The 144,179-nt window shown below is 38.2% G+C and overlaps 7 protein-coding genes across 11 annotated transcripts; 4 read left to right on the top strand and 3 right to left on the bottom strand.

Annotated features, from left to right (window-relative positions):
* Positions 1 to 10,471: 10,471 nt before the first annotated feature.
* Positions 10,472 to 26,653, top strand: LOC306852136 (thrombospondin-2-like). Its single transcript, XM_079388796.1, has 20 exons — positions 10,472 to 10,791; positions 11,566 to 11,636; positions 11,952 to 12,508; positions 12,790 to 12,874; positions 14,664 to 14,881; positions 15,340 to 15,574; positions 15,760 to 15,930; positions 16,010 to 16,186; positions 17,181 to 17,354; positions 17,514 to 17,641; positions 19,545 to 19,697; positions 19,854 to 20,072; positions 21,371 to 21,478; positions 21,595 to 21,754; positions 21,852 to 21,970; positions 22,059 to 22,293; positions 23,880 to 24,107; positions 24,197 to 24,468; positions 24,619 to 24,716; positions 24,982 to 26,653. The coding sequence occupies exons 2-20, from the start codon at positions 11,570 to 11,572 to the stop codon at positions 25,133 to 25,135; spliced, it is 3,558 nt and encodes a 1,185-aa protein (XP_079244922.1). The 5' UTR covers positions 10,472 to 10,791; positions 11,566 to 11,569; the 3' UTR covers positions 25,136 to 26,653.
* Positions 26,654 to 36,433: 9,780 nt separating this feature from the next.
* Positions 36,434 to 40,932, top strand: kcnk1a (potassium channel, subfamily K, member 1a). Its single transcript, XM_079388961.1, has 3 exons — positions 36,434 to 36,969; positions 38,470 to 38,865; positions 39,607 to 40,932. Exons 1-3 carry the CDS (start codon positions 36,615 to 36,617, stop codon positions 39,870 to 39,872), a joined length of 1,017 nt encoding a protein of 338 aa, XP_079245087.1. The 5' UTR covers positions 36,434 to 36,614; the 3' UTR covers positions 39,873 to 40,932.
* An 8,967-nt stretch (positions 40,933 to 49,899) lies between these two features.
* LOC306852728 (solute carrier family 35 member F3-like) lies at positions 49,900 to 57,244 on the top strand (the record flags this gene model as incomplete). Its single annotated transcript, XM_079389792.1, has 8 exons — positions 49,900 to 49,925; positions 50,287 to 50,501; positions 53,959 to 54,304; positions 54,881 to 55,100; positions 55,233 to 55,358; positions 55,509 to 55,701; positions 55,940 to 56,029; positions 56,994 to 57,244. The coding sequence occupies 8 exons, from the start codon at positions 49,900 to 49,902 to the stop codon at positions 57,242 to 57,244; spliced, it is 1,467 nt and encodes a 488-aa protein (XP_079245918.1).
* A 2,090-nt stretch (positions 57,245 to 59,334) lies between these two features.
* On the bottom strand, positions 59,335 to 88,225 carry LOC306852090 (ectonucleoside triphosphate diphosphohydrolase 1-like). 2 transcript variants are annotated; one of them, XM_079388715.1, is made up of 10 exons: positions 87,954 to 88,225; positions 72,773 to 72,900; positions 72,565 to 72,682; positions 71,852 to 72,002; positions 62,144 to 62,303; positions 61,736 to 61,954; positions 60,990 to 61,241; positions 60,788 to 60,895; positions 60,554 to 60,691; positions 59,335 to 60,352 (listed from the first exon to the last, which is right to left on the bottom strand). In XM_079388715.1, exons 1-10 carry the CDS (start codon positions 87,967 to 87,969, stop codon positions 60,143 to 60,145), a joined length of 1,500 nt encoding a protein of 499 aa, XP_079244841.1. In that variant the 5' UTR covers positions 87,970 to 88,225; the 3' UTR covers positions 59,335 to 60,142. The 2 variants fall into 2 exon arrangements, with proteins under 2 accessions (XP_079244841.1, XP_079244842.1); XM_079388716.1 differs by lacking the exon at positions 87,954 to 88,225 and adding an exon at positions 74,077 to 74,324.
* Positions 88,226 to 94,977: 6,752 nt separating this feature from the next.
* On the top strand, positions 94,978 to 107,376 carry LOC306852098 (delta-1-pyrroline-5-carboxylate synthase-like). 4 transcript variants are annotated; one of them, XM_079388728.1, is made up of 18 exons: positions 94,978 to 95,108; positions 95,670 to 95,779; positions 99,035 to 99,255; positions 99,393 to 99,542; positions 101,406 to 101,510; positions 101,587 to 101,745; positions 102,233 to 102,323; positions 102,608 to 102,732; positions 102,835 to 102,979; positions 103,080 to 103,153; positions 103,319 to 103,418; positions 103,555 to 103,775; positions 104,213 to 104,350; positions 104,466 to 104,661; positions 104,790 to 104,911; positions 105,694 to 105,880; positions 106,149 to 106,244; positions 106,344 to 107,376. In XM_079388728.1, exons 2-18 carry the CDS (start codon positions 95,689 to 95,691, stop codon positions 106,538 to 106,540), a joined length of 2,418 nt encoding a protein of 805 aa, XP_079244854.1. In that variant the 5' UTR covers positions 94,978 to 95,108; positions 95,670 to 95,688; the 3' UTR covers positions 106,541 to 107,376. The 4 variants fall into 4 exon arrangements, with proteins under 4 accessions (XP_079244854.1, XP_079244856.1, XP_079244855.1 ...); XM_079388730.1 differs by having other exon boundaries at positions 99,104 to 99,255; XM_079388729.1 differs by having other exon boundaries at positions 94,982 to 95,108; positions 101,587 to 101,739.
* A 2,196-nt stretch (positions 107,377 to 109,572) lies between these two features.
* Positions 109,573 to 111,139, bottom strand: LOC306852166 (gamma-crystallin S-1-like; the record flags this gene model as incomplete). The annotated part of the gene is made up of 3 exons (XM_079388836.1): positions 109,573 to 109,848; positions 110,250 to 110,492; positions 111,101 to 111,139. The coding sequence occupies 3 exons, from the start codon at positions 111,137 to 111,139 to the stop codon at positions 109,573 to 109,575; spliced, it is 558 nt and encodes a 185-aa protein (XP_079244962.1).
* Positions 111,140 to 111,781: 642 nt separating this feature from the next.
* On the bottom strand, positions 111,782 to 112,624 carry LOC306852556 (gamma-crystallin M2-like; the record flags this gene model as incomplete). The annotated part of the gene is made up of 2 exons (XM_079389479.1): positions 111,782 to 112,060; positions 112,526 to 112,624. The coding sequence occupies 2 exons, from the start codon at positions 112,622 to 112,624 to the stop codon at positions 111,782 to 111,784; spliced, it is 378 nt and encodes a 125-aa protein (XP_079245605.1).
* Between the last annotated feature and the right edge of the window lie 31,555 nt (positions 112,625 to 144,179).

The following is a 144,179-nucleotide window of genomic DNA, read 5'->3' on the forward strand; positions in this document are numbered from 1 at the left end:
AGTGCATGTAATTTTGTGTGATCTGGATGTTTTCTGTCACTACTTCACTGTATAATTAAAGGCCAAGAACTTAAAATAAATGAAGAAACTTGAAATATCTGCTAATTCGGAGTTAAGCTTAAAAAACAGGTTTGTGTAGACCCCCATATTCACAAACTAAAGTGAAATGTTCATAATTTAACAGGATGTTCATAATTTAAGAGTTATGTAACTGAGTGACAGGTTTATTTCCTTTCAAACAAGGGCAGGAGAAAAGAATAATCACAAAAACGAATCAAGCCAGGATACAAACAAGATCACTGGATTCTAAAATAAACAGTAAAAGATGGATAATGCTTCATACTGGGATAACGTTTTGAACTGGCTGAGTTGATAAAGTAGACCGTTAGAAAAACTAAATTACAGGTAGCAAGGCAGAAGAATTTATTTTTAGTTTCTCTTGAGTCACCAATGCCTGACAGAGTTTTGCTGTCTTGTTTCCTCTCCTGTACTGGACAAAGTGCTTTTCAAGAGGGGGTTAGGACTCTCAGCATGTTAAAGTAATCATATTCTGCTGGTGGACCTCACCACAGCTTTGGGAGTTCTCTCCAGGGCTTTTCCTGAGTCACTGGATCTGGGGCAAAGTTGCAGGCACTCAACATACATCTCCATCGTGCCTCTTAAACCTGTCTGCCTGTCAGACAGCTGGAAAAAAATCCATCCTTGTGTCCTGCATTAGAGTGTTCTGTACTTAAGACAGTATAATTAGAGACTTGAATCTTCCTCCTCTAACCACACAAAGCTTACATCATTTTTGAATGAAATCGGCTATGTTTGATTGAGGGCACATTCTTGAAAACTAGGAGGTCTGTTCAGTGCGTCAAGGCATTGAGGAGGAAGTTTACAAAAACTGAAACCCTCTTGTGGTTTTGTGAATAAAACAGGTTTTTCTGCTGAAATACCGTGAAAAAGCCTGATGATGTTGCCTCTGAGAGCATGAGAAGTTCTGATCATGAAGGGACTGCCTGGAGTGTGCAAACGTGCCGACATGGCTGTTGCCCCCCTTGGTGTGGAAGCTCAATTTAAAAGCAAGCCAAGTCAAATAAATGTTTATCCAGCGTAAACTCTTACTAGAATCCAAACAGATGTCAGTGGCAGCTCTAACAGCACTGTCTGCTATGGACTATGGATTGCTTTGCACTGAATCCCTGTTTTTTTCCCCAAAATGTAATGCATAATGTGATTACATGCTCATTTCCATTTTTTTAATAATTAGATTACTTTGCCATCATCACTTAAAGTTCATCTTTAAAAATAATTTTAATCAATAGGCCTTAAAGTTGATTTTAATGTTTTATTTATTTAAATGAAATTGTTCATCATGCTAAAAAAAAACAAAAAAACAAAAAAACCCAAACTATTATAACTCGATAATGGAAAGCGTTTGGAAGAAATATGTTTAGCTCACAGCTCTTGATTAAGTGTTTGATTGCTAAAGAAAATCAACTGATTGACCAATCAAGATAATGTTGAAAAGATGTAAAACTAAAGCCAAGGTAACCAAAGAGATAATTAAAAAGTCAAAGCAGATCAAAATGATTGGTATATGGAAATGTTTTGCTTGCCAAGTTTTTCTTATGAACAGACATTTGGATGATTATATCAAAAGACAGAACAAACAGTACAGACTATACAGTTTCTTGTCCAGACAATCACAAGCAACACTTTCTCCTCTGTAATTTTTTGACAGGTGCACACCATTCTGCTAAACACCCAATGCTTCTTCCAGGATTCTCCCCTTGGACATGTACAGCATCAGAGATAAAAGGAAAAACATTTTCAGACATTTTCAGTAATTTATGCCTCAGTCCTATGTTGTCTAAGAATGTCTAAGCTTTTACTGGAATTGTAAAGTGAGATCTGGCTTCCCGTTCTTTTGTACAAGTGCTCTGTCTACCACTCATAAAAGAAGATTCTCACCATCCCTGATTTACGATGTGATCCGAGCTAGTTTTAACCTGTAGTACATGTGCAGCTTGACCCAAAGACTGAACTCTTCAGACAGCCAGTAGACTACATCAAGTATTGGCAATGTCCGTTTTTAGATATTTGGACCTTTCAAAGCTGTCTAATAAGCATAAGCATGTGTTCTGCAGGGCTGATTATTTGTGAATATTTGAGCTTATAATATTTCTAGGCTTGTAAATCCGTTTGTGCAGGCTAACAATACCCAAAAGAACTCTAGATTGCTGAACAATTTGATAAGTTTGGCAGTATGTGTTTATATAAATCACTTCATAAATTTAGATGATTTGTACTTATGAATTACAAAAACAGCCAGGTTTGAGAGAGAAATAAAGACCAAATTCTTCAAACTTTCAAAACTGTTTCAGCTGGCTTCGATGGTCTAGTACTCTAAATTTGCAAGAGTGTTGATGGCTTTATGCTCTTAAACAGTCCACAAGACAGAACAGCAGGTCCTAGTCGTGTTCCAATTAGAAATGCAAAGGGGACAGTCTAGACACTGTGTCGAGGAGAAGAGAGAACGCCTTCGGTCGTTTTTCATTTTTTTCACAGGCATGTCCCCTGGGCTGCATCATCTCACTAAGGCACAACTGGGCTCACGTGCTCTGCAAATTTCTGAAACTGCTCACAAAGTTCTATACTGGCCCTTGAGTGTTCGTTTATTCGATATTTTGGCTAAGACTCAGTATCCCGAAGCACTACGTTAGTAGCATTTAAGTAGTACTTAATTTCTATGACACGTTTCCCAAAAGCGTTGTTGAAGTTGAATGATCATAAATTTACAAGTACCTCAAAACTACTTCAGGATCTGTCCATTTACTCTACTTTCACAGGTTATCAGAGACAAATCACATACGTTTTGATCAATACAAAGCCATTTGAGAATGAAAAATGTAGAGACTGTGACTGACAAGATAGGCCTCGATTTACATCCAGATAATAGGGTATAGAGTTATGCACTGTATAGGTCTGATTTGATAAGAATAGTTAACTGCTTGCAATAGAGGGATGAGGTTAAAAGATAATTTCAGAAGAAATATGAGACTCTGCACAGGTTTTGGCACTTATAAAAAAGCAGGCTGACATAAATGTTAAAATATTAGATTTGCGCACATGATAACGGTCCACATCAAATGTAATCACTACTGATTTAGTTGATTTTTTTTTAATCTTATTTTACTAAAGTCATATATCTAAACTGACCAAAATGATAAATGCAACACTTTTGTTTTTGCCCCCATTTCTTTCAACTCAAAGATCTAAGACTTTTTCTATGTATACAAAAGGCCTATTTCTCTCAAATATTGTTCACAAATCTGTCTAAATCGGTGTTAGTGAGCACTTCTCCTTTGCCGAGATCCATCCACCTCACAGGTGTGGCATGTCAAGATGCTGATAGACAGCATGATTATTGCACAGGTGTGCCTTAGGCTGGCTACAATAAAAGGCCACTCTAAAATGTGCAGTTTTATCACACAGCACAATGCCACAGATGTCGCAAGTTTTCAGGGAGCGTGCTATTGGCATGCTGACTGCAGGAATGTCCACCAGAGCTGTTGCCCGTGAATTGAATGTTAATTTCTCTACCATAAGCTGTCTCTCCAAAGTCATTTCAGAGAATTTGGCAGTACATCCAACCGGCCTCACAACCGCAGACCACATGTAACCACACCAGCCCAGGACCTCCACATCCAGCATCTTCACCTCCAAGATCGTTTGTGACCAGCCACCCGGACAGCTGCTGCAACAATCGGTTTGAAAGAATTTCTGCACAAACTGTCAGAAACCGTCTCAGGGAAGCTCATCTGCATGCTCGTCGTCCTCATCGGGGTCTCGACCTGACTGCAGTTCATCGTCGTAACCGACTTGAGTGGGCAAATACTCACATTCGATAGTGTCTGGCACTTTGGAGAGGTGTTCTCTTCACGGATGAATCACGGTTTTCACTGTACAGGGTAGATGGCAGACAGCGTGTATGGCATCGTGTGGGTGAGCGGTTTGCTGATGTCAACGTTGTGGATCGAGTGACCCATGGTGGCGGTGGGATTATGGTATGGGCAGGTGTATGTTATGGACAACGAACACAGGTGCATTTTATTGATGGCATTTTGAATGCACAGAGATACCGTGATGAGATCCTGAGGCTCATTGTTGTGCCATTCATCCACGACCATCACCTCATGTTGCAGCATGATAATGCACGGCCCCATGTTGCAAGGATCTGTACACAATTCCTGGAAGCTGGAAACATCCAAGTTCTTGCATGGCCAGCATACTCACCGGACCCATTGAGCGTGTTCCAGTTCCTGCCAATATCCAGCAACTTCGCACAGCCATTGAAGAGGAGTGGACCAACATTTCACAGGCCACAATCGACAACCTGATCAAATGCGAAGGAGATGTGTTGCACTGCGTGAGGCAATTGGTGGTCACACCAGATACTGATTGGTTTTCGGACCCCCCAATACAGTAAAACTGCACATTTTAGAGTGGCCTTTTAATGTGGCCAGCCTAAGGCACACCTGTGCAATAATCATGCTGTCTAATCAGCATCTTGATATGCCACACCTGTGAGGTGGATGGATTATCTCGGCAAAGGAGAAGTGTTCACTAACACAGATTTAGATGGATTTGTGAACAATATTTGAGAGAAATAGGGCTTTTGTGTACATAAGTCTTAGATCTTTGAGTTCAGCTCATGAAAAATGGGGGCAAAAAAAAAGTGTTGCGTTTATAATTTTGGTCAATGTGTATATATATATATATATATATATATATATATATATGTATGTGTATACACATATATTATAATTTTCTTTGTTCACTAATGTTGAATAATTTTTACATCTTGACAAATTGACATGCTTTTTTGTGCATTTTTTCATATTGGGGAGGCCAAAATATTAGAGATATTGGGGAAAGTTTTGGCTCAGCACCATTGGTTCGTTTTACGATTTGTGGTTTGCGATATGGTTTTACTCTATCACAAAATAATGTACAATGTAACTTAAGATGAATGTTATTGGTAAACTAAGCCTAATTTGATTTTGCTCTCAGCTACCAAGAGCATGTAGCACTTTCAATCTCATTTAACACATTATCATGTTTAAACCACAGAATTCAGCAGAGCCTAGCAGCTTTGTCTAAATGAAAGAGAATGTGTTTCAGAAAACACAACAATGTGATATATTTAGACATGCTCTCACCACTGCATTCATGCAAACCCTCACAGCTATCTGGGTAAGTGTGTTAAAGAGCTTCACTGGGGCACATTTGTGGAACAAACCATGGATCAAGGCCTCTGATTTCCTTAATTTGTGGTGGAGCCCTGGAGAGAGAGCTGTCAATCAAAATATGCTGGTCTGAAGAGACTTGGGTATCACCACAGGAAGCTGATGCTGATTATGGGAAATGGAGACTGATCTCATGTTTGGCCTGAGCAGACATGTACTTAAAGAAGAGGTCTCTAAAGAATTCATGGAATATTAAAGCTTGTGTCTAACTATATGTTTAGGCTTGATGCTATCAATCACCTGACGCAAGTTTAAATGTATGATATGCTGCACCAATAACCTCTGACAGGAGGATCAAGAACATATTGAAAATAATTTCTTTCTCTTAGTCTACACAGCCGTTTTCCACTGAACTCTGAACGTGCCTATCGTGGATAGTCGTTTGGGTGCGTCAGGCTGTGAAAGCCATGACTCACCATCTCCAGTGCCTCTCCACAGGAATGTTCCTCTACCTCTCCGTGAGGCTGAATTCACATCTGGATGTGGAGATGGAGCTTGATTCCCTGAATCTCAGTGCTGGAACCCTTTTCTGTGTGACACATCAGCTGTTAAAGTCTGGTAAACCAACTTCTCACCTGCTTTCCTCTTATGTTGGTTTCAAAGACCTCAAGAAAAGGAGTGTTAATGTGCTATTTGTGTTTTTTATCATCATAGTCACACATGGAAGCCTTCTAAGTGCTTGATTTGATTTCTTTTTTGCCAACAGGGACCAGAAGAACAAACTGGTGAGCAAACAGAAAATTATTTCTTTATAAACCACATTTAGTTTTTCTGTGGAACATAGAAGAAGTGTGGGGGGGGGGGGGGGGGGGGGGGGGGGGTTGTCCATGCAATGAAATTCAGTGGGTTATAGTGTTGTTTTGGACCCCATTATCTTTCATTGTATGGACAAAAGAATGAAAACATTCTTTAAAATGTCTTCTTTTTGTTCCACAGAAGAAATAATGTCATACAGGTTTGGAATGACATGAATGAAGAGAGCATTCATTTACGGGTGAACGATTCAGTCAGAACGCATGCGAAAGGGGTGAGTTGTACACGTTAGCAGCTCAGTTTTATATTCTCCTGGCTTTTCAAATCTCTCAACAGAGAAAACAGCATTGGATCTCAAAGACAAGTCATCTGCTGGTTTCATGAGTGAGTTCTTTTACCAGGAAAAAGTAGCGTCTGGGTTTGGTTAGTTCCAATTAGCCCAATTCAAACAGTCCCTGCAGAGAGGAGGGAATAATTCATGGGGAATTTCTCTCATGAACTTGTGTTATTGTTTTGGGTAGGCTCCCCATCAAACACTCTGAGTGAGGTTAGGGATGTATTCCATGTCCAAGAAGAGGAATAAATCCTTAGCACAATTAGAAAAGGCTACAGAGTTTTGCTTCATTGGTTCATTCTTAGGTCTGGGTGGATGGAAGGAAAGTTGAATATTGTGTCATTCATGAGGAAAGCTTTTGTTATATTTCATCTGAATTAAATCAGTCATCTCAAGTAAGATCAAATGTGTCTGGAAGGATCAAAGGTTTGGCTCAAGGTCGTCAGGTTCAAATTCCTCCATGAGGTCTTTGACAAATGAAAGCCCAGGATAACAGAATGACTTCAACTGACCCCATTTACCATCAGAAATCTGATCTTATCATGAAAAAATGTTTGGCTACATTTCTGACAAACAAAAATATCTGACTTCATCAAAGGTTGTTTGACATGTTCTTTGCTTATGTGAAATGAGTGCATGAGTTTGCCTATGATTGAGCAAGGCAATATCTTGAAATGAATAAATACATTAAAAAATAATAAATTAATGAAGCCTCAAAATTGAGACACAAGCCACCAGCAGCCAGGGGCAACCTTGAACCAGTAAACTACTTTTGAGAAACTATTTTAGAAACCCAAGGGCAAGGCCAGGAATGCATGCACAGTAAGGAGGTAAAATAAGCAAAACAAGGAATAATACAATGCAGCAGTTTGCCTGTCAGTCTCACTTCTGTTCTGAGTACCTTTGAAAAATGGAGCGACTGTCTCTCCCACTGTTCATCCATTTCCTCTGCTGTCTCAGTGGTCATGCAATGGGGTCAAAAAGTCTGAGACCACATAAAAAATAAAAACTCAATCCTTTAAACTTTGAAATAAACAGTAAATTATTGGCTTGGATATTAAGATGTTTCTTAGCTTTAGTCATTGGCTGTGAGAGATAAAAAAAATACTGAGAGATTATTTAAAAATAGATGAAAACAAACAATCCTATCTAAGGAAATTTAATAGAGGGAATAGGAATTGATTTCAGTGACCTAAATACCTTGAAATGATGTGGGGAAATCACACACAAGTTTGTCTAAAAACTCTGAATGTGCTTCATGAAGGAATGGCCACATTGACTACTTGATTTTAGTCAAAAATGACAGTTCTTTTTTTTTTCCTTCTTTTGTTTTTGTAAGTAACCAGATACATATGTCTCTTTGGAGGTAATGATTGCATAATTATATTTTTTACACTACACTTTTGCACTGTCTACAGAAAATCAATAAAGTGATTAAATTATATTTCCTTTTAAATTTATAGTTAATTTAGAGAATGGTCTCTTAACCACAGTGGCAGCGTTTTAAAGTATATTTTACTAGTCAAATCTGGAGAATTCAGAAAAGTATAAATATAAATGAACACCACAGGCCACACTTTTCCATTTCAGCAAGGAAACCAGATTTATCTTACTGACTGATCCAGTGACATCATCTCTCTTTTCCTGACAAAGAAATATTACCCATAAGTCTGATTTATAGATGTTGCCTGTCAGAGTTTGAACAAGGGATTCCTACTATGAAACTAGATATTCAGGAATAATTCAGTGCTTTCTATTATAAACAGGGAACAGCAGGTAGAAACAATCTGTTTACTGGACATCTCAGTATTTTATATTGATACATAACCTGTACTATTTTCTGAAATGTAATCATTCTCCCACTTTAAGAGTTTCCAGTATGAAAATATGGCAAACTGTTATTTCTAGCATATTAGTGTGCAGTGCACTTTGAGGGAATATTTTTTTTTTCTTCAGAAGTGACAAAAGCAGTTTAATCATTCAGAGCGAAACGTGAGCAAATTTGTTATCGTATTGACTTGCATAGCCCATTACATATAGTGCCTTTCACTTTGCATTATTCCAAAACATTTAATCACACATGCATTCCCGTTTCCGACTTTTACAAGATTGGAAACTGTGTAAATTGCCCAAGCGGAAAGGAACATAAAAAATAAATTGGTAACAAAGTGAGAGAAACAAAAAAAATATATTATAAAAATAAAAAAGGCCTGGGGCCTAAGACATAAAATGGCTGAGATAAAATGGGAATTCTAAAGACTTTGCCTAGCATTCTCTCATTGTTAGCTCATAGAGTGCAACGTCAGTCTGGAAGTCATTAGCTAAATGTTCCATTTTAATGACAGATATATGAATACTTTGGGAGGTGAAGAGAGGGGAAGGCTATCTGCTTCTTATGTAATGTGGGCATTAGATTCTGTGACGTAAGGAGGATTATAGGCTTTGCTATACATTTTGTCTAGGTTATGCTGGGATTGCTGTGGAGACTAGAGTTACTAAAATGTGCATCATCATTTTGGATAGATGAAGGGCAATATGGTTTAAAGCATGTTTATTTAGGACTATTAAGCAAAAATGGTACATGCAAAAACACTCTATACAGAAAACATGAAATGTTTTTTTTTTTTTTGTATTTCCAGAAATCCTGTCCATTCTTATAAGATATCTGTTATTTGCATTAGTTTCCCATATGGTTGCTTTTTTCCACTTGTACGTACGAAAGATCAATTTTCCAGAAGTTAATTCTGTTACTAAGTATCCTATTATTTATTATCTGTACAAGAGGCGGTTAAAAGACAACAAGAAATAAAAAGAAGATTGATTGATGATCCTCCTCAGGATTTGCTTTGAACTTGGAACACATGATTGCTAGGTTTGCAGTCTACAAAAAGCAATACTTTCACACAGCATATATTTATTGAATAGTTCAGAAAACATTTGCAATGACATGCCCTTTCCTCTGCATCAAAGTGATAATTCTATAATGCATTTAAAGAAGCAATTATACAACTTTATAAAAGTTTTTAATGCTGCAATTGGCCTATAAGAGCAAAACTGACTTATTAATTTATAGCTACACATAAAAATGTAAGCTCATGATCATATGATGCACGTGCTTTGGCAGGCATCCCTGTTCTGTGTGCATTATGTAATTAACGAGGAACCTTTCTCAAGAGCTGATTATAAAATACACATCTTGGCAAAACAACATCAAATTTGTTTGAAAAACCTTTAACTGTAATTTAGACTCCACTGACACATCAGTTCAAAGGAAGGAAGAATTATTATTTTGCTCACTTTAATCAGGCACTTAAAAGAGGGCAGCACTCATGGGGATACTTTCTCTTTCTACAATGATGTCATGCTTTTAATCCTCTGCTGGGCCCCAGATATTGCGAGAGCTCTCTGATTTGCTTCACCTAGGGCATGCTGTAAACATGTACATCATCTGTCTCATCTGCTGTAGTATATCTCCACTTTATGTGCTTTTGTAAGATGTTCCCACTCAACAAAAAAATTGATGGAATGTCTTCCTTTGAGTTTTTAGAAAGGGTTGGAGCATATTTTCAAAGGAATTTAAAGCTCTTGAGAGAACAGGTCAGATTAAAGTCATACATCTTAAATAGTAAATGCCACGTTGTGCTGTGAGGTGTTCATTGTGTCTATCTATCTGTCTATCTGTCTGTCTGTCTGTCTGTCTGTCTGAATATTTATGGGACATAATGTATTTGGTATTTGATATTAGGCTATTGAATTACAGGATGGAAATTATTATGTATATATCACCAACAGATTTTTTTGGTGTGAAGTGTGTTTGGTGTGATCTGGCATTTGTCACTGCTTTTCTATTGCTTTTTAGTATAAACCTGACTTCAATCTTGACCTTCTCACATACCTATGCTCACATTTAGGTTCACCCTTACCTCAACAGCCCCAGGCGCGATTCAGAACTGCATTAGCTAATGAAAACTGTCATGACGTGCTGTCAAAGCACCTCTCCAGTCCAGCGCAACCCTCCTCCAGCACCCTAAACCCTCCCCCTTTGAAACCAAATCTGCGCCCCTCGTGATAAAATTCAAGAGAGATCAGTTATGAGGAGGGAGCCCGTGAATCCGGCATCATCTGGATTTATCACGAATCAGCTTTGGAACATAAAGACATTGTTCAGTAACACTTCTTGATTGACTGCCTTCCTCTGCGAACTGTGTAACTCGCTTCGTGCGCGAATTTTAAACTTTGCGCTTGGGGACCCGTGGCGTCTCCAGGTTTTACGCAAGGATTTTTTGATCATTATCCTGGGTTTACCGTTGTGGACCTGACTGAGGAGTAGAGTTATTTTAATCTTGTACATATATTTTTTTGTTAGTTATTTTTTACTATATTTCACGGAGTTGAACTTTGGTTCGGGTAAGTGAGGTGCTTGTCACTTTTCTATTGTTGCTGGTTTATGAGAAGCCAAAACAAATATGGCATGGGTTCTTAAAAGTTTGTATTCTCTTTAAATAGACTATATATGCGTTTGCGTAACAGTGTTGTTACAGTTTGTTTTCATAACCACAAAAAATTACATTTTAGTCAGAGTGCGCCTTGTAGATGCTCGCGATGCAGGCGAGTAAAGAGGTAACCATAGCAACTATAAGCAGATCAATCGCCTATCGTTCAGTATACGTCAGTAAAATACTTTATTGTATGTACATATGACAGACAATCACAGAAACGTTTTTATGTACGCCAAAAGATAATATTGGTTGCGCGACTGAAATCTAAAAGGATTGCGCCCTGACGGAAATTCATTTGAAAAGTAATTGTAGACTATGATTCGCACTTTCACAAAAGTTTCAATACCTAATGTATTTGTTTGTATACTTGTGCTAAAGCATATTGTACAGTTTTTTTTGTTTTTTTTACATAGGCTACAGCATATATTTTATATAAACTCGTTCATAGGCTTTGGAGCAGTTTCTCAATTGCGCATGCCAGTGGACAGCCAGTGGACAATTTGAGCATGTCTAAAAATGTATTTTTAATGCTAGATTAGGTCTTCCTGGTTTTCAGCAGAGCAGAGCCACAGTGGGGCAGGTAACTTAATTAACGTGAAAAATTAACATTTGGAAAATGTTAATAATGTAATAATTTTGGAAAATGTTAATAAAAATTAACATTTAACATTGTTATCCATAGAAGAATGATTCTCCGAAGATGTCTCCGAATGTTGGCCCTTTTGCTTCTCTTCACCTTCGTTAAATCTCAAGGTAATGCTGTGTATTTTTCTTGATATTCTGTATCTATAATCTTATATATATATATATATATATATATATATATATATATATATATATATATATATATATATATATATATATATAAAATATTCTGTATATGCTGCGCATACACACACACACATACACACACACACACACACACACAAGGGAAAGCGTTTCTTATGTCCTATGACTATTTCAGTGATACACCATCTTTAATCACCTTTTTGCCTTTTTGTATGTAGTGACAAACTGAATATAGAATAACCAAATGTAAAATATATTAAAACATGTACCCATTTTTAGATGAACAACTGGAAGATGAGACAGTTTTTGACCTGTTTGAAACCAGTGGGATCACACGCAAGACTATTGGTGTGAAGCTTTTCAAGGGTCTGGACAGCGATGCTCCAGCATACCGCTTCATCCGTTTTGACCAGCTCCCCTCGGTCAGCTCCACAGCGCTACAAAAACTTCTTTTGCAGATACAAAACAACGAAGGCTTCATTCTGACAGCCACTCTGCGCCAGGACCGCACATCCCGCGGCACCATTCTTGCACTGGAAGGCCCTGGAGAGCGCAGGCAGTTTGAAGTTGTTTCGGATGGAAGAACCAACACTTTAGATTTGGTGTACTGGTGGGCTGATGGCTCACGCAATGTGATCTCTTTTGAGGATGTAGACCTCTCGGATTCACAGTGGAAGAATGTAACGCTTTATGTGCATGGAGAGACAGCAACTTTGTACATTGGTTGTGGACTCATTGATAGCTTTATTCTTGATGAACCTTTCTACGAACACCTTAGCGCCACAGGTGGCCGTATGTATGTGGCCAAAGGGGCCACACGAGAAAGCCACTTTAGGGTATGTTTGACCTTACATTTTTGAGAAAAGTAAAGTGCATGCCAGTTGAATGCGTTGGGAAATAAGCTAGAGGATATCAATAATAGCAACTAATACATTTTTGCTCTTTGTAAGGCAATTTAGTCGGCATTAGTAGTTGCAGTGCATGCCAAGCAAATTGCTGGAAACAGCTGATCCTCTAGTGTTCTGTAAATCCAACCCAACTTCCCAGTCATGGGAGATATATGTGAACGGTTGAAAACTGGCAAAATAAGCCTGACACCAGCTGTTGTTTCTTTCAGGGCTTGCTGCAGAATGTACATTTTATCTTTGACACCTCACTTGAGGACATTCTGGAGAGCAGGGGATGTGATCTTGGAAACCCAGGTAGGAGGGGCTTGTGAGTCTTAACATTCTTTTAACACTTTTAGCCAGCCAAAAAAGATTTGTGGGATCAAGATGAAGTTCCTGTTTAATTGGAACTGCTGTACGGAATATGTAACTCACAGAGAGGAAGGGATTCGTTTTGTAATGATGTCCATTTTGTTGGAATATTTTGTGTTTTGGTTTTATTCATTGTCAGCCAAATGGTGGCTGTGGAAAGAATGGGTTCTTAAACTGCAGGCTTTTGACATCCTTCACTCAGGGGAAGGTTTTTGGCACTAGACACTTGACACTTAGCTTTCTAAATAAACATGTTTAGAGGGGCTCATGCTTGTGGAGACCTGTGCACACTCACTCAGATTAGCAGCAACCACCGTGACTGAAGAAATTATTATCTTGGAATTGCCATAATGTGCGTGTATTACAAGCCTGTATTTGTCTAAGTAGGCCATCCATCAATCTGGTCTGATTTTTATAAGTGTTTTTCAATGCACATCAGCTCTCATGATTTAGTTTTAAGATTGGTAAATTGTTGTAATTGTACAAATATTGCATTTAGCTCATTTTTAGTTTATATTTAAATGATTTTACCTTGTTAGAAGCAAAGAGACCATGTGTGGGGTCCCATAGATTGGTCAGTAGGTCATAAGGCCAAGAAGGGAGGAAGGGTAGTTAAGTTAAACATGAATGCAACCACACATACTCGCACTACCACACACACACACACACACACACACACACACACAGAAACACACTTATAGTCACTTGAGGATTAAATGAGTTCTACAGATATAGAAAAACAGTCCTGGCTTCACATAAAAGTTCAAACCGAAATACTATTATGGTTTAAAAATGTTTTGAGTGTCTAGAGTATAACAAACAACTCTTTACACATGATGGTAATGATGGTATGTCATATATCCAAAAATAAAGGAATCAAATGAAGATATTTACACCTGTCTAATCTAAAATCTAAGTGCTTTTTTATGTTAGACTTTTAACAATAGTTTATTGGGGTAACTCACAGTACTGCTCCGCCCAGACTTTAATATTATACTACTCCTTCTGAACTGCTTAAAAATAACTTTAAAAAAAAAAATAGATTCTAAAGACTGTGACCAAGAAGTGCTGAGATAGGTCTGTGTGCCTAGGAATAGTTTGCTCGCGGTTACATGTGTGTTATATCACACGAGCCAATGAAACTTTTAATTTGGCTTCCTATTGCAATTTTCAAGCGCCTGAGTGTCGTATATAAAGAGGCTTTATTGCAAACAGGTTTAGTTGTCATGCTGTGAGATACCAAATGTCTGCATTCTCCGACTTTGTACTTGCCTTAAAGGTGAAGTGTATAATTTTTCCAACATTAAAAGACTTTTCCCTATCCCACTTTGCTCAAATAACTATAAGCAACACATTTGTAGTTTGTGATTCCTCTGATAAGTGTAAACACTGGCTCTATCAAAATATTTCAACCAACCTGATACAATGTTCGCTCAACCAATTCTGTGACCAGTGACAGTGACCGTTTTTTTTTGCTTTCTTTTTACTTAAAGATCTCAAATGTTCTGTTATGGGTGGGATATTATAGTATGCACTACTTCAAAAGTTTGGGATGGTAAGATTTGTGAAAGTAGTCTCTTATGGTCACCCATGAGGTACCATGAACATATTCGATTGTAAAGAGTCTCACAAATCGAATTGTTGTGCCATGGCTTTTGAACCAACCTATCAGAATTCATGTGTTAATTATAGAAGTCTACATCTAATTAGAATTTCTTCTCTCTTTCCTCAGAGGAGGCGAATGTAGTTAGCGAGAGCGCAGAGGTGCTGGAGGTTCCATCTTCAATTGCCACCAATGTGATTGGCCAGAATACAGATACAGATGTTCCAGCAACCAGCTCCTCCGAATTGATGTGTGAACGTTCCTGTGAAGAACTGGCCAACCTCTTCCAGGAGCTCAAGGGTCTCAGAGTTGTTGTTAGCAACCTCATAGATGGTCTGCAGAAAGTGGTGAGTCCTGTTGTGTTGCTTTGACAGATCCACATGTAACCCACGTTATCCTACACTTTATCAAATCTAAACAAGACTAGGCTCCCACTGTATAACTTCTGTAATTTAGAAAAGAGCTTCTTAGATCTCACACGCAGATAGAGCATGCCATATTGTTGATGTTAACTGATTTTGTCAGATGTTTAAAAATGTGAGGGCAGTTATGTTTGTGGGCACATGAACAGGATAGTTGGACCATAATTTGGTATCTACCCACATAATTGTGGCAGGAATGTGAGCTCAGTAAATCACCGTGTTAGACGTTTCTGTTGGAAAACATCTACATTTTTCAATGCATGAAAATTTATAGTTATTTTGACTGCTGGTTGTTTGAATGTGTGGAAAGACTGAATGAGGTCTCACTGCAGCATGAAGATGAACAACTGTGTGATTCATTTAATTTCAAACTGACTTTTTAGACAGAAGAAAACACGGCGATGAAGGAGGCACTAAATAAGATGCAGAGTCTTTCGGAGCAGACTATGTGTTGGCAAGATGGTCGTATGTTTGAGGACAAAGAGGACTGGATTGTGGATAGCTGTACTAAATGTACCTGCCAAGAAGGAAAAGTGGTTTGTCGTCAGATCACTTGTCCTCCAGTGGCATGTGCCAATCCATCCTTCATCGATGGAGAATGCTGTCCAGTTTGCCTTCGTGAGTGGAAGCACAAACATACAGAGATAAATTACAACTAAATTTGTATTTTGTTTATAGTTTAAGAGAGAAAAAATCTTATGGACTCCAACTTTTTTGTGTGTTTAAATAAATGGACAGACCCAAAAACAGGCTACATGTATATTTGTACATTTCCTTATGAAATGGTATATGTCTTTGTCTAGCAATGGACAGTGAGGATGGTTGGTCTCCATGGTCAGAATGGACTCAGTGCACAGTCACATGTGGAAGTGGCACTCAACAGAGGGGGCGCTCTTGTGATGACACAAGCAATACATGTTCTGGACCCTCAATTCAGACACGCAAGTGCAGTTTGGGAAAATGTGACCGCAGAGGTATGAATACAACCACTGTATGTGTGATAGCTGGAAGTGAGTCATTGTAGCACACTTATAGTAACATTGTGTTTTGCAGTTCGTCAAGACGGTGGCTGGAGCTTATGGTCTCCATGGTCATCCTGCTCAGTGACGTGTGGAGAGGGACTGATCACACGCATCCGTCACTGTAATGCTCCTGTTCCACAAAGAGGTGGAAAAGACTGTGAAGGTGATGGACGAGAGACACAAAGCTGCCACGCGGACCCCTGTCCGAGTGAGTATTGCCTATTTAATATAAAATATAAATATAATATAAATATAAAATATAAAATACGTGTTAGCTGCATTTAAAAAAAAAAATTATGCTGTTAAACATTAACTTTGACAGCCCTACAAAATTTAAAGCTCAACCCCAAATTGAGCCCAACCACACACATGCTCATATAGAAACCATCTCATCCACCCTGCTGTTCAGATCTTAACTGGAAAACATAGAGAGGATGATGTCATTCTTTCCAAAGCTTATATTATCGTTAGAGCAGGGAGGGTACACAAATTTGGGCAATTTGTTCAATCAGAGGATTATGACAAAGATGCTTATGATATGCCTGATGAATGAGATTCACATCGGAGACACGGCAGATGACCTGGAACACCCTGAAATTTTTTCGATCAGGGGCTATTGAATGATTAGGATCTGGGCTAACTTTTAGTTTCTGAAGAGCAGTGCCAGAAGAGGGCAAGCTATGTTCATTGTGGCTGCTTATTTTGGGCGTTTGTGTTATTTCCACATTGGCCAGGAATGTGCAAGCACACAGACTGCGATATATTAGATGCATTACATAACATAACATTTGGTCCAAAATGAAATCCAAGTTAATTCATATCTAAAAATGGTTTTTAGCTTTATTAGTTAGTTTCATTACATCAGTATCAGTTCTTTGAAGTCTGCACTAGAATATCTGTGTTTGGTTCTCTTAAAATTGCACGAGCTGAACAATGGCACAATAAAACTAAATAACAACCAGTTTAACACAAAACAAAAATGGAATAACAAGCAGATGGACTTTGTCACATTACAAAACACAGAATAGTGCTTTATATTATATAATTATATAAACATTAATTTCATTAGGTTACAAAACAGATGCTGTACATCATGTCCTCTCTCTGCGGGCATTGAGTCACTCCATGACCAGATTTGTGAATAAGACTTTTAGGGTGTTATATATAATAAATGGAAATGTAACCCATGTTATGCCATTTAGTTGATGGTGGCTGGGGTCCATGGTCTCCCTGGGCAATGTGTTCGGCTACATGTGGAGGGGGTCTGAAGAGTCGTGTTAAGGAATGTAACAGCCCTGAACCACAGCATGGAGGAAGGAAGTGTCTCGGAGACTCCATTGAAAATGAAGTATGCAACCGACAGGATTGTCCTATTGGTAAGAAAAACAATCGTATGAACAAATTATGTTGCATGTATGTCGTTTTACAGTGCTTTTCTCTTTCAACCTCCTAATTTTTTTAGCATTAGAGACAGAAATGAAGTGAGAAAGAATAGTATGTGATATACTAAAAACAGTGCTGTGTTGATTTGACAGATGGCTGTCTTTCGAACCCTTGCTTCTCTGGAGTTGAGTGTATCACAGGTTCTGATGGATCCTGGGAATGTGGACCATGCCCGAATGGTTATCGTGGCAATGGAACTTCCTGTGAAGATGTCAATGAGGTGAGCAAAATGATGTCATACTAATTAGATCAAAATATTTCTGAACAAACCTGTAACCCTAAGTATTAAGATGTTAAGGTGCAGTGAAATATGACACACAGCTCACACAGAAATCACTTTTAAAACAATGAAAGCATGGATTGCTATTAAAATGACTGGATTTCGCTCGTGAAAATTCATCGAACAATGGTATATGTGATGGCACTTGTTCTGCATGTTTGTGGTACAGATATGAATGAGGACTTCCGACTTAAAGGGATAGTTCACCCAAAAACGAAAATTCTGTCATTAATTACTCGCCATCATGTGGTTCCAAACGCGTGAGAGATTGGTCTCAAACTCAATTCCTGGAGGGCCACAGCTCTGCCAGTCCAATCTCATGGCAATTCATACATATTTAATGAGGTGGCTAATTCTTACGAATTCATAAGATTTTTGCTAAATCGCACGTATTTTACGAGTTGCATAATTCATATTAATTTGTACAAATGATCAACACCTAACCCCGCCCCTAATCCTACCCGTCACTGAGGTCTAGACAAATCGTACAAAATCGTATGAGTGAGGTCGTACGAATTTGCACGAATTAGCCACCTCGTAAAATATGTACGAATTGGTCGTGAGATAGCATTGGCTCTGCACATTTAAGCTCCAACCCTAATCAAACACACCTGATCCAGCTAATCAAGGTCTTCAGGATTATTAGAAACTTCCAAGCAGGTGTGATTTGGAGCAGGCTGGAGCTAAACTCTGCAGAGCTGTGGCGCTCCAGGAATTAAGTTTGAGACCACTGCCGTAAGACCTTTATTCATCTTCGGAACACAAATTAAGATTTTTTGATGAAATCCGAGAGCGTTCTGACCCTGTATAGACAGCAATGTAACTGACACGTTCAAGGCCCAGAAAGGTAGTAAGGACATCATTAAAATAATCCATGCGACATCAGTGGTTCAAGTGTAAATTTATCAAGCTATGAGAATATTTTTTTTGTGCAAAGAAAACAAAAACATCAACTTCATTCAACAATTTCTTCTCTTCCACGTCAGACTTCAATGCACGTTCACGACAGTACCATGACGTATGTGTGGGCATTCCTCTGCTTGTAAACAAGGTGCAGCACATCCGGGTTCTACAGCAGAACTCCAGTTCCTGCATCAGCAGCATCACACGCATACATCGTGGTACTCTCGTGGATCAGTGGCAGAGACTGACATGGAAGAAAACAATTGAATAAAGTCGTTATTTAAATTTTTTTTGCACACCAATTTTTTTTTTTTAGCTTCATAAAATTAGGGTTGAATCACTAATGTCACATAGGCTATTTTAACCATGTCCTTACTACATTTCTAGGCCTTGAATGTACAGCAGTAGTACGCTTGCTCTCTATGGAGTGTCAGAAAGCTCTCGGATTTCATCAAATATATCTTAATTTGTGTTATGAAGATGAATGAATGTCTTACGGGTTTGGAACAACATGAGGGTGAAAAATTAATGACAGAATTTAAATTTTTGGGTGAACTATTCCTTTAAATGTTGGATGTGCATTGTGCATTGACTTTTCTAGATGTGCATTTCTAGATTTAGCTTTTCTAAACCACAGTAAAACTGGTAAAAAATTATATAACTGGAATAAATCCCATATATTACATTGAAGACCTAACCAAAGCCATATCTAGAGACCAGAATATCATGGAGACTAGGGGCCAGTTATTTTAACATGGCAACCACATAACAATACTCTAACTACACAGAACACCCGGAACCACATAACAATGCCTTGGCACCATGTCGATGAATTTTACACAGTCAAGAACCTGCAGTATGTATATACAGTACATATATGACAATTCTGATCCTTGTACTGCTTTTCTCTTTCTCTCTTTTTGAATTCTGTGGTCTGCAGTGCGATATGGTATCAGATCTGTGTCATAAGGTGGGTGGCCTACAGCAATGTGTGAATACAGACCCCGGATTCCACTGTCTCCCCTGCCCCCTGCGCTACAAAGGGACTCAGCCCTACGGCATGGGAGTGGAGTCAGCAAAAACCAACAAACAGGTCAGTCATGTATACATCACCCCACATACCACTTACCTAATTTACATCCAGCCTCCTGGCAGATACCCTCAACAAGTTCTCAAAGTTCAGGGTCAGGGTCATATGTGTTTAAATAGACATAGTTTTAGTATCTGTTGTTTTTTTTCTTATGAATAGGTGTGTGAACCCTACAACCCCTGCAAAGACAACAGCCACAGTTGCCACAAGTATGCTGAATGCATCTTCCTTAGTCACTTCATTGACCCAATGTACAAGTGCGAGTGCCGTATCGGTTATGCTGGAGATGGCATCATCTGTGGAGAGGACTTTGATCTGGATGGATGGCCCAACCAGGATCTTGTGTGTGGAGCAAATGCCACTTACCATTGCAAAAAGGTACTACATAACTACATTAACCAGTGTCATGCCCCTCATTTGGATCCATAAGTCAATTAATAGAAAAAATGTATACTGTATAATGTGGATATATTGAAGACAAAATGCTAAGACTGAAGACGTCTCTGCATTGGTTCAATTTAATGCAATCCAGACCTTAAGATTTAGCTGAGGACTGCTTTAAGTGGGTTTCTAAGGAATATAAAATGGAAAGAAAAATTGTTTCACCTTAATAAACCCCACAGGACAATGGCATCAAGTCAGGCAGGGGGCCCAGTGACCATGAACTGGAGGAATGTTTTGATTTGGCCCAGTGTTTATCGTATATTTTGGAATCGTATATTTTATATCCCTTAAACATCTTTGTGGTGAGGTGTTTAGCCAAAGGGAGGGAGAGCAAAAGTAATAATTACATCATTCTTCTCCTGTGATGGATAATTGCTTGATTGTATCATGATACACCGTGGAGAAAAACCAGGACCAGAATCTGCAAGACATCATGGATCTGAAGCCTGGGAAGCGATGAGAGCCAAGCAAGAAAGCAATAAAGGATAAAATATGTGCACATAATAAATAAAGGAAAATATTGGTAATGCACAGAATGAAGAATTGAGATATCATAGCAGAAGAAGCTTGAAATTCTTAATACTGTATGTGGGTGATTTGATGCGGTTCATTTGATATGAATAACTATTAGTGTCAGATTTCTGTAATACAGCCTTGTTTTACACTGCACACATAAGCGAAGCAGTAGTGTGACAGCCTGGGCCCAAAATTAACTAAAATAATTGCTTCCAGAATTATTTCATGAAAAAAACTGAATTTTCAGAAGCCATTACTCCAGTCACATGATGTTTCAGAAATCATTCCAATATGTTGATTTGGTGCTCAAGAGACAAAGAGACTAAGCAGTTGTGCTGCTGAATGTTTTTGTGGAAACCGTGATCCATATTTTCAGGGTTGTGTGATGAGAATGTTCGTAGATATTATAAAACAAAAAAAACACAATTGTTATTTTATTATTCATTGGGTGTGTTGTGGTGGCTTATTGTATTATTTTCCACAGATGTGTTACTACATGCAATTTCTAATGATAAATTTTCCACTGAGAAGTATGTGCAGGTTGCAACAGATGTTTTCTTTAATAGACAATATTAAGTCGCATTTAAGTAGTCTTCAGTTTTTGCCATTGATTTGCTCACAAGAGTCAGATTATGATTTTTATAGATCAATATGCACTGCTTATGCTTTCACTGTGAAACCGGCCTGTGTTGAACTTTTTTTTGCAATGTCTGCAGGACAACTGCCCAACTCTGCCCAACTCTGGTCAGGAGGACTTTGACAATGATGGGCAAGGAGATGCCTGTGATAAAGATGATGATAACGATGAAATTGTGGATGAAAGGGTAAGGCAGATTTAGTACATGTGAGGTTAATGGATTTTCCTTCATGCTACTGATGTACATACTGTAAGAGTGTGTGCTATTCATATAGACACATGTATGTGATATATTTATTCCAGGACAACTGCCCCCTGATGTATAACCCCAGGCAGTATGACTATGACAAGGATGATGTCGGAGACCGTTGTGATAACTGCCCGTATGAACATAACCCTGCTCAGACCGACACAGACAACAATGGGGAAGGAGACGCCTGTTCTATTGATATGGATGGAGATGGTACAAAAAGCTTTGATCATCTTTTATAATCCATGTGACTCATTAAGGATTGCAAAAGATGTGACTCATATGTCCTTTTCTTATTCCTGCTCTTAAGAGATTCTAAACGAGCGAGACAACTGCCCTCTCATTTACAACACAGACCAGAAAGACACCGATTTAGATGGTGTCGGTGACCAGTGTGATAACTGCCCCTTAGTCCACAACCCACAACAGGTCTGGAGAAAAATGGAAATTGAGTGCTTTTTCAGATTAAACATCTTTATTAATTTTTTTAAAAGAATGTGCCATTTTGTTTTTGCAGACAGATGCAGATAATGATCTAATTGGAGACCAGTGTGATGACAACCAGGACATAGATGAAGATGGCCATCAAAATAACATGGATAACTGCCCATACATACCTAATGCTAACCAAGCCGACCATGACGGAGACGGGAAAGGAGACGCTTGTGATCACGATGATGATAATGATGGCATTCCTGATGACCGGGATAACTGCAGACTAGTTTCCAACAAAGACCAAACGGACTCTGATGGTAAAAACAGTGTTATATTAAAAAAACACCCTCTTATTTTGGTCTCTGATTATAGTACTGAAAAAAATCTGTTATTTATCATTCATTTATATCTTTTTTTTTCTCCCACTATATTAAATCGTTAGTTTTGGTCAATGTATTGGTATTTTGGTTGCAATGTTAGTTAATGCATTAACTCACAATAACTAACAATGAGCAATACATTTGTTACAGTATTTATTAATCTTTAGTAATATTAAAATAAAACTCTTCATTGTTAGCTCAGGTTCATTTAAGAATATTAACACATAAACATTAAAATTTCAGTAATTTATTAATACATTTTGAAATGAACAATAACTGAGATTAATAAATGCTTTAGAAGTTTTTTATTTTCATTGTCCATGTTCAAGGTACCAAGGTATTTTCATCTTTGATAATTACATTGCATGATTATTGTAGGTCCTGGTTTATTATAAAAATAATTTGCATAAAAAATGATAGGAACTCAAATCTGTGAACATTTTAGAAAAACTTGAATATATTTGCATAAAAAATATTACTTGTTGTTTTGAACCGCTACACTAACACTTCTTACAGAACACTTCATATCTCACTTCATATATCATATCTCATTTCTGGTCTTTACTATTTCACTCCAGAATAAGGAATGTGTTGAAATAATGATGTGACTAATTATTGATATATGTATGATGTGGACAGTTGTTCTGCAGATTACCAGAGAACTGAGAAAACTGATAAACAACGTTAAGAATTTTCCTCTGGGGTCCTCACACCTGTTTGTCTTAATACACAATCCTGCATTAAATTTTTGTGTCATGCAAGCGTCTGTTGTTTTGGACGTTGTTCATATTTCCTATGAGGGTCGTCCAAGAATCTGTCCCATAAAACAGAAAATCAAAGACAAGGCATAAAAAGCAAGCAGATAAGAAATGCATAAATGTCTCGCTGGCATCAGAAATGCAGAAGAGTTGCATCCCAGGGTAGTGCTCCACGTCTCTTTGTGTTTTATGAGGTATTTTAGACACAGATATACGCAGCTTGACATTAAGCCTAAATGTTATAATGGTTGAATAAGTTCTCTGTTGTCAGGCCATGCTTACTGCTTGCATTCTCTTTTATAAAGTGGATTTGAAATTTAAGTTGGGTGAAATTTGCCTTGGCATTCCAAAGGGTGTTCATTTCGGCGGCCCTCTGAACTCCAAGTGCTAGCTGAAGCTGTCACGGTCTATGGGGAGATTGGAGGTCTTTGAGGCTTTGTTGGCTTAGAGAGACAATCCTAAAGCTTTGGGAAAAGCCATTGTTTTCCAGTTTTCCAAAAGGAAAAGTACCTCTTGGCTAAGACTGCACTGTAATGCCAGTGGTTTGCAGATCAAAGGATTGAATGTTTTGAAGCTTAGATTTGAATTTTCTAGGTCAGTGGCTTTGGAGTTTTTTTATGAAGTGGTTCTACTGATAGTCTTAACACGAACAGTGTATATGGCTTTAACTAACCTCATAAGCTCATAATGGTTTGTTTATAATTGTTTGTCTAATTTAATCTACTCACTCAGCAGTTGGTTTAACGTTCTTATATTCTCTCTCAGGTGATGGCCGTGGTGATGCCTGTGAGAATGATTTCGACAACGACAAAGTCCCGGATATCTTCGACGCATGCCCAGAAAACAGTGCCATCAGCGTCACAGATTTCCGGAAGTTTCAGATGGTTCACCTCGACCCCAAGGGAACCACACAGATTGATCCAAACTGGGTGGTCCGTAACCAGGGCAAAGAGCTTGTGCAAACTGCCAACTCCGACCCTGGAATTGCAGTGGGTAAGTGAGCTGTCATGCAAACATTTCCATACATGAAAAGCTAAAACGTGCCAGCATTGATTTTGGACTGACTTTCTGCACAATAACAGGCTTTGATGAGTTCAGCGCTGTGGATTTCAGCGGGACCTTCTATGTGAATACAGACAGGGATGATGATTATGCAGGTTTTGTGTTTGGATACCAGTCTAGCCGGCGTTTTTACGTAGTCATGTGGAAACAGATCACGCAGACGTACTGGGAAGACAAGCCTTCGAAGGCGTTTGGCATCTCTGGCGTCTCTCTTAAGGTGGTCAACTCCACCACAGGCACTGGGGAAAGTCTACGCAATGCATTATGGCACACAGGCAACACCAAGCAGCAGGTGAACACTCCCTTCACTTTTATTAGTCCTGACAGATTTCTCTTTTCATGCCATTACTAACAATAAACTGTCTAATAAATTCCCATGATTCAAAGCAGTGCTGTCTGTCTTAGTGCTTAAAATGATGGATGGCTTTCCAATATATTTTAGGTGCGCACTCTGTGGCATGACCCGAAGAATATCGGCTGGAAAGACTATACCGCCTACCGCTGGCATCTCATCCACAGACCGAAGACTGGATTCATTAGGTAAAATCTCAGACTCCATCATGCTTTACACATTAACTACCTTTTCTATTCAAGACACACGTTTTTTGGTGTGTGTATAATATAATATAATATAATTTTATCAGTAATATCAAGAAAATAATAAATGTTTATTATATTATATTTTATATTGTATAAAAACTGTATAAAAAACAATGTGGCTTCTTTGACTCAGACTATTTTTTGTTTAAAAAAAACATGATGTGAAAATATAATATTTATGAAAATCTGTACTTTTTCCCCCCAGAGTTGTTGTGTATGAAGGCAAGCAGATCATGGCAGACTCGGGCCCCGTTTATGACAAAACATTTGCAGGTGGAAGACTCGGGTTATTCGTTTTCTCCCAGGAGGCCGTCTTCTTCTCTGACCTCAAATATGAATGCAGAGGTGAACAAATATGACTTTATGAAAACGTTTAAATGTCCTGTGATCTTCCTTTTTTCTATTATTAAGATATTTTCTTTTCTTTTTTTCTTTTCTTTTTCTTTCTTTTTTTTTTTTTGGCAGATAAATAAGTGTGTTTGGAGTGCTATATCTCCTGTTATGGACTATTTTGATAAAAGCAAAAGCGGATCAGTGTAGTGCCTTAGTAAAAGACGAAAATTAGACTTTCTGCAATAAGGGCCTGCATAAAGGCCAGATCCACAGACCAGAGGAGAATATACCTCCTGCTACACAAGTATGAAAGGAAATAAATATTTGGTCAGCATTGCTTTAGATTCTCAGTTAAATGCTGTACAAATAATCTTTGTAATGCTATATTGAGTCCTGCCATCTTGAATACGAACCCAAGACTGAGTGTTGAGGTTTCATCGTTTTTCATTTCATATACTTTATTCTTTTATATGTCTTTCTCATCATTCTTGTGGAGAACATTTTTTGTGGCTTTTTGTGTTTGTTGCAATGTTTAGGGGAGATGTATTATATTCTGACCTTTTCTACTATCTACTGTAACTTATTTGTCTTTTTTCTGGTTATTAGTTATCATTCCTTTTGTTATGTATCCCTTGCTGACTAATTGTAAATACTTATTTATTTGTTTACATTGACAATTTTTTACAGATGAGGTTTAAAAGAATGTTTTGCATATGTTATCAAATTGCATTCATGTCAGTAAGGCTTAGTCATTGGCCTTTACTGTACAGTATCTACATAGAAAATGAATGTGACGAGGAAGTGTAATGTAATATTCCTTAACATTTCAGAAGTGTCAAGGTGTTACACATTTTTTTAAACTACAGAGCGTGCATGTAAGTAACCATCGCTTAACACCGGTCCTCAGTGACCCACAGCTGCAGAGATGTTTCTTGCTCTCATAGGTACAATGGTGATAAACCAAGATTGTGATCTCAGCAACTCTCCAGTTTCTAGGTCACCCTAACTTGGCCTTGAACCAGCAATTTTTGAGGTATCCATTCTACCAGCACCCTCTTTTGTATATTCAATAAGAAGAAGCACCATTCAGGAAATGCCAATGACAGTGAGAGATTTAATATAAATTTCGTATTTTTATGAGCTGATAAAGGAATCTATTACGCCTCACATGTACATGCTTTAAATCTCAACTTGTTTCATTCACCACGCAACACTGAGCACTTCATTAGATGTTAAATTTATGATTCATCTACAGTTTATGGCTTGCTGCTAATCACATTTCTAGGTATCATACTTGTTTTTTATTAACTAACAAACAGTTGTTTTGATATTTTTTGACACGTATCACTCATATGTGTTTTCATGGCAAATATGTGATGAAATAACTTTTGTCAATAAAATTATATACAAAAATGACTCTACATAACTCTAAAAATTCAAGTTATAAAGACTTGCATCTATTCAAATTGCTTATGATCAGCATAAATCTGTTCATTGTGAAAAATGTTTACTCCGTTAAAAAGCATAAACATGGTTAAAATATGACTAGCTGTGGAACAAACATTAACTAAAATGTATGAGATTGAAACAAAGTGGATTGATTGATCGATGATAAATATATAAACCTTCAGTTTTGTGTAATTCAGATGGATGGGAATTAATTAAATGCAGCATCTATTCAAATACATAAATCTTAAATTTAAACCTAAATATTTCTTTTGAGTTTGGGTCAGCTCATGCGTGCAATATGTTGAGATCACATGACTAATCACATTTTGCCATTTAGCAGACTTCTGCAGTGGCATTAGGAAGCAAAAACTACTTTTTCTAATTGATCAATGCTGCAATGAGTAAGTTACCAGTGCAACATGAAAAAAAACACTACTAAGTGCATCTTTAATGAAACTATTCTTAATTCAACGTAAACCTAATTTAAATTTGTGGTTCAATTCATTAATGCAAACGGAGGCATGGACTCCTAGAAACCATTCCAAATGAGCTATCCATGTCCAATTTTGGTAGTGTTTTTCTGTCTTCCATCTGGTGATCCTCTGGGCTCTCTTTGGAGCATTTAGGGGAAAACAGTGCTTGGTAGAATTAAGGCAGCATGCTGTCCTCCAGTAATTCTCGTCTCTGAAAGAGTGCCCACATTTCACTGCTTTCAGATGCTGCAGAGCATTTTGCAGGCTGTTGTGGTAAAGATATGCGAGCGTGAGTGTGTTTTCGTGTGTATGCAGCTGACACAACTGTGCAATTAGGGAATAATTAAGGGGAAATGCTGTGTTATATCTAATGATCGGGCCACATAGCAACAGGGGAAAAACAGAGTTTTTTGCTAACAGACACGGAGACGCGTATATGAAGTATCTGAAGCTGATTCTGTTATCTTTCATGTGGCGGCTTTTGAAAGCAGAGAATTTTTAGACACTGGAGAACATCATGAAATATGTCATCTTTGTACTTGATGCACATGAATGACGCTCTCTAAAGCTTGGATGTTGTGTTACCATTATTTAGTAGGCCTATAAACAGATCCAGCTGTGCTCACGGTACACTGCAAACCCAATCACACAGACAGCATTATGAACTTAATGCTTCTGCAGAAATTTTCACGTGGAGGAAGCCGAGCAGCGTGTCTCCTGAGGACACATCAGATGCAGTTCTTGTTCCAAGGACAGGCACAAAACAGTAAGAAAGGAAGAGAGAAATCTCAGAGGAAGCTCCTAAGAATGCTGTTCAGTCTCTGTTTCTGGAAAGCATCATTAAAACTAAAGCTTTTGCAATATTTTGTATGACTGAAGCATCTAGATAATAAAATAAAACACTTGAGATACTGCAGGACCACAATGTTCTTTACTGTTTTAAACAACAACACTGTAAGATCCATTTACCTCATATTAACGGTTTCCCTCTTCTTCTTTCTTTTTTTTCAGTAATAAGACATAAAACACAGAAGGAGATACTAAAAACACAGAAAAATGATCCAATTCAGTCAAAGCCAATTCAGTATTATAGTATGAGATGTTCTCATGACTTTTGTATTGGAGATTTTCTGAAGTGAAGCTAACAAAAGCCATAAATCTGCCAACATTTTAGGATTAGGGTTTGAATTTAAGGCATCTTGCCTTTAGTGTTCATATAAATAAATTTTAGGCATTAGTGCATCTCACTCTTTATTGCCTTTTTAATGTTTTTGAAATAAATATCTTATACTTACCGAAACTGTATTTATTTGAAAGACTAAAAACAGTAATATTGTGGAATATAATTACAATTTAAAAGAACTCTTTTCTATTTAAATATGTTTTAACATGTAATTTATTAAATTAATAAAAATTGGGGTATTTACTGCCACTACTTTTTGGGGGAGTAAGATGTATTTTTTTATGTTTTTGAAAGAAATCTCTTATGCTCACAAAGCTGTATTTATTTGATAGACTAAAAACATAAATATTGTGAAATATTATTACAATTTTAGAAAACACTTTTCTATTTAAATATGTTTTAAAATGTAATTTATTCCAGTGATGGCCTAGCTGAATTTTCAGCATTACTCCAGTCTTTAGTGTCACATGATACTTCAGAAATCATTCTAATATGCTGATTTGCTGCTCAAGAAACATTTTTTTTTATCATTATCAATGTTGAAACAGTTCTGCTGCGCAACATATCAAAAACACATGCTAATGGTCCATTTTGTGGAGGCCAACTGAAAAAGCAAGCCAGTACCCCTGGGGTTTCTGAATTTGATGTTGTTTGTGAAGAGATGGTTCAGATGTTCAGTAGCAGAAATGGAAAGTTTGACACTTTTACCTTTATCTCCTGTGCACTGTGTGACTGTGCAAGTGAGTGCAAAGCCATACTACTGAAGCAAAACCATTTCCAATAATCCACATAGTCCTATACAAAGAACTATTGTTGCGGGTCAAATGTGTGCAGAAAGAGCGATGAGAGATCTTTTATGACATTAAATGATTTTGTCTGCTGTTGTCATTCTAGTTCCAGTATGGAAGACTAATGGGTCATGGTGAGTAGAATGGTCCAGTGCTGTTTCTGAACATCAATGTGCAGCCATCTGAGCAGTGCATTTCCTCTCAAGACCCAAAATGACTACCTGCAAAGTTCATTAATTATAATCATCTATTAAAATATAACTTTCATCCTGTTTTGGAAGAATATTGCAGAGACCAAGAAGGCGGATAGGAAAACATTTTCCATGTTTTTATAATTCCTCTTTCGAAACACAAGCCTGCCATATGTGGCAGGATGGACCCGTGATGCAGTAAAAAATATTTTATGGAAATTGGGGGCTAAAGTTTAAAGTTTATGAACTACTATATCATCTGCAGTGACCACATCAAAGATGCCGTGATTACATAAAAGACAATAAAGTGATGTAATGTGGGCTGCCCAGTTTTTTAGAGACCTCAATATTTGGATGATGAGAAAAGTAATTAACGCACAATGCAAGAATGTTAACAAGCTTTCCTCGAAAGAACACAACAGAGACTCAGACAATTCCTTAAGGGAATAGTTCACCCAAAAATTACAATTTGTTGTAAATTTACTTACCCTCACACCATCCAAGATGTAGATGAGTTTGTTTCTTCATCAGAACATATTTGGAGAAATGTAGCACTACATTACTTTCTCATTAATGGATCCTCTGTAGTGAATGGGTGCCGTCAGAATGAGAGTTGATCATAATAATCCACAAGTAATCCACATGACTTCAAATACCATCTTCTGAAGTGAAAAGTTACATGTCTTTAAGTAACAAATCCATCATGACGATGTTTTCAATAACTTTTATTTATTGTCCAAAGTCATTGGGGTCCATTAGAGTTTTAGACCCCATTGACTTTCAGTGCATGGACAAAAAAAAACGTTTTTTTTAAATATGTTCTTTTTAATTTTTTTTTTTTTTTTTTTGTGAACTATCCCATAAACTCACCTAATTTTAACATTTATTCAAAAACAAATCAGTTGTCTTCAAATTGGCAGATATTAGTGACCAGTTAGCAGACTAAATGTCTTTCACACATGTTCTGCTATTGGTTCATCTAACAGATACTAATGTTGTGGCCAAAAACAACAGCTTGTTTTGCAGATACCCGTAGAGCGAGAGGAACTGAATTGTCACAACAATGGTTGAGCTCTCACTAATCACACTCTGTGGCCATTACATGCTTAATTACATTGGCTTACTCATCTGCATATTTGTCCTATATAGGTCTAAGGTTATTTCAAGAAAAAGTTTGAATATCACAACAGTTTTGCCAGTTAAACTACTCTCTTGACCCAGAAATGTCTAAACTAATTCATGTTATCTAAACATCTTCACAAAAAGCAGAGAAACAAAGACCGGCCATCATTAATTACCTTCATTAATCATACTTTACTGACATGCAGACTATTTTTTATGTAAGATAAAAAACAGAAAGTGGGAATGAGTTCAAAATTTTTGTTTTGCTTTAATCCAAAAGTCGGTAAAATTGCTTTCTCATGTTTACATATAAACGCCTTCATCAAGATTCAGTGTCAAAATACATGCCGTTCCCTTTTTTTAGGACCAAGGGAGTTTGATTATGATTTAAAACAGTTTGCTCTAAAAATCTCCTTTGCTCATTAAGGAACCACATGGAAAAACCCAGTCTGTTTCATTCATTTACATAAAGGTGTAAGTCATCTGCAAAGGTAACATGCTTATTTTAAATGTGTTTGATGTGAGTGCAAACAACTTAATCAAAGACACCAGTCTGACTTCACTATTGGCAGGCAAATAAAGATGAATTATTGCTGTAAGGGTGCCAGTTTCAATATTTTGAAAATAGAGGGAGCACAAGACCGACTATTCATTTCAGAGAAAATTACAGATGCATCTTTTCAGTTGTCGTACAGAGGCATGGCAAATTGATGATGTATGATTCAGGGTAGATCAAGAGGATATTAACATAGCCACATGCTGGCCATGAGATGAGCTCATGGAGGAAGTTCAGCACATTTCAAACACCAGCCACTTTCACATTTCTGTGTACCCAGCCAATCATCTGTCTGAGAGGCAAAGCCAATTAGCTCTGCACTCAAAACACCAAAAAATGGTGTTGAGGTCATGAAGGAAGGTGGCAGATTAAATTAGGAAAGCTTTAAGCAGGCTCTCAAAGCATTAAGAGTTATTAACTTCATGGCCAAATCTCTGTGGGGTGCTGCTGTTTAAAAGAGATTATATATATAAATATATAATCCTTTGATATATTTAAAAGCCAATGGTCAGACATTATAGACAAAATATCAGTTTTCAGATTAATCGCAATTTATGTCCCTAAAGTGACATGGAAATGGTAAAAAATAAAATAAAATAGATGGGATGAAAAATTGTATTCCAGTGCTTTTACATTTGCTTGCAAAACTTTTGTGATGACAATAATAGGCAGTGGCAGAAAAACTCTATGTGAGTAAACGCAAATGTTTTGCAAGAGAGTTTCTTGGGTGAACTTTTGCAAGAGAACACAAAAGCACTGAAGTATAATTTTGCTTCTCATGTAATTTTTTTCATCACCATGTCCCTTTGGGGCTCCATAAAATATTTATTTGAACACATTTTAATCTCAATATTGATAACATTTCCAGCTCAATCTTGTGCACTGATTGTGCTTCAGCACCGACCCACATGTGCTACTAAATCTAAAACTCTATTCAATCTACATATACAACACAAGTTATTGTTACTGAGTTTTGCCATCCGAATTGAGCGTGAGACTAAAAAGTACATGCATTGAAAAATTTTGGCAATAAAATCACGTTTTTATTGAGTAATCATCACAGGCTGCACGCAGTAACAATTACAACCTGTGAAGTCTGATTCACAAGCAAATTACTCTTATGAACTGATTCTTTTCAATGAATCAACAGCAGACAGATTGACCAATTCACATACAAATGACTCTTTTGAGCCATTCAAACATTCAAAACGACTCAAGTTCATTCAAAACAACAGACAGACGACAGACAGACAGACAGACACACACACAGACAGACAGACACAGACAGATAGATAGACATAGATAGGCAGGCAGGCAGGCAGATAGATAGATAGATAGATAGATAGATAGATAGATAGATAGATAGATAGATAGATAGATAGATAGATAGATGATAGATAGATAGATAGATAGATAGATAGATAGATAGATAGATAGATAGATAGATAGATAGATAGATAGATAGATAGATAGATAGATAGATAGATAGATAGATAGATAGATTACCTTTTGGTTGTTCTTTAGTCTTTCTAACATTAACTGCACAGCAAAGTGCATACAAGAATGCCATTGAGTTTTCTGCCAGTGGCCTTAAAAAAGGGCGATATAAATCAGGGGAGGTAATGCAGACTTTATTCTCAGAGGAGTCTACAGAATGCAGTGTGCTTACCACAGCTCTTCATGGACTAGATCCAGCATAAGAGCCCCTGTGGGGTGGATCTGCCGGCAGGGATGGCTTTTCCAGATGCCGGTAAGGCTGTTTTTTCTGAGTCCGGACTGCAGCCTACATGTCCAAAGTGAACCGCAGAACTTGTTGGGCCAGGAAGCTTCTCCTGCACTCAACCTGAAACATATGCATGTATACGCCGCATGTGGCCCCAATCAATGATGTGCCCCCAAAAAGTACAGCTGAGAACGTAAATGCTGAGTGGCAGCTCCTGGCAAAGCACGCAACCCGGCTAACGAGCGGCTGCCTGGCGGGCACATGGCGTCAGGGCGCTTGTGCGTCACAAAAGGATGACAAACCGAGGCCAGCTGTCAGATTTGTCCTGATCTCAATTTCAACACCATTGCAACATAATCCTGGGAACAGCCCGGGGATGGTCAAAAACAACCCAAACACAAATGCCAACCATTGAGATATAATGTTGACTTTGGCTGGATAGCTCTGCACGTGTTCGCTTCCTGTCTGAGAAGCTATGCCATGGTTACAGCGAATAATATAAGCAGACTGTGCCACGCAAGAGACAAATGATTGACTAAAGACAAAGTTAGGTGGAGACTAACAACATGATCTGCTTTGATTTATGAAGTAACCTCATGTTGGATTTTGGGAAGTTCTTGTTTTCAACAAACAGGACATTTAATCCCTATGTGCGTGCTGACATTTCATCTGTCTTTCCTTTAAGCCAGTAACTGGAAGAAAAAGGCCTTCTGTGAAGCACTAAAACAAAGTTGGAATGCTTTGAAGCATTTATGCTTCTCTGCCGTTCCTTTATGCGCACAGGTGTAGATCAACAGTGTCAACAAAACCACCAATTAATCTTCATTTTGCGTCCTCCCTTTGACGTAGGAAATATCACAAGTCTTTACGAGATCTGAAAAATACTATTAAGGCACAAGTGAGTAGTGGAAATAACATTCCATATTTGAATAATGGAATAAGTATGTGAAAATTGCTTTAAGTGGTAGGTGATAACCTAATGGTAGCCTTGTAAAACGGGCAAAATATAACAAACAACTTCCTCTGTTTATAAAGTGGCTAAACATGGAAATCACAATCTTTTAAAATACAACTCTTACCACAATAGGCGGAGAAGTACAGTAGACAGAGAAACATCAAACGTCTGCAATAAATTATACCCAGGTGTAAGATTGACAGTGTTCTAGACACACTTTAGAGGACTATAACTCTACAGATGTGGCAGGTTAAACTTCTATTTTTTTGCTCCACTCACAGTAGAGGAATGCAAATATAAATGTTCAGGTGACCAAATGAGTTTGCTATGCTTTCAAAAACATGGTCTGGATAATAACCAGACACTTTTCCAGAGTTTGCAACTGACCTTTGAAACACCACACCTCTGCAAACATCTAAAGGTGATTTTCCGCGTTTTTGGAGTCACAGTACCCTCTAGTGATCCTAAAAGAGGCTTGCACAAAAGGATGCTACCACATTTAAAGTTCAGTCTCTGAAAACCCCATATTGGTGAACCAGTAATCTGAATGTTAGCAGGGATGTGTCATTTTCAATATCGTGTTTATGGCTCAGCTTATTCTGCAGTAGGGTATTAAAGGGACAGTTCACACATAAAACGCGTTTTTGTATTTCACCGCGCTGTTTTCCATTGTTTTTCTATGTGAACACGCGCTAGCCGGACGTGTTTCACCTTTGCACTCGCTTCTAAAAACGCAAGGGTCAAGTTAAAAGTTGTTCTACTTATATTAATGCTTTTTCCATTCCATTACCCTGCGTCTCGCGTTTTCAAACGCAAAAATGCTTTCTGTGTGAATGCGTTTTTGCAGTCCACCGCGCTGCTTTTTTATGCAAAAAAAAATGCACTTTGCGTCTTTTGCGTTTCGCGCATGGTTATAAAAGAAAAAAGTAGTTCAACTTTTGTAAAACAAACAAACAAATAAATTAATGTTTGTATTTAATATTTTTATTCCAGGTTTACTTTTCATTGTGCAGATTCATTCGATTATCTGCCGATTTTGCACTACAATTATATAACTTCCTAGTAAATTTATTGTCAGTGACGTTTATGTAAATGATTGTCATAGCAGATTAGGTTTAACATGCCAGTAGCAGTGTAACAATAACATCGGCTGTGTGTCAAGGCCTTGTGCCTCTGTGTGACAGCAACAACCTTGACTACATTGGCGCTCAGGTCTGGCCAGAGGTCTCACATTTCACTCGATCATCCAGAAATAACCCAAAGGAGCTGAACAGAATATAAAAAGAAAGCTCTCCGTTTGACTTCTGTTCAGTACCAAGAATGAAGCATACAGTCATCCAATGATGCAGCAAAACTGCAGAATGGCAAGAGGCACAGGAAGTAGGCAACAGCTGTCACATCATGCTGTCCATCCACTCACGAAATCTGGCATTGATTCATGAGGACAAGAGCATTGTTGAGAGAGTTTGTGATTGTGAAACATTTAAATACAGTAAAAGTTTAAACAGAAATGAGAAAGTATGACACACAAGTATGACACTATCCACGTAAGCAGTCTGATGATCTCAGATGTATTAACCACTGCTATTGTGCATCAGCAGCTTTAGCTATAGAATGTGCCCAGACCTGTTTACTGAGATAATGGTCTCCTGCAGGGTGGAGTGATGCTTTTAAAATGAATAAATTGTGATGATTTAAAGGGGTAGTTCACCAAAAAAAAAAAAAAAAAAGGAATTTCTGTCCTCATGTTGTTCCAAACTTGCATGAATTTTATTCCTTTGTGGAACATGCAAGGTGAGTTTTTGAAGTGAATGAGGACAGGGGCTGTTGAACTCCAACATGAAAAAAAAAGCATCATAAAATTATGATGAAAGCGATTGATGCAACTGATGTGCTAAATTCTGTGTGCCCTGAAGTCATACAATTGCTTTTTGTGAGGAAAGGAATAAATTACATCATAATTCTTTGAAAATCTTGACATCCATCCAAGACTCGAGGACAAGATCAGTTTGATTCACAAATGAATAATTCGGACTTGTATCAAATATGTCTGTCTCTCAAAAGAACAATGTAATCACAAAACATGAACTGGCACTTGAATAGTTCTCTTTAGTTGAATATTTTCAGTTAATCAGTTGAATAGCAAAACCAGTATAAATGATTCATTTGTGAATCAAACTGATCTTGTTTTGACATTTTGTTTGTCACACAGCTAATTGCTTCAAGAAATTTGAAATATAGTTGTATGGACCACCTTTATGATACTTTTATATGGTGCTTTCGTAGTATTCTCCGGCTTCATTTACATTTATTGTTCAGAGGTTAGACTGAAACAGAGCACAGACCACTTCACAAGAAACCAGACAAGAGTTTTGGCTATTCATAACCATTGCTACACGTGAAAGCTCTTTGATACACATGAGGAAACATGGGAAGCTCCAACAACACTTTTGTTTGAGGTCACTTTCCAAGTTTTTCTCATTCTATTACCACCTGGTCAAACCTGTTCTACCAGGTAACAGAGTATGTAACCCCTATGGGTTACTTTCACTTAGCCATATAGTATCCTCTCATTGAGTGTATCTGTCTTCTAAACGCAAATTCCTCAGGTTTACCTTACTAGGTGCGCCCTACCGTGATAAATGTAATGAATAGAGCTGACCTGCGTAAGGTGAGGCGTGGAGGAACAAGACGTCAAAAATATGAATCCTACTACAGCGAAGGCAATCTCATGAATATTAATCAGATAACTCTGACGCCCGTTGTAGCCATCCAATGGCGATGGCTTGTTTCATGAATATTAATTATGCAGTGCTGACGTTGCGTTGTTACATTCCACAGGCGATAGGTGGGTTTACGAATATTAATAAAAAATCCCTTCGTCATAGTACGATTAGTAAACGCTTCTCCTGATCATCCGTCACATCAGCTCTGCGATACCGGCAGGGGACAAACAGGAAATTATAATCAAAAGACAGCTGTAAGAGAGTTTGCTCCCTTTTATTCGTAAGAAACAAGTGTATTCCTGTATTACAGCTGCCTGTATTAATTCTCCCGCGGAGACAATGCTTCAGTGTCTGTCTGGAGGTTCTTGTGTGCGTGTCATAGAAGGGTACAGGTCTACGTGGTATTTCTTGGTCCTGGTGTTGGCGTATGTGTTATATCTGATATTTGGTGCTTTAGTGTTTTCCGCGGTGGAGCTGCCGCATGAAGAGCAGCTTCGGCAAGAGCTTCGGACCGTGAAGCAGCAGTTTCTAAATGATAATGAATGTCTGTCCGAAGAAAGACTGGAGGAGTTTCTCGCCAGAGCTTTAGAGGCGAGTAATTACGGTGTGTCGGTTCTCAATAATGCTACTACTAACTGGAACTGGGATTTCACATCAGCCCTCTTCTTCGCCAGCACTGTGCTGTCCACGACAGGTGAGAACAGACTTTCTCTTGACAATATTAAATAGCTATAATAGGATTGGTTATTGTATTCTAAACTAGTAGTTGATTTACATGATCTAATTTACTGTCTGTAATCCTGTAAATCACAATAATGTACAATTTACTCAAAAGCGGCCGCAATGGTAGAAAACACCGTGGTGTCATTGGTAAGGTCGACCTGTCCTCTCTTGAGATCTCTGATAAAAGCATTAGCTGACGCCTGTGAAGGTTGAAAAGCTTGTACAGTATGATGTGGCCTTTTTAAACAGCCCCACATTTACAATAAGATTTTTATACAGACTAAATATGTTTTAAAACAAAGATGCAACTCAAGAAAAAAAACCTGCCTACTGTGTTTAATGTGTTAGAGCAGTCTGTCTCTCTCCCTCCCTTCATAATGAGTCAAAAGCCAACAAAGCTTTATGGGCCTTGCAATATATCAAGATCTTGTACAAACATATAATACAGACTATGAATAAAGGCAAATAATATTTTTTCTTAACATACTACAAAGGGGAACAGTTCAATAAAATAATTTAGATTTACACAAACACAATGTATTTTAAGGAAAATTAGTAGTCATTTTTTGCTCATTAAACAAGCTTTACACAAATAAATAACCAGCACTTCTGCAAAATAATATGCAATCACATGAAATAAAAATATATAAGTCTTCTAGAGTACAAGTATTATTCTGTATAGACCAAATTGCTTATAATGGGCTTCATTCAAATGACCAGCAGTGTTATGCAGTTGGCTGTTACTGTTAATAACTATAACTGTTAATAACTATTCTATTAATAACATTAACATTTCAGTCAGTGCTCAGGATGTATTAAACATAAGCAAAAAAGTAGCAAAAATATGATACCAAATACACTATATAATACTATAGTATAGACAAAACAATTGTAATTGAGCCACTTTTGAATCTTTTTGCATAAATGATGATGATCATCTTCATCTTCAAGTCGAGATTTTCTTCAAGATTTTACTGTATTTATTAAGACACTTACAAATAAAGCAAAATAAGTGCATGCTCACATATTTAGAGCCCCTTAGGAGCCCTAGTGGTTTAGTAATTCTTTGCAGTGGATGATTTGAAGGATGTCTGAAGGATAAGCATGGAGTGTGTGTAGTGTTTCCAAGGACTATGTAACTTAATCCAGCAGGATTTAAACACCCTTGACGTCCCTGGTAACTTTTCATTGTGTGCTTAGGATAGTGTTTAAAACAAAATTAACTGGTTCATTTGAGTAAAATGCTAGATGAATTGAGGATTGCCAGGTCTGTAATTGCCAGGTCTGCCAGGTCCCTCTCTTACTACCTCATCATCTAGAACAGTTTTATTTTTGGTAGAATATAAAATGAGTAAAATATTTTAGTACATTTCAGTCAAATACATTTTTATGACCTTTAACCCATGGGAAAAATCAACCTGTGAAAGGCAAAGACCTATTCAAAGAGCTTCATGTGGGGTTTTTTTTCCAGGATATGGCCACACCGTTCCTCTCTCAGATGGTGGTAAGGCCTTCTGCATAATTTACTCAGTGGTGGGAATTCCGTTCACCCTGCTGTTCCTGACTGCGGTGGTCCAGAGGATCATGGAGTTCAGTACCCGCAGGCCCGTGGAGTACCTGCACCGGCGCTGGGGCATGTCCAAACCTCTGCTGGCCGCCCTGCACGCCTCCCTGCTGGCAATTATAACTGTCTCCTGCTTCTTCCTCATACCTGCCATCATCTTTTCAGTACTGGAAGAGGAATGGAATTTCCTGGAATCCTTCTATTTCTGCTTCATCTCTCTTAGTACTATTGGCTTAGGAGACTATGTACCAGGAGAGGGCTACCATCAGAGGTTCAGAGAACTATATAAATTGGGCATTACATGTAAGTGCACAGTTCATTTAATCATTATTGATGTACATATATACATTTTAATTTTATTTTCTTATATTTATACATGCTCTACTGTTTAAAATTTTGTGAAATTTCTGAAATGGTTTTGAACAAAGTCTTTTATGCTCATTGGCAATGTTGTGCAATATTATTACAATTTAAAATAGCTGTTTTCAATTTGAATGTAATTTCAAATGTAATTTATTTTTGTGATGACCAAGCTAAATTTTCAGCAGCCATTACTTGATCCTTCAAAAATCATTCTAATATGCTGATTTGATGCTCAAGTAACATGGTTATGCTGCTCGATATTTTTGTTGATACCGTGATGCATGTTTTTTTCAAGAATCTTTAATAAGAACAAAAAAAAAGTAAATTTTTTTTTTTTTTTTTACAATTTAAAATTCTTAATTCTTAAATTGATTAATTTAATGCATTTGTGTTGAATACAAGTAATAATTCATTCATTCAAAAAATAAAAAATCTTACTAACACCACACTTTTGAATAGTATGTGAAAGAGACAATTAAACATGTAGCCGAATTTTTACTTTGTACTTGAACTTAAGCTTCTTTATTTAAACTTTATCTTAGGTTGCTTTGATAACTTATCATTTGCCTATTCAAATTTTTTCAAACAATTAATTGGCCACCGCCCACTGTAGTATCACCGCAGACCCCTTAACGTCGCTCTCTGTCCCTCTTTAACCTTACCTGCCTCTCTCCTCTACAGTCTACCTGATATTGGGCTTGGTCGCGATGCTGGTGGTTCTGGAAACCTTCTGTGAACTTCAGCAGTTGAAGAAGCTCAGAAAGATGTTCTACCTGAGGAAACAAAAAACAGAGGACCAGCTAAACATTGTGGATCATGATCACCTCTCATTCGCCTCTGTGTCCGACCAGGCAGCATCATTTAAGGAGGATAAAACTGATATGTTTCCTGATGACATTGTCTCCGCCTCACCTACTACTACCTCCAATGGACCAATGGACCGATGATGCATCCTAAAATTCTGTGTCTAGAAACCTGACACGTTAATGTTTCTGAAACATCTCCGCTAAGAGCATAAATGTAATGTAATTTGTTAGTGTACTCTGCTGTCAAGTTAACTGAAACCTTCCATAGATATGAATACTTGAAACACAGGCTGAAGGTAATTTATTGAGGAAAAGGATTGTATGAACTTGTAGAATACATAATATCATAGGACATCATGGTTCATGCTGCTGCTGAACGGAAAAACATTTTGTGACCAGGGTTTTGTGCATGTTTGTGTGTGTATGTAAAAGATAAATCCATCCATGACTTCTAAATATAAATAGTCAACTGGTAAGTGGTCATAGACTAGCATTACATACTTCAAATGCTGTTCTTGTTAGATGACATAAAGGGATCCATATCCTGTATTATAGTTTTACAGATGTATTAATGGAAATCATGTTTTCAGGTTACTAAGTTTGTAGATATTGCTTAAGGCTGGAAAACACTGCATGACTTTTATAAAAAAAAAAAATGCAAAAGTTTACCAATCTGTTCAGATAAAAAAAAAAAAAAAAAAAATTATGTAGTGTATTCCAGCCTTTAGTCTTTTTTTTTTTCCATTAGATTTTTAGAATAGGCAGGGGCAGGTCCCTGATGACATTCCTAGTGACACTTTCTGTAATTCACTTGTAAGGGAATTTAAAATATGTATATTTTTAGTAGAGGCATCAGACAATCAAAAATTTAATTTCTTTACGTTTACGGATTTATTCATGTTGGCTTTTCTGCAATTGCATTAGGCATTGTCCACCACCTAAAGGTGCTGTTGTGCATTGAGTGCCATCACTGTTGTATTGTAAGCCGAGAACATGAGTCACATCAGTGCATCGGTACATTCTTAGTGACTGGGTATATTGCTGAGGGAAATTAATGCTATTTTGTCATTCATTTGTAGTTTTCATTTTTATATTTTCATTTTATTGCACATGCCTAAAGATACTGAAAGTTGTGCATTTATTGTATGTATTGAGTCGCACTTTAACAAAACAGAATAAACTGGAGATTTTGGTTATTCTGTAGATGTTTTAATTGTATTGTGTGCACTTATGGTACAGCCAATAGCAAGACGTTGTGTTCACAGCCAATAGCAAGACGTACATATGAACTGAACTTGCAGCACATATCAAATGTAATCCAAACACATCTCCTTCACCTCTCAGAGTTGTTTACTTAGATCATTTTGCGTGGCTGTATCGGTGTGTTAAAACCCTGAGCAGCTGTACAGTCTGTTAACAGGATGCCAGCTCAGTGCTGTTAAAAGAGATATTTACTCTGCTGTTTGAAAATGAATTTGATGCCATCCTGTAATAGTGGTGCTGAAATTGAGCCGAGGTTATGTTAACAAGGCCCTGCAGCTGTGCTCACCTTGTTAAACTTGACCAGGACAAATTTCAATAAGTTCAGCACATGAAACTATAAGAGACCTTCTTGAGTTCCCCTAGACATGCATCTAAATGTCACATCTATTATCATCACAGCATTAGATGAGAAAGATGTTGAGAAACTGAGCTTGTAAATGGACAATGTATTTTTCTTGCAGGTGATATAGGAGGTTATATTTCAGGGCTTCTCCAAAGGTGAATAATTCCTTCATATCATGGGAAAATGTTCTTAGTATATTCGGAATGCTTTCATGTTAGTATCTGTTGGTTTATATATGATGAATGAATGAAACATTGAATGAATGAATGAATGATGCAAATTTTATTATTAACATGGCCATTTTATTTTCCTTTCATACCTTGATGGAGGTCTCAGTAATGTTTCATTTACTAAAGTATTGACATTATTTGAGATGTTTCTCATAAAAATAATAGGCACAATTGAGACATTTGTTGACAAACAGTTAAAGTACAGAGCTTAATAATGTGAATATATAATATTATAGCTAATATTTAAAGTAATTTAAATAAGAACACATACTTATTATTATTTGATGAGAAATATATTCTTAGATATTGGTGCAATATCAGGTCATTGTAACGGGGACGCTGAGGCAGAAGTTGAATCCATTAGCGGATGTTTATTAAGAAAAGCAGAGTACACAAAACAGGCAGGAGGTCGGTGTCAGAAGGCAGTCTAAGGCAGATGCAAAATAAACGTATTCCAGGCAGCGGTGAGATAAAGCAGGCAGAGGGTCAATACCGGGTGATCAGTCCAAATAAACAAACGTAGCAAGAAGGGGAAATCTAGAGAGCAAAAGACAAAGGCAGGCAAAAGGGGTCAAACCATAAAGCAGTCCTCACTGGCAAACAATCCAAAAGGGGCGATCCGTAAACTCGATAATCCAGAGGCAAAACAAGACGGCAACAGGTAATCAGACAGGGTATATGAAAAACGCTCGGTAAGGCAGGTGAAACTGGCAATACTTCGCAAGGTGGAAGCACATGGTGATCGCTTTTAAAGTACCAAACAGGAAGTGGAAGTAGAAGCAGCAGAGGGAGCATGCAGTCAGTATTCAGGTGAGGGCTCCCTCTGCTGGCGTGGCGTTACAGAATCCCCCCCCCTAGGAGCGACTCCCGGAGCTCGACGTGGCCGACCCCGTGGTCGTGGTGCAGGTCGGTCGGGTCTGGCTCGATGAAATTCCTCGATGAGTGATGGGTCTAGGATGTCGCGGGCGGCTACCCACGATCTCTCCTCAGGTCCATATCCCTCCCAGTCCACCAAGTACTGGAGCCAACCCCCTCGCCGACGCGAGTCCAGCAACTCGTGCACCTGGTAAGCGGGAGTCCCGTCAATGTCCAAGGGTGGCGGTGGTTCTGGGGCTTCATGGCCGGGGTCAGCATCCGGGTGGACCGGTTTCAGGAGGGAGACATGGAAAGAGGGAGAGATACGATAGTTAGCAGGAAGCTCTAACTGGTAGGTAACCTCATTAATTCTACGAAGAATTTTAAAAGGACCGACGTACCTTGGGGAGAGCTTCCTGCTGGGTAGCCGCAATTTGATGTCCCGAGTGGAGAGCCAGACCCGTTGCCCAGGTTGGTAGGGAGGGTGTGGACGGCGTTGTCTGTTAGCCTGTATTTCCTGCGTCCTAACAGCCCGCTGAAGACGAACATGAGCACTGTCCCACACCCTCTCACTACGCCTTATCCAGTCATCGACCGCTGGAACCGAGGAGGGTTCGCCAGACCACGGGAACATCGGTGGTTGAAACCCCAGGACACACTGAAAGGGGGTGAGACCTGTAGACGAGTGGGTGAGCGAGTTTTGGGCGTATTCTGCCCATGGGAGGAATTCCGACCATCTATGTTGTTCACGGTTACAGTAGGTTCTCAGATATCGTCCAATCTCCTGATTCAATCTTTCCACCTGGCCATTGGCTTGAGGATGATATCCTGAAGTCAGACTCACGTTAATATCCAACTGTTTGCAGAATGCCCTCCATACTTGAGAAGTGAATTGGGTGCCCCTATCACTCACTATGTCTTCCGGGAGGCCATAGATGCGAAACACATTGTGGAAGAGAGCAAGAGCAGTTTCCATGGCAGAGGGCAGGCCTTTTAGGGGGATGAGACGACAGGATTTGGAGAATCGATCGATGGTTACCAGTATTGCTGTGAAGTCGTTGGAGGGTGGTAGGTCGGTGATGAAGTCGATGGATAGGTGTGACCATGGACGTTGTGGTATGGGGAGTGGGCGTAGAAGACCAGAGGGCAATTCTTTGGGGGTCTTAGACTGAGCACAGAGGGAGCATGATTTCACAAATGATGTTACATCTCTGTTCATGGAGGGCCACCAGAATGTGTTCTTAGTTAAATGGAGAGTACGTGAGATACCTGGATGCCCGGAGCTTAGGGAAGAATGCACCCATTGCATCACTCGATTCCGTAGAGTACTTGGTACAAATTGCTGGTTGGGGGGACAGTTTGTGGGTGGTGGTTCGTTCTGTTGCTCACGCTGAATCTCCTCCATGATATCCCAAGAGATGGGAGCCAGGATAACCGTGGGAGGAAGTATTGGTTCTGGGGATTGTTGTTCGATAGGAGGATCGTGGCGTCGTGAGAGAGCGTCCACTTTACTATTCTGACTGCCCGGCCTGTAGGTTACCGTAAACTGAAAGCGAGTGAAGAAGAGTGCCCAGTGAGCCTGCCTTGGATTTAGACGTTTCGCTCCCTTGATGTATTCTAGGTTCTTATGGTCTGTGATTACTTGGAAGGGGTGAGTGGCACCTTCAAGCCAATGTCGCCACTCCTCAATTGCTGCTTTCATTGATAAAAGTTCCTTGTTCCCCACGTCGTAGTTACGCTCTGCCTGAGTCAGTTTCCTGGAGAAGAAAGCACATGGAAACAATTTGCCTGGCTGACCGTGTCTCTGTGACAAGACTGCCCCTATACCACAATCAGAAGCGTCCACCTCCACTATAAAGGGCAAATTTGGATCAGGATGTTTCAGGATGGGGGCCGAGGTGAATCTCTCTTTTAGGGAGACGAAAGCTTGACTGGCCGCTTCGGTCCATGCTAGTTTGGATGGTTTACCTTTTAGGAGGGATGTTAAGGGGGCTGCAATCATGCTGTAATCACGGATGAACCTCCTATAAAAGTTAGCAAACCCCAGGAACCGTTGCAACTCCTTTACTGTGGTGGGTTGTGGCCATTCGATGACTGCTTGGATTTTGGAAATGTCCATTTTAACCCCTTGATGACTGATATGGTACCCGAGGAACGAGGTTTGACGAACGTGAAATTCACATTTCTCTGCCTTTACATACAGTTGATTCTGTAGGAGTCTTGATAGGACGGTACGTACATGATCAACGTGATCTTCCTCTGTCTTGGAATATACTAGAATATCGTCAATATAGGCGATCACATACTTGTTGAGCAGGTCCTTGAAGATCTCATTGATGAACGACTGAAACACAGCTGGAGAGTTGGCCATCCCATACGGCATCACCCGGTACTCGTAGTGCCCCCTAGTGGTGAGGAAGGCGGTTTTCCATTCATCACCCTCACGGATTCGAATGAGATTGTAAGCGCTTCGTAGGTCAAGTTTGGTGTATATGGTGGCTTCACGTAACTGTTCTAAGGCAGAGGGTACTAGAGGGAGGGGGTAACGAAATTTAACTGTGACGTTATTCAGGCCTCTATAGTCTATGCAGGGTCTTAGTCCTCCGTCCTTCTTCTCGACAAAGAAAAACCCTGCTGCCGCGGGAGAAGTAGAAGGTTGGATGAATCCGGAGTCTAGAGCCTCGTTAATATATTCCTCCATGGCTTGACTTTCCTTTTGTGAAAGGGGGTAAACTTTACTTTTAGGGGGCATGGCATTCGGGAGGAGCTCAATGGCACAATCCCAGGGACGATGTGGTGGAAGTTGGGCTGCCTTTGTCTTACTGAACACTTCAGATACGTCGTGATAGCAGGATGGAATGGTAACGTCCTTGTGAGTGAGGGGACTTTCTACCGTGGTGGTGTAACAGGGTTGGGGTTTTGCGGAAAGACAGTTCTTTTGACAGAAGGCGGACCAATGTGTTAGCTCACCATGATACCAGGAGATGTCGGGGTCGTGAATCGAAAGCCAGGGGAATCCCAAGATTACCTCATGCTTGGGAGAGTCAACGACGTAGAATGAAATAGATTCCTGGTGCAGCAGGCCGACCTTGAGTGTGAGTGTCTTGGTTTGATAAGTGATTCCTTCTCCGATGAGGGCGTCATCAATGGCTTTGATCTTTATGGGGGGGGGTGCAAGGTTGAACGGGGATCTGGTATTCCTCCACCACAGTCCGGTTGATGATGTTTAACGCTGCTCCCGAGTCTATCAAGGCAGTAAGTTCAAGAGACAGAGTATCATTTTCTAGGGTAATGGGAAAGGTGAGAGATCGGTTGGTAAGTAAGGCAAAGTGGTTAATATTTACCCTGGTGTTGGATGAACGTTTCTGAGGGCATCCTAGACTGCGATGGCCTGTTCCCCCGCAGTAGAAACACAAGTTGTTAGTGCGACGTCTTTCCTTCTCCTCCGCTGACAATCTTGAAATGTTGATCTGCATGGGTTCCTCCCGTGGAGAAGATATGGGTGTTGGTGCTATTGCGAGTTTACAGGGGTTACTCCTTTCAGGTTTGGGTTTGGAGTGTTGTCTCATGAGGTTATCGATCTTTACCGTGAGCGAGACGAAATCAGAAAAGGACAAATCCTCTTTGCGGCAAGCCAGTTCAGCCTGTAGAGCAGGATTAAGACTGTGGAAAAACATAGCTTTCAATGAGACATCATTCCATCCACTTTGAGCAGCCAGAGTTCGGAAGTTAATGGCATATTCCGCAGCTGTACGATCACCTTGCTGAAGTCCGATCAATTGTGTCGAAACATCCCTGCCCCCTGCGGGATATTCAAACACCTCACGGAGTTGGTCCATGAAATAGTTAACTGAGCATCTGAACAGAACGTCCGCATCCCACACTGCTGAAGCCCAATCGATGGCTCTGCCCGTTAACAGTGTCATAAGGAAAGCACACTTTGTTTCTTTGGTTTCGAATTTGTCTTTCTGGTGGTCGAAATATAACTTAACTTGACGAATAAATCCTTTACATAACTCAGCAGTACCATCGAACTTGTCAGGGAGAGCAAAGCTTACCGTTCTAGGCGTGGGAGGAGGTAGCGATCGAATGTACTGTGTTAGGTGCTCGTTGACGGACTGGAGTTTGCTGAGTTGTTCCTGATAGCTCTTTAATAATTCTCCTTGATAAGCAAATGCCGCTTGGAGGTTCGAAACGTCCGCTGGATTCATTGTAGGCGAAGTATTCTGTAACGGGGACGCTGAGGCAGAAGTTGAATCCATTAGCGGATGTTTATTAAGAAAAGCAGAGTACACAAAACAGGCAGGAGGTCGGTGTCAGAAGGCAGTCTAAGGCAGATGCAACATAAACGTATTCCAGGCAGCGGTGAGATAAAGCAGGCAGAGGGTCAATACCGGGTGATCAGTCCAAATAAACAAACGTAGCAAGAAGGGGAAATCTAGAGAGCAAAAGACAAAGGCAGGCAAAAGGGGTCAAACCATAAAGCAGTCCTCACTGGCAAACAATCCAAAAGGGGCGATCCGTAAACTCGATAATCCAGAGGCAAAACAAGACGGCAACAGGTAATCAGACAGGGTATATGAAAAACGCTCGGTAAGGCAGGTGAAACTGGCAATACTTCGCAAGGTGGAAGCACATGGTGATCGCTTTTAAAGTACCAAACAGGTAGTGGAAGTAGAAGCAGCAGAGGGAGCATGCAGTCAGTATTCAGGTGAGGGCTCCCTCTGCTGGCGTGGCGTTACAGTCATATCAAAATTTCCTACTGTTTCAACAATTTCTTTGGGAATTAGAATAAAAACTTGAGATTACAAGGATGTTTTTTCTCAAAAGGAAAATCTGAGAAGCACACGATCTATAATCTCCATTTGAACTTCATTCAGTCTCATTGCTATTTAGGAGAAAGAACAAGATATTAAAGAAATCTCATGGGAAATTTGATGTGTTGTACCAGAGTTAAAGCTATTTTGTCTTTTTTATTTTTTATTTACTTCAATAATTGAATGACCAAAGACAGACAAAGCAGAATCCCAGTAAAAGATATAAAGTATAATATAACTTCTGTAAAGGAATATAAAGTATATACATATTTAATTAAAGATATGTCATAATAGCAACACTATGAATTCAAACTGAATCATTTCACATTGCATGAATAGAGAATATGTCTGAAATGTACAACTAATTTATGGAATTACTGAGCCATCGTAGCCCAATAGTCTAATTTTACCTTTTCACCTCAAAATAAAAAGAATGTTTTTACTCCACAAACACCCCATTAACAAATTGACAACATACTAAAACACCATAATGTCAAAGCTCACTATTTTCCAGACAAAATTAGATCAATTAACCTATCCGTATCTGTTTATTAAATGTGTTGAAATGAGATTAAATACTATCTATGGTAAAGAGAAAAACGAGGGGTCATCTTGCCCTTGGGGGCATATTACCGTACACTGTTCTCCTTGAAAAGAACAAACTATTGAATACTGCAGTTCTTATTTATAAATGTCTCCTTTTAACTTTGCCTTTGGTATGTCCTTGGTAAATGTGTATAATCCCCACCAGAGCGTTTCGATAGTTCTCACCCAAGATTTTTCAATTAAACTCTCTCCCATGGCCAGTGTTTATCCAAGCCAGTCTGCCTCATTAGATGTCAGGTCCCGCTACAGTGTGTGCCAAGCTCAATTTTGAGTTAAGCATATGGAGTGCAGACCTCATGGCTTCTCCCCACGGCGTTCTCCAGCGGAAGGTGTCGGGAGGGTATTGACGGCACTGTCAGAAGTTTTTGCTTAGCTAAGCACAGGTCTCCTGTTTGAGGCTTGTGCTGGGCTGGAGACGGCCCTTCCGATCGATAGGTGCCAACCAGTTACAATGAACTCCCCTTCGCTCACCACACACAGACACACACACAGTGGCTCACACCCCCACTGCTAGCCATCTTTCAAAACCTGGCTGTGGACCGTGAAGCTGCCACACTGCAGGGACAAGATCCCCACACATGATGTGCCAGCACAATGCAGAAAGAGGATAAGACTCCAGCGCCCTTTGTTCAACTGTGTCCTCCGAAAGACAGGTAGAAATTTTACATTTGATTAAGTGCTGAAAAGCTAATCTGAGTGATATAATGATAATGGCATAATTATACTTTTAAGGACTTTTATTAAGACTGTTTTGATTATAGATTATTAATGCTTAATTTACTTTCAGTTGTTACAGTTCTTTGCACTGCAATATAATCAAGAAATCTGACTTTATATCAATTTTTTTTAATAACAGGCAGCATTTTCACAGGGTACATTTTTTTTGTTTGTTTTTTAGGAGCAGCAATGAAAATGCCATAAACTATAGTGAAGGAGTAAATGTGGTACTTATTAAAAAGCATACGCGTACATTATGTATGAAAATGAACATATGGTGCATGTTAATCACTAGTAGGTTAATATTTCTCATACTTAAGAGTTGAAAGATGAAACATTGTATTAAACATTCAGCATGCTACTCTGAATGATGACATGAATGATTTTTCAAATTGTGTGGCTTGTTGATGAAATATTGTTGTCTTTTCTTAGCAATCAGGATTAAGATTTTCACCAGGGTCAACAATAAAATGGAGAAACAAAATCTCATAGAATTACATGAAAGGATTAAACAAACATTAATTTGACCCCAGGTTTATGTAGGGACCATGTCCTAATTTGGTGGTCGGAATAATACACAGCCACACAGAAAACCCTCAGAAACACACTAAAAAGACACACTAAAAACAGAATGCAATATCAACTGCATGGCAACAAGTATGAGCTTGTGTGTATGTGTATTAGGGTGGGTCTAAAATGTATTTAAAACTAATTTAAAGATATTGAAAACCCAGTTAAAAACAGTCACATTTGATCAAAAAGGCTTTGCATGAAATCCCATCTTCCTGGGAAGTTCACCAAGAGCCACTTCCTTCCTCATCTACTCTTGGCCAGTTTCCTTCTTTCCACACTGCCATCTCTGCTGTGACAGACAGATGGGCTGATGTGTTTGCTTCAATTGACCTGTTCACCTAAGAAAGATACACCGAAGTGTGTGTTTAATATACCTACAATACTCTACGGAGTTAGCCATGATTCTGCCGTTTTATTACAAAAATATTTCAACCACTGAATGCTCATGAAAATGTCACAATTCTCTAATGAATTATGCACATGGGCTGACCAAATAAAATTTGTGAGTTTGAAAAGTGTGTTTTAAAAAGAGTTTATTGGTGGTCAACGTGGATAACGCCAAATTATATAAAATGAAACATCAGTATCGGTGGAATTGAAGCTGAGAGGATATCAGAGTCTGTGTCTGCGCAGGCGCAGCGCGTGCACAGGTGGTCGTGTCTTCTTCCTACGGCAGTGTTGCTTCAGCTCAGCACTCTGAACTTTCTACCATGGACAGTCACGATTTCTAAACGCTTGATTCTGTAACTGCTTCTGAATGCCGAATGAAACTGAACGCCTCTGTCTCAGAGTGAGTTACTGGGTGCATTTATTGGCAAAAAATAAAAAATAAAATAAAATTACAGATGCTTCGAAATGAGCGCGTGAACATCTTTTAGTCTTTTAAACGCCTTCCTCTAGCTTGCAGTCGGCTTTGTTTACACTGTCTAGGACCGCAGTGCAACGCAACTGCAAGTTTGACTCTATAGAAAACGCTCGCGTGCGCGCACTCGCAGTTTTATTCACATTGATTGGCAGCGTTTTGTCGCGTTGCGTTGTGTCGTGCCTCTAGTTTGCGCTGTGAACGGAGTTTTTACATGCAGGTTGGTTCTTCTAAGCTATACATTTCCGCAGAGATCCATTGTGCTCTGATGTCTCTTCTTTAACTTCAGGGGAATGAGGAAGCCTTCAGACATGAGTCCGCGCCGCCTGTCAGATATCAGTCCTCAGATCAGACAGCTGAAATCCCTTGTCATTGATGAAGATCTAAGTGAAGAACTGAAGTCATCAAGATCAGTCGAGTACATCAACAACGCATCCATAGAAGAGCGCATCCTGAGGATCACTGGTTACTATGGCTATGAGCCCTGGAACGCATCTCTTAGAGGTAAACTTGATTCATGCGTGTTTTTAAGTTAAATGTAAATGATTTAATGAATATTATATAGGCTAAGGGTGCCCGTATGGTTCTTAAACCTTAAAGGGATAGTCCAACCAAACATGGAAATGCTCTCATAATTCACTTACCTCAACTGTATGACGTTCATCTTTGGAACATAAAAATATTGAAGAATGTTTGGTAACCAGTTCATGAAAATTCCTCAAAATATCTTCTTTTGGGTTCCACAGAAGAAAGAAATGTAGACCGGTTTGTAAGGGTGAGTGAATGATGACGTGGACTATCCCTTTAACTTATAAAGTATCCTATATAGAAATAAAACAGTGTTACATGAATTTCATTATATTGAATTATATAACTATTCCATGCATTATGTAAGTCTGTTGTTTGGACGTTCTTTGCTTTGCTTGACACTTGAAATAATCTGGTTGACTCCTTCCTAAAAAATTTAAATGTGGCTTAAAGGTTACAGCGAGGACTGTTTCTTCTTGTTTTTCATGCTAATCCCATCTATAAATTCTTTGATCTTAGATTTTTTTTTCTTTTTTTTATACATGAGAGCTGAACATCTATGCTTTATGATGTAAACACATCGATCAAAGACCAGCTTCACACCCCTGCATCAATTTGAGCTCCTCTGCAACCCCACGCACAAATATTTATTTGTGGCCGCACTTTAAAATACTGTTGACACAGGCATAGGCAACAAAATCTATCACCCATTTGATAAACAGCTGAGTCAGATCATTTATAAACAAAGAGCCCTTTCAGTTACTTTCTATGTGTAAATACTGTACACATGGGAAAAAAATGCAATATTTATAATCCCTCTTAATAAACTACCATTTTACAGAGTTAACTGTATCTGTAGTAAGTTGGATAGTTATGGCAAGACAGTGAAGTTGGCAAAAATAAACATCTTGCATACTCTGCAAATATCTGTTTAGCAAATGGGACCCCTGATATATCTATTGTTTGAGCAGAACGCTTGCCTGAGTTACGACGTGCAGCTCTGTCAGTTTTTCTACTGTGCATGAGAAGGTAACTGAGTCACAGCCCAGTTTTGCTGAGTCATCAGGGGCAGATGAGGTCCCTCTCAATTCTCATTTCCATTTCTCCACTGACTGCATCATAGCATAAGATTTGTGTGCTCTCTCGTGCACAAGTTAAACTTATGTGAACATGATTGATCGACTTGTTAGTCACATTAGGATAAAGAAAAAAATCTGATTTTATTTTTAAATCATTGAGGAAAGATTTAAGTCATAATGACTTATATAACATATATTTTACCGATGTAGTATTTTATACTAGTCTACATGAAATTGTAACGGAGTAATTCTAGCACATGTGTGCAATAAAACAATTGTTTGATTTTGCTTTTTTTACATCATACAGCAGTCGATGGAGCGATGGTCAGACGGATGTTCATTGAACCTGCCTATAAATGCCAAATAAATGGATTTGATTGGTTTGTGCAATCCAATTAGCCCTTACATTTTCATTTCACAATGGTAATTGGGCAGTTCAGTACGGTTTTAGTTCACATATTGTGTCACTGTATAGGGTTGAATTTAAAAGTCAATTCTTTAACTACTTCATCACATTCAAATTGATACCTTGGTCAATGTTTGTAGCACTGAGCTAGCACGCAGATCACATTAACTCTCCCAAACTGTGGTCTGTGGTGTGACTATGATAATGAGACACTTGTTCTGTTGACTGACTGCTTCTGGGGAACAGTCTGTCTGCCTCCTTGTCCGTTTTGCACTGACAGTCTGTCCTTCAGACCGGGCAGGTTCTTGCCAGTACACGCTAAATGTCCTCTTACAGGCCATAAGGGGCAAAAATATGGCATATAAAGGAGAAATGAGAATCTTTGTAAAACAATTAGTGCATATTCATAGCAGGAGAAACTGTGTTGCATCTTCAGTACCATGGACAACAATACATTATTCATATATCTTGTGCATTGCTTCATGCTATCTAATGTTCTTGTATCTTGCTTTATAATGTGGTATAACGACGTATGTTTTACTTAAAAAAACAAAACAAACAAATAAAAACGTAAGGACAAGTCAGAAATTTGGTCTGTGATAAATGATATTATGCCACAAATATGGAGGTCTGTTTCCACCCTGGAGTAAAAACACTTTGACTGTATTTCTTAAAATATTACATTTTTTGTTTTATCGCACAGTTGTGACCTTTTTTTTTATTTTTTATTTTTTTTACTGAAACTCTATTGTAACTTTATATGTGCTAATATGCAGTACTGTTTAACGGTTTGGGGTAAGAAAGATTTATTTTTGATAGAAATTAATATTTTTATTCTGAAAGGATGCACTAAATTGATTAAAACTGACAGTAAATACATTTATAATTTTAAAGTCGTGACGTATTGTCAAGTATGGTGACCCATACTCGAAATTGGTGCTCTGCGTTTAACCCATCCAAGTGCACACACACAGCAGTGAGTAGTGAACAAATGCACACACGCACACACACACACGCACACACGCACACACACGCACACACACCCGGAGCAGTGGACAGCCATGCTGCAGCGCCCGGGGAGCAGTTGGGGGTTCGGTGCCTTGCTCAAGGGCACCTCAGTCGTGGTATTGAGGGTGGAGAGAGCGCTGGACATTCACTCCCCCCACCTACAATCCCTGCCGGCCGGGGACTCGAACCCGCAACCTTTCGATTACGAGTCCGACTCTCTAACCATTAGGCCACGACTTCCCCAACGTAATGTACAAAATGTTACAAAATATTTCTACTTATGCATATCAACAGCACATGCTGTTCTTCTAAACTTAGGCTAAATTTATATGTAATATGTTATAGTAAAATCAGCATATTACAATAATTTCTGAAAGATCACTGGAGACAGGAGTTATAGTTATATAACAGAAATTTCAGCTTTGCCATCACAGGAATACATTTTTAAACATTTAAAATATATAAAAATAGAAATCAGTTATTTAAAATTTGAATAATATTTCACAATAGTACTGTTTTTACTGTATTTTTATCAAATAAATGCAGCCTTAGAGAACATACAGTAAGAGACTTCTTGCCGACCACAAACTTTTAAATAATAGTGTTTCTATAATTACCTATTTTACTATAATAAGAAAACAATGCTCTAAAAAAGTACTTAACGTCAATTGACTCCAGAACATTTGAATTTCAGATGTTTTCAACAATACAAAGGTGCTAACTGTGAGTTGTCCTACTAAAGTTACAGTTCTGAAATTATATTATTACATATCTCTTGTGTACTGCATTTCAGATTTGCCAGTGCCATTTTTGTTATGCAAATTTCTCCTGTATGTTCTGCATGGAAATTTCTTGCTAAAAAAGAGGGGTTGATGCGATTAAATGCCTGGGGCTATACTTATGACTTTGTATTATGCAATTATATTGTCTGTATCTGCAGGGGAGGACCAGTCCAACAGCGAGAAGGTGGAAGTGAAGGTAGATGGCCAATCTGCCTCAGAAACAGTCCAATCAGATTGTGGGAACAGGCTGCAGAGGCTCCGATGCTGTTTGTATATGACTGCAGTCCACCTGCGCAGAGCACTGTGGGGTGTCGCTGTGGTGATCTGCATCTGCGTTTCTTGGACAGGCTGCACTCAGTTGGCCAAATTAACCATCAGACGCTTGAATGTCCCGTTCACCCTCACTTGGTTCTCCACCTCCTGGAACTGTGCCATCTTCCCTCTTTACTACCTGGGTCACCTGTGCTGTAGCAAGGACAGACAGACTCCCAGACAGCGCTTCAGGTGGGTTGTGTTTCCTTTCACGCAAGGAGATCTGACTCTGTGACCTATGAAACTTCACTGCATTTCAAAATGAGAACTCTTTGCAAAAGTGCTGCACTGTGTAATAGTTTGGTTTTATGCAGACACCTTTTGTTGACTTTGCGGTTTTGTTGGGCTAGGCTGCTTAGATAGAGGACTTGACACTAACCTCATTTTCTTAACAATGTCCCATGGCATTTTGTATAAAATTATTTTTCTTTTTTTAAATTAAATATTTTATTTCAAATGACCCTAAACCTTTAAATGGTAGTGTTAGACAATTGTTGGATTTTTTACTTTACAGTCTTAAAAAAAAGTTAGTATTTTTATATTGTAAAGAAATGCATAGATATGCATCTACAAAATAATTTTAAGCATTAGACTATTTAATTAATTAGAAAATTAAGCACTAGATCAAACATCTTTAAAATCAATAGAATTTTCCAGTCATTCAGGTGTGTCCAAACGTTTGGCATTCTCTGTTACATAAATGTGTATTGGAAATGATGATAAATTATGGTATGATACATTATTTGCATATGTGTGGATTCACAACAGAGAGTGTTGTCAGTTCTTGGGAGATGATGGGCTGTCCCTGAGGATGCTGCTCTCTCGCGTGGCTCCTTTTGGAGTGCTGTGGACTCTCACCAGCTACCTGTACCTGCAAGGCCTTCGCAGAATCCCTGCCACTGATGCTTGTGCCCTTTTCTGCTGTAGTCGTGCCTTTGTCTTCCTATTATCCTGGATTGTCCTGCGGGATCGCTTTATGGGAGTGCGGGTGAGTCTATGATGCATAAACTGATCTATTAAAACCTTTAATTATGGTTATACTGTTGTGTGCAGTTGCGATTTAAGTCTATAATTGATTTTTACCTTTTATCATAATGCACTTTGTTCTATCTAATAACAGATTGTGGCAGCCATTTTAGCCATTGGGGGCATTGTTATGATGACATATGCCGATGGATTCCACAGCTATTCTGTGATAGGCATCTCCCTTGTGGTTGGTTCTGCATCGACAGCAGCTATATACAAAGTAAAATGGGATTACAAAGCACAACAAGTATATCTTAGACTGTCATACACCAATGACCTGCTATTTCAGAAATGTTTCAAATGAACATGCAATTATTTTGTGCTCTATTCGTCTGTAGAGAAATCTGTAAGTGTAAATCTGTTTCTTCAGGTTCTGTTTAAGCTTGTTCTGGGTAGCGCAAAGCTGGGTGAAGCAGCTGTGTATCTTACTGTCCTCGGTGGAGCTAATTTGGTCTTCATTAGTGCTGTACCTCTGATCCTGCTTCTCATGGGGGCCGAGGACTTTGTTTCACCTCGAGATTTGCCATGGCCTAGCATTTGTGGCATGTCCGCTCTTCTGCTGGGTAAGAAGATGGACACAAATACACAGACACAAACTTCTCTTATCTACACAGATTGAATGTGTGCCATCCGGATGAGAGTTCAAGCAGCTGTTAAAATATCGCAATAATCCACAAGTAATCCACACGACTCCAGTCTATCAGTTAACATCTCCTGAAGTGAAAAGCTATGTGTTTGTAATAAACAAATCCATCATGAAGACATTTAACTTCTGACTCTTTTCTTTGGCTGCTCTTTTAGTGTTCAACTTCCTCTTGAATTTTGGGGATCTGATAACACTTCCTACTCTGATTTCTCTGGGCATCGTCCTCAGTGTGCCTCTCAATGCTGGTGAGTCATAATACAGCCACTTGTTGTTTGTGAAGTTTTATGTTGTTAGAAATTTGTATTTCTTCTGTAATCCACAAAAGGTGATGTTAAGCATTATGTTAACTCTGGTGAACATAAGTATTGACCAGGGGTTATTAAACTATTAAAACTAATTTAAAAAAAAAATAAAAAAAAATTGGGGTTTGACAACACTTGATCACCATTTACTTCCATTGTATGAAAAACGTCAGCGTCAACATTCTGTTAAACATTTCATTTTGTGTTTCACGGAAGAAAGCAAGCCATACAGGTCTGGAAAAACATGAGGATGAGTAAATGATTTTTGAGTAAATGACTATTTATATTATTATTTTACTCTTTTACCCCATAATATAATCTACAGTTCAAAATCTGGGCTCAGTGAAATGAGAAATGTCTCCTATGCACACCAAGGCTGCATTTATTTGATCAAAAATACAGTAAAAACAGTAATATTGTAAAATATTAATCCAATTTAAGATAACCGTTTTGTCTTTTAATATATTTAAAAATTAAATGTATTCCTATGATCTCAAAGCTGAATTTCCAGCAGCCATTACCCCAGTCTTTAGTGTCACATGACCTGTAAAAAATCATTCTAATATGCTAATTTGGTGCTCATGAAACATTTCTTATTATTATCAGTGTTGCTGCTTCTTATTTTTGAGGAAAACAATAAACCTATTTTTTATGATTCTTTAATAATTAGATTTTAATAATTAGAATTTATTTGGAATATTATTATTTTGTATCATTATAAATGTTGTTTAATGCATTCTTGCTGAAATTGTTTTTTATATTTTATTTTTTATTGTAGTTAAAAGATTTCATATAGTTTAAATGATTTCCAAATAGATTGCATTAGCATCTTGGTGTTTCAGTACTAAAATATTCAAACATTTAACTGTAATTCATAAGTGACCATCAAAAATCTTTCATACTCCAGTCATAGATCACTACATGTGTGAGATCCAGCTCAACAGTGTACGCATCATTGGGGTGTCCATCATTTGTTTGGGCTTCCTTTTGCTCTTACTGCCTGAGGATTGGGACCAGTGTCTGCCACAGTTACGATCAATGCTGTACAACCGAGAAGAGCCACAAGAGAGCGCCAGAGACAAACACTCAGAAACACTTCACATCAGGCCGAGAGAGGCCAAGAACTGCAACTCCAAAACTACACCCAGCGTCCACTGACTCTGCAGTTTATTCATTCCAAAAGCTCCCGACATGCACCAGATTACTCTCTTCCACATTTATGAGGCAATTTATATGTAGCTACTGCACATCAGACTGAACTGCAACAACAAAGCTGCTAGAGATCTATAAAGGAGGGTGCTATAGATCAGAAGATAATTCTATGCAAAGCTTTAGGATTCAGTTGCTTCACCTGTTACACAGTTAGTTAGTTAACGATGAGCAAGTTTGTGTTTCATTTTTAAGTGCCACTGTGTGAGAGTTTGGAAATGGCTTGTGTAAATTTATATATTTCATTGTTGCTTCATGTGATGAATGAAGTACCTTTGTATATTGCCAGTATCTCCACTGCTGACACACTGTCACACTCTTCAGCATAACATAATAATCCTGATATAAAATATAATCTCACACTGGTTCTCTATACTCTGCATATGTATTTGACATGTATTTGCATATGTGTTATGACCTCATATAATCTGAAAGAAAGGCTACACCCATAGATTCCTCAGAATAATATTTTGCATTATATGTCTATCAGTGGCAATACTTGGTTCACATATTCCTGTGGAATTAAGGCTTAATGTAAACCTTTGTAAGGATTTTTGTTACTTCTTAATAGCAATAATAAAGAACTAATGTATATCCTATGCATATTGTAGCATTCCCTAAAATATATATATATATATGTGTGTGTGTGTGTATCTTATGTTGTAATTGTGCTGAAGTACTTAATGCATTTTAATTGTTCTGAAGTGTGTGTGTGTATGTATGTGTGTGTGTATGTGTATATATATATATATATATATATATATATATGTATGTATATGTGTAGGGGACGTCGTGGCCTAACGGTTAGAGAGTCGGACTCCTAATCCAAAGGTTGCGGGTTTGATTCTCAGGTCTGGCAGGGATTGTAGGTGGGCGGAGTGAATGTACAGCACTCTCTCCACCTTCAATAACACAACTGAGGTGCCCTTGAGCAAGGCACTGAACCAACTGCTCCCCGGGCGCCGCAGCATAAATGGCTGCCCACAGCTCCAGATGTGTGTTCAGTGTGTGTGTGTGTGTGCGTGCGTGCGTCACCATACTTGGCCACTTCACCTCACTTTCACTTCACTTTCATATACATGTGTGTATGTGTATATACAGTATATATACAATATAAATAAAATAAAACTATTAATCACAAAGGAAATGCACACACACACAAAAAATGTATCAAAAGTGACAGTAAAAATGTATAAATTTAGAGGTTTGTATTTCAAATAAATTCTGTTCTTTTGAACTTTCTAATCAAAGAACCCTGAAAGTAAAGTATTTGTATTTTTGAAAAGAAATGTTACTTGCAACAAATCAGCATATTTTATGATTTCTGCAGGATCATGTGCGACTGAACACTGAAGTAACCCTAGTGAAAAACCAATATACTTAAATGTATTTGAAGTACATTTATTTAATGCTAAGTATACTACAAATACATTTTCATATTTATGTACTTAATAAAATGCCCTGCAATTGCACTATTAGTATACTAAACTGGTATCTTAAAGTCTGCTAAATATGAACAACTAATTTTGTACTTAATGTATTTTAATTGTGCTGAAGTAGTGCTGAATTCCAATTAAAGATATAAGTGAAACTATTGCGAGTATACTTTAGATATTTTGCATTTAAAGACCGATATTCAAAGATCATACAGTCCTCGTCAACGGTGACATTAAAACACGTTAGATTTAATATAAAAAATGTGCGTTGTGCACTAGTACGCCAAACAAAGTTTAATTGTAATTTTTATATTTATGTAAGTTTCGAGTTATCTCTCAGTAAATGTGTTAATAGATTTGAACTATACTTAGTATGAAATAAATTTATTTTAAATATATTACTTTTTTACTAGGGAATGGCTGATGAAAATTCAGCTTTGCCATCACACTAATAAATGACATTTCAAAACATTTAAATTATAATAATATTCCATATTATTGCTCTTTTTACTGTATTTTTGATCATATAATGCAGCCTTGGTGAGCATAAGAGATTTCTTTCAAAAATGCATTTATGTTTTATAAATAAAACATACACAATCAGTCATTTGTAATTTTAATAGAAATTTGCTACAGGTTTTGTTTAAATATAAAACAAAATTTCACATAATTTTACACATCACTTCAGAGCCATACACAGGGATTTCATGAACAGAATGTGCCTTATAGAAGCAGACAAATGTTTTTAGGACAGAGGATTATTTTAACTCTCCTGTTACACCATGGTATTAAAAAATGATTGCGATACAAAGCGAGAAACATTAGAAACATTAAGCACAGAAAGATAAAAAAAGCATGCAACACACCCCCCCCCCCCCCCATTATGCAATTATTTAAAAAAAAATGCTATGCTGTAAGCAATGTTTAAATAATGATATCCAGTGATTTTCATATGACCATAAAGCAAAAAAATATATTTTTGACCCATACAGACATTTCTTTATAACAAGTAAAAAAATATAAGATACTGGCATCAAGATATGTGCTTTTCTACATAAAATAGGAAACTTCATTAATGACTGAAGGCACATGATATATTGAATGTCAGTGCACATTTCCTTTTAAGGAAGCTCAACAACCCTTTTCACCCAGCCCCCCAAAAGCTAAAGCCTGTACTCATGATTTTTTAAAAGAATTTTAAGTGGTCACAAAAACACAGAGGAATGGGAAGTCTGATGTGCCTTCAGCTGCAGTGGAACCTGTAACCCATCTCTCGCCAAAAACCTGTTTATCCTTCACATGAGGTATGATTTCCAGATAATTTGAAATGTAAAACCTTTCAGATCAAGTCAAACCATGATTTTGGATTATCAAAATTTTGTTCAGAGAGAGACCACAGAATAATATCCGTCTATATGATGTGTTTCTGAGCTGTTCTAGTGGACCGATAGAAATACAAATAGACCAGAAGAAGAAGAAGAAGTATTAGAAGCGAGAAGAGGATCATAAATGTGACATATCCCCCATAAGGCATCAGCGGCGTGTCTGGAGCTTCAGCGGGGATCATGTTGGTCAGGTTAAGCATGTAGCCTAATGTCCAGCCTGCATCACTGTCTCCTATCTTCACATAGAGAGTGGATGACATAAAATAATCTCAATCATTTTCCATATTCAGTGGCCTAAAATAAAAGTTTCTCAATACTTCATTTTGAACAATATATATTGCTTTATCACTTTCTTTTTGACCTACATAAAATCTAACAGCCTGTCTGAATACTTTTAATGAGAAATAATGTACCATTTTTAATTACACCATACTTACCTTCTTAATGAACTTGATGTCTTTCCAGTTTTCGGGGGTGAAGTTATATCCGTCTTCCAGAAGAGTGAGAATGTAGGTTGCTGAGAAGCAGTATTCTGAAAGGTACTTCTCTTTTATATCGGGATGATTTTCTACAATCTACAAAAGTAAAAAAAGTATAATTTAGACAACATGGTCCAACAAAGGTGAACCATTTTAAACATCCTTCAAAAGACAGTTAATAAAGCATTTGACCTTTTTCCACGGTGTAGAACAGTACGTTGCTAGCCTCTGCTTTGTAGTGGCTAAAGTATCACTTGTCAGATTCAAAAAGTCCATTACAAAGAAGAAAGCTGAAAAGGCCTAGAGAGTCAAATGGCGGAATTATTATCACTAGTTATGACTTACAACCAGCCATTGAAATTCTTTCAAATAAACAATATACATTGTTTCTTACCCCAAAGTTTCCATAGACAGAAGGCTGGAAAACACCATTGAAAGAGCATCTTGAGTAAAGACAAGAGCTGGTATTAAAAACCTTTCTGATTGATTGTTGGCACTGAGACCAATTCCCCAGCCCCACATGGAAGAAGTTTTCATTTGCCAGTTTCACTTCTTCCATACAGGGTGTATTGAAGACACTTGGAACTACCCTGGTGAGGTTATATCCAGGGTGAAAGCAAGGATCCCTTAACTCAATGGGGTCTGTCTTAGGGAAGAAAAAAACATAAGATACAATTGCATAAGAGTCAAGTGTGGTCTCTTTAGATATGCATTAAATAAAAATACAATAGTTAAAATTAAACAAAGCTCCAAGAAGCTAAAATCCAGTTAAATGTTTTATTGTTCCTAACAAATCATTTCTGTCACATTTATCAATGACAGCAATAATAATTATTTTATTTGCTTTGCTAAGCATGCATATGTGCAGTAAATGCATTAATATACTAGTATACACACACACACGGCAAAAAGTTGTAAATAAAGAGAAATAGATTATAGTAATACATTTTACAAATAAAATAAAAATATTTCAGTACTTGATTATTCTTTAATTATTTATGATATTTACTAGAAGTGAAAACTGCACAGTTTTTTTTTTCAGTGAAATATTGCTTCAATGCACCACTTTATTGTATAGAATATGTATTAATTCCCATAGACCCCTGGTCTATACAGCTTCATTTACAATGACAAGCATACCTCATCAGCTTTAAGTGTTGACTCTAATTTCTTGCCCATATAAAGCTTGAGAGCTTGGTCCTTTCCGTAACAGAGAAAGCTGTGGGTGTACAGGTGATAATCGTTTCCGTACAGCCTGAAGTCAATAGAATTGTCGTTTGATTCAATATTCTGTTGAGGAACGAAGGTTATCTGAGTAGATGCTCCACCCAGGTCCAGAGCTCCAAGTGTCCCTGTGGGCTGCATGATAAACACAGCAAGATTGAACAAATGGCCTTTTCACACTGAAACTGTTTCAATAATCATTCTTATACTAGATATAAAATGTACACTGTATATATTCAGCACTGAAATTCTGTGAAAAAAGGGCTTTGGGTTAAAAATTACAAATGTGAAACATTGTTAAGTCCAGGTTAAAAACCACCATACCTTTCTCAAGTTTTCACTCAGGTAATTGACTGTAATCCATCCGAAAGCTCCCTCCTCTTGGCCTGAAATGATACGAGCTCCCTGATAGGAGAAGGGGTAGCTCTTCAGTGAATGTGCTACAGAGTCCAATACCTTATCTGAGGCTTTCTCATTCTCCATCCTTAAGAAAAAAATATATTTTTATTAGCCTTTACCATTCAACAATTACATGACAAAACTTAAAAAATAAATTAGTTAAACAATATACACTACATTTGGATTTTACATTTTTTAAAGAAGTCTCTTATGCTCATCAAGGCTGCATTTATTTAATCAAAAATACAGTAAAACAACACTGTGAAATATCATTACAGTTTCAAATAAGTATTTTCTACTGTAAACGGTTTTAAAATGTTATTTAATCTTCCTTTTGAGAGAAAATGAAAAAAACAAAACAATTGTCAAATAGTCAAAAAGAGTGAAACGTATTCTGTCATCCTTGAGAACTGATTCCAGAAAATGACGCAGTTGCAAAAATTTGTAGAAATTAAGATTTTTCTTTAGATTACAGCCCGCAATGTACCGCGTAATTAAACAGAATTTACAGCGTACCTATTTTGTAACTAAAGAGTACCTCCACAGTACCTACTCGTAGGTATAAGGGAACAATATGCAACGTTTGGGGAATAAGGGTGTAATAACCTGTGGAATTATGAAGCATTCATACTGTAAGTATTTTATAACTAAAGGGTACCTATTCTGAAATTGCGTGGTATGTATGACACCCAAAGCACAATTTTCCGCGTGAGCATAACTTACAGCTGTACGTACGTGTAGGTAAACGGAAACAATGTACAAAGTTTGGGGAATAAGGGGGTAATGACTTTTTAAAAGAAAATTAAAAGTATTTATACTGTTAGTATTTCATATGTAATATAACTATTCTAAGATTATGTGGTATGCATGACCTACTGTGTTTGGCAACAATATTATGATTTGTAACAAGTTGCCTTATTGTAATAGCAAAATATATGATGCAGTATATTTTACACTACATACTGGGTACTTATTGTATTATTGCAACATATATCGTACATAACAAATAGTAAACTGTAGTAGGCCTATACTATTGTAGAATTTAGTAATTATAATAAAGTTAAAAACCACCATAGTCAAGATTACTAAAGTATGGGGAAATTTTGTATGATATGAAAATTTACCTGATAAAAGAGCATTGCATATGGTCATCTCAGCAGCGAATCATGTCCGTTGAGGTACAGTACAGTGGAAAACTAGAATACCTGTTTCCAGGTGTTCCCAGGATATAACAGATAAATATAATACACGTACATTTACCGAATTGATGTTTTTTTGATAGCTGTAGTGCTGTTGGTGCACTTGAGCTTCCGTATGTGGTTTGAGGCAAGTAGAATAAAATGTACTACAACATTTTTCTTAAGTACTATGCAAACATACACCCTTGTTACGTGTAGATACTGTGTAAGTCTAACATCTGCAGGCTGTAATCTAAAGTGATGCCTTGTTACCCTCTTGTTACGTGTAGTTACTGAGTAAGTGTAACATCCGCGGGCTGTAATCTAAAGTGATGCCTTTTTACCTGTAGTTACAGTGTAAGTGTAACATCCGCGGGCTGTAATCTAAAGTGATGCCTTGTTACCCTCAATGCATCACTTTAGATTAGATTACCCTCTTGTTACGTGTAGTTACTGTGTAAGTGTACACAATAACTACATATAACAAGGGTGTATATTTGCAGAGTAGTTAAGAAAAAGGTTGTAGTACATTTTATTCTATTTGCCTCAACCCACATACAGAAGCCCAAAGTGCACCAACAGGACTACAGCTATCAAAAAACATTAATTATACAGTAATTATACGTGTTGTGTATTATGCTGTTATTTATCCTGGGAGGAGCTGGAAACAGGTCATCTACTTTTCCACTGTATTGCACATCGACAGTACAATGCTGGTGACCTGACTCGCTGCTGAGATGACCATAAGCAACACTCTTTCATCGGGTAAATTTTCATATGAGAATTTCTAAACAAAATCATATCAGAAGCTCATCACATAATTTCCCCATACTTTCAGCTGATTTGTTCAGTAATCTCCATGACCACACATAAATAACACTAGTAAATAATATAGCATATATTCTTTAGTAAACTGGTAAAAAAGTTTATAGACTATGATGGTTTTGAACCACTATAATTACTAAATTATACAATAGTATACTACAGTTTACTATTTGTATCAATGTCATATAAGATATATGTTGTAATAATACAATAAGTAGGCTACCCAGTACATAGTGTAAAAATATGATGCATCATATATTTTATGTTATTACAATAAGGCAACTTGTTCTAAATCATAATATTGTTGCCTAACACAGTAGGATATAAATACCACGTAATCTTAGAATAGTTACACCTTAATTATGAAATACTAACAGTGTAAATACTTTTAATTTTCCAGGTCATTACCCCCTTATTCCCCAATTGTTTCCGTTTTCCTACATGTACCTTCAGCTTTAAGTTATGCTGACGTGGAAAATCGCGGACTCTACCTACACGTAATTTCAGAATAGGTACCCTTTAGTTACAGTATAAATGCTTAATTTTGCAGGTTATTACACACTTATTCCCCAAATGTTGCATATTGTTCCCTTATACCGACGAGTAGGTACTGTAGAGGTACTCTATAGTTACAAAATAGGTACGCTGTAAATTCTGTTTAATTACGTGGTACATTGCGGGCTGTAATCTAAAGCGTTACCATTTGTCATGAATCTGGTCTATGAACTTCCGTTAACTCACCACCAGAGGTAACTCGCTCACCACATGGACTCTTGCACCACACTAACTGTTGCACGCCACCTCAGACTACAATTCCCATCATCCATTGCACTGACGACACACAGCTGATTGCACTGATCAAACACCCTACATAAACCATGGACTTCCTCTTCCTTTCTGCCGAGTATTATATTGCGTTTATCACTCCCCTAGTGTTAGCTGCCATTCTGTGTTTTTCTGTTTAGTTCCAGTATTGTTCTGCATTTATAACTCTCCTAGTTTTAGCTGCGATACGGAACACACTCTGTTGTCATAGTCTTGCCTTGTGTGTTTTTCTAGTGTTTTGATTCTTGCCCGTGTTTCCTGGATTTACCCCTTTGCCTTGCCGTTTGGATTCTGTTTGCACCTCTCTTGGACTACTGCTCGTATACCTGGATTATCTCTCTGCCTTGCCCTGTTGGATATTGTTTGCCGATCGTCGACTCTCGCTAGCCCTAGGATTGCTCTGTGTCTTGCCCGTGCCATACCTGTTTGCCGTTGTTTGACCCCGCCTGTTTATTGACTATGTTTATAAATAAAAGCTTGCACTTGGATAAAATTTAACAAAACAGTACCACAAATAAAAACACTGAATGACCCCGAAAAAATCCTCCCCCCCAGGCCCTATCCCCAAATGATAGGGCACAAATAACATCAGAAAGTCACAAAGTGAAATAATGAACATAAATAAACCTGTCACCATACTAATGCCACTGAGAACAAATAGCTCCTTCAAGAGTCGCTCCTATATAAACTATAAGTTGGAACCATGTGTCACGAACAGGCTAGGAGACACGGAGGAGTAAGGTCAATACAGGGTTTATTGGGAAAGGTGCAAGGGTGAATGCTGGGTGGAGGAGCGGGAACAGGATCCAGGAAGGGGAGTCGGCGGTGCGCACTGCCGCGGGGAGGAACAGGACCAGGAAGAGCCAGGAGCGGTGGAGAACAGGAGCGGTGGAGACTAGGAGCGGTGGAGACTTGGAACAGGGGGAATCTGGAGGTCTGCAGGAAGGTAACACAAGGTTAGTAGTCAGGCTAGGTTCGGGTAGTGAACGGTAGACCGGACGAGGAAGGAGTGCTTGTGGTGAGTGGATATAGTGCTGTTCATTAGCCGGTGACAGGTGCGGGGAATCAGTACTCAGGTGATTGGGATCTGGCTAATGAAGGTGCAGGTGACTGTGATTCTCTGACATTACCCCCCCCTCCAGGGGCGGCTCCTGACGCCCTACCACGGCGACGGGGGCGGCCTCGGCCTCTGGGTGCGGGACGACTAGGGTGATTGCGGTGAAACTCTTCGAGGAGCGAGGGGTCGAGGATGTCGTCCCTGGCCACCCAGGATCTTTCCTCTGGGCCATACCCCTCCCAGTCCACCAGGTACTCGAGCCGGGCGCCCCGTCGCCGCGAGTCCAGGATGTTGCGGACCCGGTAGACCTCAGCCCCATCGATCATCTCCGGAGGAGGGGGTGCGTCCGGTCCCGTGGTTCCTGGTGTAGAGGGGGAGAAGGGTTTGAGCAGTGAGACGTGGAAGGTGGGGTGGATGCGATACCTGGGGGGGAGCTGAAGCTCATAGGTGACGTCGTTCACCTGCCTCTGGATCTTAAACGGACCTATGAAGCGGGGACTCAGCTTTTTGCAAGGCAGGCGGAGACGGATGTCCTTGGTCGACAGCCAGACCCGATCTCCTGGCTGGTATTGGGGGGTCTCGGATCTCCGGACGTCCGCAAAGCGTTTATGTCTCCGCACTGCCCGCTGAAGATGGATATGTGCTGAGTCCCAAACCCTCTCACTCTCTCGGAACCAGTGGTCCACAGCTGGAACCTCCGCTGGTTCCTCCGTCCAGGGGAACAGAGGGGGTTGGTAGCCGAGCATGCACTGGAACGGGGTGAGACCGGTGGTGGCCTGGCGAAGGGAGTTTTGTGCATACTCGGCCCATGGGAGAAAACGGCTCCAGCTGTGCTGATCGGGGGAGCAGTATGACCGGAGGTAGCGTCCGAGCTCCTGGATCTTACGCTCAGTCTGGCCGTTGGTCTGGGGGTGATAGCCCGAGGACAGGCTGACGGTGATTCCCAAGAGGCGGAAGAAGGATCTCCAGACCCGGGACACGAACTGAGGGCCACGGTCCGACACGATGTCTTCCGGTAAGCCGAAATTGCGGAACACATGGTGGAATAGGCATTCGGCGGTCTCCAATGCCGTGGGCAAGCCCCTGAGGGGGATGAGTTTGCAGGCCTTGGAGAAGCGGTCAACCACAACTAGGACACAGGTGTGGCCCTCAGACTCAGGGAGGTCGGTGACGAAGTCCACACCGAGATGGGACCAGGGCCTCTGGGGAATGGGCAGGGGAACCAGTTTGCCCGCGGGCAGATGGCGAGGAGACTGGGACATGGCACAGACTGAGCACCCTCGGACGTACCTGATGACATCCGCGGTCATACCGGGCCACCAGTACCGAGCTTGGAGGAGTGAGAGGGTTCGCTGGCTGCCTGGGTGTCCAGAGCCCGGTACTTCGTGAGCTGAGCCCAGAAGGGTGAGGCGTTGGGAGCGGGGCACATAAATTTTCCCTTCTGGGCCTCCCTGCGGGGCGGGTTCGGTGAGAGTGGCGTCACGGATGTTGTCGTCAAGTGTCCACTGGATGGGGCTGACTATGAGGGCTGGAGGGAGAATGGGTTCGGGGTCTGTGGGTGTTTCTGGGGCATGCAGGCGGGAGAGAGCATCGGCCTTGGTGTTGCGGATTCCGGGGCGGTAGGTGATAGTGAAGGAGAACCGAGTGAAGAAGAGGGCCCAGCGTGCTTGACGGGGGTTTAGGCGTTTGGCATCTCTTAGATACTGGAGGTTTTTATGGTCCGTGATGACAGTGAAGGGGCAGGCGGCTCCCTCCAGCCAGTGACGCCACTCCTCCAAGGCTAGTTTGATGGCCAGCAGCTCTCGATTGCCAATGTCGTAGTTTACCTCCGCAGGGGACAGCTTCCGCGAGAAGTAAGCGCAAGGATGGAGGCTGGGAGGCTCGTCGTGGTGCTGGGACAGCACGGCCCCGACTCCTGTGGTGGAGGCGTCGACCTCCACGACGAAGGGGAGCTGAGGATCCGGGTGGCGTAGGATAGGGGCCGTGCTGAAGGCTTCCTTGAGCTTTTGGAACGCTTCGTGGGCTTCGGGGCTCCAGGACAGAGACTTGGGCTTACCCCGGAGCATGGAGGTGAGGGGTGACGACAATCGACTGAATTGGCAGATGAAACGTCTGTAAAAGTTGGCGAAGCCCAAAAAGCGCTGTAGCTCCTTGACCGTCTGTGGCAGGGGCCAGTCCAGGATCGCTTGGACCTTCCCCTGGTCCATCTGGATTCCTTCGGGACTGATGGTATAGCCGAGGAACTGTACCGTGGAGCGATGGAACTCGCACTTCTCCAGTTTAAGGTAGAGCCGGTGCTCTCTGAGCCGCTGGAGGACCTGCTCAACGTGGTGGCGATGTTCGGCCAGGTTCCGGGAGTAAATCAGGATATCGTCGATGTAGACGATCACGAATTGGTGGAGGAACTCCCGGAACACCTCGTTCATGAAGCCTTGAAAGACGGACGGTGAGTTGGAGAGGCCGTACGGCATAACCCGGTACTCGTAGTGCCCTGATGGAGTGTGGAACGCCGTCTTCCACTCATCGCCCGCCCTTATCCTCACGAGGTTGTACGCGCTTCGCAGGTCCAACTTGGAGAAGATGCGGGCCCCACGGAGTTCCTCGAGGGCGGCCGGGACCAGGGGAAGCGGGTATGGGAGTTTGACGGTCTGCTCGTTGAGTGTGCGGTAATCTATACAGGGCCTCAAGCCTCCGTCCTTTTTGCCAACGAAGAAGAAGCTCGAGGCGGCGGGGGATGTTGACTGCCGGATAAAGCCTTGTTGAAGAGCCTCCTTGATGTACTCCTCCATTGCCTTGCGCTCCGGGATGGACAGGGGGTAAATCTTACCCTTAGGAAGTTTTGCCCCAGGCAGCAGGTCAATGGCACAGTCCCATGGCCGGTGCGGTGGTAGGCGAGTGGCTGCCTGTTTGCTGAAGACATCCTGGAACGCCTGGTAGTCAGATGGGACGGTACACTTCACCTGGGGCTCAGGACTTTCTACTAGCGTGGAACAGACTGTCAGGGGGGCGGGGTTAGTAGGGATCCTCTGTACTGACTGCAGGCAGGACTGGGAACAAAACTCGCTCCAGCGAGTGACTTCGCATGGATCCCATCTGACTACTGGAGAGTGGAGATTGAGCCATGGGCGTCCCAGGATGATATCCACCGTGGGCCCCTCCAGTACCAGAAAGGTGATGGACTCCTCGTGTAGACAGCCGACCCGGAGTGTTACGGGAGGAGAGCGATACCTCACTCTACCACGCCCCAGCGGTTTTCCCTGGATGGTCTCGACTCGGAGCTCCTGGGGTTGCCGCCTCCGGGGGAGATTGAGGTGGGTTAGTAGGGCTTGGGAAATGAAGTTCCCCGAGGAGCCCGAGTCGACCAGGGCGGAGACTGTAAGAGAGGAGTCTGGGGTGAGGAGTTGTACTGGCATCAGTGATAATGAAGAAATATCTGGCTCAAGTTGAAGGGTACTCACCGCGGGGCGTGGAGGTCGGACGGGGCATTCCCGGATGAAGTGTCCTTGTTTCGCGCAGTAGAGGCATAGGTTGGCCGCGAGGCGGCGCGCACGTTCCATGCGGGAGAGGCGGGCGGTGTCTACGAGCATGGGTTCTGGTACTGGGGAGCTTGCAGCGGGTGAAGCTGACGGGGGGGCGGACTCATCCTCGAGGCAGGCGGTGAGGCGTTGAGAGATGCGAGAAGCGCGTTGCATGAAGGTTTCTAGTCCTACACTGTCATCGTAGATGGCCATCTGGGCGCGCAGGCGGGGATTCAAGCCGAGGCGGTAGGCACTCAGTAAAGCTGCTTCGTTCCAGCCGCTGGTGGCCGCTAGAGTGCGAAACTCCAAGGTGTAGTCATCCACGGACGCCTCTCCTTGGCGTAAGCGAAGAAGACGATCCTGCACAGAGATGCGTCCCGCGGCGACTCCGAAGACCTCCTTGAAGTGGCTGGTGAACGCTTCGTAGGAGTTGATGATGGTGCTCTGCGCGTCCCAGATAGCCTGCGCCCATAGCAACGCCTTGCCGGACAGGAGGGAGGTAAGAAAAGCCACCTTCGATCTCTCGGTGGTGAACTTACGGGGTTGTGCCGCGATGTACAAGGACACTTGAAGCAGGAAGCCGCCACACCCCGCCGCATCACCCGCGTACTTGGATGGAATGGCCACGGGACTCTCAGAGGCAGGTGGTGGGACAGGTGGTGGAAGAAGGGAAGCCCGGAGAGTATTGACCAACTCCTCCAGCGTGTCGACGGCCGAGGGTGGCCGGGACTCCATGACACGCGGTGCTGTAGTTGGTCCGGTCTTCTGTCACGAACAGGCTAGGAGACACGGAGGAGTAAGGTCAATACAGGGTTTATTGGGAAAGGTGCAAGGGTGAATGCTGGGTGGAGGAGCGGGAACAGGATCCAGGAAGGGGAGTCGGCGGTGCGCACTGCCGCGGGGAGGAACAGGACCAGGAAGAGCCAGGAGCGGTGGAGAACAGGAGCGGTGGAGACTAGGAGCGGTGGAGACTTGGAACAGGGGGAATCTGGAGGTCTGCAGGAAGGTAACACAAGGTTAGTAGTCAGGCTAGGTTCGGGTAGTGAACGGTAGACCGGACGAGGAAGGAGTGCTTGTGGTGAGTGGATATAGTGCTGTTCATTAGCCGGTGACAGGTGCGGGGAATCAGTACTCAGGTGATTGGGATCTGGCTAATGAAGGTGCAGGTGACTGTGATTCTCTGACACCATGATTGAAATTACTGAGCCCACACTAAAAAAAAAAAAAAAATGAATGAAACAAACATATGTCCCTGCATCCCCCTCCAAAAAAGGAAAATGATCAAATGGTCTGGTGGGTTCAAGAGAAAGGTAATCCTCCACGAAATTACATATGAAGAACAAAGTTATCTGTCCAGAGAGTCCAGAAATGCTTTAGCCGAGTTCGGATCATCGAACAAGCGAATCTTTCCTAGGTGTAAGCACCTGAGCCGGGCAGGGTAAGCGAATCCACAATATAAGTCACGAGAGGTCATAATCTTGACCAAAGAACTGAACTCGCGTCGTTTATGCAGTACTAAATTATATTTTAAAATATTTTAAAATAGAAAGTAGTTCTGTCAGGACCACTGTCGTCAAAGATGATTGACAATTAGCATATCGTTTGGATTTGCGGTATGGTTCTGTTCTGGGCAAGAACTGCCTGCGCATCCATGCAGCCTAGCATGGATGAGAGCAGGGAGAGCAGCGATAACCCCCCAGGGTAAACAGAACAGAACTAACAAAAGTATTGCAGATATTTTTAAAGTTCAGTAATTTTATGTACACATTTTAGAATTGGTCTGATTAATCAATCAGAAGGCTGGATCCTGACTGACAGAGGAGGAGTTGGGGATGGAGAAGGGTAATTAGCTATTGAGCAATGCAAAAACTGCTGATAAAACTGACGAGCTTATACAGTATATGGATGCTTAGGTGTTGTATTCCTATAGGTAGATGGGGATCAGCTGAGAGTCAGCTGATGCGAGCTTGACCTGCCAGAACTAATGCTACGCTTGATTTCTTTTAAATTGTAATAATATTTGACAATATTACTGTTTTTCATTAAACAAAAATTAGCCTTGGTGAACATAAGAGACTTCTTTCAAAAACATCAAAAAAATTTAGATTAACTTTTGACAGGTGCTGGAATTGTAGATGTCTTTTTCTAAGAGTTTTATTCTAAATTATTCTCGGCCACACTATACTCACTATTTGATAGTTGAGAAATGAAAATATTGAGAATTGATTACCTGAGCAGTCTCATGCCTGCTGTGGCTCCCAGGTACACAGGGGTTTCGTGGTGTCTGTGTGCGGGTATTTTCTGCTTGGCTTCCTGCATGCACTCCTGCAGAGATGCGCCAGCCCCCTGTGGATTAGCAGAGTAACTGGAAATGCCTTTGCCTACAGGGCAGAGAAAAATAAAACAGAAAAAGTCTCTCAAGACAGTTTGCCTACAGGCTTTTTTCAGTATGCAAATGTTGTTGGAAAAAATGCGGTATGTTTACATAACTTCTAACGGGATAGATAAGTTACACAGCTGTCATGATTTATTCTTGACTTTCTTACACTTCTACAATGTCAGTGAATGGGGACTAGGAGCTGTCAAGCTACAAAAGGTATCATAATAGTAGTCCGTGTGACTTACACATTTCATTATATACTGTACATTTAAAGTCCCCCCCAGGCCCTACCATACAATAGCTCTTTATTTAATGAAAATCATGCTTGACAGTTGTGGTCACTATATGACAGCAGCTTGGGCATTCTGTTAAATATCTAATATTTTGGTTCCACAGAGAAGGGATGTCAGATTTGAAAGACATGGAGGGGTGAGTAAATGAAGACAATTTTCTATTTTAAGTGTATGATCCCTTTCACATACTGAAAAAAAAATGAAAAGGAAAAACACTATCCAAAACATGTAACTAGAAGTATTTCTCTATGCAAATTAGGGATCACTTACCTTTCACGTTACAGGTGTGTTTCTGTCGTACCATGCCAGTGTTGTTCTCCTTCTCGGCTGGCCATTCATAGATAAACACAGAGGTGTGGGAGGAACCTGCATCCAGAACTATTCCATACTGTCAAGTGTACAAGGACCATTGCTTCAGTGAAATCTGTACAAATCTAATGTGTAACAATAAATGGTTCACTTAAAGTGTTAGTCATACTTTGTATTTCTGGTGTAAAGGCTTGTTCTGGACGACAGAAATGGCCACCATGATGATGATCCCCACGGCGATAACAGCAGCCAGAAAGATGACCCATGGCCTGTGCCATGTGTTCTTGACTTTTACTTCTAAAAGGAGAAAATAAAGAGAGCAGGTTGAAAATTTGCACTTATTTAACAGCTTTGGTGCTTTAGCATATTTGTACTTCATATTCTCCATGTAACATTTTAAATTATTAACAACAGTACAGGGTGTTTGGATTCAATGCAAAATGTAAATCGAAGCCTTGTGTTTGTTATCTCTAATCTAGTCTAAATAATAATTGTGAAGCAAAATTCTAAATATTGTTTGTCTTTTGGTGAGGCTTTTTGTAGTATTAAAAGAGTGAATTAAATGCCAACATCTACTGTCATTTAAATTGAAAAACAAACATGATGGTACTGTATCTGCTGGGCATTGCAGCTGTCTCCCCACTGTGTTCACAATAAAGCCTCTTAGAGGCCCTTCATGTGTCTGATAATAGACATTTTACAGATCAGGAAATATTTCGCTCCAATGAATAACTCTGAATTAAAGAAAATATCCAGTTCATATTTTCTGTTGGGACAGGCTCCAGCATTCCCATGTCCCTGTAGGAAATGCTACTTGGAGAATGGATGGACTGATGGATGGATAATATTTTGTCTGAATTGTGTAAGTATACTCTTAGGAAAAGTGAACATTCTTCCTGTGAATGTGAATGTGAACTTTGTGACTGATGAAATTATTTTATGCTATAATATAAAAATGCTATATCATGTGTGTTTACTGATTATATAACTAAACTAGCATTTTGATAGTTTAATTTATCTAAAATCATACTCAACATTGTACACCAGTGTTTACATAGTCTTATAATCATCTTGAAGGGGAGACCAGGGAATGTTGCAGTAATGGGTCAGATGTAACACCATCAGTTTAACCAATCAGAAATGAGCTACAGTTGTGAACTCGTTATCAGTATTTCAGCTCTGGTCAAGTAATGTACGTGTGACTGAATCTAACTGAGAGAGACATCTACATACTGTTCATTTATAAACTACCTTATTTTATAGCAGAAACATATGGAAATATTATTTTAGCGTTTGGAGACGCGTAAAAAAAAAAAAACAGTTCCAGCTAGTTCACTTCTAGTTCTTGCAAGCCCAAAAAGCCACATCTCATAAGATTTATTTTAAGTAACGCGTAAAGTAGTTATAGTAGGCTATATGCAGCAATGAAGCATTTAGGCTATATCAGCGCGTCTCGTTGCGCTTTTCACCTACCCATCAGGACACTCGCCGGCTTCTCTTACTGGAGAAAGCAGTGTGAAAACGGTTGTTGCGGTTCATGTAGTAAGTCCCATCCAGCAGAGTATTAATCGATTCCTGTCCACTGAATTACAGCCTAGTCTTGCGAGTTAGTTTCTTTGTAAGGATTTGCTCATGTAACGATCAATCACACCTGTGTGCGTAGCTGCGGTTTTGCTTGGAACAAGTGATTTCGCGTTATTTTGGGGAAACACCCTTTGTGCAAGTGGAGAAAGGCTCGCACTGACGTCATGGGCAGGAGTGAGAGGAATTCCCTAGTGCGCCGGTTTGGGGACTGAACCACTTTGGAGAGCCTGTGTGAGCTGCATACTAATCAGCTTCTGGAACTGAAGCTTTTGTCTTTGGCATTCAAGTCAGTGACATTCAAGTGTTCTGGTCTGAAGACTATAAACTGCATCTTAATGCAATATTTCAATTTTATTTCTCAGAATTGCATTTTCTTTTTCTTTTTTTTTAAATGTTTCATTAAAAAGTTAGGTAACTGTCTTCATAAGAGGACACAATGGATGAAAGATGTGTCCACTTCATGCAGGAGTTAAATACTATATATTATAGTTATACTATATATTATAGTTATATTATAGTTATATATTATAGTTATACTATATCAGAAATGCCTAATTCGCTTTTAATTGAACCACTTTCCTACATGCACTGAATTTAAGGCATGTAGCAGATGTTATTTTCCAGAACAAATAATTCAGCTGTTGTTCTCGTAAAGCAATAGGCTAAATAAAATAATTGAAATTCTAGTCTGTTTCTCAGAAGACCTGGAATACAGCACATGAGATATTTGGAAAACTTTATGACAGTTATATGTTATTTTATAGCTTGACAGCCCCTTTCCGTCATTCACTTCGATGGAAAAGAAATTTCCTGGATATTTCTTAAAAATCCACCTTTTGTGTTCCACAAAAGTTAATTTGTGTTATGAAGTTAAGAAGTTAATGCTATGATGGCAAGTGCAATATTGTTTTTTTTTTTTTTATTCCTTAGTAAGAACAGCAATTTTTCTCCAGATTCTATGATCACTAGAAAGTTCAAAGGAATAGCATTTATTTAAAATACTTTTTAACAATGTATGCACTGAATGAGTCCTTGCTGAATAAAAGGATTAATTACTAACCACAAACTTTTGAATGCTAGTGTAGATATTTTATCTGTTGCTGTCTGTTACATTTTAAAGCTATTATACAATGATATTTGCAAGGGAACACTGCTGAGTTCGTAAAAGAGACAGTGCAAAGCCATCAAAATGAAGACATAGTAGATAAAATGAAAATATCCAGGCCTCACTGGTCTGTTTATGTAAAGACTGTGCAGACTATGCAGATTAAAATCTAAACATGTTATATGTCCTATAATTTACTTTTAATCTTGATGGATTTGTCTATTATAAACACACATCTTTTCACTTTACTGGAGTTGTGTTGATAACTTATGAATTGTGTTTGGACTGTCATTCTCATGGCACCCATTCACTTCAGAGGATCCACTGGTGTGCAAAAGATGTAATGCTAAATTTCTCAAATCTGTTCTGATGAAGAAACAAACTCATCTACACCTTGGATAGCTTGAAAGCAAGTTTTCAGCAAATTTTAAGTTTTGGGGGGCAAACTATTACTTAAAACTCACATCCATGTGGTACAGGCAATTAAAAGAGGAAGGAGGAACCCCAATGGTTAATTAACCTTCTGGAATAACCTACAAATTCTGAACAGCCCTGTTTTAGTGCTCTGAACACTAAGATTAAAATTAGATGGCTTTGTTGTTTTTCGTGCATTATTTTGCAGTATTCATATTAAATTGAATAATGAATAATTCCTAATTATTGTATGCAGCAATTTTAAGCCTCGGTTAAAATAGAAAGCAGCAGTGCAAATATTTTCATTTGGAAAATGGCTTTTCACGTCTGATAAAGACATCCTGCTCTATTTTCCCCTCAGGCCTCTTGGGATTACATTGCTTGAGAGTACAGAACATTAGCAGATTGTGAAGAAAAATAGCAGGACCACTGTTATGCTAACAAAATAACATTAAAACCAAACAACCCAATCAATGGTCTTTTATGGACAATTTCTCTTCTGCATTATGTTCACTGCATTCCTCCAAACACCCATCCCAGATAAAATGCATCACCCCTGGGCTTTTACTGTAAATGTTTCTGAGTTTCTGCCAAATGCATGTCGTTACCGATATACTAGAGACAGGGGCCAAAAACAGTCTCCATCAGTGGCATGTTGCTTGCTTTACTTAACCAAACTTCAGTTGCATTTCCTCTTGAGCAAAGGGAAACACACAAAAAAACTTTCTTTGTGAAATGACAGTCTTTCAAAGGATGTTTGTATAGCAACCTGCATGTCTCAGCTGTGAATGTTTTATTGACTGGAACACAAGAGAGACGTAAATGCACACTCATACTCTCAAGTAAACAGACTTTCTTTCTACCTGGGGTGTTTCTCTAAATTCCTGGATAGATCAGCCATAATTGAGACGCTGTCGTCATCTGCTAAATCCTTTGAATACACTAGTACCACACTGACAGCATTTATTAGCCTCATCAGCCTGAAGAGTCACTGTAGTCCAAATCCATGACTAAACATGTTACATCAGGTTTAATGTCTTCTCTCTAACGCTCACCTGCACTAACACGCCTCAGGTGCCTGAGTAAGCCTGTATGAAGTAATTCAAGTAAATGTGACACTCTTGAGACATGGTAAATAATGGTACATGTTACTTCACACCCTACAAAGTGAACTCTGACAGTTGTTCTTGCAACACAATCGTGAGAAAGCAGGATATCAGGGGTGTCAGGTGGCAATGTCTTTGGGTTGTTTTGTGTTATCATGGATCGAAGCAACAGTAGCTTTTCTTTCAAACAACAAAAGAATGCAATTATATTCTATATTCTTTCAATCTGTTATACATGGGGAAGAACGTATCAGGTTACGTATGTAACCATGGTTCCCTGAGTAGGGAACGAGACACTGAGTCCTCTAGGGGACGTGACCTATGTCTGAAGCATACATACAAAAACACCACCTGTTGGCCGGCGACAGCCTATGACGTTACTACCGGCGCGACCACAGTATAAAGGGGCACCGGGAAAATACATCATTCACTTCTTCGTCTGAAGCTTGGGTCCGAAGCATGGCACCGAGCCTAGAGGACGCAGTGTCTCGTTCCCTACTCAGGGAACCATGGTTACATACGTAACCTGAGATGTTCCCTTTCGAGGGAACTTCAAACTGCGTCCTCTAGGGGTCGCTACGGGGAACGGAATACCCACGCCACCATGCTGAGGGGAGTGCAAGCCAAGCACAAAAGGCGAGCAATAAGTATTAACTCTACCGGGCTACGGGAGTTGCCCCTGGGACGGTTAGACGGCTGTCAGTGACATTATCCCCTACAGCCAAAGACCCGAGCTGCATACCCTAAAAAACTTATCCTGTTAAGGGCCGGGACTCCCGGGCCCAGGGTAGAGCTCGAAGGCTTAGAATCATAAGAAAATTTTCCTTTAAGGGGATACGGCCAAGTGCCTAGGATAGTAGCTAGGTTCTGGCCTGTCACCTAGGGGCTACCGCTTGCTCTGCACGAGCTCGCTGAGGGAACTGTCTCAACAGACCCTTGGTAATAACCCACTGTTCAAGCCCAGAAACATTGGGAGAAAAAAGTAGAGTGGGGACCAAGGTGAAACCGGGGCCTAACCAACCCAAAGAAAGGGCACGAAGCCGCAGCGCGTAACCCATACCGTACAGGATTTTAGAAAGAATGCAAAACACTTGATGTGCGATCTTACCCCAACGTGGCTTTCAGAACGTGCACAGAGACTAGCGTGCGCACTTACCATAACTTGGGTTTGTAAACACTGTTCTAGGGAGCAAAGCGAGCAACTTAACAGGGAGGCAGAGAGAGGCCTAACAACCTGAAATTGCTGACTCACAGAACTCTGGGGGGTGGAGAACTCAACTCTCAGGATGAGAGGGATACTCCAACGCTCAAGCAGGGGTTGCGTGGTCATAAGAGACCCTCGGAATGAGGGGAGCACTGCCGAACATACCATGAGATCAGCCTAAGGGGAAGGGCGGTCCTGACCGGTGGCATGACTGCATGGTAAATCCCACAGAGCAGAGAATCCAATTCTCAGGTGCTCGGAAGGGAGCAGCATGGTCATAGGTGACCCTCTAAGTGAGGGGAACAATGCTAGCTCGACCAACAAGGAGAGCAACCTAAGAGGGAACTCAGACGCTTGGAAGGGAGCAACATGCTCATAGGTGACCCTCTATGGTGAGGGGATCAATGCTAGGTGATATCAGCAGGTGATAGCACACTAACTAGCCTGAAAAACCCCGGTAAGCCCTCCAAAGAGGATGCCACAAGGGTTGGTTATTACTTACACCCTAGGAGGGGGGAAGCACACTTTAGGCAAGGGCTCAGGGAGATCGCTACTTAAAAACCCCAGGATGGGGAGCAGTCCCTGAGCTAGCACATAGATATCCTCAGATAGCCATGCACCTTTCCTAACACCAGTGGCAGGCGTCCCCTGCCAAGAAACTGATAGTAAAAAGTCGCGACACTAGCCTCTGTGCCCATCTCTGATCCCCAGACGGAGATGGGCCAGGACTCCTGCGTTGTTCGGGCTCAGACCTGGAGCTTTTTAAAGCCCTTCTCTTTCTTCCCAATGTCTGCCAGATTCACCCACAGATGTCTCTCCGTTACCACCATAGACCTGTCCATAGCAGTGGCGGCCTGTTTAATGGCACGGAGAGCCAAATCCGTAGTGCGGCACAGCTCAGCTACTTCATCAGGCTCGCCATGGTAACAGTAGAAAATCGTTCTTACCAGTAGACTGCACGCTTCAAAAAAAACAGTCACTGAAGACGAAGAAGAGAATGACGTATTTTCCCGGCGCCCCTTTAGGGAAAGGGAAAAGGGGCATGCAAAAAGCATGCAGATGAGCTTTTTTGAAATGCGTTTTTTTCTGGATTTTTTTTGTTGTTATTCTGTCTCTCACTGTTCAAATAAACCTACCATTAAAATTATAGACTGACCATTTCTTTGTCAGTGGGCAATGTACAAAATCAGCAGGGGATCTGATATATATAATCAAACTTTGATAATTGCCTTAATCTTTTAAACAACTGAAAAGTTGAGAAAAGGAAAAACTCCTGCAGAGTATAGCTTCAACCAGCTTCAATACACTTGGTGGGGATGGGGAGGTGGAGCAATGCTGGTAACACAGTCTCATCCCAACTCGTCACATATTGACGCTTGGTTTTTGCATCGCTTTTTGACGCTCAAGGTACCCCTTTCGCGTCACTTTTCGACGTGAAGGGAAGGTAATTTTTTAAAATAGGAAACACTTAGCGTATATTAATCATTTTTAAATAAATTATGCCAGTACTTGCATCTGCCTCCTATATCTTGCGTTTTCTTCACAGATGGTAGGTTTAGGGGCAGGGGTTGGGTAAGTCACTATTTTGACTGTTTACATTCAAAAATCACACCTCTACATATATGCAATAATGGCAACCTTATTATGACGATAAAATTCCCAATAGCGCGTTAGCATATCGACGCCGAAAAATTACGCTTCCCTTCACGTCGAAAAGTGGCGCTAAAGGGGTACCTTGAGCGTCAAAAAGCGACGCCAAAACCAAAGCGTCAATATGTGACGACTTGGGATGAGACCGGGTTGATGCTGGAAGAATTGTCGGTGGGTCTGCCCAATGAGTGCTGCTTATATAGGCTTGTAATGATGAATGACAGGATTGAATGATTAGGCCCCTCTTTGGAACTTCTTTTAATTAGGGTTGGAGCTAATCTCTATAGGTCAGTGCCCCACCAAGAACAGGTTTGGACACCCCTCTATTAGATGTTATGTATTTGGCACATTATTAGACTGCCATTTTCTCCTTCTTCTCAGAAAGCGAGGATGGGTTTTCCAGGAAATGTGTGTACTCCCTGGACCTCTGCTTCATTATTTTTTGACAGACATCAATGTTTCAGTTATTTTTAAAATACATTTTCAATATGACCAATGTATTGTGTTAAAGGAATAGTTCACCCAAAAATGTCAAAATTTTGTCATCATGTACTTAACCTCATGTCGTTCCAAACCTGTATAAGTTTATTTCTGATGTTGAACACAAAAGAAGATATTTTGAAGAGTTTTGAAGAACCAAACAGTTCCCCATTGGCTTCCATAGTAGGGAAAGAAATACTCATAATTACTACTGGCAGGGGACTACTAGCAGGAGACAAAGCTAACTGGGCAAAGCTAAACATCCAATCCCTGACCCTTTGGTACTGTATGTCTTCACTGTGTTGCACATATAGCTTTTCTTAAAAGACAATGCAGTATGCATGCTAAGCATAAGCAGATTGGATGTTAAACAATATCTGAAAACTAATTCTCAGCTGACAAGCATGAATCAACAGCACCATCAGCCAAAAGTGAGGGTTGTGAATAATATGCCTGATTGAAATCTCAAAGTGATGAGATCTTACAATATCTCATCATGACAAATATTTTTGACCGTGCTGTAGGCTTTTAGCTAGCAGTCATTCAAGATTTACAGTAACAAATGCTTTTCCATTGATTGTTCATTTCCCATTCATTTGTGTATGATGCTTTTTTTACAGAGGTAATAAAATAAATTGTGCCTTTCTTGCCTCTTTGCTATAGTATCTAATAGCGTAAAGTCCATTTGAAAGCAATCAGACTGTTTTATTATGTGAGAGCCAAGAAGCCTTTTTAGATCAATGGGCTTAGGTTACACATTATGTGGTTCATTCAGTCTTACAGACTGATAAAGACAAGAAATGAGTCGTGAAGCATTAGGTTTAGTGGTTTAGAGAACTTGCACTCAGACTTTCCATAGCTTTTGTCACACCCTTGAAACATGTACCAGTGTAATCTTGTGGTCGACATAGGCTTGTCAGCACAAACGCATGTTTGAAGAAGACAAATTCCCAGCAGATGTATTTGAATCTGTCTTAAACTGACCTCCTAGAGAAGAGAGCTATGTTAAAGCTCAATCTTAGTGTTTTCTTAAGAATTATTGTTTGGGGAAAGTGGTTAAGATCTGGGCTTTGAACTTCAAAGTAAACATAATGGTGTTTTTATCATAACAGGAAAGGCATGGTAATGACATTATTTGTGGAGATATTACTACACATCCTCTGTTTCCCCAGTATATGAAATGAAGTGACCACGTAAAGTGTGATGTATACATTTCAGGATGGTCTTCCCTGAAGGGCTTGTTCTATCAGAAAAGGATGTTTACTTCAACTGCTGTAAGCCATTTTGAGGTTAGAGGAAGTGAGCTGTGAGTTGTGAAATGAGTAATGACAAGACAGAACATCCTATACTGCAAAAAGTATATATTTAAAAAAAATACAGATACAGTATATTTCATAAATATTTCATGATATACCAAAAATATATTGCAGAAATATATTGGTCAGAAATATATTGCTCTCTCTCTCTCTCTCTCTCTCTCTCTCTCTCTCTCTATATATATATATATATATATATATATATATACATATATATACATTTGCATGAATATCTTTCTAAATATCTAAATATTTCTTCCATTATGCAATTTTTTTAATATATTTTCAGTATGAATACATCTATCCAAAATATGTATATATGCATTTAACAAAAATGTATTTTAAGATTGGAAATGGATTTTCCCGCCACTGTAACTACATTTTGTAATATATTTTTAAGGTTTAAACTAAAATATGTTTTAAAACTGAAAAATAGTTTTCCTTAAGCTGCACTATTTCCAACATATACTTACACACTAAAAGTCTGTTACACTACAGACCAATGTACTGTGTTAAGTGAATACACTGTAAAAAAAAAAAAAAAAAATAAGTTGAGCCAACTTAAAATTTTAAGGCAACCATTTTCAGCGGATTTTTGAGTTCTCTCAACTTATTTTTGTAGGAGATTCTCAACTTTTTGTTGAATAAACTTCTGAAAAGCTTAAAAAAATCTGCTGAAGCTGGTTGCCTTAAAATTTTAAGTTTTTTTTACAGTGTAATTCACCTAAAAATGTCATCATTTACTTATCCTCCTGTCGTTCAAAAACTTGTATAAGTTTATTTATTATGTTGAACACAAAAAAAGATATTTTGAAGAACCAAACAGTTTTTGGTCCCCATTGGCTTCCATAGTAGAGAAAGAAATTCTGTGTAAGTCAATGGGTACCATCAACTGTTTGTTTACCAGCATTATTCAATCTTCTTTTATGTTCAACATAAGAAAGAAACTCATACAGGTTCATTTTTGGGTCAAATTAAATTCCTTTAGTTTGAAGGATTTTTTTAGCACTGGTAAATCTAGTAATTTTCTGTTTGTTTGTTTTTTTTTCTAACAGTGTAGGATATTTTTGAAATATAATTACTTTTTTCTTTTGTCGTATATGATCCCTCACACCTAGCATGGCACTGCATTGTATATGTAAAGGTACTGGTAATTTTCTTGCCAGCACGTTATTAGTTAAGTTTACAGATACGGTTCCTAAAACACAGCACAGTGCAATGTGTAAGTCAAAAACACATGGGGAAAAACAAAAAATCTAAAATCTATATGGAAAATTACAGACATTCCTGTGTGGAACATAGAGACTTTAATCTCTTAATACTAACAAATCATTTTGATTGACACACAAAAGCGAATTTATTATATTTAATTATGTAACTAATATCTCAGCTAACAATCTCCAGGAAACCTGACTGCGAAAAAATTTATGTCATCACAATTATAATTCATCTTTGACAACAACGAACAAATTTCCTTTACTGTGGCATCTTTCCTTGCTCAGACATGACCAGCCAAGCCCAAGCACATCTATGCATTTCCTGTATTAGAAATAGTGCAGAATTAATTTTTTCTCAGTCATTTCCACTTCACAACCACTCACTCAAATGCATGTCTTCTTTGCTGTTGTGCAAGGTAACACTTGCAATCTGTTTGAGCATGTTAATCCCGCTGTGCTAAACCAGTGATTGATTTAAAGCAAACTGTGGAAGCGTTGCGTTCTAGAGAGATGCTCCTGGGACACATGAAATATGCTTTTTCCTGGCAATCAAATGGGCCTTTAGCCAAATGTTTAAGGACGTTTCGTAAAAGTCGTTTGCAGTTGCTCTTTGCAGAGTCATTCATTTGAAAAGCAACAGATATAATGCCACAGTTATTTTCATTAATTCATTTATTCATTCTTTCAGATTTTTTATTTGAACATTATCATTTTTGAAATACACATCAGATTCAGTTAATATCAGAGACTCTGGGAGCATTCCATATTTCAAAGAGGAGACTTTTTTGTTTTATTCAGCAACAAACTAATTGACAACAAGAAGCTGACTTGGCCTTAACTTCTAAAACCTGGTGATAATCAGCTTCTGGTGAGGGGTTTGGGGTTGGTGATTACGTAAACTTTCAGTAAAGATTCTTGTATTGATCAGTCTAAATTCTCTCAATGATTCACATCTTTTATGTTTGAAAGGGTACAACTGTCAGATGGGCAATATATCTCAGGAATCTTATTCATTACTGAACTGAGGTAAGTTGAACATGCATTTATTTTAGCTGGAATTAATATACAGTGCCCTCCAAAAGTATTGGAACAGTAAAGACAAAATTGCTCTGTTGGCTGTGTGTTACGGAACTCCAAGGAGGAAGATAAGAACAGGCGAGATTATCCAAAATAGCAGTCTTTAATGACAGATCACCCAATACATGTATCAAAGTCAATAACTGGCAACTGAAATGGGGAAAACTCAAGACTTATAAACCCAGGGGCTAATGGGATAATTAAACAACAGGTGGCGATGATGAACTTAAGACAGGAAAACTAGGTCAACAACAGAAACTTAAACACAGACATGTAACACTGTAGAGTCAAGACAGTTACAAATATGATTAAAAGATGAATATGAGACAAAACTACAGAATGTCACATTTTATTATTGGGTGATTCAACACATAGACGTTTTACCAGCTAAGAAGTTCAGCACTTTTAGAGTTTCATCCCTCTATCTCATGTGAGCATAAGTATTGGAACAGTTGCCTCACAGATCTTTCTAAGTGATCAGCTGTGTCCTGTTGCATTAAGTCTTCAGATATTAAAAGCAGGGAATGTGTCGTATCAGTTATAGCCATTACTTCTGTATTCTGAATCTTGCATTCGATGATGATACACACAAACCAGGGTGAAGACAAGGGAGCTGAATTTGAGAGAAATGCAAGCAATTTGGATGCTAAAAGAAAAGAGGAAGTCAGTTAGAGCTCTAGCAAAAACAAAGGGCATGGAGAAATCAAGAGTTTGGAAACCACCAGCAACCGACAACGACTTGATCGGCTGAGAAAACAACAGTAGTTGATGACAGACAAATCATAAAAGCTGTGAAAATGAACCCTAAAAGACGTGTCTGTAAAATCACCAACAACTTCCAGAAAGCTGGGGTGATGCTCTGAGAATCTACTGTCCTCAGGAGACTTCGACACAGAATTACAGATGCTACACAGCAAGATGCAAACCTCTGACCAGCACCAAAAATAGAAAGGCAAGATTAGAGTTTGCAAAAAAGCACAAAGGTGAGCCAGAAGAGTTTTGGAACTGTGTTTATGGACCGATGAGACAAAGATGAACCTTTATCTAAGTGATGGGAAAGCAAATCTGTGGAGAAAAAAGGGAACTGCAAATGATCCCAAGCATACAGCCTCATCTGTAAAGCATGGTGGAGGTGGTGTCATGGCATGGGCATGCATGGCTGTCTCTGGAACAGGCCCTCTCAACTTTACTGATGACTTAAAGTATGATGACAGTAGCAGAATGAATTTGGAAGGGTACAAAACTATCTTGCCTACCAATATTCAAGAAAATGCCACCAGATTCATTGGGAAGTGCTTCATATTGCATCAGGACAATGACCCAAAACACCCTGCCAGTTCAGTCAAGGAATTTATAAGGGAAAAGAAATCGAAAGTCTTAGATTGCCCAAGTCAATCTCCAGATTTAAATCCGATTGAACATGAATTTCACCAGCTGAAGAGGAGAGTAAAGGCAGAAACTCCCCAAAACAAGCAACAATTGGAATTGGCTGAATTAAAGGCTGGGAAAAGTATTTCAAAGTATGAGACCAAGAGTCTGGTGATGTCTACGGGTCACAGACTCACTGCTGTGATTGTGCGCAAGGGATCTGCAACTAAATAATAGCTTTTAATCTTTTATATCTGCCTTATGTTCATCTGTCCCAATACTTATGCTCACATCAATGAGTGGGATGAACTCTAAAAGTGCTGTTCTTTTTATTTGGTAAAACATGTATGTGTTGAAACGGCTAATAATAAAATGTGACATTCTGTAGTTTTGTCACATGTTCATCTTTTAATCATATCTGCTAATGTCTTGACTCCACAGCCAACAGAGCAATTTTGTCTTTACTGTTCCAATAATTATGGAGGGCATGGTATTTAAAAGTTTAATAATATTCCACTAAATAGAATTTATAAAAAGTGATAAAGTGTACAGTTTACCTATGACAAATGTTCTCATGGATAGTGTCATGAGTAGACCACATTCTGACTTTAGCATTCGGGGCAGTGGTGAAGTGTTTGGAGTCTGACTCAGCCCACACGTCACTTACAGATCTTCAGTATGTCATGCAAGATCTTAGTGAGGTGTGATTGCAGAGCCCTGTACCCACGCAAGCCATTTACGATGACACGCAATATACCACGAGGTTACAAAGAACTCATTTTGCATGCAACATTTTCCTATATGCCCTATTTCACCTCTAATTTAAATATGTACATATTTAAATACTATCAAACAATATTTGGTAACAATTTACAATAAGGGTCCTTATGTTAACATTAGTTAACTACATTACAACTACATACATAAAATACTTCTAGCATGTATTAATCGTAGCTCATGTTAATCCATAAGATAAAAAAAATAAAAATTTGGTCCAAAAATTTGGTTTCAAAATATATTTACATAAAACATAAATATATTTTCTACCAATCTGTTTTTTGGTCACACTTTAAGGTCCAATTCTTGCTATTAACAAACCATTAACTACAACTTTTGCCTCAATAAATTCCTAATTTGCTGCCAATTAATAGTTAGTAAGGTAGTTGTTAAGTTTAGGGTATTAGGATGAGGGATGTAGAATATAGTCATGCAGAATATGTGCTTTATAGGTAATGAACAGCCAACATGTTAATAATAGGCATGCTAATGAGCAGTTAATAGTGAGAATTGGTACTCAAGTGTTACTGTGTTTTTTTTGTGTGTTTTTTTTTGCAGACCAGTGGGCCCCAAGAAGCAGGGATGAATATCTAGGATTTATTGGACCTGAGCTTGCATGAGCTAACAATGAAAAATCATGTTTTAACTAATGATTGCAAAGATATAAATACTGTAACAAATGAAATGCTCATTATGGGACCATGTAACAAATGCAATTAACGAACATTATGGGACCACCTGAAGTTCTCTTGTTATTTCTACTCTTTCTAAAAACAATTTCCACTTTTTTATAATCTCATTTTGTCCAAAGATTCTTGAAGTAACCCTATAAATAAAAGGGAATCACTTAATTCAGGTTTCCAAAAGAGGCCCCGTGTGTGGGGGGTGGGGGGGACTTCCTCAAGTGCACATGACTGGAATAATAAGGAACGTCTGCGTTGACCTTGTTGTCTCAGCTACAGGAAGTTTAGTTTGCTCAAGGCACTAACTGCAGGCATAGGAAGATGGCACAGTGAGTACACAGGTTTCCTCATTTTTGCATGTGAAAACAGAACAGTTCTTCTCTTAACGAAACATTCCAGTACTTCTTTGCCTCGTGCAAGAATGCAAAACGCCAGAAGATATAATACAGCTGTAACTAACTTAAATATGTTTTAGTCATGGTTACAATGGGGGATGTTTTGTTACTACCAGATGGCCTGTCCACTCTCAGGAAGAAATCCTCTGGTGTTGTGTAACAATCTTTCTCTTTCTCTGATGCCCCGACACTCTCAGTCCTGCACAAACTCTCACAGGCTCCTGCTGCTAAAGCGGTTAGATGGACACCAGATGCTGAAACCCGATGCGTCGGATGATCACACAGCCTGCAGTGGATTCCTGTATTTTTTTTTTATATTCCTTTATTTGCATTGCTTCTTATAATCTGTTTACATGTCTAAACTGAATGTATTGCGAGATCACAGAACAATACTGGATTATCCAGGCACTTTACCAGTTCCTGATCTACAATAGCGATTCTTAGAAGTTGTAAATAAATCTGATGCATGAACTTTTGAACTTTTTCACAGGTAGTTCATCAGGTTAATAAAAAACTGCATGCTTCAAAGGATTCTTTAAAGCGTTTAGGCTTAACTGAGAATGTATCATGTCTGTCTGGAATTTCTATAGAGAGCATGTCACTAATTTAATGCAAATATTTTTAATTACTACATTAGATAATTAGTTAGCTCAGCAAACAACAGATCTGTAATTAAAAAAAAAGCATTATGAAACTAAAAACCATATGGTTCTTGAACTGTCTGTCTAAAGTTAACACACAAACATGGATGAGGACAATCAATTTTCACAGAACCATACTTTTAGGTTAATCTTATTTTAAGAACGCTTGATTTAGCATAAGAAACATCCACAAAATCAAATCAAAATCAGAATGTTTTTATGGTGATCCTGCACTTCCTTCCTTTGTGCACTCCTTTCCCAATGACATCCTGCCCTGCTGTGAACCCTATATGGTGAAGTGCGTGTTCATGTGAGTGGTTGTCATAGACTCACCTCTTTGTTCATCCATGAATGCAGCGTCCTATAATCCTCTCTCTCTTTCTCTCTTGCCCTCTTTCTGACTCGTCCCAAATCTGAGTGCTGTTTAGGGTGTTTGGCTCAGCTCTCTTAGAGGGTCTTTCCCATTCTTGAGGTACTTTATAAGGCTAGGGGGCATGAGTGGGCGGGCCAGTCGCCAAGCTGTCTCCCTCCCTCCGTCCCTCCCTCCGCCACCAACCATGTTAAAGATCTGCCTGTTACCTCTCTGTTCTCAATTGTGTGTGTGTGAAGAGAGAGAGACAAAGACACTGACAAAGAGTGTGTCTGTGAGTGTGTGTGTGTGTGTGTGTGTGAGAGAGAGAGAGAGAGAGAGAGAGAGAGAGACAGAGAGAGCTTACCTTATCCACACTCTCCCACATTAACCGTTTTCGTAACACTTTTGCCAGAGCTCTGACCAGAAACAAAGGCATTTTTGTTTCTCTCTAGGTTACAACTAGCTCTGTCACTCTTGGTTGTCATAAAAAAAACATCAACACACAACAAAAGTCATGTTTTGTTCTCTCTGTTTGTGTCTGGGTCTTTCACGCAGGTGTTGCTCTGGGGATAGGAAGAGGTGTTTGTGGAAATGAATAATATAATTGATGTAGGACATGAGAAATATGAGACTTATTGAGGCTTATCTTATTATTAAGCATTACAGTATGTAAATGTAGGGATAGTTCACTAAAATTAAACTTTCATGGTGTGAAAAATAGCAGTTTAGACATTCTGCTAAATATCTCCTTTTGTATTCCAGACAGTTATATATATATATATATATATACATAATGCTGTGCACAAATATTTGCTGATGCCTCTGGACACATCATCAGTGATGTTGATTTGCTGATATTTGTAGTATTATTTGTATGATTTGCGGAGACTTAATAAGACGCAAGTCAGCTGTTTTAAAGAAAATGGGATGTTGTACAAAAACAAGACAGCATTTTTTTTGCAGCATTTTCACTTCCTCAACCAGAGGAACCAAATGACGAACCACTTTTAAGTAGGTGTGTGGGCAAGAGAGCACTTATGTCGCAATTTATAAATGTTTTACTTTTGAATGCTAAGAAACACAGATGCTAGTCTGTCCTCTAGGCATTCTTGAAAGAGCAGTGCACAGCTTGCCTGAGATCAGCTGTTGCTAATTAAAGGGATAGTTCACCCAAAATGAAAATTCTGTCATTCTCATGTTGCCTCTCAGTCACCATGCACTTTCATTTAATCTTTTTCCATATAGTGACTGACACTGTCCTACTGATTTTTGCAGAATAAAGAAAGTCATATGGGTTTGAAAATACACAAAGATTAATAAACCCATTTTGGGTGAACTGTTCCTTTAAATTGGCAGATATTCTGAGTGCTTATTTTTGTCGGGTACAGTGAGTAATGCTTCCTACAAAAGATTAAGCTCAAGTTCAAAGGCACACATAATGTACGCTTTTGGGCTTTTATTTAAGGTTGGTGAGAGAAATTTCAAATGTGTTTAGAACAATAAAAGTCTTTGAGGCGATTACACAACAGTGGAAATGCATTGGAACGTGGTCAGTCTTAGTGGAAACTAATTGCCCTTTTAAATTTAGAACACACAAGGGACCTCTGTGATACCAAATGCATAATACATAACTTTTTTGAAAGTGTGATGCCTATAGAACTTTCCTTACAAGAAAATGCATCGTCTGCATAACTTCCTGGGGCCCCCGAAACAGAACTAAACAGCATACTCTTTCAATTAAACCTTCAGAAAGCTGTTTCCTGGTGCATGTTTATATCCCCTGTATTTGGATGGTAACAACATAATCAAGTGCGTCATCTTGTTTCCATGTGATTTTTTTTTTTCCTGGTAATGGAACAATGTAATTTGACCGAAATATCTGACTGGAGCAAAAATAACACACGTGTAAGGAAACCTTTGAAAATGAGAGCATATTAATCACTTTACGTTCTCAGGATATGGATTCATTCAGTGTTACGGTGGACCACACAAACCTTTGTCTTATTTTGTCTGTGACCTTCCCATAAAAATACCTTGTGGATTTCAGTGATTGTCTCACCCCATAGCCTATTGTTATGAGCTCCCAAACTAGTAAATAAAGCAGTTTCTCATGCCAAGCCATTGATTATTTCCAAGACACCATATAAATGACTGTTAGAGATAAGTGTTGTTTTAGCATGAGGTCAAAAATGTAACCAACCATTACTACGCAGACCTCTGTATATCAATTCATGCCATGGATTGAAGTGTAACTGATAAAGCATTATTAAACGAATCCCAATGTTTCTACTAACCCATCTTGAAAAAGTAAACTTTAAACTTTGTAAACTTTGCAGATGGTGAGCAGTCTTCAAAGCCAGCAGTCTCACCACATTCGATGTCTGGCAATGATGTCAACCATCTGCTTCCCTCTTGGAGAAACTTTTCCCTCCAAAAAGGTTTCCTGCTGCACATTAAAAAGGATGTTTGTGGTACACATCTTGAACAATAAGTAGTGCAACTCAGTTATGCTGATGATCACAAGCTCATCACAAATGCTGCAGAACAGCTTCATAATGCAACTTTACAACATTCTTCTGTGTCTTCCAAAAATATGCAAAAAAACACTATAGCATGATTACTAAATCAGTCTTTCTGTTTAAACACTGCCTAAAATACGACATAAATGCAGATAAACCTGTTGCTGCACTGCTTATCTTTGGTCTCACTTATTAGATCACAACACTTTCATTATCATAATTTTCTTACTCGCTATAACTCTTCGATTTCTCAGCACTGAAGTCTAATTAAAGAACACTCAGCACAGTTGTCAATTTCATTTGATTTCTAAAGATAAAATGTTCAAGTTTATTTGTACAGTATAGTGCTTTTTACGATACAATCGTTGCAAAGCAGCTCTACAGGAAATTAAGTTTCCACAATATATTTATATATTGCAGAACCTTAATATATTTAACTTATGGCAAAATTTGGTAATTCTGTATGTTGTCTGAGCGTTGGCATTCTCTGAGGTCCTCTGAGGGGTTGGCATTATCTTTTCTCAGGTGTTCAGTCATCTCAGATCATTTAAGGGTTGGATCCAGACTGAAGCTTCTGTCATTAGTTACCACGGGATGGTAATCAGAGAAACAAATAGAGACATAATTAGCGTAGCTGCTGTTCCATCTAAGCAAAAATGATTTGTTCAACCCAAGCTAAAGAATAATAATAATGTACATTTGATCAGATATAACTGCAGTACAAGATTATAAGATGCATTATGTGAATGCTTGGCAAAAGAGATGTGTCTTTAATCTAGATTTAAACAGAGAGAGTGTGTCTGAACATTATCAGTAAGGCTATTCCAGAGTTTGGGAGCCAAATATGAAAAAGCTCTACCTCTTTGCTATCCTAGGTACTACCAAAAGTCCAGAGTTTTGCGACCTTAGGGAGCGGGTTGGATTGTAGCGTGGTAGAAGACAAGTTAGGTACGCAGGAGCTAAACCATTTAGGGCCTTATAGGCAAGTAATAATATTTTGTAAATGATACGGAACTTAATAGCCAGTGCAGAGACTGTAAAATTGGGGTAATATGATCATATTTTCTTGACCTGGTAAAAACTCTAGCCGCTGCATTTTGGACTATCTGTAGCTTGTTTATTGAAGATGCAGGACACCCACCTAGCAGTGCATTACAATAGTCCAGTCTAGAGGTCATGAATGCATTAACTAGCTTTTCTGCATCAGAAACAGGTAGCATGTTTCGAAGCTTGGCAATGTTTCTAAGATGGAAGAATGCTGTTTTTGTAAAATGGGAAATATGATTTTCAAATGACAAGTTGCTGTCTAATATAACACCCAGATTTTTGACTTTAGAGGACGTAACAGTGCATCCGTCTAGTTGCAAATTGTAATCCAAGAGATTTTGTGTACTGTTTTTTGGTCCAATAAGTAATATCTCTGTCTTATCTGAATTTAATAGGAGGAAATTATTGGTCATCCAATCTTTTAAATTTTTTACACAATCTATTAGCTTTGATAGTTTAGAAGTTTCATCTGGTCTTGTTGAGATATATAGTTGAGTCAGCATAACAATGAAAACTAATCCCGTATTTTCTAATAATATTACCAAGGGGCAACATGTATGTTGAAAATAGCAGAGGACCTAGGACAGATCCTTGAGGTACTCCATACTTTACTGGTGATAATTGAGATGACTACCCATTTAAATGAACAAAGTGGTAGCGATCGGACAGGTAGGATCTAAACCATCTTAAAGCCTGCCCTTGAATACCAGTATAGTTTTGTAATCGATCTATGAGTATGTCATGGTCTATAGTGTCGAACGCAGCACTAAGATCAAGTAATACTAGCAATGAGATGCAGCCTTGGTCTGAAGCAAGAAGCAAGTCATTTGTAATTTTAACAAGTGCAGTTTCTGTACTATGGTGAGGCCTGAAACCTGACTGAAATTTTTCATAGAGATCTTTTTTTTTGCAAGAAGGAGCACAATTGTGCAGACACAACTTTTAAAAAATTTTTAGAGATAAACAGAAGATTTGAAATGGGTCTGTAATTTGCCAGTTCACTAGAATCTAGTTGTGGTTTCTTAATAAGAGGCTTAATAACCGCCAGCTTGAATGGTTTTGGGACGTGACCTAAAGATAACGATGAGTTAATAATATTGAGAAGTGGTTCTTCTGCTACAGGTAACAACTCTTTCAGTAGTTTAGTGGGTACAGGATCTAATAAACATGTTGTTGGTTTAGATGCACTGATAAGTTTATTTAGCTCTTCCTGTCCTATAGTTGTAAAGCACGGCAGTTTTTCTTTGGGTGCGATGAATGAAGCTGAAATACTAGACGCAGTAGAACCTACAATTGTTATTGTATTTCTTATGTTATCTATTTTATCAGTAAAGAAATTCATAAAGTCATTACTATTAAACTGTGAGAGAATATTTAGATCGGGTGGCATCTGTTTATTTGTTAATCTGTGCTAAATAAAAACTTTGGATTGTTTTGGTTATTATTTATGAGTTTGCGGATATGTTCTGCCCTGGCAGCTTTTAGAGCCTGTCTATAGCTGGACATACTGTTTTTCCACGCAATTCTAAAAACTTCCAAGTTAGTTTTTCTCCATTTGTGCTCAAGATTATGAGTTTCTTTCTTGAGAGAATGGGTATAACTGTTGTACCATGGCACAGTACGTTTTTCTCTAACCTTTTTCAATTTGAGGGTGGCAACAGCTTCTAATGTATTAGAGAAGATAGTGCCCATGTTGCTAGTCATTTCGTCTAGTTCATGTGTATTTATGGGTACACAGAGCAGTTGACACGAATCAGGCAGGTTATTTGTGAATCTGTCTTTGGTGGCTGGAACAATAGTTCTGCCCGGACGATAACGCGGAGCCATATAATTAATATCAGTAAGGGTGGTGATGGCGCAGTGGATAAGACACATGCCTTTGGTGTGAGAGACCTGGGTTCGAATCCACTGTGAGACACCAATGTGTCCCTGAGCAAGACACTTAACCCCTAGTTGCTCCAGAGGCGTGCGACCTCTGACATATATAGCAATTGTAAGTCGCTTTGGATAAAAGCGTCAGCTAAATGAATAAATGTAAATGTAATACGCAGCATACACAATACAAGGAAATGATCAGTAACATCATCACTTTGAGGTACGATATCTATATCAGTAAGATCAAGTCCATGTGATATAATTAAATCTAGCGTATGATTAAAACGATGAGTGGGCCCGGTAATGTTTTGCTTTACTCCAAAAGAGTTTATTAGGTCAGTAAACGCAAGTCCTAACGTGATGGCTCCAGCTGAATGAGATGCTTTCTGTGTGTTATTCTCTGAAACTACTTTAGAGCTTTTCAGTGCTTTTGCATCTTTTATAGGCTTATCATGCCCCACTATCATTCCCCACTTTACAAAGTGAACCATTTGTTCACTTTAATACTATAAACTGCATTATATGAATGAAAAAAGAACCATGATATTTCTTGCCTGTCAGATATCAGGTCTCCATAGCAGAAGATAAATGGTTTTGTCTAAACAGATAAACACATGAGACGTGCCAGGTGTTTCTTACCATTGATGCCAAAAAACACTCTGGGACTTGTCTTTGATTTAGTCATGGGTTCAGAGCTTTTAACTGAGAGACTGTGTAATTGTAAAATGAATAAAACCTGTCTGAACATCTGTGTTGTGTTGTTTAAGGTGTCCTAGTTGATGACGTGCTCTTTTAAATTGTTTGCAGAGTCATGAGACATCATGAATAGATTAGATAAGGCTGTATGGGTCAATGCTGTTGTGCAGTACTTTTTCATGTATTCATACCATTACTATAACGTTGTCATGTGTTTAAATCTCACAATTATTAAATATGGAAATCAAGTCCAATTTTAATTGCAATATGCTTTGAGATCACAAAATTGGGTTGAGGGGATGTTTTTCCCATGTCCCGGGAAGCTGCACTAATTTATAAAATATGTTGCATATATCACTTTGCATCCTAGTATATTCATTTTAGCACTGGATTTAATTAATTCTGTAAAAATATTTTGAGTGATTGTTGTTTTAGTAGACATCTTATTTTAAAACTATAGGCTATTTGAATTAGCCTACAGAAATTATGAAATCAAAATGTCAAAAGATGAAAAAAAAATCTAAAATTATATGTTAATGTAAAATAACCTAACTCTCAATAATTCACATTTATTTCTATGCTGTTTATTTTCTTGCTGTTTTATATAATACACCGCCCTCTAGTGCTGGAGGCTGAGATTCAAATGGACTATAAAACAACTATATCGACACCGAAATAAAATAATACATATTCTGACCTTTTAATGGCGTTTTTTAATTGTTTTATTATCAACAACAACAAACAAAAACCAACTCTACAGTTTTGCGCAGATTGCGTAGGTGACCCAAGCGGAGTCGAGCGTAAATATGTTTGTGAATCGTAACGGTAATCGGCGTAAAGCGTAAAACTATCAGTGCGTACGCACGTTGCGTAACTACGTGGATGAACGTCAACATGGCTGAATCCATGAGAGCAGCTGTCGAGAGTTGATGTGGCACTGAAGAGCAGCGGAGGCAGTGAATTTGAGTTTAATAAATCACATTTATTTTGTAGATTAAGGTATGTTAAATAACATTTACACAATACTGCTTTACACATTTACTTTGCATTAGAAATATCACGCTGGGCCATTTAATCGTCACTTCTTGCATCATCCAACGTGTCTCTAAAGAATGTTTGCAGAGAAAATAAGTGTTGTTGTTTTTAATGGCTGCTAGTATTGATTTGTTTATCCGTTATTATTTGTTGTGGTGCTGTAGTAAGTGATGGTTTCTTGAACCCCATTGTTAAAAATAATGTATTTAGGTCTTTAGACAATATAAATATTCCCTACTCATTATTAAATGTATTCATGTAACGTTAACGTTAATAAAAACATCCAACCCTGGTAACTTAATTATTTTCTCTTTCTCTTAGTTTAGCACAGTGATGCACTTGAATTGAATGTAGGTCAGCTGGGTGTAGATCAAGCTTTTGTTTACATTTACTTTACGTTAAATAAACTATGATCATGTATGATCTCACATAATATCTTACATAATTTATTAATGTCAGGAACTTGCCTGAAAGATCTAACTAAATAGATTTGATCTTGATAAAAATATATGATTTATGTTTCAGTTGTACAAATCAGGTAACCATGTATCTCCAGAAGATGTTCTCCTGTTCTCAGCTCTTAGCGAGACCAAATGCTCTGCAAACATTCAAAAGAGCTGCTTCACAAGGCAAAAGTGAGTATTTATGTATTTGTACCTTGTAGCACACATACCTCATGAAAAAAAGAAAAATATGTAGGGTACTATAAAGAAACGTTTATGGATTTTGAAACTGATTTATATCAGAACGGATACTGTTCAGTATATCCTTGTTTCTTATTTATTAAAATCAGTCAGAGACATTGTTGTTTCCATTCATGACCCTTGCACTTCATTTACAGCATGTCTGTGTCTCTCATTCACTGGGCTGCTGCTCCTCTTTGAGTTCTGTCCTGTCAGCGTTTGGGTGTGCTGTCTGGCTTTGCTGATGTGGGCGCTGAACTTTATAAGGCAGGGCTCGCAAAATTTCTAAATCCCTGGTAGCCCTTCGGGCAGGTACTCTTCAGATTTTGGTAGCCCGAAAATTAATTTAACTAGCCCAAATAAAATAAAGACCATAAATGCCAATCAAAAACATTTTCAATACACAAATATCAAGGAAAGAGTTTTATTTTACTATTTACAAGGTATCTGCAGAATTTTTAAAAATCTATTTAAGGCAATTTGAAACATTATTTCTTATACCATTTAACGTATTTAAAAACTCTTCAATTTAGTTGTATTGAATTGAAGGACCCGTGGGAGCAATGTTCCCTTTAATTTTTTTTCTTGCAGAGCAAAACTTTTCTCTATTGGGCGGACATTTCGGGCACCTGAGCAAAAGCATTCTTTATACCAGACCTGTACAGCACGCACACAAAAAAGTGTGTAACATTTAACTTTAATGTGCTATTTATATTTGATTTGACCCTTGATGTAACTAAATGATGTACATTTCAGGTTACCTGAGAAAACATTTTTACTGTACAATACACTGCAGTTCAAAAGTTTGGATCAATAAAGTTGTTTAAAGAAGTTTCTTATGCTCATCAAGGCTGTATCTATTTGATAAAAAATACTGAATATTATTTCACAAAATAATATTGTGAAATATTATAGCAATTTAAAATAAATGTTTTCTATTTTAATATACTTTAAAATGTAATTAATTCCTGTGAAGCAAAGCAGTATTTTCAGAGTCACATGATCCTTTAGAAATCATTCTAATATGCTGATTTTTAATCAATGTTGGAAACGGTTGTACTGCTTTTTTATTTTTTTATACTGTATTTTTTGGGACCTGTGTTATTTTTGAAAAATTAAAAGTTAAAAAGAACAGTGTTTAGTCAAAATAGAGATTTTGTATTACAATATAAACTATTCAAAAGTTTGGGGTCAGAATTTTTTTTTTCTTTTTTAAAGATACTTTAAAAGAAATTTAAAGAAAGTGAAATAAACTTTATTCAGCAAGGATGTGTTAAATGGATAAAATGGATAGTAAAGACTTCTATTGTTAGAAAATATTTATATTTTGAATAAATGCTGTTCTTTTAAACGTTTTATTAATCAAAGAATCAAAGAAAAAAGTAACACAGGTTCCAAAAAAAATATTAAGCAGCACAACAGTTTCAACACTGATAATAAATCAACATATTAGAATGATTTCTGAAGGATCATGGGACACTGAAGACTGGAGAAATGATGCTGAAAATTCAGCTTTGATCACAGAAATAAATGCTATTTTAACGTATAGGTATTAAAATAGGAAACCAATATTAGAAATTGCAATAATATTTCACTATATCACTGTTTTTTCTGTATTTTTTAAATGAATAGAGCCTGATGAGCAAGAGACTCAAAGTCAAAGACTCAAAAACAAGGTCAATTATTTATCAGGTTTATAATATAGCCCTAACATAATATATTAGACTCATTTGGTGCATATCGTTCTCTTTCTATGAAACCTGTAAACCGCATTCACCGCTTCGAATTCTGTTGTGACATCAGCTCTATAGCGGTTTGCCCGAGCATTGCTATTCTTTCCCTTTTACTGGCGGCATTCAATCAAATGGCTTCCCAACTCATTTGTGTGTGCACGAGGCCGCTTTGGAAGAAGAGCGCGGTCAGATTAGAGGAAACATTGCGTGGGAGCCCTGTATTTAAGGTAGCCCGTTGGGCATGGCAGTGATACATTTTGGTAGCCCGACTGGAAAACAGAATAGCCCCGGGACGTCGGACTAGCGATTTTGCGAGCCCTGTAAGCTCACAGCTTTTTGAATGGCTTGCCCTAGATTTCTGTTCACTTCATTTTGCTGCTTTTACAGATCACTTTTATGACTGGACTGACATTTGTTATTGCTGAATTTTGTATAATAAGACCAGTGATATTTTATACAAGTAAATATAGCCAATATTAATTTAATATTTTCTTTAAATCAATTGGTTGGAATTTTCTGGAATGCCATAGACACCAGCATAATGTTCATTTGTTAACATTTATACATTACTCCCTCTTATGTAGAGAGTGAGATTTCAGATTCACTGTTTTTACTCAAAATATTAAAAGTAACTGGTCAGTATTACTAATTTTAAGCATTTAATGACACTCTTAAATGTTGACTCTTTAATTTAAAAAAGAAAAACTTTCATACTGTACATTACAGCAAAATTTTCATACTGTACATTACAGCATAAGATAGTATTTAAACAATCAGATTTAGTTTTTAGACATTTTATTGTTTGTTTTATTATCGGCCATTACATGGAAATAATCATCTTACTGCTATATGCCAGAAATTATGTATTTCGCTTTATACACATCTATTATGATATTTTTTTAAAGTATAATAATATTTTGTTAATATTTTTTATAATAATGTTAAAAAAAGATGCTGATATTTCTTAATTACGTAATACATTTTAGAATAGGCTTCATTAGAATGTGATTGGATCATGAACTGTGATTTATTTATTTTTCCTGCCCATGTGGCTTTATTTACATCAGTAGAAAAGAAGCAAATTTTACATTATATATAATAAAAAGCATGCATTGATTAATTTTATTTGGGAATAGCATAGGGTTCATTTGTTTACAATTACATTTACATTTATGCGTTTTCAAAGAGACTTACTGTACAAGAGAAGAACGTGAGCAATTTGTCACAGAGCTAATTACTGTATATTCATTGTATACAATGCCATTTGTTAAATTATGGACATGCACTACATACTTCCTGTTTTCTCTGCTTGTCTTTTGCCATTTCCCCTCATATCCGTCCTCTCCTCATTATCCTAATGTTCATCGGTGATACAATCAATGCACACTAACACGGTCCATTTATCCATCACTCACTGGCTTTCCTGCATGGCATGATCCTCATTGGGTGCTTTCCTGGCTCTCTCTCCACGCAGATCCCTCTTCCGCCCCATTTCTCACACGCCATGCTGTGCGTCAGTGGAGTAACGTGCCTTTTTTTACAGTGCCACTGGCACGGGCGCACGGTAAGTCATTTGCCCACCGCAGTGATCTCCGCCAGGCCAAGAGAATCCTTGTCAAGTTGGGGAGTGCTGTTGTAACACGTGGTGATGAGTGCGGCCTCGCTTTGGGCCGACTCGCTTCAATTGTAGAACAGGTAAAGAAATAAAAGCTTAATGATTTGCACATAAATAAAATGTTGTACTAACAAATCATGATGCTGTAAAAATTTGTTTATAACATTTAATTGATGCCACATTATAACTCTTTATTTATGCATTTTGATTGTTTAAGGTGGCCATGCTTCAGAATCAGGGCAGAGAGATGATGATCGTGACCAGTGGTGCTGTAGCGTTTGGAAAACAAAGGCTGAGGCACGAAATTCTTCTCTCACAGAGTGTCAGACAAGCCCTGCACTCAGGCCAGAATCAGCTCAAAGATATGGTGAGGACATATACATTTATTAACAATATTTTTGGTTAAAAGTAAAAATGGATTAAACAAAAATATAATATTATATTAAAGGGATAGTTAATTACTCAGCCTCATGTAATTTCAAACCCATAAGACTTTCATTCATTCATTTTTAGTGAAAACGTAGAGATTTCTGTCCCTCCATTAAAAGTTAATTTACCCAAAATTGCAAAGGGTTTATTAACCCTTTACAACCTTAAATATTAAATAATAGTCACAAAAATAATAATAATTATATATATATATATATATATATATATATATATATATATATATATATATATATATATACACATATATATATATATATATATATATATATATATATATATACACATACACATTTAAAATATATATCTATCTATTTAAAATATAAATATATAACATGACAGTGCCTCTGTGTATAAGGCACGGTTCAAAAAGACATGATTGATTCAGTCAGTGTGGAAGGACTTGACTGGTCTGCAGAAAGCCAAGTCCTAATCCCAGCTGAACACCTCTGGTGTGACTTTATATGCAGACCTTGAGCCAAAAACTCATCACCAAACACCAATGACTTGTACATAAGGGTACTGTCATTTTAGACACGACCAAAACTGTTGCAACAGAGATATAATTTTTAAATACATGAATTATGTTTCCATCTTTGTTGCCACAGTTTTGTTAGTGTTTTTTTCTGTTCTAAAGAAGGGGGTGTCCCAACACTTTTGTCCTTATAGTGTATGTACACATGTTTTTGGCTCAAGTTCTGCATATAAAGTCACACCAGAGGTGTTCAGCTGGGATTAGGACTTGGCTTTCTGCAGACCAGTCAAGTTCTTCCACACTGACTCAATCATGTCTTTTTGAACCTTGCCTTATACACAGAGGCACTGTCATGTTAGAATAGAAAAGGGTCCTGTACAAACTGTTGCTATAAAATTAGAAGCACACAATTCCGTAGAATATCATTATATGCTTAAACATTAAGATTTGTACTCATAGAAATGACTAAAGTAGTCAAACATGTTCATTAGAAGGGGGTGACCCAATACTTTTGGCAATATTGTGTGTATGTGTATATATATATATGTGTATATATAAATGGAACAGTTTAGCATTATCTTTATATTGGTTTAACAGACTACTTGCATAAATAAAATGTATATAAATATGAGTTGTCACTCTGTATCTCCCAATAATATGTTATATTATGAAGATGATATTTAAATAATTACTTTTATGATAAAAAAACTATAGTTATAATTTGGGGGGTACAAAATTATGAAATAAACATTCCTCAAAAGCCTGATGTCTCATATTTTTGATACTCACGCTTTAACATGATTCTTCTTCTTTAAAAAAAAAAAAAAAGTATAGATAATCATGTAAACCCAAGTTGCTTCAGTCCAGTAAGTGTTTATCTTTAAATTAACAATATAAAAGTTATTCAATCTTACATTACTTTATAAATTAAAATTTCACAGTATAAAGACACACATACCACATTCTGAACACAGAGTATTTAGAATTATACTAAAAGGTCTTTTACATTTGCTAAACTATCAATCAGATGACAGAAGGCATGTAGTGGATTGTGTACAACAGTCTTCTGAAAAGATACAATCACTTTTTATGAACAGACTAAATATAGGCTTTAATTCACATATTCACGTTGATCAAATCACATACGTAGAGCACATCAAATATGGTAAACAGAAGCTACTGTATTTGCTTGACATTCAAGAACAAACCTCATTGATTCCTGTGCAGCAAGCAAGCAAGCATGTTTCAGCTGAGTAAACTAATCTTTTAACTTTAAAAAGCTGAATTTGGATGTGTTTCCTTTGTCAGTCACTGCCAGTTCTAGAGGCGAGAGCGTGTGCCGCTGCGGGACAAAGTGGACTTATGGCTCTGTATGAGGCTATGTTCACTCAATACAGCACCTGTACTGCCCAGGTACATAGAGACACTAACATATGCATGGTGAAGCTACAAAATACACCCTTATTAATATTTTTATTTTTTGCTTCAGATCCTGGTAACTAACCTGGACTTCCACGATGACCAGAAAAGACGGAACCTGAACAGCACTCTGCACGAGCTGCTGCGTATGAACATCGTGCCCATCATCAACACCAACGATGCTGTGGGACCTCCCCCAGAACCCAACCGTGACCTACAGGGGGTAAATGTGGGTATTGGGAGAGAGAGAGATTGCCCAGCAGCCTTGCCACTCTTCTTGCAGCTCTTCCTTTTGGAACCGCATGCTGGGAGGGGCCTTTACTGATGCATGCTGGGAGTCAGAGCAATGCAGAGGCTTGATCTTTGTTTCCTGCACTGTTGCAGCCTAAGGGTTTTTTCCATTCCTGTAGAAACTGGAAAGAAATTAACATTACCTCATTCACAGTACTGTCACTTACTCTCTGGGCTCATCAACGCTTGCTCTGTCTTGCACTCGCTGCGGCTTCAAATGTGGTTTCATATGGAATTCTGCCTTTTCATAGACTAGACAGAGTCATTGTTTATCACACTCATTTTAATGCCATAGTTTAGAGATAAATGTTCATGGGAGCATGAAATATACTAGTGATGTCTGCCTTTGTGGGTTTTAAAAGACAAGGGCCACTTTCTCTAGTTTGAGCCTTTTTTGAGACTCTTTTGTCTTTTTCATATTGTAGGTTATCAGTATCAAGGATAACGATAGTCTTGCAGCGCGGCTTGCCGTGGAGATGAGGGCAGATCTTCTCATCGCTCTCTCGGATGTAGAAGGTGAGATTTCAGTTTGAATATTAATCAGTGAATACATCAGTACCATATCATATTTTATTGGCTAGATGTATTTTTAATATATATGTGTCTATTGTATATTTACTTGTTTATGCAAAAAAAAAAATTCTTAGTCTGTAAAAGTTTAAAGACTAAGATTGTCACTCTTTTTAATTCAGTTAGATGCAGTCTAAAGCTTTCCATAGTAATTAATGACATGCTTTTAATATTTGAGTAAAATAATAATTATACTCAACCATTTTACTTGCCTTTATCACACTTTCCAGGCCTTTACGACAGCCCACCAGGGTCAGACGATGCCAAGCTCCTGGACACATTTTACCCTGGGGACCAGCATTCCATAACCTACGGCACAAAGTCCAGGGTTGGCATTGGAGGAATGGAAGCTAAGGTGTGACTACAGAAATAATATTTGAGATATGCACACACACACTATATAGCTTGTTGTTAGGATCAGTAACTGAAACTGACAGTCTGTGTGTTTAATAAACAGGTTAAAGCTGCTCTCTGGGCTCTCCAAGGTGGGACATCTGTTGTCATTGCTAATGGTACACACCCCAAAGTCACAGGTCATGTGATCACTGACATTGTTGAGGGCAAGAAAGTAGGAACCTTCTTCTCAGAGGTCAAGCCAGCTGGTGAGTTACCACATGTTCTACTAATTCAGTTTTTTTCTAATGTAATTAATTTATCTTTGTTTGTTGAAAGACCTCAGATGCAACTTTTCTTCATCCACAGGTCCCACGGTCGAACAGCAGACAGAAATGGCTCGCTCTGCTGGCAGGACTCTTGCGTCCCTTGAACCAGAGCAGGTTAGCTGAACTTTTAAACCACTATTTTACATGACTATCTGGAATCATTTGTGCATATTTTCCCAGAAACAGTAGAATCGTTAGATTTAAAAAAGGAATATTCTGGGTTATTTTCATCTTAACATCTAGAGACAGCATCTGTGTCATATGAATATTTGTCCACAGAGAAGTGACATCATCTGCGCATTGGCTGATCGCCTTACTGAGAGGAAAGATGAAATCTTATCTGCCAACAAAAAGGACATGGAGCATGCTGTCAGCACAGGTAACAGGAAGTGATTGCAACTCTCCAGACCATGTGCAAACCAGACCATTTTTGTCCACCCACTGGAGTGGTGTATCACAAAGGGCTTTTTTTTTTTTTTTGGTTGTTCACTCAATCTCAATCCGTTATGTTACAGGTCGTTTGTCTCCAGCCATGCTGAAGCGTCTCAGTTTGTCTTCATCTAAACTGAACAGTCTGTCCATTGGCCTGCGTCAGATCGCAGTGTCCTCTCAGGAGAGCGTTGGCAGGGTTCTGCGCAGGACTCGAGTAGCAAACAACCTGGAGCTGGAGCAGATCACTGTCCCCATTGGAGTACTGCTGGTCATCTTTGAGTCACGGCCAGACTGCCTTCCTCAGGTCAGGTGCACAAAATGCATGCATCTACATAAATAGGGTAACTTTTGGGTCATTGTTTTAGTTTTCCTGTATGTGAGCATGTTTATGTTTGGGCCAGTGGGTGGTGGTTAAAGCTCTTGGCTGTAAACAGAAAGGTTGTATATTCAAAGCATTTAATCTGTCACCAAATTTACCAAGTCCACGGGGCTGTTTCATAAAACAAGTTTACTAAACAAGACAAGGTTTATTTCAGTTAGTCCGACTTATTTTGAACCAAGTCAATTGACAACAAGTCAGACTAACTGAAATAAACCTGGCTTATTTGGTAAACTTGTTTTATGAAACAGGCCCCAGGTTGCTCAATGTGAGTGTGTGTGTGTGCTTTAAGTCGCTTTGTGTGAACATCTACTAAATGTCTACATTTTTTACTTGTTTGTTTTGTTTTTTGATCCCGACAGGTTTCTGCTTTAGCCATTGCCAGTGGAAATGCTCTTTTGTTGAAAGGTGGCAAAGAAGCAGCCAACACTAATCGCATCCTGCATGAACTTGCCCAGGAGGCTCTGTCCATCCATGGAGTCAAAGACGCCATCCAGCTGGTACATTAAACATATATTTGCACCAATCTTTCATAACATGTTTTTACTGTCACTTTTGATAAATTGAATGCATCTTTACTGCATAAAAATAACTAAAATAACTAATGTGTGGCAGGTGAGTACACGTGAAGAGGTGGAGGATCTGTGCCGGCTAGAGAAGATGATTGATCTGATCATTCCTCGTGGCTCCTCTCAACTAGTCAGAGATATTCAGCGTGCAGCGAAGGGCATCCCTGTTCTTGGCCATAGTGAGGGGATCTGCCATGTTTATGTGGACCATGAGGCCAGTGTTGACAAAGCCATCAAGATCAGTAAGACTGCCAGTGAAGATTTACGAGTGTAGATGTTTTTTATTTCCACATAGGTGTACTTCATAAACAACCATTTGATATTGTGGTATATATTGTTTTAAATTACACTGGTTATGTTTTATCTCTAGTCCAAGACTCCAAATGCGACTACCCTGCAGCCTGTAATGCCATGGAAACCCTTCTGGTGCATCGAGAACTTCTCAGAACCCCGTTGTTTGATCAGATCATCGACATGCTGAGGACAGAACATGTAAGAATGCATATATATATATATATATATATATGCATGCAATCTGTCTTTGGTCTAGAAAAAATAATATAGTGTTTTTTTTATTGAAGCTGCTTTCTGCCTCAGGGTAAAACAATAAAAAATGCAAATGCATGCTATAGTTCAAACGTTTGGGGTCAAAGATTATTAAAAATGATTTTGAAAGAAGTCTCTTTCTCACCAAGGCTGTTTCTATTTAAACCAAAATCAAGTAAAACGGTAATATTATGAAATTATTCTGATTTAAAGTTATTTCCCTATTTTAATATAATTTTAAATTTTAATTGAATTAAAATTGATCAAATTCCTGTGATGGCGAAGCTGAATTTTCAGTAGCCATTACTCCATTCTTCATTGTCACATGATCGTTCAGAGCTTATTCTAATATGCTCATTTGATGCTCCAGAAAATATTTTTTTTATTATAAATGTAAAAGAAGTTGAGCTGCTTAATCTTTTTGTGGATACATGATGCATAAACCATGATAACATTTTATTTCAGGATTCTTATTTGAATTAGAATATTTTGTTAATAATAAATAAGTTTACACTCACTTTTACACAATTTAATGCATCCTTGCTCAAAAGTATGAATTTCTTTAAAAAACAAAAAACAACTTGAGAACTACTAGAGCAGTGTACATCTTGATTATATCTCACTGTTATTTTTTACTTTTTTTTCCATATACTTCTGCATATTAAAAAAAATGATAATCTATGTTTATAACTGCACTTTCTGAAAATTATTGCTGATTTGACCTGTAGGTGAAGATCCACGCCGGCCCCAAGTTTGCATCTTACCTGACCTTCAGTCCGTCAGAGGTGAAGTCTCTGCGCACTGAGTACGGGGATCTGGAGTGCTGTATCGAGGTTGTGGACAGTATGCAAGAGGCTGTTGATCACATTCATAAATACGGCAGTTCCCACACTGATGTTATTGTCACTGAAAATGGTAAGACTGCCCTATAGTGGTGGATAATCATGTATCATAAATATAGGCATGTTGTGTTAACATTAGTTGCAAGCGGTGTTATATTTTGCTTTAATTAAAAATGACACACTTCAGCTTTAAATGCTCTTATTGTGAACAAAAAAAGCAGTGCTGTAGTGCCATCTAGTGGGAAGATTGAGATTATTTTCAAACATTGATTTTTAAAAATTTATTTAGTTATTGAATTGTATTTAATTAATTCTCTTTATCTTTCACATACTCTGTGTAGAGGACACAGCAGAGCAGTTCCTTCAGCAATTAGATAGTGCCTGTGTCTTTTGGAACGCCAGCTCACGGTTCGCTGACGGATATCGTTTTGGTCTCGGTAGGTGTCTTTTTTTTTTTTTTCTTTTTTTTTTCCCACCCACAAACTTATTTAAATTTTTCCCTTTTAATCTCATAATGACCCTGTGGTGCTTTGTAGGTGCGGAGGTTGGCATCAGCACGGCCCGTATTCATGCCCGTGGGCCTGTGGGGTTGGAAGGGCTTCTCACTACCAAATGGGTCTTACGGGGCGAGGGCCACACAGCTGCAGATTTCTCTGAGCAGGGCACCATGACGTATTTGCACGAGAATCTTCCGGTGGCACAGGCTCTTCCTGGACGAAGAACCACCAGCTAGAGTCGTGATGTAAAAGCATCTACAGAATCAAATCTTAAGTAAAAGCTCACCCACTTAAAACCTATTTAAAGACTCACATCAGGAAGTGTATTTGGAGTATGTGTGAATGTGGATCGAGAGCTGTTCGGTTTAAATTTTCCCAGATACACCCATTTTAGTCAAGTGTATCTTGTTTAGAAAGAACCAGTCAAACTTATTGCTACGGAAACAAAGAAGGGTCATGCCACAAAGACGACAAGGGATTTTGCGTAAAGCTGTGGTCCATATGATTGTTTTTGTCATTGTTCTTTTGAGCAGCAAAACGTATTACTGAGCATTGCAAAAATAATAACAGCTTCTCTCCAGTATGGAGTGAATGAAAAGAGACCTCCCGAATTGCCCATGTTATATGTTTATGTATATTTAATGCAACTTCAGCTTTAATGGGAAAAAAAAATAAAAATTTCATGTGGCATAGTGATTGCCATATACAATATTTTATTAACTGAAAAATAATATTTTTCATTTGCCATAGTGCAAGTGATATACAGTACAACATAAGAAAATGTTAATTGATTGAAAAAGAAAATTAGTATTTCCAAGCTGCTCTAAGATGCTTTTATTGAAAAGAAAACAGAAAAACAATTTTCCTGTGCATTACCTCTCTCAATTTGCATTTTTTTTATGCAATGTGCAAACCTGTAGACATTTGTGTTACTGCTATAAAATTGCCCCTTTTGTCAGCTTTTGTCCTGATCTGCTTCAAAAAGACCTCGTTATCTGTACTTTAAATTGCTGTTATGCTGAAGATGTTCAAAATTTTTGTATGTAGAATAAATTTCTTTTTTGTACTTTCGAAATGCTTCTGGATACATTTGATGCCTCTGACAAAGATCTGAAAGTTGAATTTGTACCTGAAAGATGTTTGGAAAGGATTTAGGGAGGAAACCGACAAGTATTGGGGCCATTTTGAACTTGATTAATAATCTTTCTTAAGTACAGTTCAGTGTGGAAAACATCAAGAGGCTTTTCTGTAGGGAGAGAGCGAGACTTGCCAAGCACTAAGTGGGACATGGAAGAGTGAAAACAATACTACAGAGGATTAATTATGTTGCTATTAGGAAAGAAGAGACTGCAAGAAGACTGAGGCTTGCCATGAAAGTGCCAGTGCCTTTTGACTCGCAACTTCTTTTTATTCTGCAAAATGTGCGGTTTACGCTCAATGAGCCTTCATCAGAAACTAAGAGATGAAGAGAAACAAAGTCTCATTCATCTGTTATTGTGTTCCAACTTTACTGCATAAGATCTGTGATCAATGACTCTTTGGATGAAAGAGGTTAAAAAATGCTCAAATGAGGAGACTGTTACTGCCAAATCAGGAGATGGAAATACAGGTGCATCCATATAAAAAGCGAAATTATAACTAACATGTGAAACAAAGCTTGCAATGCTGATTTTCAAAATATAAGATTGCTTTTTATAATGTAACTGAGTGTTGACCCTAAAACTGTATTTTCAGATGTATTTTGTCAGTGCAGATTTGTTCAAATTATGAATTCTAAATAATTCTTGATTTGTTACTACTGTATATCAACCTGCACGCAATATTTCACACGTCTGAGAGTTTAAGGCATATGGATGTGAAATTTAAAAGAACCGGTCTCATAGCAAGCCATCGGACTTTCACAGTCAGTACAGCTTTAATTGAACATTACTTGAGGCGAAAACTCATATTTCTTGTGTTTCCTTGATCTTTATAGACTCAAATGTGCTCCCTGCAGAGCTTAATTTTTTCAAATCAATAATTAATCGTCAAAGTTATTTATTCATTTGTATCTTTGCCTATTATGGGCTTCTAATTAACAATTTCAATAATTGATATTTATCTCTGAAAGAGCTCGGTATCCATACCTTATGAAAAATGCATGAGCTGAGATATGGACTTGGTTTTGTTTTGTGTTCTGAGAGAGCCGCATGCTCGGGGCTAAGACCAGGCCACTTTGACTTTTCCTCTTTGAGTCTGTGTTGCCCTATGATGTGCTGCTAATATAGGGCCTCTTTCAAGGGCCCAAAGCATCTGCTAGACATCATGTGATCTTATAAAAGTCCTCTGCTCTACCATCCTCAGAAACCCCTTTTTTGTTCTTTAATAACTAAGTTCAAAGAACAAGTGGTTTCCTTAATAATTTTCTTTTGTCTCTCAGGAATGAGATGACGTCATGTACGATCAAGCCGATGGACGTATACTGCATTCAACAACATTTTGACATGGTTCATTCATTCAAGATTTCTGCAGGGTTTAAAAGGGTCTTTAAAAGTCTTAGTTTGCCCTTTCACAAATAATTTCATAAAATCATGGCATTAGATGTTGCATGAACTAAAAAAAGAATATCTCTTTGTCTTGTTTTCCAATACAAATTACAATACATTTTATTTTATTCTTTTACAATTTTAAACAATAATAATAAAAAAAAAACAATATTGAGGATTTTTGTGTGTGTTATGCTTAAAACGAGACCAAATATGTTGGAAATGGTGTATGGAACTTGTTTTACGTTTGAATTAGTTTAAATTTTCTTCCAAGCCCATTGGCAGATGTTTTTCCTTTTTTTAATGACAAATTTACATTTATCAGAAAACAAGACTTTTTATGTCATCATTGCATCTATGGTCTAGAATTTTAGACTTTTGCACTTGAAAACAACTAAAATGCTGAGAAAGAGCATCACTTTTGTGCTTTTTTTGGTTTTTTGATTAAATGGCATTCATACTGTAGAAATGTCAGTTTGATTTTAATCAAATTTTCCTTTATTTCCAGTTGTATTTGGGATGGGAAAGGTGCTGATAAAGTACAGTTTGCTCAGTCAACAGTGCTAAAAGAGACAAATAGCCCTAATTAATTGTGCCAGAATAAAGCAAGCATCACAAATACATTCAGCATGACAGATCCACAGGCCCGATCACCTGGAGGTGATTGAAGGACAGACGTAGTCGCTGCATGGACAGGCATTGCTGTTGACACACTGGGAGAGGTGGTTGTGTGATTTGGATCTTCAGTTGAGGTCAGTCACACGTCGCAGGGAGCCCATGGTAGGACTTGGACTGCCCCACTCGACGTACCTCCTGTATTCGCCAGGGCGCAGGAAGAACTGGCGGCCAGTGTAGTTGGGGTGCTCATGGAGGGTCCAGTAGCCTTCCATGACATTGGCTGAAGAGATGTCTCCGTTGTGGAATCGCTGACGTAGATCAGGGCAATCTTCTTTCAGCTCCATTGCCTGACCACCGAAATCGGAGCGCTCGAAGATCTTCATCCTGTAGTTTCCAGTGTACTGGGGAAGAAACAATCGGTGTTTTACATATATTAAAATAACTTCTCTCCAAAAATGTAAAGCATTGCCCTGATTTGTCAGCCCAACATGGCAACACTGTATCAGCCAATAGCATGAGTTTGGAGTGGGAGTATTAATTAGGTCAACCAATGGCTGACAAAATGAATGTTTGGGAAACCTATTTTTTAAACATCCCATTAAACATCCCAAACTTTAAAGACAAAAAGAATAAAAAATAGAACATTACAAAATACTCAAAGAACAGTCATTATTTTCAATGAGCTAGATTCTCACAACCTAACATTCATGATTGAACTCTTAAGTGAAAATATTTCCTATCACAAGATTATTTTTAAATAATGCTGTTTTCTACTTCTACTGACTGTACGGTAAAGACTCACAGGAGGAACCATGCGGCAGGAGCGAATGCAGTCGTTAAATCCAGCCCAGTGCTGGAAATCAGGGTATTCACCCTTGGACAGCATGTACTGGTATCCAGAGTAGTTGGGCTTCTCGTAGGCCACCCAGCTTCCACTTTCTACTCGGATAGAGTTGCAGCGAGAAAAGTGGGCCTGCATGTCAGCGCAGTCTCCAGTGCACTCATAGTGACGGCCCTGGAACTTTTTGTCTTCAAAGAAAGTAATCTGTTGGATAGATGTAGAGAAAGAAAAATACAGGATTACAGGTACACTATAAGTCTGAAGTTTCACTTTTTCTGATTTCGTCAGGTTTTTTGTAAGTTATATAGAAAATCTAAATAGTTAATTTTAATATTACTATTTTAAAAAGTGACTATTTTATGATCTGTTTGGCAAAAGCACCAAAATCACACTATACAGATTTAATCTTAAACATATTAACTAACCTCAACAGAGCTACCTTAGGCTAAAAGCAGTCTGTTTCGCTCGCGCTTTATTGTTAAAATGAATGTTTTCTGCAATTTAAAGCATAAGATGCTTGGAACCATGGCATTTTATAACAGTATATGATGGATACAGTCAAGAACACTTGAATTAAAACTCAGATTACCATATAATTCAAAGAAAATCTTTGAATCCAGAGTTAGTTATTTTATCATGGTTTTTCAAAACGTATTATTTCAAAAAAATGTTTCCTTCATTAAAAAAATAGCTGTTCTATTGTTTTTTTTTCATATTTATTTTGAAGAGTTAAAAGCATGGTTTCAGATAATATGGTTGCATATCCTAAAAGCACAATCTATATCATTTACAGACACAACTTAGTCACTTACCTTGGACATTGTGACTGTTCTCCGAGTGGACCAAACCATTTCTGAGGCCAGGACCTCTTTATAGACCCGACATGGATCAGTGCTTTGTGTGTGACTCACAAAACTCTGTCTGGTCAGCACAATGTGTTCTATAGAGTGGATGCGACTGTAGATCAGCCAGTGTGTGCCCCCCTTTGTGTCTTTGCAAGCTTTTTTTCTATCTATCTCTCTCTAAAGACAGCACCACTGCACTTTTCAGTGCTTAACAAAAAAGTTGCAAACTCTGCTTTTAGTTGCTTCAGGGCTCTACATGTAAATGCCATGAACTGGCAGGGACACATAAATGAAGATAAAATGCTAATATGAAGCTGGGATATGAAGTGATTTAATTGAAATCGTCCTCTCACATAAGCACAGTTCTGTTTTAATCAGCTCGTTTTATGGTTTGGAATGAGACTAAAATGAATTCTTCAACCATGTCAGATTAATAAAGTTGAGTTTGGCTTGAAACTGACATGCATGTCTTTATTTTGATGTGCGCTGGGCAATGGATCAGTGGATCCTTATTTGGAAAAACAACTGGCAAGCTGAAGAAACGTTTCCTATGCTACTAAATAATTCAAAGCGTCATGAAGAAAAGATATCATACAAGAACCATTTTAATCAGTTTTAATGTCTTTAATGGTCATAAAAAGACACTGTTTACATTAAACTGCTCCTCATTCTCCTGAAGGAGCCAATCATGGGATTCATGCAGCCCCACTCGCTGCAGGCTCTGTACTCTCCGGGCCGCAGGAAATACTGGCGGCCTCTGTAATTGGGGTGCTCGTAAAAGGTCCAGTAGCCCTCCATACAGTTACAGGAGTAGATGCCGTGGTGGCCAAAACGGTCGTAGACATTGGGGCAGTCATCTGTGAACTCCATCATGTGTCCGTACATTTCAGGTCTGTTGTAGATTCTCATGCGGTAGGCACCTCTGTACTGTTTTGTGGGGAGAAAAACAGCAGTTAGGGCTTTAGAGGAATCAATAATCAGGGCAACGCAGAGACATTTGAGAGACCAGTTGTCAGAACGTTTGGGAGAAAACTTTCAACATTCTTGATGTCGCTGTTGAGACTGAGCCTTTGAACATGACTTCCTGCTGTAAACGTGCAACTTTCAAAGATTTTCAAGTAGACGTTTAGTCATTTTTGTTGAACAAACTCTAGTGACAGTGTCATGATTCTTCCACTGCCAAAAACAGAGATGAATGGAATTATGATGAGCTGCGCAGTCATCGGAGTGTGTCTTGATCCATTTCAAATAACTAAATCTCCTGGTGGACCTGTGAACCTGTTTTTTTCCCTGCATATATGAATTACTTCAAAGGGCTCATTGATTGACGTTGCTTTTTTTAAAAAGGTGTCTAACTGCGTGAAATAAAACCCATCAGTTTGATTGACTTACTGGGGGGAACATCTGACAAGATCTGATACAACTGTTGAAGCCCATCCAGTGGTGAAAGTTAGGATACTCCCCACGGCCCAGGATGTACTGATACCCCATATAGTGAGGCTTCTCGTAGGCCACCCAGTGACCCCCCATGACCCGTATGGAGTTGCAGCAGTTGAAGTATCTAAAGGTGTCAGAGCAGTCAGCAGAGCACTCATAGGAGCGCCCCTGGAAGTTGGAGCCTTCATAGAAGATGATCTGATGACAGAAGGAAAGAGTATGTTAGCAAGGAACAGAGGAATAATCTATGGAAGTGGTGAATTAATATGCTTATTTAACTTCCATGGATGATCTTCTATTCTTCTATCTAGTTTGAATTTTGAAGTTCATTTCAGACTATGTGGTCTTCAGGTTGCTCCAAGTCAGGGTGAAGCTCATGTCCCTAATGTAGCAAATAATGTCTTGTGAAAATACCAATTCTAAACATGAAATATGACTCTAACTAGAAGGTACAACTGTCAGCACCTACCTTTCCCATGGCTGCAGAGCAGGATGTCCACGCCGTTCTGCCATCGAGGTCCTGGTGGCCCTTTTATACTCTTCTACAGATGTATACACACTGCTGCCAGAGGCATGTCACAGAAACTAGAGTTTACCTTTGAAAATGTCACAGACCTTTCCATTATTCATTTCTCTAAAGACAACTAAATCCACACTCCCATTATTCCCGAATGCTAGAGTTTACCTATACAAATTCCCCTCATCTCATGAGCCTTACCAGCACACCAAGCCTTGTTCACCCATGACCTGGTGATGTGCTCTTTTCACAACAGGCTACAAAAGGATCAGGAGGCATTATAACAGGCCTTTCTGTATATGGCACAATGTGGAGTAAAAATGGCATGTAAACAAATTTAACAGAATGCACAAGTTTCAGTTGATTTAAATCAAAAAGTTCCCTTGAAGTTACCCTAAAACAATGGGTTTTCAAGCTGGGGTTTATGGACTTCCAGACGGCCGACAGGGGGATGCTAGGAGGCTTTCAAAATTTGAGAAGAAAAATATTATATGGCTGTCAAAATTAACGTTAATTAGTCGGTTAATCGAGATATATATTAATCAATATATATATATATATGTATATATAATATTTATACTATTTGTTTTAGTGTAACATTTGTACATTTTTTAGTTGTGAATTTTATTTTATTTAATTTTATTTTGACATATTTGATGATCCTTGGTATCAATAAGTTTTTTTGTATTTTTTTTTTCTTCAGGAAAATATCCCCTACAATTGTTACCAGTCAATTTCTCTTTACAAATGGCAAAGATTCAACCACATTTAAAATCTTTTTTAACCTGGGAGATAAACAGGAAAATGTAGGAGAACTTTGAAAAAAAAAAATAACATGGAAGATTTTTGGTCTCATGTGACGCTGTCTTTCCATGTGACACAATAATTTTGATTTTCATTTATTTATTTTATTATCACTGTTAATTTCAGCCACTGTATATTTTCTGGCCTTACATGCAGTATTTGTATAAATCTGTAATCTGTACCAGATGAAAACAATAAAAACTTGAAACATTATGACATAAAATGGATGATTAAAATAAAAATTATTATTAAATAATTTTTATTTTAATAAATGAATAAATATAAATATAAATATGAATAAATGAATAAATATAAATATAAATATAAATAAGAAATATTTTAGATTGTGTACTTCTAGGTTACTCTACTTATCTACTAATCTCTACTAAATCACTGATCAACTAATGAAGAAATTTACCCAATTTTTAATTTGGAAAACTTAGTTTTCAAAATAGTTTTCCTGCCATTTTCCTTCCTTTTGTTCATGTGAACTGCACTCCTATTTTTACAGAGTCTCGAGACCGCAGATAAAGCAAACGTTCATCACAGGTTTATGAAATCCATATGGCAGAATTTGTTCTCTATAGCTTTGTTTTTTGATGTCATCATCAAATATGCACTTACAGAGAAACACAACTGTCACATTCTGTTTAGATTGAGGCAAACCAGCTTGACAGACATTTTGTCAACCAGTTGGTCTGGAGATTTTTATTGAATTATTTATTTTTAAATACTAATCACAAAGCATTTGAGAGCGGTTTCATCACAGCACACATTATAGTACATCTGGTGTCTATTTTCCTGCCATGTGCATTTCAAGTACTCATCTAAGTGATTCTGACACTATTGATTGTTCTGGAATGTGTTGACATAACCTCCGACAATATGTTGCCTTCTTTTGCTTCCATAACCTGAAGAGCCGCTCTGATGCAAGGTCTTCATAAGGCTGTATTGAGGTGGGTCATACATTTCATGTGTTTGTGTTTGTGTTATTGTGTGATAGTTGTTTCAACTCTAGGACAGTCGACTCTGGCATGTAAGCACACCACTCTTTTCAAAGCTGAGCTGCACTCTCCACATCTCTCCTTTCATCAAGATGAGGAGCAACGCTCTGTTTTGTGTATTGTTTTTTGCCGGTTTTACTCCAAAGACAGCTTTTGTAAAACAATAGCCACACTGTTCTTTGATAGCCATTCTGGCATCGTTTTAAAACGCAGCTCGGAGAGTGAGAGAAGTTGTAGTTAGCGCTTTGTTTCTTTATCTGTCAATGGCTTGAGCTGACAGTCACAAGCATTATTAATGTGTCAGATCTCAAACATGTAAAAAGTCTAAAGATTGAAAATCTATTTTAAACCTGCTGATAAACAGAAAGTTTTAGGATTTAAAAAATTAAAACAAAGAAACATTATGACATCAAAGGAATGATTAAAATTAAATTATTAGTAAATGAAGAAGATATATTTAAATTTTTGTTCTATTTCTAGATCACTTCACTAATAAGCAAATTTATGACACTGATCATTTTACATCACTCTTTTATTTATTTTAGACAAAATTAAAGTTTTAAAGCAGAAGGTGGACGGAATGCCAATATCTCAAGAAATTCTGAAATTTATTTCAACTTTTGAATGTAACATTTCCACTCAAAAGTTTATACTGGTGCTGTAATTTGTACAATAAAAATTTTGTAAATACTACCAGTCGAAAGTGTCAAAAGTGAAAAATGATTACTGTTTAAAATGGTTTTCTATATGAATACATTGTAAAATGTAATTTATTCCTGGCAAAGCCGATTTTTCAGCAGTCTTCAGTGTCATCTTTAGAAATCAGTCTAATAGAATGATCTGGTGCTCAATAAAAATTGGTGTTATCATACATGTGGTGTAATCAGCTGGAGTGATGGATGTTAAAAAAATAGCTTTGTCCTCAGAGGAATAAATTCTATTTTAAAATCTATTAAAATAATAATAAATGCACCCTTGGTGAGCATAAGACACTTTTCCAAAACATTAAAAATCTTAATAATTTCCAGCAATATACTCTATATATTTTGTGTGGAAAGAAAAAAAAATAGAATAATAAAAATAGCATTGTCACTAGTGGTCTCAGATTTTTTGGACCCCGTTGTATTAATGATTGACTAGTGTTATATCTTTTGTGAGAAATTGTCTTTTAATCTAACTTTCTGTCTCCTCCACTTCTCAGCTTTTTCCTTGGCTTAGTTAGCGATTACTGTACCACATGTACTCTGCACTACAGGAATGGTTCTCTCACATCACAGGCTTGCAAATAGTAATCTTGAAAGCACTACAAGACATTTCATCCCCACACGGGGCAAAATACTTCAAATAAGCCCAAGCTTTCTCTCTTGGTTCCCCCTGGAGAACAAAAAGCCAACACTTAAGATCTTTTGCTGCCTCTCCGGTTGCGAGAGACGAGGAGAAAGAGAGAAATGGAGAGAGTTGCTTTGGACAGAGTCAGAACGCAACAGTGCAGTGTTATCACTTGAGATTATTTTCATTGTGAGGAGATAAAATGTGCAAAATACACTAATTCCATTTATTTACAATGAGGTCCAAAAAATCTCAGACCGCTACTTTACTTTTTTTTATTAATTATTTTATATATATATATATATATATATATATATATATATGTATATATATATATATATATACATACCGTACATACCGTACATACATACATACATACATGTATACACACACACACACACACACACATACATATACATTTTATATATGTGTGTGTGTGTGTGTGTGTGTGTGTGTGTGTGTGTGTGTGTGTGTGTGTGTGTGTATATATATATATATATATATATATATATATTTGTACGTATGTATGTATGTATGATGTAATTTTTTTTAATCCTAAAACTTATCTTTTGGTTCATCTAGAAACTTAAAAGGATTTAGAAACTCTGACAAAAAAGAAAATGATCTAATTTAGTGACATTACAGGAAAGGCTAAGAAGACTCTTTTACTGCTTGATAGACAAAATGGCAAACAAATACACTGTTAGTTTCTTGATTATGGCATTAAATTAGAATTGTATGTATAATCTAGAAATAGGCAGCAACCAGCACCCAAGTAAACATAATTCATTTTTTATTATTTGAGGGTTGAAGACAATATGCAGTGGACTTTGCAGTCCCAGATATGAGTATTTAAAGAAGCCATCGGTGCGGGTTAGAAAATGTGTAATTTCAAATACTTTATGGTTCTAGGACAAAAGCTCTGCCCAAGTGAATGGCAGCTGCCGCTTCTCTCCAATTAGCCTTACGAGTTTGTAAGAACGGGCCTTAATCTGCTGTTGAAGACAGTGTGATGTGGCTGGGAGAGCCAAAGCCTTGTGTGTGTGGGGGAGGAAGACGAGGGACCCTTTGCTGAGAGATCATCCTCCTGTTGTTGTGCGGAGCTGCAGACGGGCCCCGTCTGTCCCTGCCAGCGCACAAGCCTCGCTATCGGCTGCGCCAGACGGTGCCTACGCTTGCTGGCCACTCTGAGAGCATGCCAGGGACAGCTTTGTGGAGATGTGTCTGATGTGCCCCATCTTTTCTTTTGGAGGATAATTAAAAGAGGAAATAGTGGTGGAATATACACTGAAGAATGGAGGGATTGGGGACGCTTCTGAAGCCATTCAAATAATGGAAGTGGTTATTATTTAGTTTATACTTTGTTTACATGTTTTGTGTCTCTCTCTCCTTCGCTACACTCTATTGGGCAGTTTTATAAAACTTTTCCTTAGAAGGTTTAAAGATTACTTTAGCTCCAGATTTCACCTAACATATGTGCTATTCATTCATTCATTCATTCATTCATTCAACACTGCATAAGTTTGGAGTTGAATTTTTTTTTTTATGTTTTGGAAATGAATCTCATGCTCACCCAGGCTGAATTTATTTGATTTATTCAGTAAAACAGTTAAATGTTATTACAATTTAAAATAACTCTTTCTATTTGAATATATTTTAAAATATAATATATTCCTGTGATAGTATAAATGAATTTCCAGCAGCTGTTATTTCAGTCTTCAGTGTCACATGATATTTCATAACTCATTCCAATATGCTGATTTGCTGCTCAGTAAACATTATTTTATTATTATCATTGTTAAAAAAAACGTTTTGCTGCTTAATATACTGGAATAATTTTTAAAATGTTGAGTACCTATTTCAACATTTATAACTAGTATTTATTTAAATGTTATTATATATATTAAATGTTATTCAAAAATATATTGATGTTGAATTTGAACAATTGTGCTTTTTTTACCAGCTTTATTTACCAATTATTATTTTTTTTTTTATTGAATTTATTAAAAATAAAGGTCCCACTTTATATTAAGTGGCCTTAACTACTATGTACTTACATCAAAAAATAAGTACAGTGTACTTATTGTGTTCATATTGTATTGCAGAACACTTTTGCTGCTATTGAGGTGGATATGGGTAAGGTTAGGGACAGGTTTGGTGGGATGGGTAGGTTTAAGAGTGGGTGTAAGGGATGGGTCAACAGTGTAATTACAAATGTAATTATAGAAATGAATTACCTGATGTAATTACATGCAGGTATTTTTAAAATATAAGTACAATGTAAAAACATGCATGTACACAATAAATGCATTGTACCAAATTATTAATTTAAATGTAAGTGCATAGTAGTTAAGGCCACTTAATATAAAGTGGGACCAAAATAAAAATACTTATAATTTTTATTGTCATATTCAGGAACCAGGAAAAAATAAATAAATAAATAAAAGTTTCCTTAAGGGTGTCTTTAACCTTGTTGTACCCTTTAATTATGCTCATGCATTCTAATGGCCACCTTTTTTATTAAATTCAGGTGGTCCTCATCTTTTAGCTATTCTTCAAAACGTATTCCAGGTTAACATGCTCAGATCCAAAATCAAACATGAGTATGCATTATGGGTAACTGGATTTGTCTTCCTCACATCTCCTTTTCAGACGAAACAAAGCGGTCCAGGTAAAGACAACCCTCTCACGTGACATTTCCCCCACCATCCCATGGCTCAGAGTTTAAAGAGTAAGTTTCTTTTGTGTGATCTGCCCTCATCTCAAAACAGTCTCTGTGTTTACTGACACATGACAAAAAAAAAACTCAGATCTTTTCATCTCCTCTTTTAGAAGGAGGAATCTCCTTACAATGCATCCGTGTGTTTAAGGCAGAGGCTGGCAACAACACACACAACTTCAATAGAGTGCCTTGAACACACGGGGAAAAGGTGCACCCGAGCTGCAGATCTACCCCAACCTTTCTACAGCCTTAAATATATAATCACATATGATGCCATTTTTTGCTTCTTCAAATTTGGCATCAAAGTAAATGTGTTCTGACAACAGTTAGTGACAAGGGCTGCAAAGGAAAAGAGGAAAGTCGGCCGTACCACGCCGTATCAATTATTGATCGTGCGGCTCTCAACTTGAGAGAAAGAGAGAGAGCATTGTCATAATGAAATGTGTGATTTTTTACAAAATAAAAAAATAATAGATAAAGGTCGTCCCATTGTTCTGAAGACTTATGAGTTTGATTGACAGCCTGCAAATTCTCTTCGTTCACTCGTAAAGGAGATCAAAAGACAGTTCTTCTCTTTGCCCAAGGCCACTTGCAATTTATTTAGAAGCCCTGCGCTTGTGTCCCAGCAGGTATCACTGCCGAACCAAGCCACTCAGGATAATCACAACTTTAAGCCATCTCTCCTCCTCGCTTGCTTTCTTTGTCAAATTAATGTAGCTGAGAAGCTGGTTCGGTTTCTTAGCTTTAACAACGACAATATTTTGAAATCATCTATGATTTATATAACAAAACAGAATTAGAATGTAACAAATGTCCACAGATCTGAGATTTGAAATGTAATTAAAACCTAGAGAAATTCAGCCTGGGTGAGCAAGATATTTTTTTCCAAAACATATTTCACACGTTTCAGATTCTGCACTATTTGTAGGTCAATACGTGACATTAATCATGTGATCTCCTTTCAGTCCTCTGGATCATTTCAAATCCTGCTGAAGAACATGATCGTCCGATTTATATGGAAGTTCATACAGATCAAGTGCTCCTGTCAAACAAAAGTCATTCCTGTTACTTTTCACTCAAATTGTTGTCATGCTTGTAATATGATCTGTAATAAAAATGTAAAATTTTAAAAACTTAAATTCATTAAATTAATCATTTCCACCTTACAGAAACTCTTGACAAATGCTTATTTTGTAAAATAAAACAGATTGGAGTCAGTGTGTTAATTACCTTTCTTAGTCATTTCTGAGTGAAATCCTCTCTCTCTCTCTCTCTCTCTTTCTACATTTAGTGCTGTCAAACGATTAATCGATTAATCCAAAATAAAAGTTTTGTTTGCATAATATATGTGTATTGTGTATATTTATTATGTATGTATAAATACACACATAGCCTACATGTATATATTTAAGAAAAATGTTAGGTTTATATATTAAATATATTTTATATATGATATAATTTATATTAATATAAATATATACATGCAAATACATGTAAATATTTTTCGAAATATATGCTGTATCTGTGTGTCTTTATACATACATAATAAATCTACACAGTACACACACATATATTATGTAAACAAAAACTTTTATTTTGGATGCGATTAATCGTTTGACAACACTAATATATAAACACACACACACTTTTTTGCATGGTTACAGTAACATAATTGATTGAGAAAGAATGCCATTGTTTTTCAGTTTCTGAGCACATGAGTACATAAAAATATGCAATCGATGGTAGCGGAAGAAGCCACTCTGCTTTGTAACCAGCAATAAATAACACTGTTTATTTCAAAGGGACGCAGCAGTTCTCGTGAGCAGCAGAAGGCTTGAAGAAAAATAGGGCATTCATATGGGAGCAAGTGAAGGCATGAAGAAATAAAAGAAAATAGAGAGCAGTGTGAAATTCCTTTTGAGTGGTTTGAAATGAAGTAGCGTTTGAAATGAAATGTTTTGTTCACCTTCGTGCTGGTGCACCATATCTCTCAAAGAGTGTTTGAAAAACCTTATGCATCACATTAATAATACACAGGAGGATGCTTAATGGAGTGTGTGGCTCGTCCCCATATCGATAATGATGAAACTGTACTGATGAAACCCCCTTTTTAACACCCAAACGTACTCTGTTCTGTAAATGCCTTCAGTCTGGTTAAATTAGAATGACAGTGTAGCAAAGTGATAACAAGATACACTACACAACAACAAAAAATAATAGGCCTAATGATAAAAATAAAGTCTGGAGAATGTCATTTTTAAATAGTATACTTGGTTTTCTTTTAGTTTTTTTGTTGCAATATAGTATAATATGATATTTATTTATTTATTTTTTATCCTGAAATATTATTACTATGATAATCATTACTAATTTTGACCTGGCCGATTATTGAGTTGCGTTATTGTATTTTTATTGCGTTTGTATGCAAGGTAAGATTGATGTGAGGATGCAAAGAATTTAGACTACATAATGAAGTTTATAAAGTTAGAAGAAGCATCCATAATGACTAAATAATTATTAAAATGATGTAATCAGTCACATCAATCTGCTGCTGCATCGTTTGAACACTTCAAACCGTTTCCCTTTCACACCACTAGAGTGCAGTAGAGCTTTAAATGTGCTCCTCGCTATCTCCACAGTCTCTCTCTCTCTCTTTATTTGTAAAATAATTCCTGGAAGAAGTGTGCAGACAGATATGTATTTACTGGCTGTGTCATCTCTCTGTGCTCTAAATCCTATCAGCTGCAGCAGGTGCTGCGCTGGGCTCAGACTCAGACTCAGACGCAGGTCGTTTTAAACAGCTGCAGTGAGGGAGCTGACCTGGAGCACAGGCCATTCATACACACAAACAAAGATATGTGCACACACAGCACACATGCACATATGTAAAAGCCTTTTGTTTTGGTGCTGCAATGTTCTGGTGTGTTGCATGTTGGGATATACGCAGACAACCTACTGTTATTTGGCTTTGAACTGTACGTTAAACTTTTTAATAGACACTTAGAAATAGACTAGGCTTATATTGATAATTAAATATAATATTTATTACAATCGTAGCAATCATGTTCAAACATTATTTCCAAGAAATTATCATACTGACAGCGTTTAAAAAAAAAAAAAAAACTCCATTGAACAGTTTTAAATGTTGTGACAGTTGTGGGATTTGTTGCATTGTAAAGACTGTTGTTCCTCACAGCCTCGTTTCATCAGCATTAAATTCAATAAGGTCCAAAGTTGAGACCAAATATTTTGCACAAACCAGCTGTGAGTATACAATTTTGAATGAACATTTTATGTTTAAAATAAAAAAATATAGTAGTATTTAGTATGCTATTAGGTAGTGTAGGCCTACTAAATTCTTATCACATGACCTCATAACATTGCATGTTCAATTCAGTGAATGTGGTGTCCAAAAAGATTACTTTAGGCAAGTTGTTTGCTTTTTAAATCTAATTTTATGAACTTTGTGGTTTTCAGCTAAACGATTAATGCTGGTTTCATGTGTCACGCATTGCATTGTGGAATATAGTATGCCAGTGTGTTGTATTTTCCAATTTTTGGTAAAGGTAATTTGGTTATTCCAAGTATAGAGAAAATTAACATATTGTGCATTAAATATAGGCCTCCAGCTGAAATGGTAAGAGTAGTAGTGTTAGCATGCTAATTCTTTTGGTTTTGCTGCTATAATTGACTTGGCTTTAACATACTAATGGCTTTGGGAAATTAGCCGAGTGTCCTACAAATCTGCAAACATTATCCCTGTTCTTTTGATAAATGCAACTGCTATGATTGTTTTAAGAGCTGCAATGCTTTCATGTCATTTGAAAGACTGACACCGGTCCAGGTCATGACTGTGTGTGTAAGCAGAAGCTGAGTCTCAGTTGGTGAACTGGTTAGAAGTTTGAGATTGTTTGAAAGGCCTGAAGAATCAAGAGTGACTTGCAGCAGCATCCCTAGAAATGCCTGCAGGTCCTCAGAGAAGATCACCAAATTAAAAAAGGCAGGGAAATAACACCAATTCCCACCATCAATACCGTGGTTCTTATTCTTTTTGCTTTTAACTTTTGTTTTTCCCTTCTTTCGCTCTCGCTCTGCTCCCATCACACTGTTGTTTTCTTAGTATGTTTTTCTCTCGTTCAGCCTTTTCTGTCGCTGAGCACTGCAGCCACTTTCAAAGGCTCGGCTGTCACGCGCCGGCTTTGAGAGCTAGTTTAATTTTTAACGTACATGTTGTCAGGGTGCCGTCAGCTGTGATTGACAGGTTCGTCCCAGAGCAGCCCTGCTTGGCAGGCTGGCGTCTTTTGTCAGAGAGAGCGAAGAGAAGCAACAAAGAAAGGAGAAGAGGAGGAAAAAACACATAAATAAAACACAAACCCCCACTTAGACTTTTCAATAGAGATTCAATTAAACCAAACTTAACGTTGAGCTTTTTCATATGTGGAAATGGACTTGATATTTCCTTTTGTTCTAAAATGGAGATCCAGTTCAGAGCGTAACTCTCTTGGAAAAGCAGAGAAGAAAACGCGATAACATAGGTGGAGATATGAGTGCTTAGCAGTATATACAGTATAATATGACCAAAAAGAAAAGAATCAACTTAATGCAATAGAATCTTGTAAAGTGACGAAGGGACTGAATATATCATCCACTCCTCTAGATATCTGTGTTGCTATTATATTTATCTAGATAACATAACAACCAAAGGATTAGTACTTGAGGCTTATTTGAGCATGAACCGAGCTGACACAATATATGTGCTTGCATAAGCAGTTATATACATGGCCCTAGATGATCTTTCTGCAGACTCAAAAGAATCTCAGAAGTGTATTTGCAGATAAATTTCTCCTTTTTTGTCTCTCCGGCGAGATGAAGACATGAGGCTCCTCTAATGTAAACACTGAGTAGGACAGTCTTTGGAGTGTCAGGATTCTGACAGGACCGCCGCAAGCCAGTTCATCTCTGTGCATGTATCCACACTAGCCATAACTATTTGAGAATGAAAAGAGCAGGACAAGGAGTTCACAACTGCACTCAAAATGCAAACAGTAGAGTTGTCCTTGCAACATGGGATTTGAGTCATTTAACATTTATTTTAATCCAAACCAAAAGCCACAGAATGTAGTTTTTACTGGCTCTTTTGAAATTCATTTTTGTTGGGTTCTTTCACAGTCGTTTGGATTCAGTGTGGTTTGTGATGCTGGTTGAAATGATTATTTTATGAATAATAACTACAGTGGATGTCTTTTTTCACCCAGCTGTATTTATTTATATTTTTATGTCACTAATTGATCCTTACATACCATTCTATTAAATAATAAAAAAAAAAGGATAGGTCACTTCAAGGCTTTAGAAAAAAGATGGCTCCAATAAACAAATTCCCATGGTTATTTCTTTTTGTTATGTGTCGTTTTATGTTGTGTCCTTTATTTGTTCAAAAGTTTGAGGTTGGTGATTTTTAAATGTTTTTGAAAGAAGCTTATGCTCACCAAGCATTTTATTTAATAATATTACAATATAAAATAACTGTTTTCTATTTTAATTTATCCATATATTCAAATATTGAATGTATTAAATATGATAGAAATATTTCTATAATTTATTAAAATGTAATCTGTGATGGAGATGGCCATTGCTCCAGTCCTCAGTGGAAAATGTCACATATAAACTGATTTTTTCAGGATTTTTTTTAAATGACAAAGTTCAAAAGAAGAATTAACAAGTATTTGAAATAGACATTTTTCTACCTACTGTATGTAAAAGTCTTTACTGTAACTTTTGATCAGTTTAATGCATCCTTGTTTTATAAAAGTATTAATTTCTTTTAAAAAATCTTACTGAACGGTGTGTGGCTAAAAGGGTATAACAGACTTTCAAGTTTTGGTTAAGTTTGTGCAATTTTGGCACATTTGAATACATTTCCACATGAAATTATTTTTAACTTTATTGCTAAAACTAAATTTTAATGTGAGGGGTTTTTTTTGCCAGTTTTGGGGGCCACACATGATGCCTTAGTGTCTAGCACCCTGTCTGGGATAGGTGTACATTTTCCCCCTTTTTAAATAAAAACACATCTTGCATTTGATAACGTCCTGACATTTGACAGTTTGTTCAGACCAATCAAATGAAGCAAACTTTTTTTTTTCTTCGAGCCGTCTAGCGGAGCAGCATTGGGGAAAAATAGTCCTGTCACTCCTCAGAAGCCTATCAAAGACTGCCTTAGCCACAACGATCAACTTCTGATAGTGCTGCCGCCGCCCCCTTTTTTATTTATTTATTTTATTTATTTATTTTGTAAACCAGCCTGTTGAGACATCACAGCTAACATCAGAGCTAAACCATGATGGGATGAAGTGCCCCACTTTCCTCAGAGAAGCGCCGGGGTTGTTTTTGTCTCACGGATGGAGGGAAGCGATGGTGACTCTCTGTCAGTCACGACAGAGCCAGAATCTCAGAGAAACAGGATGAAACCGCTTCCTGGTCATCACCTTGCACCCTCGTTATAAAATTAAAGCATGGATCGTATTATGTATGTGAGTTTCTCCAGTGACGGTACTCTTAAAAGAAGCAACAAAGCTTCCAGTCTCCATGGTTACATAATTTATAGCAGCCAAATTCAAACAAAATTTAACACATTGCCATTCATCTAAGGCCACGTGTATAAGAGCACAGTCAACTCCAAAGTGATAAATTAATAACACTGCACCAGGGTATTATGGGAATGAGCATGTTTAATGATTCTGTTTGACAACAAAAGGAAAGTGTCTGAATCCCAGGGAGTCACCAGCGCCTTCCTTTTCTTTTGCTACACTATAAGCCTGTATGTACAGTTGTTAGATGATATGATAAATACCATCATGAAACGGATAGTTCTGGTCCTGGATGGCTAGTCAAGACCTAGCTCAAATGGGCCATCTTAAAACAGTAAAAGCTTTGATACAAAACACCTGTTCATCTTGCTACTATGCATATCAGTGTCTTATTGTTTATGTGTCAGGAACTGCATATTTTGTTGCCTCCAAATTTGGGATCATTAAAAAGAATTGAAAGAAGTCTCTTATGCTCACCAAGGCTACATTTACTTAATCAATAGTACAGTAAAAATTCATCTTGTGATATATTGCTACAATTACTGTATAATAACTGTTTTATTTTAATTCCATAAGAATAGATTTAATATATTTATTCCTGTGTTCAGCAAAACTGAATTTTCAGCAGTCATTTCTCTTCAGTGTTACATGATTTTTCAGAAATCCTTCTAATATGCTGATGTGATGATTCAGTAAACATTTATTTTTAATATCAATGTTTAAAAAAAAGTTTTACTTTTTGCGAAATAATAGATTTTTGATATTCAGTCTTTTAATTTCTAATTATCTTATTAAAGTTAGATAAGTTAGTCCTCCCTGTTGATTTTTTCAGATGTCAGTTTCATAATGACTTTTTCAGACTTGTCTTTGATTCACTATTTGTATGATTGAACTAAGAATATTAAATGTGCTATTCTTCACTAATCAGCAATTCAGCAGTAGCACAAGCTTACGCCGCACAGCTGAGTCAGTGCAAAGCAACACAGAGCACAACTAAAATCTCATGCAGTCAGTCAATATTGAAGAGATTTCACTGGAATTCACATCAGTTGCACCTTCTTTCTTCATATGAAAGGGCCTCTGTTGAAAACAAAAAAATATGTCAGAACAGAACCCCCCCCCCAAACAAAAACATCCGGACTTCCATTTATTACAGATCGTGAGTCAGGAGGCAGGTGTCGAGTTTTTGAGAAATTATTTGAGCATGTGTGTGTGTGTGTGGAAGACAGATTTCTATTCCTCACTTGTAAAGCCTCTCACTTAGAACTCGCTCGCAACACACAACAAATAAACAAACCTTCACATTTCAAAAGGAAACTCTCAGACGTGAATGTGTGATTCTTTTTTCATCATCACTGTTCTCACTTATCATGAAAGGCAGCTTTCGATGTCAGTTCGATAAGAGACAGCCCGTCTATTCACCGTGCGTGCTTAAATACTGCCGAGTGCGATGGAGAGCGGACTTCTCTTGAAGAAATGACGCAGAGCAATTCTTCCTCGTCTATATTCTTTTTTTTCCTCTGGATGCTTTGACCTCTTCTTTGCACCAGGTGTGGGTTTCCTTGATCCCCCTCTTCCTCTATTTGCAGTGCCCCCACCCTCCATACCCCCTGGTATGAATGATTCACTGCGAGAACAAGCGCTTTCCCTCCCCAAGAGTGTGGAGCACGGTGAAAAAGCCATGCAGCAGAGCCAAAGCTCCACTCTGATCTCGCCATGTTGTGTAACTCTTCAGAAAGCCAATGTTCCTAACTCATACTTGGTCTTTTTTTTCCCGACTGTAACGCTCGGTATTGACTGTTTATGCTTTTTAATGTTTGCAGAGAGGGCCTGGGGCTTGCAATGGGGGGAACCGTTCTTCTTGACACACTTAACGCCCCCGTAGTGAACTCTCGCTCCCAGCACTCCTGGAAGTACAGAGACCCCATCACCAGCCGGGAGTGGGTATGAAAGCCAGCACCCGCCGTGCCGCTCGAGAGAGATCACCCAACGCACGATTAAGACGCTCAAAAGGCATTCTTTCACACAAAATATTTACACAACAGCCCCCTCCCTATCAAAGCTGCAGAGGCTCTCTTCTGCTGCGCTTTCTTTGGGGAAGTTTGAGGGCACTGGAGATAGACAGAGCGAAAGAGTGAGAGAGTGAGCATGCACAAGCTCGTAAAGGGCACACTTCGGTCATATTAAGCAAGGAACAACTCTGTCTCTCATTCTTTTTGTCTGTCCGACTCTTTTACGCTCTCTCACGGTCCCATGTGAGCGACAGCATGGAAATATTCTTGGATCGAATCTGCCAATAAATGTATGCGGGTCAGCGTATAAACGTCAGGGTTGCTGTGGTGTTATCTCAGAAATCCATTCCAGCTGGAGTGTTTACAAATATCGTATTTTAATAGACTAGTTGACATTTATTAGATCGAACTGACATAAGTGAATGTGATTTTTCAAGATGCTTTCTTTAAAGGATAGATTACAACAGCTTCATACTTTTTAAAATTTGTATTTTAAAAAATGCTAAACTAGACTTTTTAACTTCTCTATAATGCATGTATAAAAAGTGTTAAAATCGGGGAAATTCTGCACTTTTTGTAGCGTTCTATCATAATTCATATTGCATTTTCAGTTCATTTGGCATTTATGTGTACTTTTTTTTTTATCACTAAGAATCACTGTCTCTAATATCGTGGTCAACGAGCCATCAAGCCAAACATTACTGACTGTCTGAAGGACAGTTTTAAGATCAGAAATGTCATTAATTTTAAGATGTTTACATTATGATCAGAGAGCAACTTTATTAGGTGTACATATAACTGGTCAGTATTTGCGAATTTATATTCTGATTAGTGCTGTCAAACAATTAATCGAGATTAATCGCATCCAGAATAAAAGTATATGTACATAATATATATAAAAGTATATTTACATAATATATGTGTGCTGTGTATATTTATTATGTATATATACAAACACATGCATTTCATATATTTAAGAAAAATATGTTATGTTTATATATTAAATATATCTGAATATAAATATAAACATGTAAATACATGCACATATTTTCAAAATATATACTGAACGTGTTTGTATGCATTATATACATAATAAATATACACAGTACAGACACACATATATTACGTAAACAAAAAATGTATTTTGAATGCGATTAAATGTTTGGAAGCACTAATTCCGATACAATCAATTTAAATTTATTTTATGATTCCCAGGAACTGTAAGAACTAATAAAATTCCTAAATTGAATGCAGTGTCACTTGGTTAAAAGTGCGTGTATGAAATTTAAAAATGTCTAAATTGTTAAAATTAGTGTCATGGACTACCTCACTATTGGGGTATTTTGTACATAACTATATTGTTTGGGAATTTAGTTTGTACATGTCTTTTTAAGTATTTAATTAAAATGGTAACGATAGGCCTACAGGAAACCATTTTAAATTTAAAATAAATAACTGGAAATAAATACTGGAAATGCATATAATAAATACATTAAACATAGGCTTATAGCTCTTAAAGTACAACAGAAAGTGTATGTTTTACGTTTTGGCAGAGGCGGTATTTATTGCACTAAATATTTATTTAAATTATAAACGGATGCTGCCTTATTAGGACTTCACCTGTCCCAATCCCTAAAGCCAACCCTACACCAGCCTTTCCAAACGACGTGGGACACCTCATCCAATTTCAGATATGTGTATTAAATTTTAGCCACTTTATTTCCAGTTTTCAACCTTTTTTCGATTATTATTTCAAATAAAACCCTCGGAAAATGCCATATTCAAACTTGGGTTGTTTGCGTCAATAGATCAATCCACTATCCTTACTTTCCACATCACAGTTCCTGTTATCAGACAGGTCATTTTAACAGGTAATCAGACAAAGGTGGGCGGAATTAGTATTAACAGCCATTACCAACAAGATTTGAACAGTGCAAATAGACACTTGGTTTTTGGCCTTTATGTTTGAGTCTTGGTGGACATTCGCCGGCTGACCCCAACACATTAGTCAACAATCGCGTTTTCTAGAAGTGGATTTAAAATCTTACAGCATCATTTCATGTATTTTTATTTGTGAGTAATCTCACTGAACATGGCTAATTCTCCGTCTCCATTATTGCTGCGTGGTCAGATGGTCCCAGATGGTGGGTACGGTTATTAAAGACCGTTGGATGTTGGGTAGCAGTGGCATCCAAACCCACCCCCTCCCCTTTTTTCCAAAAGACAAAGATGTCATAATGTGCTAATGAGAGAAGACGGCTAAGACCTCCTACCTTCCTTCCCCCCGCCTCTTTGCGACCATGGCCGCAGGTCGTCTCCAGGCGGGCAAGGCCTGCTCGTCAAAGGCACCGGCCCTCGCACCATATTGATTGCGGACTCGATGAAAGGTCAGCGGACCCCCGCTTCTACTCATCACCATAGTTGCAGACGCGAGCCCACCATCGCTGTCCCCCTTCCTCCGCCGACTAACCACCACCTGGGGGAAAAGGAGAGCTCACAAACGAGCTAATCATCGCTTACGATGAACACCTCCTGACTGGCTGACAAATGTCAGGGTGACTTGTACAGGATTTAAAAAAATAAATAAATAAGAAATGAATTAATTGCACTGGTTAATTAGGTCCCTGAGGCTTGAGCGCTAATTGCAAGCCACAGAGCTGGCGAGCTTCGAAAGCCCAAACAAAAGAGGGAGCGTTCAAACAAACAGGCAAGCTCAAGAGCAGACATACCACAGATACACACACCGACACACACGACTCGCATGGGCTTTTTTCCCGCTTTCGCAAGCCTCCCCTCTCCTTGTGTAACTCCGTGACCTGCCAAATGTTCTCGGTGTCTTGATGTGCGACACAACACGAGGCATTCAGTCACAGAAATCTGCCGCATTCCACAAAGCATCTGTCTCGGTACCACCCGCATTCATTAAGTTTGTATCAATTAGCCGTTATGACTTAGCAAACCTCTATTTGTGCCTGGCACTTTGAAAATCTTCCTAAAGTGACTGTGTCCCTCAGTGTACCCTTGTGTCATCCAACTTTAGCTTCACAAAGTGTCTCTCGCACTTAATTAGAAAGAAAAAATGAAAGTAAGAAAAACAAAACTCTGTGTATTCATCAGCGTCTCTGCGACAGTTTCTTTGCCTTTTTTATGTTTCCCACTCAAGTGCAAACTTGAGAGATGGTGTGTTTTGTCAAGGTAGTTTGAAAGATAGGAAAGAGTGAGGAGTGGGGTAAATGGGGCTCTAGAACCGCCGCGCTTCGCTGCTCTACCAGGCGCTGCTCCTGTTTCCGCAATTATCAGTTACTATGATAGTCTTTCTCAGGCTTCGTTCACTTTTTAGAACTCAATTTGAGTTCATCTTTGAGTTGCGTACTCTGTGCGTCTGTTGTTATTCAGACGACATCCACTTCTCCAAAGCACAGATTGTGTGGGCGTCATTATATGCTTCAATTACAAACTGTACAGCTTTCAGTGATTGCATGTTTAAGTTTAATCCTGGTTTGAGAAGTTTGCATATGTATTCTGTTTTAGATGAAGTGTGTGATACAAATCCCCATTTTAAGGGAAAGATGAATACATGTGGAAGACCTCACTGCAAACATCTTTGGTGGTCTGCTTGCTTTCATAACTCTTCTGCTCCTAAATCGATTATCACTGTCATTTACGGTCCTGGTGTTGCTTTTGGGTGTCGTAATGCTTTCTATTTTACGTTTATGTCTTTTTTTATGTTGATACTTTTTATTTTATGTTTATGGAATGTGTGGTAATAATTTCTTAGCGGTAGGCTATATTTTATAGCGTTTCGCTTAATGACAAACATCATCTTTTCATCTGTATTAAACAGCCTATAATTTCATTTGAATTGCCAAAATGTGCTGGTGTAGGCTAGTAAATCAAAAAAAAAAATTTGGTTAGATGTGGTGTAGTGGATTATGCATGTGTTCTGTGTTTAAAGTATGTTGGCTAATGGTTTGAGGTTTGAGTCCTATTTTTATTTTTTTTATAAAACTAAAGCAAAAATTAAATTAAAAAGAAAAACATGTAATTTGATTACTTTATCGATATTACAGTTGTGTAAATTAAAATTAGTAGCTCAGAAAACATAAAATATCCTAAACTGATACTTTAAACTTGTTCATCAAATAAATAAAAAGGGAGGGGGGGGGTACAGTTATGTCATTTCAAACTTCTGCACAATGCAAATTATTTAGAAAAAATTATGAATGGGCTAAATAAATAAATAAATAATGATACAGTATCGTTTGTGTTCCACAGAACAAAGTCATGTATGTTTGGAACAGCATGACAATAAGTATATGATTTTTCTATGGACTATCCCTTTCAAAACCTTGCCTATTCCAAACTGAATACCATATTAATTTATTCCCAGTGCACCGTTTGTATAATATTTTTGTGGTTAAGCCACAACCCTCCATAACAGCTCTATAGCACCTCATTAACATTCAGAAACATCCTTGACCTCAGGAAACGGGGTCTTATTGCATTCTGATTAGCTGCAAAACAACAGTGCGTTCTCTAAATACCCCCTGCAACATCATCTCGCTCTCAATCTTGACTTTGCCTCTGACCCACAATCCTTTGCTCTATGGGGATTGCCTACACATTAACTCAAGCAAGGGAAAAGAGTGCTTATGAATCAAGGGTCAGCAAGCAAAGGAGTAGAATGAGTGGATCTTCAGACAGACTGGCATACTGTATGATTTGACTGAAAAAAGCAAAGCGCGATTTGGGATATTGCAGGTAAGTATAAAAGGAAAGAGTGTTAGACTCTGGTATGTGATATTTAAATGCACGTATCAGCCAGCCAATGTGCCTGCTTTTATAATTTGCTACTGATGGTCTATAGTGCAATGCTCTCCCAAGACATTTCATGGCGAGCAGTCAGAATCTATTCAGCAGAACCATTAGCCTTAATTTGTGTCTGCTGTGTTTCTGGAGACAAGCTCCAAAGGCTAGTTAGCAATATGGTTTGACTTTAAATTTGCAATGTGTCCAGGTCTTCACAGACTAAATACTCCTTAGAGACCCGTCTGTCCCAATCCCCCCATGACTAGGCCGTATCGATCCTGCTGTTATTGACATGACACCTGCAGAGGGGGCTTTAGCTATCGATAACCGATGGTATTTCTGCCACAGATCAAAAGCCAACTGCCAGCTTTCATGTTTGTAAACACTATCGATTTGCATAATAACCTCAAAAATGGGTACCTGGGATTAGGCAAGGACAAATGCATTTCAGCATTCATTATGATGTGAACTGTGAGAGCCTAATTAAGGAGAAAAAATTGTGAGAGAACTCATTGTGATCAGCTTGACAACATTCAGCATCGCCAATGACATGCCATTGTTAATGAAAGACATTTTATTAAATAAACTAACAACACACTCAATAAAAAAATAATAAATAAAGCATGCCTCTTCTCAACAGACAAAGCACTGATGTGCCACTTTTTTTCCTTAAAGATGCAAATTATTGCTGTGTGTTGCATTCATTTATTCATGAGCTGGTCCCCATGCCTGTGTGTTCACCTGTTCGCAGCGGTCCCTGGCCTGCATCAGGCTCGGCGCTGAAAGAGATGTCAGGGGAGAGGATGAGGAAGGGATGATGAGGCAGACGCAGACGTATCTTTCTCTCTCGCTGCTGTTCATCCACTTCCACTAAGCTGCCTTAAAACCACTGAATTATGCATGTGTCTCTGTCACTTATTCATTTCTTAACCACAGTCGCTGTCATTAGGTGACGTGTGTTATTTGGCTCTGAGCTCTTCCCAGTGGACGTTGTGTTCAAACTGGGAAGCCAAGTTCATAAGATAGAAAATTGCAAGCGACTGTGTTTCATGCATGACGGCATTTATAAGGTAGCTGCGCTGTAACAAATATCAAATTAACATATATTTGCAATTCATTTGTGAAATATGTTTGAAACCCATTTTTTATTTAGCCTTCTAATAAATTAATATGTATTTATTGTTTATTATATACATTTTTTTTTTAAATAAGTTATTGACACTTATTTAGCAAGGATGCATACAACTGATCTAAAGTGACAGTAAAGACTTTTACATTGTTAGAAAAATATTACTTTTCAAAACTATTTTGATCTTTCTATTCATAAAGAATCCTCCAGCAAAAGATAAATAAATAATAAAAAACAATTAGGCAGCACTATTTTCAACACTGATAATAATATTGATGATATGTATTACACACACACACACAAACAAATATCCAAGCACAAAAAACAAACAAACAAAAAAACATGTAAATTGATTATTTTTTACATTTTAGTTTCTTAGTGGTTCATAAAACACACACACACACGCACATATATATATATATATATATATATATATATATATATATATATATATATATATATATATATATACAGTGTGCACACACACATTGAATGTGGTGACGCAAGAACAATTGATATACAGTATATTAAATTAGATATTAAATTCTAATTGCTGTCATAAATAACAATGAAAAATACATTAACACAGACATTTAACTTTCATCAGAGTAACCTAATGCAATCAGATTGATTTTGCCATATTAAATAATATTTTTAACTTGAATGAAATGATTCATTTAGATGTCACCACATGGACCACATTTTTTATGTTACCTAAAAAAAGTTTTTACAAGGTAAGTGAGACCCTTTTTTGTACACATTTTGTGTTGAAATATGGTTCATATATGAGCACCTGTGCACCAGGTCTGCCTGAGATTTTGAAGTCTTTGTGGCCTGACAGCCTCCCTGAAGTCTGTCATTTACCATCTACTTAAGATCTTTTAATAGTGCGGCTTTCATATTTCACTGCTTTGATACAGCTTTGCTTCAATAACTTGAGCTTTTCACATCCAGTCTGGTTTTTGACTGCTGGTAAAACTTGGCACAGGGCACGAAACATTAGAACATTAGAGTTATGTTGTGACTAGCTACAGTCAACAGAAAAGGCTGACTGTGGATAGATAGAACATAGAGAGAGAGAGAGAGAGAGGGAGGAAGAGAGAACAGTATGAGTAAGAGTGCTGTTCCCCTTTTAAACCATGTGCTGCTCACAGCGGTAGCAGAGCGATAGCTCTCCCAGACTTCCCTTGAAAAAACAATTCCACATGTGCCTGAGCGAAAAACCCACCCCGCACACTTGCTGTTATTTACGAAGTGCTGACACCGGGGCCTGAAAGAATTAGTATTCTGTTAGGCAAATGTTTTCCTCTGGGTTCCTTCTCAGCAACAGTTTGCAGATGTTCGGGCGATACAGAGAGAAAGTGTGTTCCCATTGCAGAGCCAATGAAAAAAGCATGTCAAAAAAAGTTATTCTCGGCCGAGCTCTGACAGTGATCTATGACTTCTCACTGCCTACTCACTGCTTTACCATCCCCAACTTCAGGGCTGTGTTTTGGCTGCCAGAGATTTTACACTGGCTCTGTAAACCCAAAGCTTTTTTTTTTCCCCCAAACACATTTTTATTTTTTTTATTTTTTTGTGAGAGTTGGACGCACCTGGCTAGAGTCCAACAGCAGATGTGTTGGCAGCGCCGTGGCTAAGTAGCAGATTTCACACCATACGGCCCTGTAGAGACCAAACCCCAAAACCAGGGTGACAAAGGTCTTGATGTTTAGATTTGTTTATCCAGCTAAAGATGTGAAGGTATGCCCTAGCACTGCCTTAGCTAATATAATCTTTTAGCATGTATCTCTGGAGATTACACTCATGTGTGCGCTTGGTTTTATGAATTGACAATATTTTGATATTTTATAGTCATGTTTACAGTGAACTTAAGAAAGCAGATATTGGAAAGCTGCCACGTCGGTTTGAATAGAATTAAACATATGTTCTGAAACACCTGCGCAACACACATATATACACCGAGGAGACGTAAAATGACCTAGACTTGTTTATGAGTGCAGAGGTCGGTCCCTGACGGCTGCTGGTGGAAGCAGACTGCATTCCAATCATTAATACTAGTGTAGCGGTTCAGAACTGTGGAGGAGAAAACATCCTTATCAGCATGCAGGACAAAGCTCTTGCAGGACGAATGGCCCGCCGCTGGGCAGATGGAGAGATCTTATCTGAGCCGTGGATCGCCGCAGTCAGGGAGGGAAAAAGGCTCTTTTTAAAGGCCAGTTAGAGTGGACACAGTCTGAGCTGGAGAGGGCTGGTTGAAGAATAGCTCTGCTCATACATAAGGCTTTGAAACAGCTCGCTGCCAAAGAGTAGTTTCAGGCACTACCTGCATATTTATTATAAGTGGAAATGGAATATATTTCATATTGTCAAGTATTTTTCATTCAATTTAGTCATTACATAATACTATTTCTATTATTTGTTACTATTTCTAGTATTTGTTTAACAAATAACATCTTGTGGACCACTAGCGACACTGAACAAAACGTGATTAGTCACATGGCATTTACAGGCAATTGGCTCAACATGAGCAAAGATCTTATATTTCAAATCTACTTTCAGAAGGAGGTTAATAATTACAGAGCTGTGCACATGATTTTTGAAAAAAAAATTATTTGTTCCCTCGTTTTAGTTAAAATGTGGCCATGTTATACTAATTAATACCCATCATTTATTAATTTGTTCCATGATTTTAGGTAAACCGTGATTTGACTAAAACAAGGGAACCAGTTAATAAGTTGTGGGAACTAATTCTTAATTCATGGCGATGAGATTTTCTGATGAATTTCCCTCCAGATTTCATATCCAAGACTGCACATTCTCCAGGTACACTGTAAAAAAAATATTTTCTCAATTTGTAAATAAAATAAAGATTATTGCATTACATTTTACAAGAAAATATTATTTCACTCATGTTTAATTCATGTGTTACTTGCCATTTCTTTGTATTTTTTTTTCAGGTTTCAGAATGAAAATTTCTTAAAGTAAACATACACCAATTTTTCAGTGTTTTGCAGACAATTTTGAATCTATTAATAGGTGAAAAACAGTAGGACATGTGAGACAAGTGGTATGTCCTAATTGACAGCAGCCATAAAACAATACCCAGGTGAGATTCTGAAGTGTGCAGTGCATCTAATGAACACTTTACAATCCGATGAGGCCACGGGAATGGATTTGCTACACAACTGACACTGGTAGGTCACATGACAGTGACAACATGGTGGATGTACTATGTCCAAATTTCATTTATACTATCAGGAGCTCCGAAACAAGGGTTAGGATGATTCCAAGGCCACTGATCAGAGAGTAGGACCGTTGTGTCCCAAACTGCATACACTATTTGTGCACTATGTAATCTACCATCTAGTTTACTGTCTACTTTATAAGCTTATTTTGTCATCCAATGGAATGATATCCTCTCTACTTTCATTACGCAAGGAAAGCTGTGACAGTTGAGTGCTTGAAATGTCCAACATTACACTTTGGTTTTTCAGTTAAATAAGTGCATCATCTAGGTATTTGAAGTGCATTTTTTTTCTTTTATGGATTTTCAGTGCAAACAGGTTACTCACACTATTTATACAATAAAATGGGATAGAATAGTGCATAAGTAGGCTACGCAAAATGGGGTGCACCAACCATTCATATTTATAAAATAGTAGCCTAAGTACAAAGTACCTGGATGGATTTCTGAAGTACATATCCAATGGTCACTTTACTATATTCAATGAGGCAATGGGAGAGGATTTGTGAATAGATCTGTAGCAACACGACTGACGCTGGTGGGTCACATGACACTGACAACACGACGAATGTAGCGCAACCATGGATTATGGACGCAGCTACGCAACAAACACAGAACGTTCCCCTAACGTTACCATATGGTTCCCATTTGGTTATTTTTTTGGGAACCAAATATAAGAACGTTCCCTGTAGGTTCTTTTTTAATAACCTAAAGAGAACCTTCCCAGAACGTTCCCTGCACGTTATTTTTTTAGTTGTCATAACTATGTAAACTAATTAAAACTTTGCAGATGTTTCTGATTATTCTAATGCTGAAATGTTTATTTTTTAATCATAAACAAACTATTTATAATGATTATAGCCTAGGCTTACTAGTAAAATGACTATATTTTTAAATAGGCTACAGAATATAGGCCTAGTTGCAGTTTTCAACTAGGGTGATTTTATTGGACTATTTTAAGCGAAAACTCTTGACAGAATATGCAGGTAAAATGATCAAATAATGGTATCTCAAATATTAGCTATTATGTCCACGTATTGTACACTGAAAAAGTGTAGAAACATTTTTAAATGAGAAATTGACAATAGCCAGGCTAAATTTGATAATTAAAATAAAAATAACAAACTGAATTGAAACATTAGCTACATTTTAAAGTAGAAACCCTGAAATAATCAAACTTCAATAATAGGCTATTTGTTTTATTTAGCCTACAACTTCAAAAAATAATTTTACGGTATAGACTAGCAATTTAGGCTATTTGTTGAGCGTGTAATAAAATTATAAAGCTATACTCGCTAAATAAAAAGAAGTTGGCCTATATTAATTGGGCTATTTAGAGAATATTCTAGGCTATTTGAACATCGTCAAAACACGTCAAAAAAACGTATTAAAGCTAATATTAATCTGGGTTCAGGGCAGGCTGAGATCAAACACTTACTAAGATTCGAAAATTGTTCTTTTGCACGTGGCTAGACACTCAGCAGGAAAAATACGGAGGTGTTTTAAATTTATAGTGCTCATAGTCACCCCTTGCTTCATCCATGATCTCCACTTTTTCTGCTTATTAGATCTGATTTCGGAGATAATGGATTTTTCAAATGTTGGAAATGTTCTGATTGCTGGAACAGGCCAGGTTTGTCCATCTACCAAACGCTTCATTGATAAAACACAGATGGACTGGCGATGATTTATAGATCTGACTGTGGCGCGAGATTGTCTTTTCTTTCTTTTCCTTTGTGTTTTCTTCTTTTTTTTCCAGTTTCTCTCTTCTTTCTCTACCCTCATACTTTCAGCTGCCGGTTCCCAGAGTAGCTGTAGGTGTGTGAGCGCCAGAAGCATGTTTTTTCCTCCGCTCTTTACAAAGAAAAGGCCTCATCCGTGGTATTGCGTCGAGGGATGGTGTCTCTGTGCTCCTACTCAATGAGAACAGGACCATATTAATATGAAGCGGAGTCTGCCGCTCACATACGCTTATCAGAGGGATTCATTATTTTAGTGAGGCCAGGCTGGACGGGATAGACAGCGTGCAGCTGAAGCAGAGATGGACAGGGGGTGGGAGAGAGAGAGAGGGGAAGTGTTACACCTGTCAGGGGCAATCAACATAGAGAACAGTAAACAAGGATGCAGGACAGCACACAGGCACAATTATGCACACACACACACCCATTTGTGCACACAAAGAGCAAAAAGCAAACACAAACCACGAATGCAAAGCACTGGCAGTGACAGATGTTGGCAGGGAATTGGGTGGGAAAAGAAACACTTTCATTTCTTTCTGCACTTCATTTGGCTTTCATGGTGCTGATGCTACGAGGGAAAAGATGGGAAGAGAGAGCGAGCGCTGGCCTGCCTATCTCACGGCACACTGGGCTCCAGTCGTAGTATCAGGTGGCTCCTCTGCCTTCTGTTGCTTTATCCTGAAATATAAATGGAGGCATTGGTGCCAAGCTAGATTAGAAGCGAAGTGGAAACACGGAAAGACAGTTTGTCAGTAATCAGATGTTCCTGTTGGCTTCAGGAGCTATATTTGTGTTTGTACAAGTGAGCGTTTGCTTTGAAATTGCTGGACGCTCGGATGTAAAAGAACAAGGGAGATTGTAATGCCACTATGTGCTGTTTGCTGCAGTTCTTATGTCTATAGGCAGGTTTATGAGTTGTATTACTCATCACGCACTGTATTATGCTTACAAACCGAAGTGAGGCTCGCATCATGTAGGACAGAGAGGATGGCAGAGTTCCCAGAGCTTCAAACAGCCCCAGTGTTTCTCTGCAGGTGCGCGTTCTATCATTCGGCCGCCTGGTGGCGGTAAAGTACAAGACAAACACGCACTTCTCCGTATCACACAAACTCCTTTAAAGCACCGATAACACGCCGTTAGGAAACATCACAAAGAATCTGCGAGGCCAAAACTTTTCAATTCCTTTCAAATGGAAATTCCAAAAGACAACTATTTATAAATACGAACGACAGTGACTTATAAATGCAAAAGGAAAATTAAAAGCAATTATTTTTAAAATAATTGTTTTTATGTTTAGTTACAAAATAGGCTATAATTAATTTTCAGTAAATGCGATGTATTAATTAATTTAGCCTTAGGCTACATGTAAGCATGTAGGCCTACTGTAATTGACTGAAGGTGAAAACGATAGTTTGGTTTGCAGAGAATACCACTCCTTAAATATATAATAATAATAATAATAATAATAATAATAATAATAATAATTTGTTATTATTATATAATATTAGTGAAAGTATATAAATGAATAAATAATTAACAATGCAATAATTGTTTCGTTTGCTTTCGTTTTTTTTTCTCCTTAGATCTTCAAAATAATAATAATAATAATAATAATAAATCTACATTTTTAATTTCCTGTTTTGGTGGGGGTTTTTTACATCTCTGGTCATGAAATCACTAGATTGTCTTGTGTTTTAGTGATATAGATTGTAGTGATGGAAAATTTGTCACACATTTGCACCTTATTTAATTGATTTTAAAACACACTACATAAAATGTTGTTATAAGTAGCTATTTGTTTGGTGATGTGCACATGGATATTTGTGTATTAAATTTTAAATATTCATTTTCAAGTCCAAATTTAAAGCAATGTTATATTATATGCAAATATTCAGTTTGACAAAACCTTAAATGTTTTGAGGTTTGATAATGTCTGAAAAAAACAATAATTAAATAAAAATGATGTGCGTTAGAGAGGCCAACAATTTAGATTTTTTTATTATTTGTGATGAAGATTAAAAAAGACTACACATATTAAATTGAAATATATCACTGCCACATAAGGAAAAGAACAGCTTTTCACAATCATATAAATGTATATTTTTCTATTACAAAACATTTTAAATAACAGCTCCAAAAAGATTGTTTTTACGGTACAATCCTGCTCCTGCTTAAACTTAACTTATACCATCATTTCTTGTGTGTATTGTCATTATATACAGTATGGAGCATCTCTTGAGCTGTTGGCTGCCCACTGTCACCATGGAGACTGTAAGGCTCATATAAGAGAGATTAGATGTGGTCATAGCTGCTATACAGATGATGGAACCACAGATGCATTTTAGAAAGAAAGTGACTAGTTTGTTGTTGTGTCTATACATCATACATTGCAGTCCAGTGTCTGTCTGTCTGTCTGTCTGTCTGTGTGTGTGTGTGTGTGTGTGTGTGTGTGTGTGTGTGTGTGTGTGTGTGTGTGTGTGTGTGTGTGTGTGTGTGTGTGTGTGTGTGTGTGTGTGTGTGTGTGTGTGTGTGTGTGTGTGTGTGTGTGTGTGTGTGTGTGTTGGAGTGTGTGTGTGTGCTGGAGTGTGTGTTCATATGTATTCACATGCATGTGATGTGACAGGGGTGAACTCATCTCCATTCGAACCCAGTACGGTGAGCTCAGCAGGAGACACAGCTCACACACTCCTCACACACACACACTCGGTGCACCATCAGCCCCTGTCTCCGCAGAGCTGCCATGCTAATCATTTAAACAGCACAATCAAAGCAAATAAGATGTTTCACATGGGGAGAAAAAGCCGGTGAAAGTGATTATCAGTGTTTGTGAATGTGACGGAACTGAAGGGGACTTTGATTTTGATATTTTCTCCAGTTAGCAGTGACTCCTGGTTCAGCCAGCAGTCCTGCAAAAAAATTACAGCTGCCATGAATAAAAGTTTCAAAAGAGACCGAGAGGCCATTATAAACTCTGCATAGTTTCCTAAGGCCACGTGAAGTCTTTGGTGCTTTATTTCAAAATCAAGAATCACAATTTTGTGTTTATTCGCAGACTAAAATAGTAGATGGACCGCATTCACATGCAAATGCAGTTGAAATAAAACTCCTCTCAAACAAAAAAACAACCACATCTTTGGAAGTTATAAATAGCGCGTGGTTATCTCCAGTAGGTGTTTAATAATTCTGTTGGGTTTGTAGACTATTGTGAAGCTGAATTGTTTAATCGTACACTTCCTGCCCGATCCTGTTGAGGTTAGCTAATAGAAGCATTTGATGTGGCATCACTTGTTGAAAGGATCTGTGTATCACCCACGTGTGAGAGAAACTACTTAAAACAGCAGACTGCATCTCAGACCAAGATAGCGCTAAACTGATCTCTTTAATGTCAAAAGCCCTGGTTTTTACTTAACGTTGCTGCTATCCACCGAAGTCTTTGGTGGTGAAAAAGGCAGTTGCATTGAACAATAAACTGTTATTTTAGCCCGGATGGAGCAAACGTGAGCTGTGTTGGTCTCAAGCGTATGTAAAAAATAACTGTGTGTGTGCCACCGCTGTGAATAAATGATGCGTGTAATCAGTGTATTTACTTACAATGTGGCAGTGGCACCTCTAAGAATGGCTTTTTACATTTTTTTCACTTCAGGAGCAAAACTGATCCTCCCCACCAACCACAAAAACAGAGCTTTCTCAACTTAACCGCCTCATTGTACATGTAATTTTCTAGAAAGGCTGTGTTCAGAGTCTTTAGTGGCGGTGTGGTGCAGATCCACAGATATGTTACGGAGAACGCGTCATTGTTGCAGAATTTCTCCACTGGCGTTCGTCCTATTCTCGGTTCTATATTCGGTGTGGGGAGAAAAAATCTTGACACAGTCTCAGTTTAGTGGCATGCTGTAGCTTTGGTCAGGCCATTGGCTCCTTCAGTTGGTTTTCAAGGAATTGTGAGTAAAAAAAAAAAAAAAAAAATTCAAAAAATGGGGAAATTGTTGGGTTCGTTGACATATGTATTTCGAGTAACCTGCTTCCTTCCCTTGAGAAAAAAGTTCCTTTAAAATAGCCTCTCAAGTTTATAGAGGCATGTATTCATCAACATATTGCAAGCAGAGTAGAGGATTGTTAGAATTAATGATAGATGTTTACATAAAACAGCACTTATATATTAATTCATTCTTTTCCGTGACATGCAAATCTATATCTAGGATACTTTATCCATGCAGCCTTAGAAATGTTATTCAGATCAGAGAAATCACCAGCACCACCAGCCAAAATGTTCCTGAAAGAGCAGTCAGTCGGAGTCCTGTTTGTTTATTTAAACCTAACTGGTAATTATGGCTCTGAATTGTACAGAGCTTTAGCCTAAATTCTGCAGCATCTCTCAACCGGTCATTTAACATCCATGATTATGCTGTCGCTGCTCGCTGCTGGGCTGGAAAAGGGCAGTTCCATTCCAGTGGCGGTTGTGTGTCTATGCTGCAGAGGTTATGCACGTCTTTGACCAATCTTGGAAAACTAAGATTACTTTTAATGTTTTTTAGGCTTATTTTGATTTTGGGTGAAAAATGTTACAAAATTGCAATGCTGGGTTTCAGGGTTATAAATTACACCACTGTTCAAGTATAAGTGCATGAGCTTTGACTTTATTGAGATGCTGAAATCTGGATATATTCATGTCAGAGTTGCCCTCTGACACTCTCTAAAGTTTCTTGATCCTGGGCTGTTCCTTCACCTCACTGACCCCCTGTAAAACACCTGAAAATACACTTTTGAAGGCCTACAGCACAGTTCCAATGACCTCCTTCCCAGCAAACTAGAAGGTTTGTTCATCTCAGAGCAGCTCTGTAAAACAGTGAAAAGGTTCATTAGGCTATGTTTTTCTTTGATTGACAGAATGGGTATTGCATTTAGCTGAAGCTTTTATCCAAATTGATTTAAATTGGAATTAAGCTATTCATGTTATGATGCATTCCTTGGGAAAATGTTTTTAAAAAATGATCAAAGTTTAGATTTTTGAAGGCTTTTATCGCTACACATGATATGAAATTTTAAGTATTCTTCTATTTTCTACTTAATTTGTTTTTAATATAAGTAATTTTTAAAATTAATTTAATATAATAATATATTCTCATTTTAATCCATTTATATTTCTTAATTTTTACATCCTTTATGATTATTTAACTCTTGCTTAGTCTTGCCTAGGAATTAAGAAAAAAAATATAATTTGTCCCAAAAGTTTTAGTAAGCAGTGACCTTGTTGCGTGTTTTATTTTAGCAAGCTTTGGCATTTTGTATATTTTTAGCCAAAGCCGTTGCTTTGATACAGTTTTGAGTCTGTTTTTTTTTTTTTTTTTTAAGTGAAAACAGGTATAATTGATTGTGGTTTGAGGTTTAAGAGCATTTGTATTTGGAAGCATTACCTTCTTCCAAAGCGTCACATTATGCTGAATGTACATTTGCATTTTCTTTTGCTGAAAGCTTCCACGGTTTGAGATTTCTGTTTGGGATTCATTTATTTCCGGCGGAATACTAATAGCCCAACTCGAGCACCACAAAGTTTTCTGTTTCCGAGCCCTGCTGATGACCTCATCAGGAAAGCGCCCATCCTCAGTGTCTCTTCCCTTCAAACACCAGCCAAGTCGCTGAGGTAGAGAAAAGCTCCGGCACAGATCTCCAAAATGAACATGTCTCTTATGTGTGAACCCAGCACAGACCC

Source organism: Barbus barbus, assembly GCF_936440315.1.
Source record: "Barbus barbus genome assembly, chromosome: 32".
NCBI lineage: Eukaryota > Metazoa > Chordata > Actinopteri > Cypriniformes > Cyprinidae > Barbus > Barbus barbus.

Bases quoted from the DNA above. Each gene is read 5' to 3' on its own strand.
- LOC306852136 (XM_079388796.1), top strand. From the start codon at position 11,570: ATGATTCTCCGAAGATGTCTCCGAATGTTGGCCCTTTTGCTTCTCTTC. The intron at 11,637-11,951 runs GTAATGCTGTGT...ACCCATTTTTAG, and splicing joins CACCTTCGTTAAATCTCAAG to ATGAACAACTGGAAGATGAG. The intron at 24,108-24,196 runs GTAAGTGAGCTG...GCACAATAACAG, and splicing joins CGACCCTGGAATTGCAGTGG to GCTTTGATGAGTTCAGCGCT.
- LOC306852098 (XM_079388728.1), top strand. From the start codon at position 95,689: ATGTATCTCCAGAAGATGTTCTCCTGTTCTCAGCTCTTAGCGAGACCA. The intron at 101,511-101,586 runs GTACATAGAGAC...TTTTTGCTTCAG, and splicing joins ACAGCACCTGTACTGCCCAG to ATCCTGGTAACTAACCTGGA. The intron at 102,324-102,607 runs GTGAGATTTCAG...CACACTTTCCAG, and splicing joins CGCTCTCTCGGATGTAGAAG to GCCTTTACGACAGCCCACCA.
- kcnk1a (XM_079388961.1), top strand. From the start codon at position 36,615: ATGCTTCAGTGTCTGTCTGGAGGTTCTTGTGTGCGTGTCATAGAAGGG. The intron at 36,970-38,469 runs GTGAGAACAGAC...TTTTTTTTCCAG, and splicing joins CACTGTGCTGTCCACGACAG to GATATGGCCACACCGTTCCT. The intron at 38,866-39,606 runs GTAAGTGCACAG...TCTCCTCTACAG, and splicing joins ATATAAATTGGGCATTACAT to TCTACCTGATATTGGGCTTG.
- LOC306852090 (XM_079388715.1), bottom strand. The intron at 61,242-61,735 runs GTATGCTTGTCA...TTCTTCCCTAAG, and splicing joins CAACACTTAAAGCTGATGAG to ACAGACCCCATTGAGTTAAG. The intron at 60,896-60,989 runs GTAAGAAACAAT...TTGACTCTCTAG, and splicing joins CTGTCTATGGAAACTTTGGG to GCCTTTTCAGCTTTCTTCTT.